The 144179-nt window shown below is 42.3% G+C and overlaps 1 protein-coding gene across 3 annotated transcripts; it reads right to left on the bottom strand.

Moving 5' to 3' along the window:
• Positions 1-47321: 47321 nt before the first annotated feature.
• Lpar1 (lysophosphatidic acid receptor 1) lies at positions 47322-117979 on the bottom strand. 3 transcript variants are annotated; one of them, XM_032903633.1, is made up of 3 exons: positions 117820-117979; positions 98031-98778; positions 47322-49674 (listed from the first exon to the last, which is right to left on the bottom strand). In XM_032903633.1, exons 1-3 carry the CDS (start codon positions 117862-117864, stop codon positions 49373-49375), a joined length of 1095 nt encoding a protein of 364 aa, XP_032759524.1. In that variant the 5' UTR covers positions 117865-117979; the 3' UTR covers positions 47322-49372. The 3 variants fall into 3 exon arrangements, with proteins under 3 accessions (XP_032759524.1, XP_032759542.1, XP_032759534.1); XM_032903651.1 differs by lacking the exon at positions 117820-117979 and adding an exon at positions 111344-111414; XM_032903643.1 differs by lacking the exon at positions 117820-117979 and adding an exon at positions 110893-111176.
• Between the last annotated feature and the right edge of the window lie 26200 nt (positions 117980-144179).

The raw sequence follows: 144179 nt of genomic DNA, 5'->3' as shown, positions 1-144179 counted from the left end.
CAATTTTCTGAGGAACCTCCAGACTGATTTCAGAATGGTTGTAAACCAGTCTGCAATCCCACCAACAATGGAGGAGTGTTCCTCTTTCTCCACATCCTCGCCAGCATTTGCTGTCACCTGAGTTTTTGATCTTAGCCATTCTCACTGGTGTGAGGTTAAATCTCAGGGTTGTTTTGATTTGCATTTCCCTGATGACTAAAGATGTTGAACATTTCTTTAGGTGTTTCTCAGCCATTCGGCATTCCTCAGCTGTGAATTCTTTGTTTAGCTCTGAACCCCATTTTTTAATAGGGTTATTTGTCTCCCTGCGGTCTAACTTTTTGAGTTCTTTGTATATTTTGGATATAAGGCCTCTATCTGTTGTAGGATTGGTAAAGATCTTTTCCCAATCTGTTGGTTGCCGTTTTGTCCTAACCACAGTGTCCTTCTTGGCGACTTTATAATATATCCCTCCATTAACATAGCACGCTTGCTCAAACTGGCAGTAATCAGTGGTTAGGTAAATATCAGAATTCAGGAGCTGACTCAAGTCCTAACCAACATAACTCCTTTAATTTTCTTTATTGATAAAAACTCCCAGGGTATTGTAAGGCTAACTTGTTTCTTAAGTCAAAAGTGCTTTGGAAAGTTCTGGAACATAGAGCTTTGCTAGTATGACTTTGTCTATTTCTTTTCTATAGTACTATAATTCCACTATCCATCTGCCCTCACCTTATACCTTAAAGTGAGGAAACAATTAATCAGATTCAATAACGTTTGTAGGATCTTAGCACACATTCCAGAACTGCCCTCTAGAAAATCTTAAAACAGTTTATACAACTACCATTAACTATGCAAGTGGCCATTTCTTATATTCTGGATAACTTAGAATATCATTAAATTTAATTTGGTGCTGGAGAAATTATGTCTCTCTGGCATTCATTCAAGGGATTTAAAATAATGACCTTTAAAAAAACTTTTTCAAAATCATTTTAGGGGTGTATCACTTTTAATTTTTCTTCTACTGTCTGTCCATCATTAATAGCATCATTTAAATATTTTCTAGAACAATGTATATTCTAGATCTTTGCTTCTCACAGCCATTAGTCATTGTTTTTCTTCTCACCGATTTAATTTCGTTATTTTTTTCTCAGATAACACAAATTTCCTGCTCTACTATGTCAGTTCTTTCACATCTTCCGTCTAAAACATTCAAACACTTTTTTGTGGTTTCCACTGCAATATCCTCATTTTTATTTATTTTAGTGGGTCATGTACTCACTAGGTCAACAATCAAGTATTATACATATCCTCTCAACAGGCTTCTCTCAGGAAGATGAGGTAGATGTGTTTCCCTGCTTCCTCTCACTAAATACAGCAAAACCCCTGAAGGTTACATAGGAAGAAGCCACACAAGGTGATGAAGGGCACAGAGAGAGAGGCATTCCTCCCACAGAGGTGTGGGAGGAAAGGACAGACCCATGGATGGCGTGCTGCTGAGCCCTGAGGTTTGTGACCCACAGATGACATGACGTGCTGCTAAGCCCTCAAGGTTTCCGACCCGCAACATGACGTGCCAAGGTTTCCTTTGTGCTATAAGTAGCACAGAGTTAAACTTAAAGGAATCAGAAACACTGAAAGGCCAATGGGCAAGTACTAAAAAAGCCCAAAGAAAGCCTGCCATTTTTAGTATAATTGTGGAAAGGGGAGGCTAGCAAGATAGGAAACTTCCAGACAAAAATTGCTGTTCTTAAGACAAACACGCCACAGGAAAAGGCCTTACCTCCACCCACGCCTGGAAGCCCAACTGGGAACCCCACACATCTCCCTCACCAGACTATAATGAGGGGCTCAGACTCTTGGCAGGGTGGGGGCGCCAGAAGTCTTCAGAATCACAGATTTCCCTCACTTGCACCTGGCTCTAGATGTGTGGAGAAGAAATATGTATGGCAACTGTAGTATAATCGGGAGAGGCTAAAGAAACTACAAAACATCATTTCTACATATGGGTGCACTCACACACACACAACACATGGGCACTTACAAATACACATACACTCACAAACACACAGTCACACATACATGCACTCACACTTATGGACACACAGTCACACACACACACACACACACACACACACACACACACACACACACACACGAGTCACCACTAACAAGGCAATACAGAGACAAACCTATATGCACTACCCATAAATCAAAACAGAACTCTAAACAATGTTCAGGTAACCCACACAGTCAAGGAGAACAGGATAAATCTAACAATACTTACATCGATGTAGCTATGGGGTCTCAATCGACAGGATAACTGAATACATTTCTTTGAGATAGGAAACAGGAAGATTCCCCACTGACAAACAACAGAGCAGCATGGAAAACAAAAACAAAAACATAGAAATGGCTACCATTCTGCTGTCCCATTCCCTTAAGAGGCTGAGACTGCTCCCCATATCTACCAACCAGAGTGTTGTCTCTGGCAGAGGACTGTGGTTCTCACAGAAGGTGAGTAATTTTCTGTTGGGGGTCCCTGGGACATGGTAATATGTACTTAACTATCATTTACTAGAACCAATCTTTGTTTCCTTTCTTGAAACCATACAGTAACTTCTGTTATTTCATGTTTTGGGATAGGATGTCACTATGTGGCCCAGCTTGGACCCTGTGTTCAGACCAGGCTGTCCTAGAACTTGTGATGACTCTCCTGTCTCCACTCCCAGTGGTGGGGATATAGGCATGCACCAACAGGCTTGTCCAGTCATTAACTTTCTTCTCCTCCTCTTCCTCCTCCTTCTCTTCTTTCTCTGTCTCTCTTTCTGTCTCTCTGTCTCTGTTTCTCTCTTGTGTGTTTGTGAGAGTATGTTTATGCACATGCATATGTATGCCTTATTTTTGGTATAGCATCTCTCACTGAACCTGGAGCTCACTGACTAGGGTAGTCTGGTTGGCCATCCTACTCCAGGCATCCTCCTGCCTTCACATCCCTAGCACTGGATTGTAGGCATGCACTGTAATGGTGAACTTCTTTGCCTGGGTTCAAGGGATCCAAATCCCAGTCCTCACACTTGTGGAACCTAAGCTATGACCTCCAGCCCCCATCCATGAGCTTTTGATTCATCTTTTTGGTCACTAGCACCAATAGGCTACTAAATACTAGACACTGTCATGGAGCCAATCCATGGGGAAAATTTGGTACAAAAATAGATACAAAAATTGTTAATGTTTCGATTCTAAAGGAAAAACAGCATAGAAACTTCAAAGACCAATACAGGCAGTACTTTTTATTTGTTTGTTTGTTTATTACATCCTAACCGTAGTTTCCCCCCTTCCTCTTCTCCTAGTCCCTCCCCTATCTCCTTTCTTCCCCACCCCCACATCTACTCCTCCTCCAACAAATATGACTTTAAAGGCAGAGACACACAAGTTAGTGCATATTTCTATCTGTTAATGTAACTTTATTAATCAATTAATCATACCACTACAATATACCATGGGCTGTCAATATTCCATCTACTCTAAAAGATGGTCTGACATTAAGATTCTGTTCTTAGAGGAAGTTCCCCAGGACCATTCCTGGGGCACTGTAGAAGCCAATGCTCAGTTGAGGATTCTTGTGAAAGTACCTGAGGCAGTGCTCTGAGGAGATGCATGAGAAAGAAGCTGGACTGGAGGGAGAAGGGCTTCCACCCTGTGGCTGTCAGCAGAAGCCTGGCTTCAGCTTGTCCCTTCCGGGAGCTCCAGAGAATGACTTGCATCCCGGCACCCTAGAGAACATCCTTCCTCAGGCAGTGGAGACAGAACACTATGCCTCTGCTTTGGACAGGCCTGGGGTGGAATCACCTCAGGTGGATTGGGAGCGGTGTGGAGGAAGGTCATGTATCAGGCATGAGGCTGCTCTATGATTCCAGAGCGGTTTGCTGGTGAGGTGTTGGTGCTGTGACCTGAAGTAGCTGAAGGTTGGGCTTCCAACCCAGGACAAAGGCTAGAGCTCCCATCACACCCTCAGCCCTCAGCCCTGGCACTCTGGGTTAAAGGATTCCGCAGGACTCTGCTGGGCTGTGCTTTTTGTGTGCTCTCCAGACATCGCTCTCTCATGTGTCCAGGTTCAGACTCACCTGTTATCCTGCCCAAAGACCCTCAAAGCTCCTGGCGTCCTCACAACGCCCTCCTGTTGTTTCCTTGGCTGAGTCCTGCTCTCCTTTAGCGGGTGTCTTGATTACAGCCTCAGCGTTTGGAATGGATGAGGGTGTGATTGGGGTAAACGGGCTGAAATCACCCTCTTGGATTCAAAGTCTTGAGTTTCTTGACTTCCAAACATTTAATTCATCAAGATTTCTTTCTGCCTGTCTCATTTTGATAGACAAAGTCATCTGGTTAAGGAACACACAGTAGTCAGATGTGGTGACACATATAATCCCAACATTTGAGAAACTGAGGCAAGAGTAATGTGCGTATGAGGCAGCCTGGGCTGTGTGTGGAGAAAGGGGGTGGGAGGAGTTGTACATTGTATATTGAAAAACTTAACATAACACATATGCAGAAACAGTGAAGTTGAGTCTTTAGGGAAGGGGGTTCAGGGCTTCACTTTCCTTTCTTACTAAAGAACCAACTAAACCTATTAAAGAAGTAACTAAACTTTAAATGTGAAATGAATGGGAAATGTCTTTCCCAGAGGCTCACGTTTGAACACTCGGCCCCAGCCTGGTAGCAGTGCTTGGAAGTGAAGCTCACTGGAGAGATGGGAAGTCGTTAGCAAAGGCTTGAGAGTTTAGTGACTTGGTCATGTTTGCCATCTGTATCTGACCACAGACCCAATAAAATTAGACACCTCCGGCTCCAGCCACCAGGGCTCCCTCACCAGGATGGATTTTTTTTTTATTCCAAGTGCAAACGGAGTCAAGCCCTCGCTAATGTTAGCTGCTTCTTGTTAGATGTTTGATTACAGTTGCTAATGCAGGAAGGAGCAGAGTTTGTGAATTTCGGCCTCAAAATACATGAGAAAGAAAGTTCCCATCTTACCTTTCACAGCAGGAACAACGACATAGTTAGCCCAGTAAGTCTTTACTACAAGAAGCTACGCCTGAACACTAGTGGTGGCTGTGTGCCTGTCTCTGAAAGTGTGACAGGCTCTCAGAGCAGACCAAGAAAGAAGATGGAGGAGGAAGGTGTGACGAGTCAACCCGTCTATCCTGTTTCTTAGTTATAAAATGTAGGCCATCCCTAAACTCTCTTGACTGAGAAGCCTGGGTTCTCTGAATTCAGGAAGAAATGGATGTTTTTTCACCAAGTCTGAGGAAGAGGGTTCCTGGAGGGTTATGTCTCTGTGTGCTGAAATGAGGACAGTCTGGTGAGCCAGAATTCTTTCTGTTGTCAAGATCAGCACATGTTCTCTCCCACTTGGGAAAGTTCTCCAAGCAGAGCTAACAAGGATTCACAAAGACCACAAAAGGAATTGTTCATCAAAGAAAATGCCAAATCTGGCACTAACGATGCAATCTAGAAACTGCCACCAGTGAGTCTCACTTGGTATAAAGAATCCAGAACAGAGACCAGCACCAAGTTCAGGGCCTGAGAAAGAGGGGCCCTAGCATGGGCCATGGGGCTAAGCAAACTTTACCAGGTTCTTCTCTAGCCTGGATCTTTCCCATGAGGTGAGAGGTCCAAGGAGAGACAAGAAGACATGCCTACCCAGAGCCTGGCTCCTTCCTTGTGAACCTCATCACAGTTATCAAGAACCCCAGACTCGCTGCTGCAGCAATCACCTGGCTTGTGGCTTTGGGACCCTGGAGAAGGCTATGTGCATGTGTAGGGTCAGGGCTTAGCTGAAAAGCGGTTGCAGTGAAGAGAAGATAAACATCTGTGACCTTCATGTGTTGTGTAGACCTAACATGGGTAGACCTAGATAGGAAAAGGAATGAGAAGAGCTGAGGTCCGCAGCTTAACTCTCCCACATCATTATCCAGCAAAGTACTCTAAAGACTGCAGATCCCGGGAAGTCCATATATGTCACTCTCCTCACTGTGACCAACAAGCTGACAAGAAACAACTTAGGTGAGAATTTCCCCAGGGTGGGGAGTGGAGGGCTTTGTGGGTGAGGCTCAATCTGTGGTGACAGGAACTGGCCATGTAGCTTGTTATAGTTCTACAGACCAAGAAGCAAAGGAGACAGCAAGCAGGTGCAGCCTCAAGACCTCTGCCTAGAATTCACTTCCTCTAGCTGTGTCTCACCTCATAAACTCTCCACAGTCTTCCAAGCACAACCACAGGTGGGGATCAAGTGTTCCGGTGCATGAGCCTGTTGGGGACATTTTATATCAGATTCTCTCGTGTGCCTGTGTATGCTCTCATGCTCATACACACATATACACACACACATACATATACATCATACACATATACACATACATCATATACATATGCATATACACACATATACACATACATATATACACATCTACAGATTCACACATATACATATAGACATCTACATACACACATGCACACACACACACATATATATACACACATATACACACACACATACATACACATGCACATGCATACGCACATGCACACACACACACACACGCACACACCCCCATAAGGTCTTACCACAATTTCATGGGATATATACTTCTAGGGAGTTAGGTAACCTACGTCAGGTCAAACAGTAAGCAGTGCATCCATGGTGTCCCAGTGCAATAATGTCTTAAAGCCCACGCTCCTGACCATTTTGTGGTCCAGATGTAATTTTCATTCTTTGGAGAAATTTGCAATGCACCTGAATCTTTTGTGTAATCCATGTTTTAAGCTGCCAATATTTGACTGGAGGAAGATAACAACAAACTTGTTTAATTATAGCAAAAGAATGGATGAGGTGCTAGGAAGACTCAATGCCCTATTAAGTCTTTAACCTTGAGGAATTTGTTATAACAAACAAACAAACAAACAAAAATCAAAAAGCAAAGCAAAACAAAACAACAAACCTGCCGTAAAAATGTATCTGAAGGCAAAGAGGGGCCTCTACAGGTCCTCTGCAGGGTTAGATAACTTTGAATATTCAAAGACGGGCTTGTATGGATGCTTAATCTTACTTTATGAGCAAGAAAATTGACTATAAAAGTGACAGGGCCCATGGTTGGCAAATACATGATCTCTTGCCTCAAATCAGAGAATTGCATTCTGGATTTGGTCATTTTTGGACCCTTAGGGAAAGACCCCAAGAGCTTATGCAGGATTCAGTGTTTGGGAAGGACAGCGTAAGACTTGATTTACACAGGCCACGGACATTACTCAAATCCAGGGAATCACTTAAATCAGAGAGCTCAGCCACTTTCCCATGACACACATGAACTTTTAAATTATTATAAACTCAGTCTAGGAACTCAGATATCTAAATGCTTTAAATGCTTTGAGCATTTAAATGTTCTTTAAATCCTTTGAGCACCCAATATTTCCAGAAGTCTTTCCATTGTAATAGGGTATCTGGAGAGTGAATATTGTCTATGTCTGGACCCCAATGATCCCAGTTGTCACCCAGGAGAGTCTTCTCACATTCCCACAGGACATCCTTTTCTTGTTCTTCCGTCTGCTCTGAGCATTCGGTGTAATCTCTCCAGTTGATTTTCTAGGTTTTTCCAAGTGGAACAATTAATCCTTCAGAATGGGACAAGTGGCAAGAGGATCTTGTGACCTTGCTACAGCAGAGAAATAGCACCCGGGCGTCCATAATGACAGGCAATGCCACTGCGTCGCGGAGCTCATCTGTATGTGTCTTGGATTATGACCCCTGAGGCATGGCTGCTCATATCCCAGGTTACTCAGCTTTAGACCACAAAGTTTCCACTCTACATCTATTGTATTCAAATAATAAGAAAGTTCAATTGAAATGAAGTAGCTTAGTTGGAAATAACACAAATGTTGAGAAATGCTTAGGACAGGAGAGTAGCCCCTGCAATTTTTCTCTTGTGACTGCGAAAGCTTAATGGATTTAACACGGGCTCTTCACATTTAAAAGGTACTGGTTAATTGGAGCTAATACATCCCAAAGTAATACCAACTCTTATTTTTTAAGTTCTAGTAGTTATGTGCCTTTCATGATTCAACAATCAAGTGAAATTCCACCCAGTGCTAAGTTTTCCACTATTCTGAATGTGCTGAGGCCTCCTCAACAACGACACTGTGTACAGGACTTGGGATGGCTTTCCAAAGTTCCAAGCCAGGAAAGACTAGTAAACCTCCCACCAAAACTTGGAAGAGAAAGAAAACCATTGTTCAACTCCCCTAGACTTTAAATTCAAAGATGGAGGCTTGTGTAGGAGCCTCGGCATTTGGATAACCTAGGACTGTGGACCAGTGGTGCAGGGTAGGTAATTTTCCTGAAGCGAGCCTGAGATCTTTAAGGCTGGACCATCCCAATGAGAGAAGCTTATCTCTGGGACGTTTCTCCTGTGGGGGCTGGGGGTGGTAGAAGTGTGAGAACTACTAGTCGCCTGGAGATATTTTTAGTTGAGAACTTACAGAAGAACCTCTCTTCGTACCTAAATATCTTTCCCAAAGTGATCATAGAAATGCTAGATCATAGAGGACTAGAACGAATTTCAGAGCAAGGGTAAAGTCTGCTCTTGCTGTGATCAGTTTGCTTCTAGGCTTGGTAGCACCAACAGGTGACTCATAATGGAGGTGATGGGTGTACACTTTTTGAAGGGAAATATTTTAAACTGACACTCTTTTTTGTTGTTGTTATTTTGCTACAAAGGAAAAAGTGACCAAGAGGCCATGAGTGGAGTAGAACTGACAGTGTTAAGTATCAGTGAAGTGACTTTCATTCCTGAACTTGAGGAATCCGTGTTCGGTCATCTTCTTTGCCACTGGGGCCTGAGGGGTAGTTGTGGGGCTTGGAGTCTGAAATTTTAAGTCACTTCCAGTTCAAGACAGAAGAGGAGGAAATATATGTGTTTATCTCCACAAGGAAGCTTCATTGACCATCGATTTGGAAGACAGCAAGTGGGAGGGGTCCTGCTGGCAGATCATGATCGCAACTGAACAAGGAATGAATGTAATAAAAGTGGGAGCCATCTTTCCTGGCTAAACTTTGGTTGGGTCCTTCCCGGACAGGCGAAAGTAACCCAGGGATGTCCTTCTGCATGGCCAGCTTCTTCCACCTCTTCACTCCATTCCCAGGAACCTGATGGCTGGCTCCAACTTAACCACAAATCAGATACTGTGTCTATTGTCTGTTGTCTGATTTATTACATAATTTATCTGGATTGGTCAGAGTTGTGCTAGTGTGTACTGGTACCTGCAGGTGAAGCATTCCTCACCTAGGTATTTGTCTACGTAGTCATTGCTTTTACCTTGACAAGTAAATCAAGGCTGTGGTCATTTTAGTGCTCCTATTCAAAGGAGGCCCACTGGAGGAAAAAGCTTACAGCTGCACCTGATATTGGCTAGCCCAGAGCTTCACAAATAGAAGAGACCTCAACATAGGAGATGTCTGAAATGAACCATGGCAACAAGAGAAGGCCCAAGGATCAACAAGAACAACAGCTGCTGTAGCAACAGTAATAATTCATCCAAGGAAAAAGCACCTCCTGCAGATGCAAGGTCCGTGAAGGCTCTAATCCTTATTCTCAGAGAAGCTTGAGAAGATTCAGATACTATATCCAAAAGCACAGAGCAGCCTACTATGGAAAGGAAGGACAGGAAGCCTTAAAATGCATTTATTATTTTGATAAAGAACAAAAACATAAAAATCAAAGCGTATGGTGGGTTGACTACAATGATGATGTCATTCCCCATCCAGTTGACTGCAATGATGATGTCATTCTCCCATTCCTTATTTCTCCAGGTTCTTTCTGTCTTACTTCATGGTACCATGTAATTTGCATGTAATTTAGTCAATGATGCTAACAAAGTCACAGAGAACCTCAGAAGATGCGTTCCTTCTCCTTTACTTTACTCCTTGAGTCAGGCTTCAGGGTAGTATGTAGAGAAACTGGGAAAGACTAACAACTGTGAATTTATTATTAGACTTAGCACACACCAGATTACCATTCAAGTCTCTGGAAAATGTTCTTCCTTTGGAACATCACCGTTGACAATTTCCTTATTACCTATAACACCTATACAATCATCTATCTATCTATCTATCTATCTATCTATCTATCTATCTATCTATCTATCTATCTATCTATCTGTCTGTCTGTCTGTCTTCTAGATTATCCTGTATATGTGGCTCACTTTAAACTGGTGATCCTCCTGCCTAAACTTCCATCAATGCAGCCCACAATTAAAGAAATCACCTTGTTCATATTATGTCCATGAACATTGTTAGTTTTCTCTACTAGAAGGAAATCGACCTTGACTGTCTCATTCACTAATGTTCTTCTGGCATCCGCAGTGCCTTTCATTAGGCAGGTGAGCAGTATTTGTTTAATATATAAATTTAAAAAGAATGAATGTGTTGGTTTGGGGAATAATTGTAAATAGGATTGGTAGGATAAATTGCCAAAATGCATGCTAAGCAATTGGCAATTATGAAGTATTAATAAACTCTGAAAAATGTTTAAAATGTTCCCCATCCTGCAGTATCAGATGTTTATCCATGATTTAACAGTGTAAAAATAAACAGGCCCATTCATCTCATTAACATGAAAATTGCTTTCATCTTTAAATAAATGATAAAATTAGACATACTCCAAAAGCTGCTTTAAAGGAAGTGTATCAGGAAATGACTGGTGTTTGTGTATTTTATATATCAACAAACCCAAGTTGCATGCAAATTCTTTTGGCTGGATTGGCAAGATGGCTCAGGAGGTGTAGTGGCTGTTCCTAGTTGTCAACTTGACTGTATCTGGAATGAACTACAATCTAGAATTGGAAGGCTCAGCTGTGATCTTGATCTTGAGGCTGGGAGATACAAATTTCTGGCCTGGATCTTGGGATGGAAAAGCATATGAATCCCAGAAGACTAAGGCAAGGAGATCTCTGAGTTTAAGGTCATCTGAGACAAAGAAAGTCCCAGATCCAGGCATGGTGGTACACACCTTTAATCTGGGACACACCTTCTACTGGAGACCTACATGAGGACATTGAAGAAGAAAGATTCTCTCTTCTCCGATTGCCTGCCTTGTGGTACTGAGCAACTGCTAGATCCTTGGACTTCCATTCACAGCTGCTGCTGACCATTGTTGGGGCTACAGACTGTAAGTCATCAACCCATTCCCTTGCTATATAAAGACTACCCATATGTTCTGTGACTCTAAAGAACCCTGACTAAGACGGGGTAAAGATGCTTATCACCAAGCCTGGTGACCTAAGTTTGATCCCCAGAATGGACAAGGTGAGAGGAGATAAATGCCTAAAGATTTTCTTCTTATCTCTAGCCATGGTACACACACACACACACACACACACACACACACACACACACACACACACACACACACACACACAAAGAGTAATTCTAAGGTGGTAACACTGTTTGTTTAGTGCTCCCAACACCATGCATTCTTATTTTTTTTTTAATCTCAGGGTAGTTCCGAAGGCTGTGTCAGAAAAGACTGATCAGCTTGAGTACGGGCCTCTCACATATCCTTCCCTGCCTTATGGGGCTGAAGTCATCTAAGGAAAGGAATGAGCTCACAGACTGAGGCTCTCCAAACTCCCCACTGCTCCCGCCCAGATTTAGCAAGGCACCACCTCTGCTTGGCGACAGAGAAGCTGCCTCTCTGATTTCCCAATATCCATGCTTCTTTGCCAAGATAATCTTTCCCAGACAGGGATATTCAGGAGGAATAGAAGTCTCCAGAAATGGGGAGGGGTGGGCATGTGTTGGGGAATCACATAGAAAAGGCCCTGGCAGCACTTGTAGATGATTCAGTGCTTGGCTGGGGACCAGCGGCTGACAAGCATCTGAAAAGATCAACAGCTTGTGAGCTGAGTATTTGCCCACAGCAGCGCCAAAGCCGACATATGTGGAAGAATGCTCCTTGAAAGAATAAAGTGATTTATCTTCCAACTTGTTAACCAGCAAATTCTCTCTCCAAAGTCGCCAGCACTACAAAACTTTTCCCACTTGGAGAAAAGGGGAGAAGGGCTACTAGACAGAGCTCAGTTTTGAAAAGGGAGGGTGGTTTGTGTCTCTAAATTCTGTGCAACTGAAAAACCAGAACTGTTAATGGTCTCTGGAAACCTTCGGAAAGAATGAGAGCTGTGCGCACACCCGTGTGTGTGTGTGTGTGTGTGTGTGTGTGTGTGTGTGTGTGTGTGTAGGGGGGCTGTGAATGTCTCTGCAGGTGGGAGTCAGACACAATCTCAGGTATTTCTTTCTGAAATCTCTCACAGGCCTGAAACTCTCCAGTCCAGTAAACTGGTTGGCTGGCAAACTTCTGGGATCCACCTGTCTTGGCCTGCCAAACCCTTGGATTTAAAAATGTGCGAACACACCCAGCTTTTTTTTTTTTTTAAGATTTATTTATTTATTATATATAAGTACACTGTAGCTGTCTTCAGACACACCAGAGGAGGGCACCAGATCTCATTACAGATGGTTGTGAGCCACCATGTGGTTGCTGGAATTTGAACTCAGGACCTCTGGAAGAGCAGTCAGTGCTCTTAACCACTGAGCCATCTCTCCAGCCCACACCTAGCTTTTTTTTTTTTTTTTTTATTATTATTAACTTGAGTATTTCTTATATACATTTCGAGTGTTATTCCCTTTCCCGGTTTCCGGGCAAACATCCCCCTCCCCCCTCCCCTTCCTTATGGGTGTTCCCCTCCCACCCCTCCCCCCCTTGCTGCCCTCTCCCCAACAGTCTAGTTCACTAGGGGTTCAGTCTTAGCAGGACCCAGGGCTTCCCCTTCCACTGGTGCTCTTACTAGGATATTCATTGCAACCCACGAGGTCAGAGTCCAGGGTCAGTCCATGTATAGTCTTTGGGTAGTGGCTTAGTCCCTGAAGCTCTGGTTGGTTGGCATTGCTGTACATATGGGGTCACGAGCTCCTTCAAGCTCTTCCTGTTCTTTCTCTGATTCCTTCAACAGGGGTCCTGTTCTCAGTTCAGTGGTTTCCTGCTGGCATACGCCTCTGTATTTGCTGTATTCTGGCTGTGTCTCTCATGAGCGATCTGCACTCACATTTTGATCATCCGTCTTGAGTTTCATTTGTTCTAGGCATCTAGGGTAACTCAAGCATTTGGGCTAATAGCCACTTATCAATGAGTACATACCATGTATGTCTTTCTGTGATTGGGTTAGCTCACTCAGGATGATATTTTCCAGTTCCAACCATTTGCCTACGAATTTCATAAAGTCATTGTTTTTGATAGCTGAGTAATATTCCATTGTGTAGATGTACCACATTTTCTGTATCCATTCCTCTGTTGAAGGGCATCTGGGTTCTTTCCAGCTTCTGGCTACTATAAATAAGGCTGCGATGAACATAGTGGAGCACGTGTCTTTTTTATATGTTGGGGCATCTTTTGGGTATATGCCCAGGAGAGGTATAGCTGGATCCTCAGGTAGTTCAATGTCCAATTTTCTGAGGAACCTCCAGACTGATTTCCAGAATGGTTGTACCAGTCTGCAACCCCACCAACAATGGAGGAGTGTTCCCTTTCTCCACATCCTCGCCAGCATTTGCTGTCACCTGAGTTTTGATCTTAGCCATTCTCACTGGTGTGAGGTGAAATCTCAGGGTTGTTTTGATTTGCATTTCCTTATGACTAACGATGTTGAACATTTCTTTAGGTGTTTCTCAGCCATTCGGCATTCCTCAGCTGTGAATTCTCTGTTTAGCTCTGAACCCCATTTTTTAATAGGGTTATTTGTCTCCTTGCTGTCTAACTTCTTCAGTTCTTTGTATATTTTGGATATAAGCCCTCTATGTGTTGTAGGATTGGTAAAGATCTTTTCCCAATCTGTTGGTTGCCGTTTTGTCCTAACCACAGTGTCCTTTGCCTTACAGAAGCTTTGCAGTTTTATGGAGATCCCATTTGTCGATTCTTGATCTTAGAGCATAAGCCATTGGTGTTTTTGTTCAGGAAATTTTTCCAGTGCCCATGTGTTCCAGATGCTTCCCTAGTTTTTCTTCTATTAGTTTGAGTGTGTCTGGTTTGATGTGGAGGTCCTTGATCCACTTGGACTTAAGCTTTGTACAGGGTGATAAGCATGGATCGATCTGCATTCTTCTACATGTTGACCTCCAGTTGAACCAGCACCATTTGCTGAAAATGCTATCTTTTTCCATTGGATGGATTTGGCTCCTTTGTCAAAAATCAAGTGACCATAGGTGTGTGGATTCATTTCTGGGTCTTCAATTCTGTTCCATTGGTCTATCTGTCTGTCTCTGTACCAATACCATGCAGTTTTTATCACTATTGCTCTGTAATACTGCTTTGAGTTCAGGGATAGTGATTCCCCTGAAGTCCTTTTTTTTATTGTTGAGGATAGTTTTAGCTATCCTGGGTTTTTTGTTATTCCAGATGAATTTGCAAATTGTTCTGTCTAACTCTTTGAAGAATTGGATTGGTATTTTGATGGGGATTGCATTGAATCTGTAGATCGCTTTTGGTAAAATGGCCATTTTTACTATATTAATCCTGCCAATCCATGAGCATGGGAGATCTTTCCACCTTCTGAGGTCTTCTTCAATTTCTTTCTTCAGTGTCTTGAAGTTCTTATTGTACAGATCTTTTACTTGCTTGGTTAAAGTCACACCGAGGTATTTTATATTATTTGGGTCTATTATGAAGGGTGTCGTTTCCCTAATTTCTTTCTCGGCTTGTTTCTCTTTTGTGTAGAGGAAGGCTACTGATTTATTTGAGTTAATTTTATACCCAGCCACTTTGCTGAAGTTGTTTATCAGCTTTAGTAGTTCTCTGGTGGAACTTTTGGGATCACTTAAATATACTATCATATCATCTGCAAATAGTGATATTTTGACTTCTTCTTTTCCGATCTGTATCCCTTGATCTCCTTTTTGTTGTCTGATTGCTCTGGCTAGAACTTCAAGAACTATATTGAATAAGTAGGGAGAGAGGGCAGCCTTGTCTAGTCCCTGATTTTAGTGGGATTGCTTTCAAGTTTCTCTCCATTTAGTTTAATGTTAGCAACTGGTTTGCTGTATATGGCTTTTACTATGTTTAGGTATGGGCCTTGTATTCCTATTCTTTCCAGGACTTTTATCATGAAGGGGTGTTGAATTTTGTCAAATGCTTTCTCAGCATCTAATGAAATGATCATGTGGTTTTGTTCTTTCAGTTTGTTTATATAATGGATCACGTTGATGGTTTTCCAGATATTAAACCATCCCTGCATGCCTGGGATGAAGCCTACTTGATCATGGTGGATGATTGTTTTGATGTGCTCTTGGATTAGGTTTGCCAGAATTTTGTTGAGTATTTTTGTGTCAATGTTCATAAGGGAAATTGGTCTGAAGTTCTCTTTCTTTGTTGGGTCTTTGTGTGGTTTAGGTATAAGAGTAATTGTGGCTTCATAGAAGGAATTCGGTAGTGCTCCATCTGTTTCAATTTTGTGGAATAGTTTGGATAATATTGGTAAGAGGTCTTCTATGAAGGTCTGATAGAATTCTGCACTAAACCGGTCTGGACCGGGGCTCTTTTTGGTTGGGAGACCTTTAATGACTGCTTCTATTTCCTTAGGAGTTATGGGGTTGTTTAACTGGTTTATCTGTTCCTGATTTAACTTCGGTACCTGGTATCTGTCTAGGAAATTGTCCATTTCCTGTAGATTTTCAAGTTTTGTTGAATATAGGCTTTTATAGTAAGATCTAATGATTTTTGAATTTCCTCTGAATCTGTAGTTATGTCTCCCTTTTCATTTCTGATTTTGTTAATTTGGACACACTCTCTGTGTCCTCTCGTTAGTCTGGCTAGGGGTTTATCTATCTTGTTGATTTTCTCAAAGAACCAACTTTTTGGTTCTGTTGATTCTTTCTATGGTCCTTTTTGTTTCTACTTGGTTGATTTCAGCTCTGAGTTTGATTATTTCCTGCCTTCTACTCCTCCTGGGTGTATTTGCTTCTTTTTGTTCTAGAGCTTTTAGGTGTGCTGTCAAGCTGCTGACATATGCTCTTTCCTGTTTCTTTCTGCAGGCACTCAGCGCTATGAGTTTTCCTCTTAGCACAGCTTTCATTGTGTCCCATAAGTTTGGGTATGTTGTACCTTCATTTTCATTAAATTCTAAAAGTTTTTAATTTCTTTCTTTATTTCTTCCTTGACCAGGTTATCATTGAGTAGAGCATTGTTCAGTTTCCACGATATGTGGGCATTCTTCCCTTATTGTTATTGAAGACCAGCTTTAGGCCGTGGTGGTCCGATAGCACGATGGGATTATTTCTATCTTTCTGTATCTGTTGAGGCCTGTTTTTTGACCAATTATATGGTCAATTTTGGAGAAAGTACCATGAGGAGCTGAGAAGAAGGTATATCCTTTTGCTTTAGGGTAGAACGTTCTATAAATATCCGTTAAGTCCATTTGGCTCATGACTTCTCTTAGTCTGTCTACATCTCTGTTTAATTTCTGTTTCCATGATCTGTCCATTGATGAGAGTGGGGTGTTGAAATCTCCTACTATTACTGTGTGAGGTGCAATGTGTGTTTTTAGCTTTAGTAAGGTTTCTTTTACGTATGTAGGTGCCCTTGTATTTGGGGCATAGATATTTAGGATTGAGAGTTCATCTTGGTGGATTTTTTCCTTTGATGAATATAAAGTGTCCTTCCTTATCTTTTTTGATGACTTTTAGTTGAAATTGATTTTATTTGATATTAGAATGGCTACTCCAGCTTGCTTCTTCAGACCATTTGCTTGGAAAGTTGTTTCCCAGCCTTTCACTCTGAGGTAGTGTCTGTCTTTGTCTCTGAGGTGTGTTCCTGTAGGCAGCAGAATGCAGGGTCCTCGCTATGTATCCAGTTTGTTAATCTATGTCTTTTTATTGGGGAGTTGAGGCCATTGATGTTGAGAGATATTAAGGAATAGTGATTATTGCTTCCTGTTATATTCATATTTGGATGTGAGGTTGTGTTTGTGTGCTTTTCTTCTCTTTGTTTTGTTGCCAAGACGATTAGTTTCTTGCCTCTTCTTGGGTATAGCTTGCCTCCTTATGTTGGGCTTTACCATTTATTATCCTTTGTAGTGCTGGATTTGTAGAAAGATATTGTGTAAATTTGGTTTTGTCATGGAATATCTTGGTTTCTCCATCTATGTTAATTGAGAGTTTTGCAGGATACAGTAGCCTGGGCTGGCATTTGTGTTCTCTTAGGGTCTGTATGACATCAGTCCAGGATCTTCTGGCCTTCATAGTTTCTGGCTAGAAGTCTGGTGTGATTCTGATAGGTCTGCCTTTATATGTTACTTGACCTTTTTCCCTTACTGCTTTTAATATTCTTTTCTTTATTTTGAGCGTTTAGTGTTTTGACTATTATCACACCTAGCTTTTTAAACATGGGTTCTGGGTATCAAATTGGTGTCTATGTTTGTTAGGCAAGCACCCAGCTGACTGAGCTATTTCCCAAGCCCAGAGACATGTTCTGACCTCAGACTGCGACCTTCAGACCACCAGCATGGTGACAAGCTGATGGCTATCGCTGTGTTATCTGCAATAAGAAGTAACCAGAGGGATAGGGATTTTCTGATTGTGTAGAAGCATGCACCTGACAAAATACCCCTTTTCCCTGCCTAAAGCCAGAGACGTTTCTATACTTTCTTCTAGAACAGCTTCCACACCGTGTTATATCTTACCTCACATCCCCCACCCCTAAAAAGACAGAAGTGGCAGAAAAACCAACTTTTCTATGTTTCAGAGAGAGCAAAAAAAATCCAGCTCTGCGTGCCAGAAAAGTGGAACATGACAATGCCACCATCAGGTGCAAACAAAAGACATCTTACTTCGTTTAGTCTTGAAGACTAAACTTGCCCTCTTACAAACCCACACAAGGGCTAAGCAATGGCTCATAATAACAACAGATAATGAACAATGCAGCTGTGTGGTGGATATGCATAGACAGGGTGGGAGAGCCCCAGGATGACTAAGCTTATTAAATGCAAGAACCATACTTCATTCCATAGTTTGGGTTGACTCACTGTTTTATAAACCCCCAAGCTGAGTCACTGTCGTTGGAAGCCAAGAAGCTGAATGGAGAAGTGCCGGGGAGACTGTCCTGGCTGAGGATGGATGGCACTATCAAGTCTAATGAACAAGTCCTCCCCCTCTTCCAAGCAGACTCCATATCGACTCCAGTGTGGGCTTTCCCTTGTCATACCTACGCCTAGTACAGGAGGAGTCAGGAAATGACATGGAGAATCTATTCATCATATATATATATATATATATATATATATATATATATATGTATATATATACAGAAAAAACCATTTACCTTCATATTGAAGCAGTTTCAGACACCTTGTTTTGTGGTAAAAATGTCACATATGACCCATTTGCAAAGGCGGCAGAAACAAAGTAAGAGAGAGTTGAGGAGGAAGAAGGGGAGGGGAGGGGAAGGAGGGCAGGAGAGAGAGAGAGGGAGGGAGGGAGGGGAGAGAGAGAGAGAGAGAGAGAGAGAGAGAGAGAGAGAGAGAGAGAGAGAGAGAGAATGTAAATACTGAGCAAAACCTGGAGTTCAAGGCAATAGAATTTGGAAGAATAGATGCCAAAGACAGGAAGCCATGTATCATTTCAATCAAAGAACCAAGCTCCAAAGCAATAGCCAAGAAGAACCACATGTGAGTACAGATAGAAGAAGGTAAAAGCGATACACTGAGGAGACAAGAACTCAAGAACGGGGCAGCAGACACCGCCCCGAGGCTGCCTCAGTATCTCCTTTACCATCAAAGTAAAAGTCCCAGCCACTGTTCTTTACGTTAATTCAGGTTGCTTCCCGTTACTTGCACCACAGAGTGCTTGTTAGCACATCACACACGTGCATATCACATAGATGTTGAGGCATGTTGCCAAATTGTTCTTCGGGATGAGTACAGCTTCACTTGAAGTAGGAAATGGTTTTCTCTACTTTTAGAATATCAACTCTAGATATTTCCACTTCTTTGAATCTCTGATATATCCCAATGGTGTTATATTGAAATGTAACACACACACACACACACACACACACACACACACACACACAAATAAAAAACAAAAAAACCAAAGACACAAAAAACAGAAGGGATAAAAGGAAGAGACTTAGACACAGTGACAGAGGCTCCTATTGCTAAATTTGGGTTACCTCCATTGGGAAAATGGTGAGATCATTTGTGGCTAAATTTGAAATAAAAGATCCCAGCGAGCATTACAAGCCTTGAAGGAATGAACAAGGATGTGTGGGTGTGTGCTGTGTCACAGTCAAAGAGGAGTGGAGCCCACGGACACCTGGGTCTCCTTGAGACTGATGCCACATAATTCCAGACTCTGCTGGCGAACACTGTGTCAAAAGGAGGCCCGACCATTGCACTATGTTAAGTATAACTTCACTCAATAAAATGGATGTGGCAACAATGGGAGAAATGCACATTTAATACATTTAATTATTAATTTTTATGAGTTCAACTTACACTCAACCAAGACATATTTAGAATAAAGCAAAAAGTATTCATATCATGGAAAAACCCATCGGCTTCTAGAAAAATGTTGGATGAATTCATTGGAAAGAGGGCACTTATCCAAACACATATTAAAAATTACCGCAAAGCTACAGTAGTTAAAGTGGTGTGGTATCACATACAAACAGAAGGGGTGGGTGTTAGGAGTTCCAAGTAGAGGGAGTTAAGAGGACAGGAGGTAGACATGATCACTACCCTGTGTGTACATGTGAGGAATTGTCGCAGGATGAAAACAATTTCAAAAGTAAAATAATGTTATCCTGTTGGAAGGAGGACACATAAGAAGAAACCAACTGATAGAGGGCTTATATCCAAAATATACAAAGAACTCAAGATGTTAGACTGCAGGGAGATAAATAACCCTATTTAAAAAATGGGATTCAGAGCTAAACAAAGAATTCACAGCTGAGGAATGCCGAATGGCTGAGAAACACCTAAAGAAATGTTCAACATCTTTAGTCATAAAGGAAATGCAAATCAAAACAACCCTGAGATTTCACCTCACACCAGTGAGAATGGCTAAGATCAAAAACTCAGGTAACAGCAGATGCTGGCAAGGATGTGGAGAAAGAGGAACACTCCTGCATTGTTGGTGGGATTGCAGACTGGTACAATCATTCTGGAAATCAGTCTAGAGATTCCTCAGAAAATTAGACATTGCACTACCTGAGGACCTGGCTATACCTTTCTTGGGCATATACCCAAAAGATGCCCCAACATATAAAAAAGACACATGCTCCACTATGTTCATAGCAGCCTTATTTATAATAGCCAGAAGCTGGAAAGAACCCAGATGCCCTTCAACAGAGGAATGGATACAGAAAATGTGGTACATCTACACAATGGAATATTACTCAGCTATCAAAAACAATGACTTTATGAAATTCATAGGCAAATGGATGGAACTGGAAAATATCATCCTGAGGAGGTAACCCAATCACAGAAAAACACACATGGTATGCACTCATTGATAAGTGGCTATTAGCCCAAATGCTTGAATTACCCTAGATGACAGAATGCATGAAACTCAAGAAGGATGCCAAAATGTGAATGCTTCACTCCTTCTTTAAAAGGGGAACAAGAATACCCTTGGGAGGGGATAGGGAGGCAAAGTTTAGAACAGAGGCTGAAGGAACACCCATTCAGAGCTTGCCCCACATGTGGCCCATACATATACAGCCACCCAATTAGATAAGATGGATGAAGCAAAGAAGTGCAGGCTGACAGGAACCGGATGTAGATCTCTCCTGAGAGACACAGCTAGAATACAGCAAACACATAGGCGAATGCCATCATTAAACCACTGAACTGAGAACGGGACCCCTGCTGAAGGAATCAGAGAAAGGACTGGAAGAGCTTGAAGGGGCTTGAGACCCCATATGAACAATAATGCCAAGCAACCAGAGCTTCCAGGGACTAAGCCACTACCCAAAGACTATACATGGACTGACCCTGGGCTCCAACCTCATAGGTAGCAATGAATAGTAGGCCTAGTAAGAGCAAAAGGGGAAGCCCTTGGTCCTGTCCAGACTGAACCCCCAGTGAACAGGATTGTTGGGGGGAGGGCGGTAATGGGGGAAGGATGGGGAGGGGAACACCCATAGAGAAGGGGAGGGGTAGAGATTAGGGGGATGTTGGCCCAGAAACCGGGAAGGGGAATAACAATTGAAATTTAAATAAGAAATACCCAAGTTAATAAAGATAGAAAAAAAGAAGAAGAAACCAGTTTAATAATCTCAAATACATAAGGATTTGACATAGGATAAAGGTTGCACTCAAAATCAACAATTAGGTGATAGAGCAGCTACTGAATCACATGGTGAAAAATTAAAGTTTTACAAAAGCTCCGTGTCTTCACTAGCAAGTTTAAGCAGAAAGGAATTTATTGTGTGGAATTTAGTGGCTTACAGAAGCATTATTATGAGGGCGTAGAAGCAGGTCGAGGAAGGACTGCACTAGTATCTGCAGGAGCATCTATCTCCCTAAGCCATGTGTCAAGTCTAGGCGAGCAGACTTGATGCAGATCTGCTAAGCTGCCCCTCGAGTCGGTCGGTGCATGAAAGCTTGAGGCCCTTGCTAGTTTCCGCCACAGTGGACGGGTGCCTTTCACTCTCTCTCTGCGTCCAGTCCCACAAAGTATACTCAGTCAACAAAACGCAAACCACACCCCAGATGTTTTATTTGTTGTACATATGTGTGGAGATTGAAGGCTCTAGCTTTTCAGTCTTCATGTACATATGTGTGTATACACACATGAGCACACACACACACACACACACACACACACACACACACACGGTGGGGGCGGGGGGGGTGAAGGTGGTGCCATTATAAAAAGAGGGAGAATAATCTCCCAACAGTTTGCACATGAAGACCCTAATGGGAGCCAGGGAGATGGCTCAGCTGGTAAAGGGACTGACCCCAAGTCTGGTGACCTGAGATCTGTAGGTTAATGTTATTATGCAGGCGAAGGCAGGTACAGGATAGAACGAGGCCTGTCATTGGATGAGAAGGAAGGATGGAAAAGTTTTAGAGAGGCAGAGGAGGCTGGAGCGAGTAAGACGGGGCTGAGAGAACATGGTGGCAGATGTTACAATTCCTCTCTGCACATATTACAGGGTGTTATGACTATTCTTAAGGGATGGATCTATACTGGATTTTGTGTTGTCTAGATGAGCAAATTATATCTTACCAATTGGATCCGAAGATATTGTGTGATGTGTTCTTTCATGTGTCAACTTAACGGAGTTCAAGAGAGTGTATGGTGGCAGGATGCACTGGCCCACCACGAAATTGGGATGTGCATGCCTGGCATGGTGGAAGCCAGAGCTGTGAGTGAGGGCAAGGCAGCCTGACAAGGTGCCATGTTGGAATGGGTCATGGACAGCGTGTCAGAAAGCAGCATGGTCCGCTGAGATAATTTGCACTAGTTCCAATGGCCCAATGGAGACAGAACTGGCAAGGGAGGAAGACCACTAGGATATGCGCAGGAACCAGTTCTGCCACTTTTTTATTTTTACTGGAACAGAGGTCAACTCCCAGAACCACATGGTGAAGAAAAGAACCAACTACCGCAAGCTGTCTCTGACTTCCACATGAGTGCTGTGGCCTATCGTACAGAATTTGAAATTTGTTCTGCTGGGTTTTGACCTTGCTTTGATACAGTATTTTCCCACCGTGCTCCTGGCCCTCCTTTAGGTAATGGTAGTATATATTCTGTGCCATTGTATATTGGTAGAGGTTACAGCTGAGAGATTGCCTTGCATCTCAGAAGAGAGTGTTGAGACCATAAAACACTATGTGGACTTCTGAAATTAAGCTAAACGTATGCTTATTACAATATGGTGTCAAGCCTAGGGGGATGGGAGGGAACTGTGATGGTTTGAATGAGAATGGCCCCCATAGGCTCATATGTTTGAATACTTGGTCCCCAGTCGGTAGAACTACTTGGAAAGGATTAGGAGGTGTGGCCTTGGAGGAGGTGTGTCACAGGGTGGGTATCAAAGACTAGTGCCATTCCTGAGTGCTCTCTGCCTTCTGCTTGAGGTTCAAGGTGTGAGCTCTCATATGTTCCTGCCACCATGCCTTTGCTCCACCATCATGGACTCTAAACCTTTGAAACTGTAAGCTAAATTAAATGCTTTCTTTTCTGGGTTTGTGTTATCTTGGTCATGGTGTTTTATCACAGCAATAGAAAAGTAAGACGGTAACTACAGAAGAACCAGAATATTTCTAATGCCACAAGAAAAAACGTCATTATAAAAGAACAAGAGAAAAAAAAGAAACAATGCAATTTGTTGCAAGCGTTTTCTAAATCTTACATGAAATACTAGCTAACATCTTTAAGAAGAGTTAACATTTCCTAAGAACTCACTGCCTGAGACACTAGTCTTTATGCTTAAAATGTATTAATATAATCTCTTATGTAATCCACAAAGTTGCTACTCATGCTTTACCTTTATACTTAGCGGACTAAGAGAGAGCCACCAAAGGTTTAATAATGTGCCTGCTAGCACCGTGATAGTGGGTGTGGAGTGCACAAGGCAACCCCTAAGAGTCTGACACAGCATTTGATACCGCTACAGACATGAACGGCAAATGTTGTTTTAGAAACTAGTATTTCCCAAGGTGGCATCAGTGGCCACACCCAGTACAGTTTCATCCTTTTCTTGAATCAGACAGCTCAATGGCTCATAGAACATTGTCACGACATCAGTAATCTGAATAAAGAAACCCATTCCCCTCAGCCGTCCTCCAGCTCCCATCCACTCTAGGCGCACCACCAATGCGTCCTGTGTGTGATCCGCTCTACTGCAACAGCCTTTCATCCTAGGAGCTAATATCTCCACTGTATAGGCACGGAGAGGATGAGGAATCCGCCGGTGTCTAAGCCACCAGAAAACACTGAACTGGAAGTCGGGGCCAAGCAGCCTGCTGTCGGAACTCATTCTCTGTAAACCTTTGCCACGTCACTGCCACGTCATATTACAAAAATGAAGACATATAAGCACGTCGGGATTTTCTTAGGAAGGTAAAGATGGTCCAACTTGAAAAAATGTTATTTATTATATGAATGACTACAATTTTTAAAAGTCATATATCCAAAGGCATTGGATAGCGTTCAGTATCTATTTCTTTTTTTTATTGGATTTTTAAAAAATTTACATTTCAAATGTTATCCCCTTTCCCAGTCCATAAACCCCTTATCCCACCCCACCTTCCCCTGCTACTATGAGGGTGTTCCCCCACCCACACACCCTTCCCGCCTCCCTGGCCTGACATTCCCCTACACTGGGGCATCAAGCCTTGGCAGGACTAAGGGCTTCTCCTCCCATTGATGCCCAACAAGGCTATCCTTTGCTACATATGAGAATGGAGCCATAGGTCCACCCCTGTGTTCTCTTGGGATGGTGGTTTAGTCCCTGGGAGCTCTGGGTTGCCTGGTTGGTTGAATAGTGTTCTTCTTATGGGGTTGCAAAACCCTCTACCTACTTCAGTCCTTCCTCTAACTCCTCCATTGGGGACCCCATTCTCAGTTCAGTGGTTTTATTTCTAAGAGAAAAAAAAAGTCCTCTTCATCAATAAGAATAGAAAGATCCATTTCTAATAGCAATAAAACTTAACAATGACCTAGGAAGACAGGCAAAAAAGTAATTAAGAATGAAGCAAATCTGTCCTCATCATCTTAAATTCGAGTTTTACTCAAGGTATCAAGTTAGTCAAACATGGAATCTCTATTCAAAGGAAAATGGAAAAATAGTTGTTTCTATGTAGTAAATTTGTATAAACAGAAAAGTCAGCTAGTAACCATTTTTGATAGTTCAAAAGGTCAATAGCCCAAGAAATTAACAACAAGATGGAGCTGGGAGCACACAACAGCCGTGGCTGTCCTTCCAGAGGACCTATATTCGGTTCCCAGCACTCGCACGAAAGAACCTTCTGTAACTCCAGTCCCAAGGGTTCCAGCGCCCTCTTCTGGCCTCTGCTAGCACTGCATGCACTGCATGCACATGAGGTACAGACATGCAGGCAGGCTCATGAATGAGCTTCACAAACACTCATGAAACAAATGGAAAAAATGTAAAAACAAGAAGATAAATATGTGTGGAGGCAGAAGTGGGAATGAAGAGAAGGAGGTCTGAGGTTAAAGCACAAGTCTATCTTTCAGGCTCAATGGGCCCCATAAACTTGAAATCAGTAAGCCTGTCTCATCTCCCAAGAATGCATACCAGTTAAAATTCTTTACATTCTTTTCCCTTGCCTATTATGCCTGGAAAAATACTTGAAACCACAGTGCTGGACAGAGAGATTATTTTTGTGCATCAATATTTTTGCTGGAAAGAAGAGGGGATGGTTTTTGTAGATCCTTCAGTTATGGTGAGTTGACGTTTTTAGTTGTAGGATTTATTGCTAATACAGAGAAAGGAAAATCTTTAGCATAAGAACGTTGGAAAAACCCTCTTCTTTGACCTACTTGTTAAAACTTCCTGTTTGTGAAACAAACAGGAGAGACCCCGGAGTGCTTTGAAGTCTGTGGCTTTGAGGAAATGACAGAGTAGCCCCGTCTTAGAACATCTCTCAGGCCACTCAAGTCCCCAGGGACCTGTTCTCAAGGGAATCTTCTGCCGGTCGAGCCACGAGCTCATGTGCCTCTGTTCAGCTAGGGGTTATCAGCATCCCGAGAACTTGGCTAACACACCCACTGATAATTTGACAAATTGTGTACTTACGTTTCTTTATTAACCTCCCCGACACTGAGGCTTTAGTGGCTAAGATGTCCACATAGTCACTGATCTTTAGAATTAGACTAGCTTCTGAGCTGTTCCACATAAGAATGGACTGACAGACAGAAACCTTGGCCTGAGTCTCAAACGGCCCACATAGATATCAGTGTGTGATCTTGGCCAAGCCACGTGTTCCACTAATACCCTACTATCGCCTTCATCAATGTCCCTAACCGTCTGCTGGTCATCAAACCCAGTGGCATTTTTTACTGTCTCATTTGACTACTACCTGAAGTCTTTCTCTTTGACCTTCATAGTATAGCCCTTAGGTGTTCCTACCACATGCCAGAGAACATCCTGACAGCTTCATGTGTGTATGTAACGCATTCTGATCACATGCAGCCTATTTCTCTCTCCCATTTCCTTCCCTCTCCTGATGAACTCTTTTCCTTCCCATTAAGTTTCCCCCCTGAGCAAAATTTAGAGCAGCGACTTAAGGAAAGGCCATTCAGAGCCTGCCCAACATGTAGCGCATATATATATATATATATATATGTATATATATGTGTATAATATATATATATATATATTATACACAGCCACCGAAACTGAATAAGATTGATGAAGCTAAAAGTGCATGCTAAAAGGGACTGGTTATAGGTCTCTCCTGAGAGACACATCCAGAGCATGTCCAATACAGAGGTCAATGCTAGCAGCAAACCCCCGAACTGAGAATAGGACCCCATCAGGGGAATTAGAGGAAGGACTGAAAGAGTTGAAGGAGCTTGCAACCCCGAAAGAACAACAATGCCAACCAACCAGAGCTTCCAGGGACTAAACCACTATGCAAAGACTGTACATGGACTGACCCAGGGCTCCAACTGCATATGTAGCAGAGAATAGCCTTGTTGGGGCATCAGGGGACCGGGAAGCCCTTGGTCCTACTAAGGTTGAACCCCCAGTGCAGGGGAATGTCAGGGGCAGTTAGGGAGGTCGATGGGGGGAATACCCATATGTGGAGGGGGTGGGGATGGGGGCTTATGGACAGGAAACTGGGAAAGGGAATACCATTTGAAATGTAAGTAAAGAAATATATCTAGTAAAAAAAAAGTTCCCCTCCTGTTTTCATGGGTTTATTTTGTGGTCCAGTGTCACTGGATCCTTAATGATATTCACTAGTCCACCTATAGCATTTGGCATCTGCATCCGGAACTCAGTTATTTAGGCTTAAGGGCCACTTTCCCTGCATAGCCTCACCCAAAGCCACACCCCAATCCCAGGCATTCATCCTGAGACCCAGACTGCAGACCATGCATCTCCATCCGGCGACACCCAGAAATGTAACCTCAACAGGCCCCAGGTTCAATTACACAACAGTGCCCCCCAACCCCATGTCTCCTCACTCTTCCCAAACCTGGAAATCATACTGGCTTCTTGAGTAAAACTGATGTTCCTGGCTTACGGTTGATTGTTTAAGTAGCAATTTTGAGAGGCAAAAGTACTTTTTGTAACTTTAACAACTCAATCAGGTCATGTAGATTCTGCCTGGTTTGGTTCCCTTGCTCTTGACCATCTTTACCTCCATTCTCCTAAGAGTGCCCAACCCCTCCTCTCCAGCCCCTCCTACCCTCTGAACTAATTGCCTTCATACCTTGCCTGACACACCAACTTCCGTCACATACTCCTCCCACGATGGCTTTTTGTCAAAGGCAAGTCTGGGGGTCTTCTATGGCTTCCCATGTCTATAAGGTTATTTAAGATCTTCTGTTTGTACACAAGACCCTTGGTGATCTGGCTTCAACCTGTCTCTACACTGTCCCCTCCAGGCTTCTCCCCATATGCCCTGCTCTCTGCTTAGGTCTTTCATTTCCCAAAACACAACAAGCTGCCCTGTGTATCCTTTCCTTTCTGGTATATTCTCCTTCTGACGGAATGCCAGTCTAAACCCCAATGCGTTTTGTTTTGTTTGTTACTTCTCTCATTCTCCTAAGTTTAAGTTCACTGGTTCTTCTTATAAATCATCCCTTACCTCCAGTGTGATAGATTGTGACCACAACTATTTACAGCTTTCTGAAGTTATGTTTTTTTAATTTTAAATTTTTTTGCGTTTTTTCTTTTCCTTTTTTTCTGCTTTACATATTTTGTTTTTACTATTGGATATTTTTTTATTTATATTTCCAATGTTATTCCCTTTTCCGGTTTCCCGGCCATAATCCCCCTATCCCATTCCCCTCCCCTTCTTGTGTATATCTGTGTGGGGGTGGGGCTGTATGTGCAGGTAGATGGAAATGCCAGAAGACCTTGCACTTCAGGAAGAGGCCAGTAGAGGTCGCCAGAGCACCTGGAGCTAGAGCTTCAAGTGGTTGTGAGCTGACCAACACCGGTGCTGGGAAGCACCTTCAGACCCTCTTCACGAGCAGTACTAGCTCTCAAGTGAGGAGCCGTTTTCCCAGCCCTTGCATTTACATTATGCTGGGGCCTCACCACAATCAAATTAGACTTCCCTACACCTTTACTCTGCAGTTGGCTGGTGCCTCGCTTCATAACAACTCGGAAGCAGACACGATAGCATCACCAGCTCCAAGCCTCTCTACACAAGCACAGTTGTGAAAAGAGTGGGTCTGACTTTATCCCACAGAAAGAAAGAGATACACTTGGACCAGATCCTCTCCAGCCAGTTGACCTGAGTCAAGCTTCACTCAGTTGACTTTCTGATGTGATGGTTTTCAATGTATTGTAGTAGTCGATAGCTTTGCTTGTCTACTCTTGCTATGATGAAACACCATGATCAAAAACAGTTGGGGAGGAAAGGGTTTGTTTGCTTCCACATCCTGAATCACACACAGTCCATTGACAGACAGCAAAGCCGGAACTCAAACTCAGTAGAAACCTAGAGCAGGAGCGGATGCAGGCGCCATGGAATGATGCTACTCACTGGTTTGCTCATCATGGCTTGCTCAGTGTGTTTCTGATAGAATCCAGGACCTCAGCTCGGGTATATCCCACTCAAAATGGGCCGGCTCCTCGCCACCAATCTCTCATTAAAAAATATGCCCTACAGACTTGCTTGCCTACTGGCCAGGGTTATGGAGGCATTTTCTCAGTTGAGGTTCCAGTCTCTCAGATGACTTTAGCTTGTGTCAAGTTGACCTAGAGCTAGCCAGGACAGCTGGCATATGAGCCCTGGTTTATCCACATTTTCCCATTCCACATCCTCTAAGAGAGTAAGAAGGCAATGCTGCAATGCTGGCACCGTGATCTTCTGCAGTTCCTACTGAGCATATCTCAAACTCCAGGCAGGGAACTGAATTTTGCACACTGAGATAGTCCTTGAGAAGGGAAAAACTGAGGCTGGAAATAGGGCTCAGGGGAGAAAGCACTTGCATAGGTGTTAAATCCTGAGTTCAAATCCTCAGTTCTGTGTCTGTTGGAGATGAGAGGGATCACCTAGGCTTGTTGACTTCCAGGAAAGTTCAAAGTTCAGTGAGAGACTCTGTTTCAAGGTAGGGCATCCAATGTCCTCTTCTGGCCATAAGGCACACAGGTGATTATGCAACACACACACACACACACACACACACACACACACACACACACACAGAGAGAGAGAGAGAGAGAGAGAGAGAGAGAGAGAGAGAGAGAGAGACAGAGACAGAGAGACAGAGACAGAGACACAGAGAGATACAGAAACAGAGAGAGACAAAGAGACAGAGAATGTTACCCTGCCTGTCATGTAACATTTCCCTCAACTTAATGAAAACTTGAGCCCTTTTCTTTAAGGGGTAAACTCTCTGACCCAAACAATTTTACCCTCTATGTTTTTAAATATATATATACATATTTTTTACACAACTTTTATTTATAGATATGAAGTCATGGGCAGAAACATCTGATTGTCTAACTTTAACCTTGCTTAGTCACAGAGGCCAACTCTTTGAATTAGGAACACCTCGAAACTGCCTTACAGTAAAAATCCATGAACCTCTCAATGCTTTTCAAGCGTTTCTTTGCCATGAGCAAAGATCTGAGAATTAGTTTATCAAAGGTTCAGTTTCCAGAAAATTATGCCTTATGAAAGTGATTGTGGGCCAGGTTTTGTCAGAAAGAGGAGAAATCCGAAAGACATGTTCTTGGGAGGACGCCAACGTTAGAAGACTCGCTCACATTCCACAATCGGTGCCAAACCCAAAGGAACAGGCAGGGGAGTTTGGTTTGAACCCAGAGATCAGCAGTTTTGGTAGCTCTCGCACTCGGGGAAAGGTTTGCCGGAGGTGTTCAGAGCTGTCCAACCTTGAGCATGGATAACGGACAGTCATACTGTTAAGACTTGGACAGCCGCTGTCACAAAAGTTTACCCATGGTGATGGGGGAATGTTGCATTTAATTCCTTTGTGTTTTGTGACGCTACAGGGACACTAGGAGTGGTGGCTATGGTCACGATGAGTTTCATCTCCGCGGGGGGACATGTTTACCCTATAATATTCTATGAAAACTATAAAGGAAAAATTACTTATATACTATTCATATTTATACTAAATACTCTCCCAAAGGGATTGTTATGTGACTGAAGTAGATTTTAAAAAGCTTTCTACTTTTCCTATCTTTACATTTTTAAAAATATATAAAACATCACTCTCCTTTTCTCTTTCCTTCGTCCATCCCTTCCCATGTGCTCCTAACCCCATCTCAAATTCATGGCCTCTTTTTCTTCAATCATTAATGGTCCATGTATATCGCATAAATATATAAAAAAGCCTATTGAGTTCATTTAGTACTGCTTGTGCTATGACTTCAGGGCTGAACGCCTAGCACTGGATCTGGATGGCCAATTACTTTCCATGTCTTGATATACTTCATAGAAATTGCAACTTTGGTATGAAAATGGTAACTATCTCATACAAAGGCAATATCTGCGTATTAAAGCTTGAGGTAAATGGAGAATGTTTTCTCAGCATTCACTGAACTCAAACAAAGCAGTGAAGAGAAACCAATCAGACAAAGACCTTACTGGACAGCCCAAGTGGAAAATAACGGCCCCTCCCTCAGACAACAAAGACCTTACTGGACAGCCCCAGTGGAAAATAATGGCCCCTCCCTCAGACAACAAAGACCTTACTGGACAACACCAGAGGAGAATAATGACCCCTCCCAGGCAGCTGTGGCCTCGTCTCCAAACCAGGCTGGAGATTAATGGTCCCAGATCTCTAAACCCCACGGAGACTAGTGTTCTTCTTATGCAGATCCACTGAAAAGATTCCTGTTTCCTGTACCTATATGCCAGAAATGTGTCTCTAACCTATTTTTTCAATTAAACAAGAAGCTACATATTATACATGATCCTTTGCTGGGAACCTTAAAATAGTTCATCAGCAAATTTACTTTATTTTTAAATTTATTTTTATTATCATTATTTTTATTCATGTGCATGCGTGTGAGCCTTCACTAGTATATATGCATAAGGTACGGACAGAAGCCCACACAGGCTCGCTCGGTCCCCTGAAACTGGGGTTACAGGTAGTTGTGGTCCAACGTGTGGGAGCTGAGAACCGAATACTGGTCTTCAGCAACAACAGCAGCAAATAGTGCCTGGTTCAAAGCCTTCCCCCTGAGTTACCATGGATTAACTTCATGTGGATCGCTGCCTCCCATCCTTCCAAAGTGACCCAGAAGAAAGTCTTCTCCTAGGTGAAGTGGTGAGCGCTTTACGTCGGTTAATAAGGGTTTTTTTTTTGCCAAGTTTTCCTGCTCCTCTAGTCAAAATTAAAGTCCTCCACACACCAGTACACATACAGAGAGGGGGAGAGAGAGAGAGAGAGAGAGAGAGAGAGAGAGAGAGAGAGACAGAGACAGAGACAGAGATAGACTCTTAGGTAAGCAGAGAACCCATTTACAGCCTTGCCTCCTGCTGTCTTCTGTAGACACTGTCACTGCCTTTTGTGACTCTGTTTCCAGGGAACTTCAAAGTGAGCAACCTCTTTCCTAAACTTGAGGCTGAGGGACAAATTCCTGATCAGCAATTTAATGTTTGATTGGCTGTCTCCCCTTCAGGAGGTCTGATTTGGGGCACAGTTCTATTCCTAGGAGACCTCCTAATTGCAAATTACCACTAGATGTCCCTCTTCTCCTCAGCCTAAACTACAAATGAGCCTCTACCCCATACTCCTGTCACAGCAGGGCAGGTGAACACAGTAGTGGGCAGAAGAATCCCTCAGGCAGTAAGCAGCAGTAAGTTACCTGGCATGAACAGCCTGGAGAAGTCCACCAGCATCTCACACTTCTGAAATGTAAATAGTTTCCTACGAGTCCTGCCCCATTGTCAAGTTCGTCATTTCATCGGGGCAGAACATACTGAACCCAGAAAGCTTTTCATATGGACTCTTTCTCTCCTCCCTGACTCTCCTTTTCTTCCCCACAGACTTGAAGCATGTCCAGAGCCAACCAAATCCTGAATAGAAGTCTTTGGACCTTCAATTTTTTAGTACCTCCTGGACATGGCCTCCCCAACATATAAAAAGCCAGATCAAGGGTTGGGGATTTAGCTCAGTGGTAGGCGCTTGCCTAGGAAGCGCAAGGCCCTGGGTTGGTCCCCAGCTCTGAAAAAAAAAAAAAAAAAAGAAAAAAAAAAGCCAGATCAATACTATAACAGATCATAGATTAGTCTGAGACTGATCACTCCCCATGATGGTAGAAGGCACAGAAAAGTCAGCCATTACTTCATCCTCGGGAAGTTCTACTGAGACCCATCAGAGCTGCTCCTAAACCCAGCATTTCTCTGCCTGTGACCCCGATTTTCTTTATCCATTTCTGTGATGCGTGCTAACTTCACTGCTCCATTCCTGTTAGGCTGTTATACCGATGTCCAAAACCTTTGCCAGTATCAATATATCCCCAATCTGATAAACTACAAGTCTATGTATGGGTACCAAGGGGGAAGGTAGACACAACTAACTTTTCCTGACAAAGGCAGGCTGAACTCTTAAACCAGCCAAGGCAGAGCAAACTCAACTCACATTGACTGAAAAACCTTCTGTGGTTGAAATTTTGTGGCCAAAGGTCTGTGTCTACCCAAGAATGTTTCAAGAATGTAAAACTATCACAGTTACGAAAATTTGAAAGATAAAGAAGACAGGAATGATGGAGGAGACATACTTCCAGAAATCCTGAAGTAAAATACTCAGAAAGCCACAGAGGGAAAAAAAAATGTAAATATGGTTCCTTGAGGCACCTCTGAATATGAATGTCACTGTGTCCTCCAGCTTCAACAGAACATGGAAATGTCTTAGAGGGACCAAGGGGGCTTATTTTGTCTGAAGATGCAAGAGAAATCAAAGAAAGGGTCCAGAGGTTATATGGAAGCAGACAAACATGAAGAATAGGGCTGAACACTTCTCTGTGGCATAAAAGGGGGTTGCAGACCTTCCAGGCTGGTGGTGAAATCCGGTAATGACTGGCTTGACTCATCTCAGTGAGGCTGAAACGGGGCACAAGGCTTTAGAGAGACGTAATATGTGTCTCCAGTGTAATTTAAGAAATGCAAGTAGGACATTTCTTTGAGTTCACAGAGGTTTGCATCAAAAGAACTCACCGAGTCCTCAGCAGAAATTGTTTAAGGAAAATGGGTTATAATAACATCCAATTTTAATGTGTTTTAAGTTAAAAGGTGTTCTTAGAGATAGTGCCTTCCTTGCTGTTCTAGTGCTATGATGAAACACCATGACCAAGCCAAAGTTTAAAAGAAAGGGTTTACTTGAGGGCTTGCTTACAGTCTCAGGGAGTTAGTCTATGACCACTGTAGCAGAGAGATGGGAGCAGGCACACAGACATGGCACTGGGATAGTAACTGAGAGCTTGCATCTGACCCGTAAGTTGCAGACAGGAAGGGAGTGGATTGGGCCTGGAAATCTCAAAGCCTTCACCTAGTGACAAACCTTCTCCAGCAAGGCCACACCCACTCTAATGAGGCCACACCTCCTAGTCCTCCTAAGCAGTTCCACTTGCTAGGGACCAAGCATTCAAACACACAGTCCTATTGGGGCCATTCTCATTCAAACCACCACCAGATAGCCATGTATTCTCTGCACCTTGATCAGATGTGCTCCAGACAAAATCTCATCCAGGAATGGGGAGGTGGGCATGAAATCCTAGCTGAGGGATTATCAAGCAGTTAATAGATGCTGGGAGAGGGAGAGTCAGTTTTCTTTAAAAGCATGGCTCTAGCAGGTACTTGACCATGCTCCAGTGGATGACCTCACACCCAAGACAATGTATCTGTGCAATACAAATGAGAATTGATGAGTTCTAACAAGCAAGCAGAAGGCAAGGCCATAAAGTTGGTTGGGCAGGGAAGAGAGTAAGGGAACTGGGAGAAGTCAGGGGGTAGAAGAGAACAGGATCAAGATACATTGTATAACATCTCGAAGCATTCCAAAAAGAAACATAGGGACATCAAATAAGACTAACTAGAAAGAATATTTTAAACTTGAACATTCCTAGTGAAATAGAATCTATAATGCTGAAATTCAGATCCTCCCCCAACGGAAACAATGCGCTGTCAAATGTCTCAGTAGACGGCAGGGATTCTAAGACACAGTCAACACGTTCAGCCTACCAAAAAGGCAAGTAGCTCTCCGGAAGCATGTGACTGCGTTGGGAAGACGGATACCAATAGCGAGAGTCATGGTTTCTGAGGTCCAGAATCGAGCTGATGTAGCCAATGGTCTCTGATTATCTTTCTTTATCAGTGCATAAACACCCAGGCTGCAGACCGAGGTGTGGCCTAATGTTTCTTAAGAAAAAATATTATTGTTCAAAACTACGCACTCAGCAGAAAACACTCATGAAAGAGGAACGATGAAGCATGTGCCACGCATTCAAACTGTCACGAAGTATAATTCCGTGGCCTGTTGGGGGGTGAATCATTTAGGGGAGCCAAAAAGAAAAATGATCCTGCCTAAGGAGACAGCCGAAAGAGAAGATGAGATGTGAGATTTTTAAACTAGCAAAAACCCTACCAACGTCACCGGCTGGCAGTGAAGTTATCTCAGGGGTCACTGGCAGAGGTGAGCAAAGGTCCTTCAACGTGAAATCAAACTGGGAAACGCGGATCAGGGAGTAAATAGGCAAAATATTTTCATGAATGAAGAATGCTGGAGGAAGGGGGTGGGAAGGAAGTCAATTGGTGAATTGGTGGCAAATTACAGAATTTGAGACAGAGAAACAGATGGATTTACATCGACAGATGTTAAAATGTTTCTGAAAGCCATCTCTTTAAATATACAAAACTTCAAAGTAACTGGACAAATAATTTCAAGATGGCAAATTAGAAGGAAGAAAAGGAGTCACACATGCGTAATAAGGGGAAACAAGGAGTCAACTAAGTAACCATAGCATACAAACCCTTGAGGGGTGAAGGGTAAGAGAAAAGAAAAGTTTCTTCTGTTTGTAAGGCACATTACTCAAGGAACAAGAAATTAAAACTGGGCTAAGGAATGAGCAGGAGTCTTAGAAGTGCTAATGTTTAAACCAATGTGAATTCAAACAAATAAGCAAAAAAAAAAAAGGTTGAATAAGGGCATATTCTACCATCCACAGAATCCAAGAAAAATTCATAAGTACATAAATAAGTTCCTTCAAATTAAAAAAAAAAGCCACTACCAATCTATAAAAATAGACAAAGGCTATGCAAAGAAAAGACAATATCTGAATAAAAACCATCAGTGTCATCCAAAGAAACAAAAATTAAAAGTGAGAAATAAATATATGCCAATCTGGCAACAATCAAGAATTGTTTTCTGACTAGTACTAAAGAAGGGAAAGTACTAACTTTCGCAGAACCGGAAATTCTATCGCCTGTACTGAGCTGGCAGTTCACTTCCTGACTCTTACCTGAGCAAAGCTGATAGGAGGATCTGAGGCCGGAGAGCTGACTCAGAGCTTAAGAGCACACCCTGCTCTTCCAGAGGACCAGAGTTCCCTTCCCGGCACTCACAAAAGGCATCTAGCTCCCATCTTCTTCCAACTCCAGCTGCATCGAGACCGATGCCCTCTTCTGGCCTCCTCGGGCTGACTTGAACTCTAGCATGGTACTTCTGCTCTAACACACTGCTATAAACTAACACAGTGGGCAGAGTTGTACTCTGAGTGACGTTATTTTCCCCAAACCGATATCTGGTCACTATTGGCACCCATGCTTTTGTGTGGATAAAAAAACCGAAGAATGTCAGACATTGAGAAAACGGGAGTTGCTGTTAGAGACTTACGGTGAGTCTCCGTATGAAGATCCTGAGTAGTGGACATCTGATGTTATTACTGGTCAATATTTTCTTTCTGTTTTTAATTATCCTTTAGTTATTATTTACATAATTATCATTTCTTCTGGATGTAGATTCTTACCATGTGGAGTCCTGCTCTGATGTCCTGTAGTCCAGACATTGCAATGTGATCTAAAACAGGTCTCAATGGAATCTAGTTCTTGATCAAAAATTATGTAAATTCACTCACTTCAGCTGAGCTCAGATTATTTCAGTTAGGGGGGAATTCCTGTAATTCCTACTTCCTAGCTCAGTGCCTGTTCATTCCCAAACCAAATTTCTTAATAATCTGATTAATTCTGGAAAACTTTAAATTTCCCTTCAGTTAACTTCTCATTTAATTTAGCCAAGTTAAGGTTTTACTACTGCAGAAGAACAAAAACAGAAAAAAATGAAAACTAAAACCCTAACTGATGTTCCAAGATGACAAATTACAAATTTTGTTTAAATATTTTTATTTTTTGAATTATGTATATGTGGAACACATAAGTGCAGTGCAAGAAGAGACCAAAAGAGGATAAGTTTAAGGAGCTTAAGTTTCAGTGTTTTGGGGCACCCCATGTCGGTGCTGAGAATTGAGCTCTGGTCTTTTGGAAGAGCAGTGTGTGCTCTTAACCACTGAGCCAGCTCTTCAGCCCTTTGCTTCTGGCTTTGTTTTCTCTTTATTTTAAGAATGTTTAAGATGATTATTAATTATAAACAAACATAAAAAATGTTTTTCTAATGGTAAGAATCAGCAAAAATACAATAGAAGTCATTCTATTCATGATTTTTCTTTGAAAATGTAATATATTTTAATCAAAATATAATTATATTACTTCTTTTTTTCCCTCCCTCCAACTCTTCCCATGTCACCTCCACTCTCGAATTTTTGATCTTTTTTTCTTTCTTTTATTATTAGTGTTACACATCTGCAGATATATAAATACGACCTGCTGAATCTGTTTTTTGTTGCGTGTGTGTTTATGGTTTCAGAGCTAACCTCTGCCTTGGACAGCCAAAACAGGGGCTCATCCCTAAGTGAAGCTAATTCTCCCTCTCCCAGCAGTCATCATTGCCTGTAGTTCTTTGTCTAGAGTTAGGACCCCAGGGGATTTCCCTCCATCAACATTAACACTCTCTCTCTTGATGTTGCCATTATTCTGATCTGGTTTATGCTACCTTTTCTAAGAGGCAATCACACAGCAGACAGTGTGGGATTCTGGCTCTGATAACCTTTCCACCTCCTCTTCTGTGATGTTCTCAGAGCCATAGGAGCTGTGCTGTAGAAGTATCCCTTTGGACTGGGCTTCCTGTCATCCATTGATCTCTGCTTTGTGTCCAGCTGGGCTTTTCTGTTGATGGCCTCCATTTGCTGTAAAGAGAAAGTTTCTTTGATGAGGAGTGGAGCTGCACCCCTTATCTGTGTTATGAGGATAAGATTTAGAATGTAGTTAGGAATTATGCTGGTCTAGCAAAGTGGCAATACCAGCTACTCTTCTAAGGTCCATGGGCTCAACTAGGTTTCTAGTACCAGGCAAAAATTCCTTCCTGCTGAGTGGGTAAGTCCAACGAGACAGCTGTTGGTTGCTACCATTTATTGCATCTTTGTCTAGCCATGCTGGTCACTATTGAAGTTCATAGTTGTCACAGCTGGGTAGGACTATTAACTGCTTCCTTCCCTTGGTAGCTGTTAATAAAATACAAAGCACATAGATTTAAGGTATGAAAAATGGTTAGAGACAGCTCTAAAAATGCTACAATGTAACTGGAAGACTTAAAAGCGTTTGAAAGTCAAAAGTATACCAAGTACCTAAATATTAATTCTCTTTAAATTATTTCTCTACAGATTCCGATTTATACATTCCTCTTTAAACTCCTTTCTACCCATAAATATTAGCATTTCTCCAAGTGTGTTCTCAGCTTTCCCCATCCTGTCCATTCTGCATGCTTCCTTGAACAATGGGAAACACACCCATGTTTCTAGAGCCATCCGTTTGCCAGTGAATTGCTGGTCATCATCTCCAACACTGTTCTTCTAACAAGATCAATAAGCTGTTATTGCTGAACATCCCAGAGGCAGAGGCTATCTAAGTCTACAACTAAACTTCTGTTCTTCCCCTCCTCTCACCCCAAATCTGTTTTTCTCTGAAAGTTTCCTTCTGAGTAAGAGATCCCAGAAGAAACCAGAAGAAAGGGTCTCCCTTATCAACTCATTTTCCCATGTCACCCATGACTTTCCCACTACTTGGCTTCATCTTACCTCTTATATCTAAAACATGCTTACACCTTTCCATCCACTCCATCAGCACCATCATCCAAGCTAACTTTATTTCCTGTCTCAGACACATCAGCAGCATTCTGTGGCCCCCCCTTATCCATCCACACCCCCATCTACACCATGACACAGTCAGTGGTCTTTGAAACTGCGTATCTCATCATTTCCTTCCCAGTCTTAAAACCCTTCAGCAGCTCATTCCTTAGAATGAAAAGAAAGTTCTTTAGCATAAATTACAGGGTTTGTCTTGGTGCAGTTCCTGACAATTATCCCAAATGCTTTTCATGTTCCGTGTATATAATCTTGTAGGTCTTTAAGTATAGGCTTTTAAATCTTACATGCGATAATCCATCAGCTTTCCTGCACTCCCAAGTCTACCTGGATCATTTCTACCTAGACTTCAGCTACACAGTTTAAAATTACTTTTTCAGAAAAGTCTTATTTACAACACAAACTCATTCTTGTGTTTGTGGCTTTTAGGTCTTCTCATCTGGCCCACTACAGACCCTTCTTCTGAAGACTCTTCCTTATCAGTTCATTGCCTGGACTTCAGGACAGCCTCTGTGAACTGCAACCCCCTTAATATTTTCTTAACTATTCTACAATCTGTGTGTTTGTGTATTGTGGTGTGGACTGTAAGAAGTGAAATGTAGAACCGATGATCACCAGTGGCCAGTTCTCAAGGGAAATAGAAACACTTGGAAAATTGAAGTCAGAGAAACCAGTGTGGTCTGAAAACTTATTAGGTATTAGATGAATTCTGACATTCTGGAAAGAAAACAAACATGTCCCTCTGTGTTTCAAACATAACAAATTCCTGACAATTACCTGTAAGTTTTGTTATAGCTGTTGTTTATTACACTGAGAAAATGCTTCTTAAGTTGCTGAGAGATGGCATGAACGAGTGATTCATGAATGAATGAATGAATGAATGACACATTTGCCTTCCTGGATTGCAGGCTACTTGGTCATTATGTGTAACTCATTTTTTATATACTTTGAACTCACTTTGTTAGTATTTTGTTGAAGTTTTTGCCTCAGTGATCAAAAAATACTGTAGTTTTCTTTTTGTGTAAGATCTGATTTTGGTACAGAGTAATACTGGTCTCACAGGATGAATTAGAAAGTATTAGACACACACACACACACACACACACACACAGAGAGAGAGAGAGAGAGAGAGAGAGAGAGAGAGAGAGAGAGAGAGATCATAGAGAATTGGTACAATTTTCTGTTTCTGGAAACCACGAGGGCATGATGTTTTCTATTTTAAAAGATTGGTGATTATTTGTTCAATGTTTTTAACAGATAGAAACATACAAAATTTGTCTATTTCTTCCTGACTCACTTTTGCAGACTATTTCTTGAGAAATTAGATCACTGGAACTAGGTTCTCAAATCGGTGGACAAAGTTGCTAAATATATTCTGTTATTATACCTCTAACATCCATGTGATATGTAGTGACGCCTCCTTTTCCTTTTCTGATTATCTTGTACTTTATTCTTTTTAAAGTTGGCTAAATATTCATTCATTTCGTTGATCCCCTATACAAAGAACCAGCTTTTAGTTTAATTTATTTTTTTCCTTCACTGATATTCTAAAATGAATTTTATTGATTTCTGCTCTAATTTTCATTACTCTTCTTTTGCTTGCTCTGTGTTTAATTTGTTCTTATTTTTCCTAGTTTCTTAAAGATGGAGACTTAAGAGGTTGATGCATGAAGATTCAATAAGAAAATTCACTACTATGAGTCTTTTTCCTAGCCCTGAAGTCATTATCACGCACACATTTGGGTAAGTTGTGTTTTTATTTAGTTTGAATTTTAAAATCCTATTAAGATCTCTTTTACGATTTTTTTTTTTTTTGCTATTTGGAAATGTATCTGTTTGTTACATAATGTGCAGCAGGTTGTCACCTGGCTTGCATGTAAGGGAGACTATTTTTATTTTATTTAGCTCTGTGTCTCTATATGTATGCCTATGTAACTTCCCTCTGGGTTTTGTGTAAATCTCTTATAGATTCTATTACTTATTTTTATACATTTGTGAATTGTCTTAAATACCATAACCTTTCAAAAATCAACAGTTTATCATCCTGGAATTATTGACGCAGAAATCCTGTGTGCTTCTCTTGTATAAAAACACTGTTGAAATTTAAATGGAGAATCATGGACACTAGGTGTTGGGATGGTAAGGGAGAGGAGCATGGCTATGACACACACCAAGAGTGATTCTGGGCTGAGGGAGCTCTCCTACCTCTGGATCATATCTGTGTCCCCATTCTGATTATAATGTTATGTAAGGGGCAGTTCTGATGCTATGGTCCTGTTCTCCAATTGGTTCTTGAAGTGTCAGTGAAGAAAGCCATGGGCCAATTGCTGGGCGGAAGGAACAGGAGGGACTTCTAGGTCCCTGGGGGCAGAGAGTCACATGCAAAAAAGGAAAAGGAGTTCTCCTTGCTTTGGAGAGAAGATAACCTGGTAATCATGTGAGATCTCAAAATGGAGTAGCCACATAGGCCACGCCTACAAGTGGGTGGTCAGGGAGTTTTGCAACTGAAGTTCAAGGCAGATGGGTGAGACTGAGATAAGAAACTGATAAGGGCATGCTTTTCCAGGTGGGAGAGAGTAGTAGTGCCCGGTAATTGTGTCCTAAGGCAAGTTGAAACTGAACAACTGTGTGTTTGTGAGAAAAGCAGGATGGGGGCTGGTAGCAAAGCCACCTCCCATGAGTAAGGCAGGTAAAGTGTAAAACTACACACAACAATGTTATACTATGGTTTTAAAAGTCACCGTCATTTAAAGAAACTATGTAGAAGGCACTTGTCTCTCCTTTCTTCTTTTCTTCCATCCTTTTTTCTTTCTGTCCATCCTTCCTTTCTTTTGTTTTTGAAGAGGAGAGTTGAGACAGTTTCCCATATAACCCTGGCTGGGCTTGAGTTCCTGATAATCCTGTCTCTGTCTCTCATACTGGGATTACAGGTATGTGCCTCAATGTCTGCCCTCATATTATTGCTAAATATGCACGTAAATCTATAATCATTTAAAATGAGAAATATCAAGAAGTGATAGTAACATTAACAACTACTGAATGTACCAGGAAGCGATGAATCTATACATCTAAGTAAATTAATATCTGGGAGAAGAAAGAACATTTATTCCCCCAGAGAGACTTACTAAGAAATTAAGAGAATTAGAACTTCATTGCTTTCTGGTTGGAGATTTCCAAGCCTACTAGCTATTAGAAAAACTCAGCAATTTTTGGAATTTGTAGCCATGAAATTTTGAGTCTGGCAGTACTAAGTCATTGGTAATGGTTTCATCCATCTCAACCATGGTTTCCACCATGAAAATGGATGCTGAAATCAGAAACTAAAATTTGATGGAAAGGGAGCTGGGAATTGACTCAGCAGATAAACTGCTTGCTGGCAAGCATGAGAATCAGAGTTTGCATCTCCTGCATCTCCAGCACCCACATAAAAGCTGGGCATGGTGTCATGAGTCTGCAATGCTAGCGTTGTGGATAGTGATAGGTAGAGATGAGGGTAGACAAAGGCTGGAGATAGATGATAGCTGGTGGCCAACTAGGCTCGTCAATCAGTGAGTTCTGACATCACTCAGGCTGAGTCCTGTCTTAAAAAGAAAAGTTGGAAGAAAACAATCAACACCACCTCTGGCTTCCACATGCACATATACAAGGCAGGAACTCCCTAAACTATACATGATGAATATGCAAATTTTTGATGACAAACAAGATGCTTACCTGTTTTTAATGTACCTCTCTATACAATACAAATTCTAAAGAGGAAAAAGTGATTTTTTTTTCCTAGAGCAAGGAAGCCTGACAAACACCACCCCAATTATATTGTCATAGATAATATCACTCCTGACTACTCAAGGAAAGAATGATGTAAATATAACTCAACTTAGAGGAAGTGTTACAAAATGGCCTATGATCTTCATGTGCTAGACCATGGGGGTCAAGAAAAGATGAAGAGGTGGTTCAAAATTGAAGAAGACTCCAGGCAGTGGACAACTGATTATAGTAACACGGGGCTCTGAGGTTGATTCTTTGCTTTGATAGACACACTAGACTATTGGTGAAACTTTGATGTGGTCTGTGGATTAAATGGTAAGTTTTGTGTCCACATCAATTTCCTGGTGGTGAGGGCTGAACTGGGATTAGAAGGCAGCATATGCTCTGACTGTAGAAATACTCAGAGTATTTAGGGAAATCTGGACAGTATTTTGATAACTTACCAATGGCTGGGAAATTTAGAAACATTTCATAATTTTATAGTTAAAATTCTATATATTTGGTAGGATTTTCTTAATGACTAATAAAAGTATGATATTTCACAAAATAAAAACTACTTTTAATACAAAGTTGTCACTATGGACTGGGAACGGAGAAAGGAATAATGTATGAAACTGGCCCTTCATCTTTCAATGAATGTCCACCATTCAATGAAGATAGGATGACTGAAATGACATCTCTTAAAATTAAGTGATGATTGTTGTGGTTGTTTTGTTAGTTTGGTTTGAATTTCTGTTTGTTTCTTCTTCTTCTTCTTCTTTTTCTTCTTTTTCTTCTTTTTCTTCTTCTTCTTCTTCTTCTTCTTCTTCTTCTTCTTCTTCTTCTTCTTCTTCTTCTTCTTCTTCTGTAAATGGTCTATGGTAGTTTTCTCAACTGTCAACTCGATGAGATCTAGAACCACCTGAGAGATGGGTCTCTGGTTATTCCTGTAAGAAACTATCTGATTAGGTTAATAGAACTGGGAAGACTTGTGAACTGGGGGGGTGGGCACCATTCATTGGACTGGGGTTTTAAACTTTATAAAAGGAGAAAGTGAGTTGACTGTAGGCTCTGTTGTTGGCTTCTTGATACCCACTCAGCAAAGCGAAGACAGATCTCAAGTAGCTAGAATACAATCTTCCCAGGCCCAGATGCCTAAAGGCCAGCATAAATACATAATCAATAAAATCCAGGGCAGTATTTCTGCACTAGAGCCCAGCAACCCTACCACAGCAGGCCCTGAGTATTGCAACACAGCTGAGACATAAGACAAAGACCTTAAAATATCCTTTGTGAATATTGTAGTGTCCTTACAGAGCAAATGAATAAATCCATTAATGAAAACTATGAAAACACAAACGAACCATGGAAGGAAATGAATAAAAATGTTCAAGACATGAAAGTGGAAATAGAATTAATAAAGAAATCCCAAACTGGGGGACATCTGAAAATTTAGGAAGAGGAATCTCAGAGTCAACTTTCACCTACAGAATACAAGAGATGGAAGAGTGAATCTCAGGCATTGAAGACACAATAGAAAAGAAACGGTCAAAGAAAATGTCAGTTCAAACAAACAAACAACAACAACAAAACCCAAAAACTCCTGGCACAAAATAGACAGGAAATCTGATCTGAGACACTATGAAAAGATCAAATCTAAGGTTAATAGTAATAGAAGAAGAGGAGGAAAGGGAGGACAAGGAGGAGGATGAGGAGGAAGAGAAGGAGGAAGAGGAATGGGAGGAGGAAATAACAACAACCCAGGTCAAAGGCACAGAAAATATTTTCAGCAAAATCATATAAGAAACCTCCCTAACCTAAAGAAGATGCCTATCAAGGTACAAGAAACATAAACATCTAATAGACTGGACTAGAAAAGAAAGTCTCCTCAGGATATGATAAACAAAACAATAAACGTACAGAAGAAAGAAAGAATATTAAAAGCTGCAAAGAAAATAAACCAAGTAACATATAAATGCAGATCTATTAAAATAATACCTGACTTCTCTCAACGGAGATTCTAAAATCCACAAGGGCCTCAATAAATGTCCTATAAACTCTGAGACCAGAGATACCAGCCTAGACTACTATGCCCAGCACCAGAGCAACCCACCACTTTCACAATAGCCTCAAATAAAATCAAGTATCATGGGGTTTTCTACTAAGTGAGCGAAAGACTTGTATGATAAAAACTTCAAGGCATCCAAGAAAGTAATTGGAGAAGATATCAGAAGATGGAAAGATTTTCCATGCTCCTGGGTCAGTGGGATGAATATAGGGAAAATGGCCATCTTACCAAAAGCAATCTACAAATTCAACACAATTTCCACCAAAATTTCAACACAACACTTCAGAGATCTTGAAAGTACAATTTTCAGCATCATATGGATCTAAGATAACTAAAACAATCCTGAATAAAAAATTTAAAAGTGTTGATGGAATCACCATCCTGGATTTCAAGTCGTGCTACAGAGCTATAGTAATCAAGACAGCATGATATGGGCATGATACTAGGTATGTTGATCAACAGAATCAAATCGAAGACCCAGACAAATCCAGACATCTATGGACACATGATGTTTGATTAAAAACAGGCCAGCAATACACACTGGGGGAAAAAGACAGCATCTTCAACAAGTGGTACTGGTCAAAGTGGATGTCTGTATATAGAAGAATCCAAAAAGATCCATTGTTATCATCTGGCACAAACTCAACTCCAAGAGGATCAAATACCCCAACATAAAACTAGATACACTGACCCTGACAGAAGGGAAAGTGGGGACAGCCTTGTGTGCATTGGCACAGGAGACAACTTCCTGAACAGAGCACCATTTAGTGCAGGCACTAAGGTCAATAATTAATAAATGGGACCTCATAAAACTGAGAAGCTTCTCTATGGAAAAGGACACTATCCTTAAGACAAAGCCTACAGAATGGAAAGACATTTACCAACTACACATCCATCAGAGGGCTAATATCCAAGATATATAAAGAACTCAAAAAATTAGATATTAAGAAAACAAGTAACCCAACTGAAAAATGGGCTATAGATCTAAACAGAGAATTCTCAGTAGAGGAAACTTAAATAGCTGAGGGACACTTGAAGAAACGTTCAGCATCCTTAGCCATCAGGTAAATGTAACTCCAAACCACTTTGAGACTTTACCTTACACTGATAAGAAAACAATGAGTTTCATCTTACATTCATAAAAAAACAGACTAAGATCAATCTTTAAAAATGATACCTCATGTTGTCTAGGATGTAGAATAAGGGAAATACTCAGCCATTGCTGGTGGGAGTGCAATCTCGTACACCCAGTATGAAAATCAGTGTGGTGGTTCTTCAGGAAGATGGAAATCTGTATACTTCAAGATCTAGCTATACAACTCTTGGACACATACCCAAAGGTTGCTTTATCCTACCACAAAGACATATGCTCAACCATGTCCATTGCTGCTCTACTCCTAATAGCCAGAAATTGAAAACAACTTAGATGTCCCTCTACAGAAGAATAGATAAAGAAAATTAAATGGTACATTAACCCAATCATTAAAAGATTGCAGTTAAAGAGATGAAGCTAAAAGAGAAGAGCTACGATCTGTATTCACTTATATGTGGACATTTACGTCAGTGATGACCAGGCTACAGAGGTCGATACAGATCTATAGGGCCACAGAGGTTTGGTATAGAGTGACTAGGAAATACAGCTACATCTTGTTAGGAAAGGAGAATAGAATATAGTTATTCTATTGGGTAAATTGGAGCATCAAGTGGGGAGGGGAGGGGGGATGAGGGAGAGAATACAGGGAAAGACAGCTAAAAGTAAGGGCTATTTAAGGGGTAGAATCTTCCTAAAATACATATGTATATGAAGAAGGCAATTTAAATGAAATCACTAAATAAGCGGGGGGAACAGAGCCATCTCTTGTCACCAGTGAAGCTACCAATGTTGGAATTGAGTTGTACTTAAGTTGTTGGGCAAAGGGGTCCCATAGTGCTCCCCAAACAATGCAGAATGTTGCCCAAACTACATAGGTTGTTCTCTGTAAACTGACACCAAGGCTCCATGGCTGAAGACGTCACCTTACTTACTGAAAATGGAGAAATTGAGCTGTACCTACATAGAGCCTTCGCCCTTATGTTCTAGCATAACCCCAACTCACCCACAAACCCAATGGCCTGTACGGTATGCTAGTCCAATGGCGGCACAAAGCTTGTGGCAGTGGCCAACTAATATCTGATTTGACTTAACGTCCACTCCATGAGCAGAACTCATAATGTGACACTGCTTGGCTGGCCAAAAACCTGAGACTAAGTAGGCCAAGGACCTAGGGTAAAACCAAATATTGCTGTTAAAAAACAAACAAAAAGCAATAGAATTACCACTAACAACATCTGCTCTATTCATAGTTAGCGCCTTGTTCAGCCATCATCAGAAAAGCTTCTGCCAGCAGCAGATGGGAAGAAACACAGTGATCCCCAGGCAGACAATATGCAGAATGTGAGAGACCTTGGAACACTCAGCCCTAAACGGGATGTCTCCATTAAATCCTGCCCCTCGGGGATTAGGGAACCCAGCAGAAGAGAAGGTGGAAAGAGTATAAGAACCAGAGGGCATGGAGGGCACCAACCAAGAAAACAAGGCTCTCTAAACCAACACGATCAAATCTTCTATGAACCCACAGAGACTGAGGCAGAATGCACAGGGCCTGCAAGGGCCTGCACCAGGTCCTTTACATATATATCGTGGCTTCCAGTTTAATGGTTTTATGGAATCCTTGAGTGTGTAAGCAAGTTGGTCTGTGTTTCTTGTGCCTTCTTGTAGGATCTTTTCCTGCCCAATTCTGATGTGCTAGTTTTTGTTTTATCTTATATATTACATACATTTTATTCAAATTAAATAAATAATCAAAATCTCTTGAAAATACCTTGCTCTGGTGATCATTCTGTTGAGGTAACATGTCTCTCATGAATCTCACAGGGGTCGGGGGCCTCAGGAACCAGTGTCTGAGCTAGAGGAACAGTTGTTGGGTCACCTCAGACTGTGAAAGGTCAGAGAGGGAAGAAAGCACAGCACAAACTACAAATTTCTCGAAAACGGAAAACTCACATCGCCAAACGCTGATTGAGAATGATTTATTAAGGTTCAATTAGTATGCTTTTCAATCCAAAGTCCTTACATCCCCCATAAAAAGGGCATCAATAAAAGTCCAAGTTCATTTCACACATTTCCAATATAAATTTCTTTGCATTTTGGTAAACGTGGAGCAAAATCTTTTTCCTGCTAACTGGCTCTCCACCTACTTATTTTTCCCACCAGGCACACGTCACATGCCTACCCTCTACCCAGACACAAGCCACACCCTGCCTTCCTCCTCCCCAGAATGCCACTCTCTGCAGGACTTCCTTCTCACAGATATCCTCCTGACCTCCCCACACCTGCTTCAGGACTATTCTTCTTCCTCCTTGCTCCTCATAGCACGACAATAGGCACATGAGTCGCCCGGACACTGTACTGGGCATCTCTGAACATAGGGCACTAATTGGTTGATTACTGGAGATCACACAGGAGCCAGCTGCTAACCTGCCCCACCAAGGCTACTTGGAACAGCAATGCTGGATTCATTTCGATGTTTGATGTCTTTGTTTACTTCTACCCAACATTCAAGAAAGGGATCACCATTTCCTCAAAAAACGCTAAAATAAATTTGCTAGTTACATTAGGGCATCTTGGTTATTGGGAAACATCTTGTCAAGAACTCATTCTCAACTAAAGTAGCCACTGTGTTTCTTTTGTAAAAAGGTAGTTTCCCGGGCTTTTGTCAGCGCGGCCACCCCTGCAGTTTGAAAGTAGAATATCCCTTTTTGTAAAGTGAAAACACTTGAGGACATTTCACATTTTAAAAAGTAGGTCCTTCATGGGAATAGCTCCTAAGTAAATTATCAATGGTACTGGCAACGCTTTATGTACACAAGATTCTTCCAATATTATAATAATGAAAAAAATTAAAAACCTAGCCAACAATACAGGAATGGTTAAATAAATGGGGGCTGCATCCATTAAATGGAATATTATATAGCCGCTAACACTGTTTTTAAAAAAAAATGCCATAGAAAAACCTGGCAATTCTGAAAGAAAAAGTTACAAAACATTTTACAATATCAACCCAATTATGTAAAAAAAAGGTATATAATATATATATCTATAGGCATACACTCGTGAGCCGGTAAAGAGGGTGACTTCCTGGTTGTAATATCGGTAATCTTTTTTTTTTTTTCTTTTTTCACACAGTTCTGCAATTTTCAAGTTTTCTATAGTAAGTATTATTTTATAACTTGGAAAACCACAGGCTTTAAAACAAATCCCACCGATGCTCTGGCACCGAGAACGAACTTGGATATCCTCACTGTGCAGGGACAAAGCTACAGCACTTCATCTCCAATGTTTGCAGAGTACACACTCTTTGGGTGACAAGCTCACATTCCTTTGCCTTTCATGTATGTCTCATTACTTAAAAGGTAATTGGTTAGGATATCGTTTCTTCCATAGCCTAAATGAATACTGATTTTTTTTTTTACTAGACTCTTCTATTCCCTAGAAGATTTAAAATAGTATCCTTTTATCTTTAAAGAAAGGCATACTGTATACACACATCACATGCTTGCTTTCTAAACAAAACATGAAAATCATTCTAATTTATAGTTTTCCTCCATCGTGGATAAAAATTCATCTATGTCAGTTTAGCAGTCTTCTCGATCACAAACATGCTGTCAGACATATACATACTTATTAATAAATGCAATGTGTTGTTTGTTCTTTAAAGGGGAAGCCTGTGTGAATTGTGTACTCGATTTGGAAGATTTGTTTTTTTTTCTGGCTTAGGCCAAACCACATAAAATCTTTTAAGTCTAGTTAGTGAAGGCTACATACACAGTCTCCCCAGAGTCCGTTTCTGAATTCCACTGCAAGACGGTCCCCTTCTCTTTTCCAAAGGAGAAGATGGGGGCTACCAAGCAAGTTCATCCTTAAGTCTCTTGGGTCTAGGGACAAATACTGCCATTGGTTAGTGTTAAGTACAGGAGTGTCTTCGTCTCCTCTGGCGCCCCACCTTGCCCTGGCAATGGGGGTAGGGTGGGGTTCACAGATCCACAAAGGCCGGCTGGCTTCCTTCTAAACCACAGAGTGGTCATTGCTGTGAACTCCAGCCAGAATGGTGTGGTTGAGGGAGGAGGCCGAGCGGTCAGAGCCTTCCGTGGGGCCGTTGGGGTTCTCCTTGCGCTGGCAACACAGGATCTGCCTGAAGGTGGCGCTCATCTCTTTGTCGCGGTAGGAGTAGATGATGGGGTTCATAGCCGAGTTGAACTCGGCCAGGAGGAGGAAGAACTTCTCATAGGCCAGGACATCACACTGCGGGCAACACACATCGAGCAATAGCAAGACCAATCCCGGAGTCCAGCAGACAATAAAGGCACCTACGGCGACAGCGGAGGGATCAGAGCGTTAGAAGGAGAAAAATAAATATCATTATGAAGCGTGTGACCAGAGTGAGAGGATCTCAGGTCTCTGCAAACCCTGAGACCAGAGCCACCAATCCCGGAGACTTCGCTTCTGAAATCAAAGCAATAGTCACCTTAAAAATATGCTGTTGACTCAAGTCCTACTTAAATCCGAGGATGTATGGATAATATTCATCATTTTGAACAGACCACTCAATTTGATTAAAAAAAATTCTCCATGAGAAAATGCATTAGGTAATGGATGTTTGGGGGCCAAGAGTTAGACATTAATGACATACCCTTCCATGTTTAGCGAAGGTGCAGATTCTGGTTCCTGCCCATCAATGCACAACTCATCGCTTTGCCATTTAGGAAACTGGGTGGTGGGTTGGGAAAATTGAATTTTGTCTCACTTTCCTCATTTGAAAGAAATAGACCTGGGTAAATAGTCTATTTACCTCCTGGGGCGGGTTATAAATTGTAAATGGATGCTAAGAAAATAATCGCCCAGTGCATGCTAACAACCCCAACTACGGTATTGTTACTCCAAGCTGTGGCCTATAAAGCGTCAGCTGCCAATGATGGACGCTTTAGTTTTTGACCCAACAGTCACAGTTCCTGTGGACATTTTACAAAGGATAAGTCACCTAATCTGCACATGTAGCAGGAAAACCCAAACTCCACCGTACAGACAGAGAGAAACTGAGACCCAGAAAGATTAACTACCTTGCTTAAAAGACCAGGAACCTGGAAGGCGGTAAACAAGATTCTCTGCCTTTGGAGCCTGGCTCTGGCGCCCACGCTCCTGAAGCACTGCACTGTCCTTCCACTCTTTGCAGCTTATAGAGTCAAGCATTTCTTACCAAATCTCATGTTTCAGTTGTCCTCTAGCCTAGGTCAAATCTCTGCTTTCTCGCCCACAACTACACAGAATTATTCAGATTTCTCTATAATTATAATTGGTTTGGAGATACAGATGGAAAAAAGATATCCCCTCTTACTTAGTTTCTGAGATCCATTTCCATCTGGGTCTGAGGGAACATGTAAGCCGTGAAATGATTAATTAACGTTGATGACAATGTTAACCGAGCATGGGCTGGAGGTCTTCTACTGAAGGAAGCAATCCAGTGGGGCAGTGTGTGCCATTACACCTCAGCCAAGAGGCCCCCATTGGATCATCACTACCTAGTGACAGCGGGTGAACAGGGAGAGCCCACGCATGCATTTGAATCTTCAGATGCACACAGTGGTGCTGGCCTCGACCAAGTCTTTAGCTTGGACCAGTATCAAGGAATGAGATTTTGAATGTGAGCTCCCCCCCCCCCCCCCACCCTTTGCACCCGTTCAGCAGGGAAATACAAATACAGCAAGAAGAAAAGTACCCCATAAAGCTCTTTGTTCTGAACCACCAATGTGTATTGGTTTTAGACTGCTGTTCACTTTGAAGACCATCCAAGGTGCTTCGTTTTTCTTACAAATACAATACCTTCAACACTCCTCAGAGAGGGAAAACAATATTCCAAATATCAGCAGATAATAGCCACAGCACTATCTGACCCTCGATAAAAATGCTAAGAGAGCCTTCATTCCAAGACCTTGAATTTCCTTTATTGAAAGTCACTCAGAAAGTTGAAGGGAAATCAAAGGAATGCCTCTTGGGTTTCAGAAATAATGCCTTATTCATTGAGAAGCCAGGAAAGAAATTATTCTCAGGGTGGAACAGGCTTGGATGGAAAAATGCACAGTCCCATCATTCATCTGCTCATAACACACACACACACAGACACACACAGACACACACAGACATACACACAGACACACACAGACAGACATATACACATACAGATACACACACATATACAGACACACACACACAGACACACACACACATACACACACACATACATCCATACATACATACACACACATACACAGACACGCACATACATACATAGACACAGACATACACACACATACCCAGACACACACAGACACACATACACACACGCGCACACACACACAAAGACATACACACACAGACACATACCACACATACAAAGACATACACAGACACAGACACAGACACACACACACACACACACACACACACACACACTTGTCATGAATGGGAAACCAATCCTTTTCCCTTTTCCTTTATCAAAGCTCTCATTGATTTCAAGTTCAGAGCTTGGCTGGCTACAAGCACAGACAGATAATACATTAAATAAAACAACCTCTTTCTCCCTGTGGGCAACAGAGAGGAAATACCCTTATTCCCATGCAGGGGCTTAGTCTGCTTGACTTTGATCAGAAGAGGATCTAAATACTGTGATGGGTTGTTCATGATTTCTTAAAATGCAAAGATTCAAGAAGAGCAAGGTCCTTTTAGAAAAGAGATGGCCTTAAAAAAGAGACTTTGGACTTCATTTTTAGAAAAGAAAGAAAAAAGCACCCTGTTAGACTTGGCCACAGGAAGTGGGAAATGCCACAGTCTGACCGAAGCTAACCTATGTGGACACTTCATGCAGGGACTTGGAGTCCTCTCCCTTCTTCTTCACTGGAAGGAACTGTTTTTATAACTGTGATTGGGCCAACCACACTGTCTCAGAATCTTCATGATTCAATCAAATGTCTTAGTGACACAATAGACAGTCTCAGAAATCCACATTGAAAACTGATCATATTAGCCTGGGTGGTGGTGGCACACATCTTTGATCCCAGCACTTGGGAGGCAGAGACAGGAGATCTCTGTGAGTTTGAGGACAGCCTGGGCTACACAGAGAAACCCTGTCTCAAAAACAAACAAGTGAGCAAAAGAAAAGAAGAGAGGGAGGGGGAGGGAAGGTGAGGGGAGGGGGAGAAGGGGAGGGACAAAAGTGATCATAGTGACCTTTCCTCTCCCCTTTCCCTTCTCTTTCTGGGCTGTGTCCTGAATCACACTGACCAAAGACGAGAGTATATTACAGGAGAGGAGCTGGCGGTGGGGGTTGGTCTGGAAAGTTTAAGGTGATCATTCTCCTAAATTGTAGAGAATACATAGTCTGATATCAAGTTTGTTCAAGTCCCTGATTTCCTTCTGAGTGGAGTTATCATCTTCCCGAGGTGCGTCACAGGCCATACCCAGACTGTAGTGTTGGATGTGCACTTGTAAGATGTGTGGATGAGCTGAACGAACCCCCACGTCACTATCTGTAAAGCAACAGCTTTCTTCCAACCCCACAGATGCTCTCTTTATACTGTCCACGCCCCGACTCCATCTGGGGTGTCACAGAGGAGAAAACTTGTGCACAGGCTCTGGGGTGGATCCTTAGCAGGGACGAGCAGGGAAGCATGATATGAACCACGGAGACTTGGCATTTACAGAACTAACTACACAGATTGACACAGTCCCAGGACTCAGAGCGGAGATGAGAAGGAAGAAGGAAGGAAGGCACACCAGGAAGTGACACCGCTCCCCGTGGTTCTGCAGCTCCTTGGTGCCACACTCTAGTAGACGAAAAATAAAAATAATAGACAATTCCAGAGGGAAGACAGCTTTTGGTGCTGTTTACCTCTGGCCTACTTCTGATGGCAGACTCTTCAGACCAAGGCACAAACCTGAAAAGTGGTATTCAACAGTATGAACGCGAGAAAACACAGAGTGGCCACGTACTGTAAAACCAGGGGTGCAGGAGATACGAGGGCTAAGGTCATGAAGACCTACTATATCTGGCTAAGACATTCGCTCTCCAGCCAGCATTGGTTCTCGCCTCTATCACACGTAATAATGCAAATGAGGCTTATGACAAATAATGACCTCCATTTTAATCTCTCTGGCCTTAACTGCCAGGTTCCCACCAAAGATAGAGATCAGTGTCAGTGAACGATAGGAATGATGGACATAAATAGAATTGTATCTGTCTCTTTGTGTGTATGAGTGTGTGTGTGTGTGTGTGTAGTGTGTGTGACTGTGTGTGAGTGTATGTGTCTGTGTGTGTGTGTAGTGTGTGTGACTGTATGTGAGCGTATGTGGACTGTGTGTGACGATGTGTGTGAGTGTGTATGTGTGTAAGTATATGTGAGTATGCATGTCTGTATCTGTATGAGTGTATGTGTCTGTGTCAGTGTGTGTCTGTGTGAATGTGTATGTATGTCCATGTGTTTGTATGGACACATATGTGTATGTGCATGCATATGTGTATTTCTAGTTTCTAGAACAAGAATAAGTAGAGCCTGAATCAGGGCAGCAGCGTAGGGCAAGAGGTTGTTCACCGTTGCTCCCCATTTCCATCAATGAAAGGCCAATCCAGTACCCTGCTAGGCTCCTAAAAGGTTGAGTCCTGGGATCTTTGCCTCTCAGTGTGTAGAAAGCTCCCCATGGTTTGTCAGGATCACAGCGAAGATGGAGTCAAAACATGCCTAAGGGTTGCCTTTCCTTGAACAAGCCTTGATTCTTTCTTGTACAAAATCTGGGAGGCCTGGTGCCTGCAGAAGAGACGGAAGGAGAGGTGCTGGAATGTGGGTGCAAGGGGCAGGGAGGAACCACAGGAGGTCACAGCAGCAGAGCACAGTCACATGACCACACATTCCCTCAGGTCTACACAACCCACCAGCTGCTGCACGGTGCTCACTGCCTGCTTCCGAATCAGCCAATTTTCTGGAAGGGCTATTTCCTATGGGGTGATCTTTGCTTCTTTGCTTTTATATGGAACAGGAAACCAAAGACAAAGAAAAGAATAGGCATCCGTGGCCAGAGAAGACCCCTAAGGAGAGAGCCCAAAAGTCTTGATGAGCTGAGCAGAAAGCAGTTCCAATCTGGGCTGAGAAAATTGTGTTTTCACAAAAAATACTCAGGAATTCCATAGGTTTGGAATAAGTCAAGGGAGGTCAATTCTATACCAGCCCTGAACCCAAGTTAACATCTCCACGACCTGGGGTTGGGGATTTAGCTCAGTGGGAGAGCGCTTGCCTAGGAAGCCATGGGTTCGGTCCCAAGCAACAAAAAAAAAAAAAACAAAAAAAAAAAAAAAAAAAAAAAAAACATCTCCTCCACCTGATTCTTTTCATTTCTCAAACCAGGATTTCAGAGACTACTTTTCCCCTAGTGACATTGCATTTGTGTATTCCCTCTAGGCAGGCCAGTTGTATCCCAGAATCCAGTCAAACTTCTGAAAGTTCATTTTGATTCTGCTGCATCAATCCTTATCTAACAGATCTTAAAGGAAGCTCGGTTAGTAGTGAACCACAGATAGACTAAAGCTTATTCATCTGTCCTTTAGCTAAGGGTTCATTATGATGTAACTATATGAGGTCATTATGATGTAACTAAATGAGGTCATTATGGTGTAACTGTATGAGGTTATTATGATGTAACTGTATGAGGTCATAATGATGTAACTGTATGAGGTCATTATGATGTAACTATTTGGGGTGTTTCTAGGCAACAGTAGGGATTGAACCCAGAGCCTCATGAATGCTAAGCAAATGTTATACAAGTGAGATATATCCTCAATGTCTTTTAACATGATTTCGAGAGTGATTCTTACCAAGTTACCAGGTGGGCCTTCAATTTGCAATCCTTTGGCCCAGCCTCCTGAGCATCTGGGATCCACACCATGTCACCAGTCCCAGTTTATGATAGCCTTTTGAGACGGAAGCTTTTTCTGGAAGACTAACCTTGATTATCATAAATCGTTTTCCCTATATGGTGGAAATAATTCATATGCTTATGCCTATCTTTTACAGAAAGGTCTTAGTTTTAATTATGTATATGCTTGTCTGTGTGAGTGAATGCCATGTTTGTAAGGACCTTTGGAAGCCAGAGGTGTTGAGCCCTGGAGTTTGTGTCACAGGCAGTTGTGAGCTGCCTAACATGGGTATTGGAAATCAAAACCAGGCCCTCTGTAAGAACAAAATAAATCCTTAACTGCTGAGCCATCTCTCCATCCCCATGTTGTAGCGTCTATCTTAATTCCAATTTTATTCCACCTAGTTAATGTTGAACATTTCTACTTCTATTTTGTAACCCTTGTGTATGTTTGTGTGTGTGTCCACGTGTGTCTATATGTCCATGTGTGTCTGTGAGTGCGTGTGCTCATTCATGGTTACAGCCATGTTATAGCGCATGTGTGGTTATCAGAGGATAATCTCAGGTGTTGGTCCTTGCCTTCCACCTTGTTTGAGGCAGGGCCTTCCTTATTTGCTACAGCATACACCCAGCTAGCTAGCCTGCCCTGACATCCCCTTCTTCCATGATGAATGGCAGACACTTAGAGTTTCATGATTTCACCTACTGTGTAATGTGGCCCAGTATTTCCACAACTCACTCCCAAGAGCTCACTTACATGGGACTTAACAGCACACTGATCTCCACAGCAGAGCAGAGCAGTCACTATGTTCTCTTCTTAACATTCCCACATCAGGGTCACAGTCCTCCAGTTCTAGCCTGATCTAGCACTGCAACCTATCCTCTGTTCAAGAGAGTCTCAGTACCCCTTCCCTCTGGTGCTGTGTACTCTTCTCAGCAGTCGGCAGTATTCCACACATTCTCTGGATGCAGGCTCTAAACCTTAACCCCTGGAATACACACACACACACACACACACACACACACACACACACACACACACAACAATTAACACGGTGTATATGCTAGTGTCTTCTATTGTGGAAGAAATTCGCTGTGCTGAACAGCCAATAGAAACCACTTCTCACTGTCAATACCCCAGCTAAATGATCAATGCCTCCTGCAACAGACTCCTAACCAATGCCTCTCCCTCCATGATCCTTCCCTAAGGTTCAGCAGGTACACCATGGCCAGAACGACTTCTTAAACAACAACTCACAATATGTTACTTTCCTACTTAAAGTCCTCCAAAGCCTTCTTGCTTGAAGTCACGACTGTGGTCTATAACGCCCTACACATCATTGCCTCTTCACATCCTCTCGGCTCCATCAATTTCAACTCACTCACGAGGTTCCACCCACACAACCTGCTGTTTTTAATCTCTTTGCTTTTAGAGGTCCTTCACCTGGAGTCCCTCTCTGGGGCTCTTCATGTCTGCTTAGTATTAAATACCATTTACTCTCAAAGGCTGTCCTTGGCCATTCAAGCTGCCATTATCTTCGGTGAAGAGCATTAATAACACACTGAAATCTGAAACAGAGAGGAATGGTCATTACACTCTCACTGGCACTACCACATTACTCCACTTCACTATCCTCGTGTCCCTGTGTGTGTCCAAAATTATCTTATTTATTGGCTTATGTTTCTTGCTTATGGACATGAGTGTACTCCTCATGGGAGAAGGACTCCCTCACTCTCATGTCTTTCTCTCTAGCATGTAGAAGGGTACTTGGTGTGCAATAGACATTCAATATATCTTCTCCAAAAGAGTAAGCAAGTCTCAGTCAAATAACCAGTACTCCAAACAAGGGGGGGGGGAAGCTAGTAAAATAAAAGGCCGTTACATTTTGTTTGGGAGCTGGAGAGATGGCTCAGTGGTTAAAAGCACTTGCTGCTCTTGCAGAGGACCTAGATTCAATTCTCAGCACCCGTATGGTGATTATAAGCTTATAATCATCTGTAACTCCAGTTCTAGGAAATCTGATGAACTTCTCTGACTTGTGTGGGTACCAGGCATGCACATGTAATGCATACATACAGGCAAACAATCGTACACATAAAAAAAAAATACATGTCTTTTTGCAATGTTTCATCTGGAAGGTACGCTACCATGTGTAAAGTCTTTGAAGAGATGCTACAGGTCATACAAGGGGGCATCAAACATTACAAATGCATTCATTACGACAGCATAAACTAACCTGTCTTGATAAATGCTAATAGGAGTGCCTATGGAGTCTAAGGAACCAACAAGCAGGAAGGGTCAGAAACTCAGGAAGACCCAGCCCAGTCATGTCTCTGCTACTTGAATGATACAATGTCTAATGTTGCCCTCAAGAAACACTCTACAGTCTAGACATTGTTGTTACCAGATGTGTAGGTATGGAATGCTATTGTCTAGCTCTGAGATGTCTCCCAGAGGCCCATGGGATAAACGCTTGGTCACCAGTCCAGGGGATTATGTAATTTTTCTCTTCTCCCTCCCCCGTTTTCAAGAGTCTATGCAGCTGCATTCTTTCTAGAAAGTTTGCATAAGCTGAAAACTGTTTTCTCTCAGAACACCGTGTTAAGGATGGAGTGTTGCAGATATGGTACTTCCACTCTGTCTGCTGATGCAGTGTCACATGGCACTGACTTCAAGACTCCTGGATACAGACTTCTCAGTGACTTTCAGTGTGCCACGTCCCCTAACCCTGGTCCCAGTGATTATCCACCTCTTCCTCAACCTAACCCCAACCCTGACGTTACTTTCCGGATTCCTTCCACGATGAAGTCAAAACTCCCTTTCATAAGTTCTCAGCTGTCTTCTCTTGTTATTTACAAGGCAGTCACTGCTTACAACTTTTCTCTAGCGTCAGGCTACATCTGAAAAGACTTGTTGAATTAATTTTTCCTAAAATAAGTAAATAAAAGAGCATACATCATCCCACAATAAGGTCTGTTCATCAACCCTTTTCGTGACACATGCCTATCAATTTATTTACTTTTACTTAGATCACTGATACATCAATTCATAGATGTGGTCATTGTTCAAAATTGCTCTTTGGACTCTGTTGGGAAGCTTTACTAAGAAATATTCCATCTTTGTTCTGAGTGGGTTTTTTTCTCTATTTTTTCTTGTTCTTTATGGACTGCTTTTACAATAGATATTGGATGTGACTGATTCTCATTTTTCTTTTGTATTTTCAAAAACTTGCTTTTACTTGGCAACTAAGAAAACATTCTAAGACTTCTTTTCCAAATGCGATATTGGGTCTCTTAGCTGTTGTTGGCCCATTTTGTTGCTGGATAATTCATGGGTTTTGTTAGTGATGGGCAAAGAAAGGTAGGCAAACAACCCTCTTTATTTTTTTATTTCAAGAGATGTTTAATTTTTTCAGTGAACAGTATCTTTATACTTTATATATTATCTATCTATCTATATCTATCATACACATTATCTTTATACATACTGACTTAATCAATAAAATACTGTCTGCCATCTATAAAACTGCCAACTAGAACCCCTTAGAAGCCATTTTATTTCCTGTTTCCTACACTGCTTCCATGTGAGCTGTCACATTACCTCCAACCACATTGGAGGAGGTGCTTCGGGAGGTGACTTCCCACTGCAAACAAAAAATCTAAACAAAGGACTTCTTGGTGGGATGGTGTCTAATGAACTGATGTTTCACCTATACCTACACATCCAGTGATGACAATCTGGTACATAGGCAAAGGCCATTAGACAAGCACATGGACAACTGAAGACCAAAAGCACAGGAACAGTCCGACAGAAGCGGCACGGTGATCCAGTCAGGATACACAGGGCCCTGCATCCTTTTAAGCACACGCACTACTTCCACTAGCCCCTAAGACACTCATGAACCTTGAGGTTTCTCTCTGCGAGCATACCACACAGGAAGTTCTTTAATTTACCTTCAAGAGAACAAACTGTACGGTAGTCTAAACCATGTTGAGAAGGGTCACTCCCTGCCCCCTCCTCCTCCCTGTGTATGATTTCTCAAGCACGTCCACCTCTGTGTCAGGGTAACGGTGTAGTAGAAGTTAAGGCCTGACTTACGAGAGTGTACGTCCACCAACCGTCAAACATCAACGCCACCCATAGCCTTACAAAGGGTTTTCTTAAAAACCCTTAGCTCTCCCAGGAAAATTATTGTTGTCAGTTCCAGACTAACATCAGCTAACTTAGAAAGTAATGCTAAAGTTACACTGTGACTGTAGCCCAGCTGTTACCAAGGTGATTTGAATAATATTTATCTCATTAATGGGATAACTGAATTTCCCCCCCCAAATCTTTCCCTTTCAAAAGTTCAACATGAACAGGAAGTTTAGAACTGGTTTTGCAACATATCTAATTTTCAGCTACGAATTAAGATTCTCCCAAAACGATGTGCGGTCTAGCCAAGTACTGAAATCTGGCTGCAAATGCTCAAAGATTGTATAGCAAAAGACAAAATCTGGTGGATTTTTAATCCCTGGACTTCATAAGCCACTTGTGTGGACCAACACGATATGAACCACTCAGAGGGAAATTTCAAAGGAATTGAAACATAATGGAAATTTCACTTATTCATCTTTTTCCTCCCTGCCAAAAGGGGGGAAAAAAATCAGAGCTTGGTCCAAAAGCAGATCCAGAAAATTTTGTGTGTTTTTTTTTTTTTTTTTTTTTGCAACCTAAAAATCTTTCTTACGTGTATTCTTTTCCTAGTGGTCCAAAAGACATGAAAGGAAGAATGGTTGAAATGTCAATGTAATTGTTGTTTTGGAGATCTGCTGTGTCTCCTCTGGCTACCAGATGTCCTGGGTTGGCCTTTCCAAAGCACAGATTCCTGACAGAGTGGGAGGGAGGTACAGTCTGTTCTGCTATAATATGATAGCTGTGTGCAGAAGGTATCTCCTGTTATCAAAACCTTTAAAATCTTTAAAAAAAAAAACAGATTTAAAAATGTAAAAAGAAAAAAGAAAAAATTCAATTGAGAAATGGGTGTTAGGGTGTGTTCATGGTTAAGAACTCCATATCTATAATTATAAGCCATTTTTTCCTGCATGAACCATGTTGTTTTAACCAAGGGTATTGAGTGAAAACTTGGTGGCTCAACTATGACAAAGGCCAAGCCAGTGAGTTCTTAAAGCGCAGAACACCTAAGCAACACCAATCGGGTTTCCTAAATGCATCAAGGATGAAGGGTAGGGGGCGGAGAGGCATCTCGGGGCTAAGAGCCCTGGTTGCTCTTTCAGAAGACCAGGGTTCAATTCCTAGCTCCCACATGGCACTCGGCTCACAATCGTTAGCAACTTCATTTCCAGGAGATCCGATACCTTTTTCTGGCTTCCTCCAGTACCAGGTGTGGATTTGGAACATGGATATACAATGCAGGCAGAACGTTTTGACATACGTGTAAAATTTAACACATAAACTGTAGCAACCTAATTTCTGAGCACCTATCTTAGAAATGTCTCTGCCCATTGTGCAAAATGACGTGCAATCATTCACAGTACTGTCTGCTCAAAAAAAAAAAAATTAAAAATAGCACAACGCCATGGAAAATAAAACAAATTACATTGCATACAAAAAGGTGAACTCCTATTCCATTTCAAAAAGTAGGATATTCTGTCTTTATTGCTACCAAATGATCTCAAAAAATTGTATTAGTTAGAAAGAACACAATGTGAAATATGTATAATTTGCTACCAAACAACAAAACCTTGCACCACCCGGGCCTCGATTGAGACTAATAGCCAATTCATTTTAGATGTTTAGAGCATCATAAAGATGATACATTAGACGCGCCATTCAACTTGAAGAGCAAAATTTGTATTCACTTGCCAATCCTTTGAAACATAGCCCAGACTTTTTATTTGAACTTGGGTCTTTTGACTAAAGCCCTGTACCATCATCTCCCAAGCAAAAACCACAGCAATTAACCCTCACAAATGACTTCCAAATTGGCTCCTCCAGTATGGAGTCAGCACTTAAAATTCTTTCTTCTCTTCTTCTTTTTATTTTGTGTTTATGTGTGGGGCCGTGCAAATGCCGTGTCGTGCTTGGGGGGGGGGTTGGTGCACACCTTATTGGCTCTCCCCTTCCATCGTGTGGGGGTCAGGATTGAACTCAGTCATCGGGCTTGGAGGCAGGAGTGTCTACCCACTGAGCTATCTCGTCCACTGATTTTCATTTCTGTTTTGGAGACAAGGTTTTACTCTAACTCTAGCTGTGCAGTTGCGATCCTCTCCGCCTCTCAAAGGCTAAGATTTCAGGCACCCCGTGCCCACTTAAAGTTCTTCCAAAGCAAACTGACTGCAAAGGCCTTAAGGATAGTTTATGCTTCCTCCAAACAGGTTTCCTCCAGTTATTCCTAAGTGATTTTTTTTTCTTTTCAGTTTGCTTTCATTGAATATTAGGAAAACATTCACATAATATACACATATGTGTTTTCTTTGTTTGCATTCATTATTTATTAGATAATGTAAAATTATGTAACTGTGATAGCTTGGGATAAGGTTTAAAGGACAAATACCATTGGTTATTGGTAGCTGTCAGAAGCTAAATTACGGACCTTGGGTGATATTGTACTTTCTGGTTTTTTTTAAACTCATGCAAACTTGAAATAGTTGTTATGCATCAGTGCTTTTTGGAAGTAGTAGAGACATATCAGTGAATCAAAGGGGAAAAGATATTCTCTGTCCTCACCGAGCTTAGGTTCTGTAAGGGATGACAGAAGCAAGTGAGAACGTAGGTGCACTGCCCTTTAGAAGGGGTGGTATCTGGAGACCCGGAGGGCAGGCAGGGACAGTAAAGGGCCCCATGCAGTAGTCACAGCAGTGGCCGCTCAATACAATTACAAGTGCTGCTGCTGTCTTTGAGCACAGGAAGGTGGCATTTCGATGGTCTCAGTGACATGGCCTGCTGTGAGCAGAAGAGTGGAGTCAAGACTGGAAACAACTTTTAAAAGTGCCTTTAGAGCTTGAAGGGGCTTGAGACCCCATATGAACAACAATGCCAAGCAACGAGAGCTTCCAGGGACTAAGCCACTACCCAAAGACTATACATGGACTGACCCTGGACTCTGACCTCATAGGTAGCAATGAATAGCCTAGTAAGATCACCAGTGGAAGGGGAAGCCCTTGGTCCTGCTAAGACTGAACCGCCAGTGAACGTGATTGTTAGGGGGAGAGCGGTAATGGGGGGAGGGTGGGGAGGGGAACAGCCATATAGAAGGGGAGGGGAGGGGCTAGGGGGATGTTGGCCCAGAAACCGGGAAAGGGAATAACATTCGGAATGTAAATAAGAATTACTCAAGTTAATAAAAAAAAAAAAGTGCCTTTAGTACCAAGAAGGTCGCTAATGATGGTTAATAATGATGGCGTAATCAAAACCGAAGGCTGGTTGGAGCAGGTTCAAGAGAAAGAGGACAGAAAGGGCACAGGACAGGGAAAGACAATTTGGATGCAGTTTTACTGAAACAGACAGAGAAGTGGTCACGGCATTAATGGTTAAATTTTTACAAAGTTACAGTTTATTTCAAGTTGGCTGCAGTTAAGAACAAGTGTGTGAGCCCGGCCTAGAGTGCTTGCTTTGCATGAACCAATCCACAGGTCTGATCCCCAGTGTTGCATGAATCAGGCATGATGGACACATGAACCCCAGCACTCAGGAGGATGAGACATACAAGGTCATCTGTGGCTTCGTGTGGCTGGAGGCCAGCCTGGGCTACAGGAGACATTGTCCTCTCCTCTTCCACTTACAGAAAGAGTAAGAGTGTGAATGCAAAGACATACCCCACACCCTTGCCTGCCTGCATATTCTCACACACAGAGCCTGTTTGAAGAAGGCTACACCGGAAAAGGGTTTTTGCCATGGCTGACAGTTGCCATGAAAACAATGTTTCACTGTCTGTTTTTCGTTACTGAAATTTTACCATCACTTTTTTTTTTTTTTTTTGCTTACTTTCTTTTCCCCCCTCCATCTTTATTTCTTATTTATATTTCAATTGTTATTCCCTTTCCCGGTTTCCATGCCAACATCCCCCTAGCCCCTCCCTCTCCCCTTCTATATGGGTGTTCCCCTCCTCATCCTCCCCCCACTACTGCCCTCCCCCCAACAATCACGTTCACTGGGGGTTCAGTCTTGGCAGGACCAAGGGCTTCCCCTTCCACTGGTGATCTTACTAGGCTATTTATTGCTACCTATGAGGTTAGAGTCCAGGGTCAGTCCATGTATAGTTTTGCCTATGAATTTCATAAAGTCATTGTTTTTGATAGCTGAGTAGTATTCCATTGTGTAGATGTACCACATTTTCTGTATCCATTCCTCTGTTGAAGGGCATCTGGGTTCTTTCCAGCTTCTGGCTATTATAAATAAGGCTGCTATGAACATAGTGGACCATGTGTCTTTGTTATATGTTGGGGCATCTTGTGGGTATATGCCCAGGAGAGGTATAGCTGGGTCCTCAGGTAATGGAATGTCCAATTTTTCTGAAGAACCTCCAGACTGATTTCCAGAATGGTTGTACCAGTCTGCAATCCCATCAACAATGGAGGAGTGTTCCTCTTTCTCCACATCCTCGCCAGCATCTGCTGTCACTTGAGTTTTTGATCTTAGCCATCCTGACTGGTGCATCACCACCATTTTTAAAGTTAACTCTAAAGTCATGCAGAGCTTGCCACTGCCATCATTTAATTTACATACTTAGTGGTGAACTGAACTGCTAGAAATTCACAGCACCTCAGCTCATTTGCATATGTTATAGCCAAGGGAGGTTTTCAAAAAGTTAATGGAAAAAGAATGTTTAGTATAGTTCAAAAATGCCTTAAATTAGCTCCCATGATACATACCATCAATCTTGCATTCAAAGGCTGCCATACTTTCATAAAGGAGTAAAGATAGAAAGGAAAGAAGGAAGGAAGGAAGGAAGGAAGGAAGGCGAGAGAGAGAGAGAGAGAGAGAGAGAGAGAGAGATTATCAGTGTATGTCACTATAAATTTAAGGACTGGGCTTCCTCCATAAGAAAGAAAGCAAATTAAAATACAAACATGTATACAAATACATGTTTTTCTGTTATTAGTAGTCTTAAGGTATTCCCAACCCTTGGAAAAAAAAAAAAAAGGAAAACAAAACAAAAAACAAAAATAAAAACTACAAATATTGCTCAAATATGAAATAAAAAAAAACCTGGTAAAGTCAATAAAACTGGAATTTAAATGAACAAAGATGAATTTCTTTTAAATTTTTAAATTTTAATTTATTTTTATTTATATATATGCATGCATGAGAGCATGCCATGTGTGTGTATATGTGTGTTTGTGTGTGTGTGTGTGTGTGTGTGTGTGTGTGTTTTGCGCGCACGCATGCAGAATAGGGCTCTGGACCCCCAAGAGCAGTCCCAAGGCCTTCCTCTTAGCAACCTTCCTGTCATTTGCTTACGTGTGCTCAAGGTGGGGCATCTCAAGTTGCAAAATACTTAGTGACAACACTCACTAAACATAATGTTGGTACAAACGATTGAAAACAAATTCTCCAATCTGCTCCTAGCACTGTTCTTCAGAATAAAAGTGGATGGTTTCTAAAACAAACGGGGGATTGTCTAGCATGCATTCAATTCCCAGAATCAAAAAGAAAATTTTCCCTAGTCTCCTAGGAGATGCCGAGTCCAGAGAAACTTGGGGATTTTCCCCCTTCTTCAGTTTGAAGGTAACATTTCACTGACGACTTAACAGCCGGTTTCTCCTGGTTTGAGAAGTTGGGCCTTGTGGGGCAGGAAAAGAAGAGGCGGGCGGTCAGAGGGTGGATGCACTTCCTAACTCCCTTTGCTGAAGCAACAAGAGGGGTGGAGCTGGAACCCGGTCTCCCATCAGCCTTCCTTCTTCACTCCTAAAGACACGGGGCGTCCACCCACTAAAGCCCAGGGGCCCTGATTAATCGGGAGAGGGAAGAGAGAGCCAAGTGTGCTTCAGTTTTGTTTTACAGAGAGCTAGGAGGGGCAGAAACTCGAAGCCTTATGCAGCACGTGAGCCTTCAACACGGACGAACGGCGCCATCGTGTATAAAGTGCATGCCTAGGTTACAAAAAAAGTTCTGCAATATTTTAAATGATATATTTTGTGTTGGGCAGCATTCATATCTATCCCTCGTCATGCACGGTGGGAAATAGCCTTGTGCTCTAGGTTGGACACCTCTGAAAGAGGACTTTTTGCTTTAAAAAAAGGCACTAACCAAATACATGTTTTTCTGTTATTAGTAGTCTTAAGGTATTCCCAACCCTTGGAAAAAAAAAAAAAAAAAGGAAAACAAAACAAAAAACAAAAAACGCCTCCCTGCCTGTGTCTAGAGAAGACAGTGTAGGTTTTCTCTCTGATCCTCCCAGCTAAGTAAGTATACATATAAACCCTGGAGAAAAAGAAAGGATGAATCTAGGGTACAAAGCTGAAGGTGAACTGGGAAGGGAGCCCAGAACATAGGAACAGAGCATCTTACAACCCAGAACACACAAAATAGAAGCACCCAGGCCCAACCAGCAACAGTGGACAGTGAACAGCTCACGGAGGTCCTCTCCTTTCCTACCCTGTACAGGAATTCCACAAACAAGACCGCGGAGTCAGTGTCTTAGCAAAGGGACGGGGCCATAATCTCCCTTCAGTAAGAGGACTGTGACCAGGGACCGCAGTGTTCCCACTTGATAGGTCTACATAGGGGACAGGAGGTAGCAACGAAGGACTCCTCTTGAGGTACTGCGCTGTGGGGAAAGGTCATCAGAAGTGTTAGACTCAAGGACACATGTTGTTTGTCTTTCTCTTCTTACACAAGAGGCATCAGAAAGCCGCACCCGATCCCCTTCTTCCACCTGAGAACACTTAGCAGGGATCAGCAGAACCTGATTCAGACACGCCGAGTGGATCAAAATAGCAGCACGGGATCCCAGAAAATTACATTATCGATGGGAGGACGCAGAGGTTAGAGTTTGCGTGCTAAACCCAACAGGGATGACAATCTGTTAAAGGAAATATGATATAAGGATGTGAGTCTCCTAACATGGCCAATAAGTGTCCAGGACACAATGGAAATCCACTGATCATACCAAAACATGGGAATGCCACAACTGGGTGCAGAGACGATGAATAACCAGCACTAATATAAAATCAATTAATGACGGGATGACTAGCAATATCTTAAAGCAGCCATTATAAAAATGCTTCAGTAAGTAATCTGAAACACTTTAGGAAAACTTGAAACTACAGCAGAACTCAGCAAAAAAAAAAAAAAAAAAAAAATTTTTATGTTTTAAAAGGTGGAAATTATAAAACCAGTAATGAAAATTAGCGTAGTGGGTTCAATAGCAACGTGGCAAGGGCAAATGGACACACAGTGTTACGGGACTCACCCGATCTGAACAAAGAGCAAAGGATGAAAATCAAGAGGAAAACAGAGTCTCAGGACTTGTGGTAACAAAATAAACAAGAGTTAAGTTATTAAAGTCATAAAAGACGACAAAGAGAATAGGCTTGAAAAGTGTTGGAAGAATGGATTACCTAGAAGTTTCTAAATTTGAGAGTATATGGTATACACACACACATACATAAGAAACCTATGGATGCTAGATATAACTCCAAATTAGTTTCATAATTAATATTTTAAAACTTAGAATGGCAATACATATCTTAAATGCATCGAGAGAGGACTGATATATTATATTCTGGAGTATTCGAAAAAAATAAAATAAAATTTGTTATCTGAAACCATAAAGGAAATGGGTTACTTTCCAACAGGTAAAAATAAGAACCATGGTCTCTTAATTTTATATTCAGAAAAACTATCTCTTAGAGACTCCAGAGGAATAAAAACATCATCAGATGAGTGGGGGTGGGGAGGTGACTGCTAGAACCATCTTTAGAGAGCAGCTTTGAAATACTCTTTTCTCAAACAGGAAGAAATGCTGCAAGCAGGAATCTTGGGAGCAACAGGAAAAGAAAAGGAGGACAGAGGGAATGGACACGCAGTCGCTTCTCTAATGCCTCCTCATGAGCACTACAGGACGGATGAGTGGAGCAAACTCTGAACACCGCGGGATGCTCCACACAGGCTACTTAAAAGCTGGAAAGGGAAAGGAACAATGCTTCCACCCTTCAACGTGAACACCAGCACCACCAAATAACATCTGTCTGTCGTCTGTCTGTCTGTCTGTCTGTCTGTAGCAAAAGATGAGCAACTGGAGCTATAGACAGCTAAAGACTGCAGGGGAGAGAAGGCCTTGGTCCTCAGTGGTGTGACCCCTTGTACATTGCCCCCGGTCAAGCTAGTAAGTCCCACCCAGGCTCATGCAGATGACTGCAGTGGGTCGCAAAAGTTGTTTTTATGTTGCTCCCAAAATATTTAAGAGCTGTTTTGTAAGTAGGAGGAGAGCTTGGGATGAGGGGGTTTTGTTGGAGGTAGAACGGGGAGGAAGGATAATGGAGGGTCGAATTAATCAACGAATTATATGAATGTGTAAAATGGTGGAAAAAATAGATACATTTTTAAAAGACAGCAACCAGTTTAAAAAAAAAAACTATGCAAGAAGATAAAATAAAAATAAATTAAGGTGCTACTCTAAAAGCCCAAATGTTTATTTAGGGTCCCATTTATTAGGTGATTCAATGTTAATGAATGCAGCAAGTCCTCAGCAAAGTCTGGACCTGGGTCTAGGGAGATAGCTCAGCCAGTAAAGGGCTTGCCTTGCTTGAAGACCTGAGCTTGATCCCTAAGACACAGAGATTTCAAAACGAAACAAGTGTGGCAGTAAAACCTGAGATCCCAGCACTAGGGAGAAAGCCTCAGCTACCAGGCCAGTTTCAGGCCAGTGACAGACTCAAAATAATAATAATAATAATAATAATAATAATAATAATAATAATAATAATAATAACAATCTAGGTGGACAGTGCCTGACTGATATCGCGAAGGCTATTTTCTGGTCTCTACACGCATGTTCACACATGTGTATGTGCCCATGTAAATACAACCACACCCACATGAACGTGCACACACAAAGTGTCTAAAACTTGGGACTACATCACTCTGGGACAAATCCAACTCTAACTAGGAAGGTAGGTTACTAGAATTTTCTGGGCTGTAGCATACCACCCTCCAAGGAGGAGTGATTTCTAAGGTAGATCTGTAAGACAGCTTCCAGGACCCTATCTGTCAATTATGACAAACCTCTGTCCTTCCCAACACCCCACGTTATCACAGATGATGCTCACTCCTCAAAAAATGGACTGACAACCACAGAATCTAATTCACAATGCCAAGAGGCTAGTATACAATATACTCAGGGCTCTCATGAGTCCCTAAGAGTTGAGGAGAGATTTGGAGGAATACGTAACAGACTCAGTGATGCATGGACCATTTCCCAAAGGTCCTTTCTTCCCGTTTCTTACTGTAGGGAAGAGAAAATGCACCAGAGTTAAATACTTAGCTGATGCCACTTAGCCCCTGCTTTAGATCAACCATTAAATCCATAAGTAAAGGAACTGAAAACTAGCCGACCCTGACCACACAACCCCAACTCAATGTGCCCTCAGCTTGTCTTCAGCTCATTCGTCCACACTATAAATCAATCGAACATCATTTACCATTGGGAAGTCATTGTTCATCATGGAGAGCTTCACTCATTCGTCACCACTGTGTTTTGTAAGTAAATATGGACGCCTTGGTTTTACTATGAAGATATTAAGGTCTCCGGTTTTTATCCATAGTGTGTAGGTTTCAAAATACTTTATGTTTTTCTTTTCAATTTCCACTTTCTGTGGCGAAATGGAATTTTATTTCCTAGATAGAAGCAGATGGAACTTCTCAGGAATGTGTCCAGCTTAGCGGTTAAGCATCAGACTTTGATGTCAGATGTGCCTGGGCTAAAAGGCCCCAGTTGGTGGACTTGTTGGCAGTGTCCCGGCTTACCATCCCGGGCCTCAGTTTCTTCATTTATAAAAAGCACATGACACTCCCCACTTTAAAGGATTGCTAGCAGAACCAAATGGACGTATACATTTAGAGTACTTGGCACGAAAGAGACATTCCACAGTAGCTGCTCTAATCCAGGACATGCCTTTTGCAAGAAGCTTTGTTATCACGGGCAGCAATGGCTTTAGATAAAATGTCAGGAAGTCAGCTCGGTGAGGATCATGGAACAAAAAGAGACATCAAGTTGTAAAAACCTAACAAATGTTACATCTGGAGCCAATGTTCTACTGTGCTCATGCTGGGTACTTGAAGATGAGGGTACTCTCAGATCAAACAAACTGCCACATTCCACAATGGTGAAGTGTCCACCCTTCCCACCCATGCTATAATGCCTTCCATTAAACAGAGTAAGGTCTGTGCACGCATGCATGTGTGCGTGTGTATATGTGTCTCATAGTGTGTGTGTGTGTGTGTGTGTGACTGGGATACAGTCACTCTCTTTAAAAGCTTATCTCAAGCTGAGTATCCTTTTCCCAAGTAGCAAACTTCTAAGCAAACTCATAAAATTATTAAGAATACCAACTCCACATTTTAGCCTTCAATGTTAGAAAGCATGCTTATTTGTTCTTTGTAAACATCAACCCAACATCTGCCAACATGGCTGCCTCAAAACTTAAAAGTACACATTCCTATCATTCTGTGGTAGGTTTTTTTTTTTCATATTTAAATATTTTTCTTGGGTTGACTCTCACAGTAAAGGGAATAAAACGATTCACAGTAACCCAACTATTAGAAGAGATAACGCCCTATCAAAGTCCTTTACAAACACTCCCTTCCCCCCACGTCTCTTCTAGGAAAAACTCTTTTGAATTAAAATGCTTTCCTATATAAAATGGACAAATACACTCAGCAAACAAACACCAGAGACAAAAAAACAAAAACCATAGCCTGACTAACAACAAATATATTCTGTGAAATCTGTGAATTATGTGTCTTCTCAATGCCCAAAATTTTAATAGTAACCATAGGTACACTTTTAAGAGTCAACTAAAAGGATAAAGGAAATTTCTAAGAATTATGATAAAAAGAGTTTTTACTAATGAGCAGTTTAGATTCTGCCATGTTCCTACCTTGATGATAATGGATTGAACCTCTGAACCTGTAAGCCAGCCAAATTAAATGTCTTTATGAGTCTTGGCTTGGTCATGGTGTCTGTTCACAGCAGTAAAATCCTAACTAAGACAAGCAATAATTTTCAAAAAAAAATATGGGACTTGTTAGTCCAATAAAACCACATCTATGAATTATGCATTTTCTAGCATTGCATGTATCTACCTTATTATAAAAATGGCTGCAAATCTGGAAATGGTGAGGGTTCCTCTGCACATGTTGTCTTAGCCAGGAAGAGTTAATGGATGATCTGAGCAAAGCACTAAATCATACAGAGTTTGATAGCAATTCCACGTCCCAGCTCTTATCTGATGTCATAGCGCTGGACACACATATGCATAAAGGAACACTACCTGGCCATGAAAAGCATGAAACACTAAGTCACAGCAACATGAATGGAGGTGGCAGTTGTGTTAAGTGAAAGAAGCTGGACAGTGAGGGGTTAAGTCTCATACTTTCACTCACTTATGAAGACCAAAGCTGACCCTATAACATCATGGCATGGAATAGGGCTCACTAAGGACTGTGGGGATCAGGTGCAGGGGACAAAGACGGGAAGTAAGTTAAACGTAGGGCACCGAGCCCAGAGGAAGGATTGGTTCTCCAGGCTCAGCAGGGAAACACTAGTCTATTGACAGCACTCGGTGGCATATTTCAGATAACTCGGATTTGAACAGAAATAAATGGCATTTGAAGATGGATTTGATTATTAACAAATATGTATGTATTGAACCATGCGAATTACACTTCACATGTATAAATAGGAGACCTTGGCTTTAAATCTGGAATTTAGATTACTTTAAGATAGAGATTAACCCCAAACTGAACACCATAGCTGAATTTCTCTTCATTTGTTCTTGGTAATGAGAAGAATATTTTTCCTCAGTACACACCTTTGGAACTTTTTTTCCATTTAAACTAGGAATTCAATCATTATTAACTTAAATTATTTATTTAAATATTTTGAAATGGTAAGCTAGTAAAAATATTTCAACTTTTATCACATTAAAACATTGATCAAGATAAATCTGTAGTGAATTATTAATACATAATGTAATTTTTAATAAACTTTTTTACATGGCTATTTTTACTGAGAAAGTGTAAATGTACTGAATTACAATGGTTTTGACTATAATCTTTTAAGTATTAAATCAGAACATTCCAAGTTAATAATGAATGGCATCGTATCTTTGACAGAAAGACACGTGAATTATAAAGTAAAGGGATAACTAGAAAGAACAAATGCATTTAAGTAAATATATTGAATAAAACATTCTAAGCTCTTGGAATCTCATTAGGCAGTGCAGTTAGACACTGTGAAGAAAGGCCTTTTTCTCTGCAGACAAAATAAACAACAACTAAACAAACAAACAAACCCAAAACAACTGATATGAGTATGACTTCCCAGAAGGCCTCGCAAGCTCTAAGGGACAGCTTCTAGGAGTGCTGGCAAAACCATCCACCAGGAAGAGGCATGCTGAAGGAGTCTTCCCATAGAAAGCACATGGATTGAAGACTTGCTCCCTAGTTGGTGGACCCAGTGGTGGAGGGGTGACTAGATCAAGAGGCCTCTGATCTGACAGACAGACTAACCACAGGTTGATTCATCGGATGGTAGCGTTATTGGGAATGGCAGAAAGTAGAAGGTGGATCTGCTCAGAGAAAGCATGCCAGCAGGGTGTGACTTTGAAAGGTAGCTCTTGCTACCCTATCCCCACTCCCAATGCAAGACGCTTCCTGTGTCTCTCTGCTTCCTGAGTGCCACGAAGTGAACAGCTTCAAATAACCCTTCCATCTTAACTGACTTCCTCGTGACTGGCCCAGACACACAGAGCCACAAGCAATGCACTGGTACCCCTGAAATCATTACCTATATTAAATTTTCCTCCCTTCAGTGTTTGTCTCAGGTATTTTGTTACCGTTGCAAATAGCTATTTAACATATTAGCATCCTTTGAGAAGACCGGTATCCTCACACGTAACAAGAAGATGGTTTAGTTTCCAGTTCAGAAAGAACCAGAGTATTACCAACGAGACAGAGTACAAGTGTAGATGTTCCTCCGAGTTCCTACAGTTTTCCCTCGTTCTCAATATCTTCTGCTTCTCAGCTGAGATCTGCATGAATGCTTACAATACTCAGAAAGAGTAATGTGCTTTAGGAAGAGCCATGGGAGGAAAGGCCACAGTCCACTGACAACCTAATAAGCAGGAAACCTGTAGTGATGGAGGAGGTTGAAGGAAATGACCGGAGAAGGGAGAAAGGAAAGCACAAGAGCAGGGCATAAATCACAGCACTTCAATACTTAATAATAGAAATGGAAAGAAAAATACAGCTGCTCTCCACACACACCCAACGTCTGACCACCCAGAAGGCCAAGTCACTCCACTATGACCCTCTTCACCACAAAAGTGACCAGAACTACCCTTCACAGAGCCATGCTGGGAACCTGGGACCTTGAGCATTACTAGAACTTTCCATTCCATAAATGTCACAAATGTAGACATCTGGTCCCTAACTCAGTGATAGAACATCAAACTGTGAAAAAAGAAACTCTTGCCTTGTCATTAAAATGGACACACACACACACACACACGGGGCAAAGAGGCCAACTACTGAGTTTTCATTTTTTTCATTTTTTTTTTTTCTTTTCAGAGACAGAAGAGTAAAACATAAAGGAGAGTGTCCTTTTACCATAGAACCCATCTTTAGACATTGGCCATTTAGAGAGCACTGGAATTTTATAATGGAGCCAGTGTTTGGCTATTCAACTGTGCATTGGACTACAGAAGATGGCATAATCTAAATTTGAACCAACTATTAAAATCCAGTCCCAAGCTTCTCAATGAAGACAGTATCTCGACAACGGGCTTCTTCACAGCTCCACTGCGTGTGGGCAGAAGGGCTCGGAGTTCCATTTTAAATGTCACCAGGACTCTCTGTCCTTCCTTATTCACTGTTCCTCCCCATGAAAAAGTTCACATGGTGCTAAACCGTGCCTGTTGGGACAGCTGGAACCTCAGATAGAAAAAGCAAGTAGAAACCAGGGAAGGCCACACGGTCAATCTCAGGTAGTTCATCCGGGAGGGAGGGAAGAGGCTGAGGACACTGGCTGAGGACTCCATTGTCATTTACTCTTCTGCAAAGCATCTGAAGATGAGGTGCTTATGCTATCTCCAAGGTGAAGAATCTAAAACTAAAATAAAGTCACACCACCATGAGAGTAAAGGGCTGTTGAAATCTAGATCTTGTTATATTCTCTGACCTAGAATTTATCTGGCATGTACTAAGTTCTGTAGTGAGAATTCTGGGATTTCAATTTCTTTAAAAAACACAGAAATACAAGAATGCGCTTTCATTTCGATCCCAGGTGTAGGGATGTGAGGCTGCTTCGGACTGATCAGAGCAGTTGACTGTGATTTGCCTCATGCTCTAGCAGGGGTGTGGTTTTGCCAGCTGCAGATAGTTTCTGTGATTGTGTGATTTTTGGAAATCTGGGAACTTTGCAGGGGATATATAAATGCTAGAGCTCCAGTAGGTGGAGATTGGAGGTTGTCGGTCATGCAGTTTGTTTGCAGTTGGTTAGTAGTCTCGCTCAAAGAAGAAACAAAAAGAAAGAAATTAGATCCAGAGATCTTTATCTCTCACCACCTCTAACCTTCTTCTCTTCTATCTAGTGATAGGGGGTGAAACTGGCTGGATAAAAAGTGGGAAAAAGAAGAACCCACAGAGTAGCTAAGACCAGCTATAAAGTTCCTTCTCTTTGTATTTTATCTTTGCAGTCTGTTTGTCTGTCTGTCTGTCTGTCTATCTATCTATCTATCTATCTATCTATCTATCTATCTATCTATCATCTCTATCTACATGTACACAGGTACATAACGGAAGTGTTAAACAGTACTGCAATCTATGTATCTATCCTATCCTATTCTATTGCATATGTATCTATAGGTATGTAACAGAAGTGTTAAGGAAACTTTGCATTAAATCATGCCGCATGGAAATTGCATGCATATTGACTTTTACCAATAGACTCTAAGACAGGGGAGCCATAGTCCTCAGTTATGTACCCTCTATGAATCCACCAGGCTCTGATGGATAATTTAACCCTATAGTCACGTAGGTGGCCCGGTGGAACCCAGAGGAGTACAGAGAAAAAGATATGGTTATAGAAGAGAAATTAGTAGAGAGGGGTGGGCAGAGAAAGGAGAGAGCTAAGAGGTATGAATGACAGCAGTCAGGATACATGACATGAGTGCATGAAACTATCAAAGGAAAAACCCAATAAAAAACAAAATAAGGAATATACAGACTTTTAGAGCAACAGACAGATTCAGTACAGATTTCTAAGGAACTAGTTACCACTTTAGTATCAGCCCTACAATAAAATCAGAAAGTTCTATTCTCTTACCAAATGAAAGTCAACACCAGTCAACACAGTGACATTTGACTGACTCTGAAAGTCTCCCAGTCAAAAGTCCATATTAACAGGTACATATGTTTGTTGTTACACACACATTTGTATCTATATATGCCTATATATTTTCAAATACATAAATACAGTCTGCTTAGAGTCTGTGTAAGATTACTTACTTATACAGATGTTTTCAGGACCGACCATTTGGTATTGCATAACTATTTCGTGTGCTTCCCATCCTGCTTTGTTTCTTCCCTAGATGGACAGTCTTTTTAAGAGTGACAGGAGTAGGGGGCTCGAGAGATGGCTCGGTGGTTAAGAACAATGACTGCTCTTCCAGAGGTCCTGAGTTCAAATCCCGGCAACCACATGGTGGCTCACAACCATCTATAATGAGATCTGATGCCCTCTTCTGGTGTGTCTGAGGACAGCTACAGTATACTTATAATAAATAAATGAATAAGTAAATAAAGAAATAAATAAGTCTTTAAAAAAAAGAGTGACAGAAGTGGACACCTGTGTTGACCATGCTTAAGAAAGTGTGTAAGAAGGGACCTCTGTCTCTCTCCACTTCCTCTCTTCCTTAAAGACCCAAGGCAGGGGTGAGGGTGGGGAGGTCTTGTTCTTAGTTTACTTCTTCCTAAAAAGAAATGTTTTGGTTCTCAGGCTAATCCTATCCTCAACAATGAAAACAGAGTTAACCACCTGCCTTGTCCAGGAAGTTGAGGGACACAGGATCCCACAAGGTGAAAAAGAAAACAGGACAAAATCATTCTCCGGGGAGGCAAGGGCGCCTTTTGTGCAAGCTATACTGAGCTGGACTATGAAAGCCATCAAGTTAATTATGTTGACTTTGGACTCAAGGAGTCTTTAAACTCACGGTAACATTACACTCTTCAACTGTGCTTACGATTCGATGCTTTTCCTTTATCTTCTTTTAAATATGTTAGTTTCAAAATGAAATACACAAAAAATATTTATCTGTAACACTACCTCTGCAACCTAACCCAAGAGCATCTTATATGAAACGTACACACAATATGAAAATACACACATGAATCTACCCATCTGGACATATGCAAACAATCACATCTTTAAACATTTTTTTCTTAAAATTTTAAAGGTACAAAGAAGTAAAAGGATACGAACAGTTTAAACTCTTTATGTGAGTATTTTCATTTCTAGTATCAATAAAGAAATATTAACTGATTTCTGAAAAAGGGGAAATTGGGGCCTGACAAGGTGGGAAGGCTGAGTCTGGTACCTGCCTGCAGCCTGAATCTCCAGGGAAACAGTTCTTGCAAGTTGTCCTCCACAGGCAGGCAGCAGCACATGCGGCCCCCCACCAATGACAAAGAGACATAACCAAAAAAAAAAAAAAAAAAAAAGTATAACAATCTTGTATTCTTTCACATTTTCCTGCCTTTTTGAGCATATGGCATTATCATAATTTAATAAATTGTCAAATTGTTAACTTTAAAATTATACTGAAACAGAACCAGTGAGTGAAAAGCAAGCCAATCTATCTACAGCAATAGGGCTTTCTGATCAAAAGTCAGACTTCAGAGTTAGAATAAAGGAAACTGAACTGGACGTCTCTCTCTCTCTCTCTCTCTCTCTCTCTCTCTCTCTCTCTCTCTCTCTCTCTCCCCCTCCGTCCCTCCTTTCCTCTCCCCCCTCTCTCTCCTCTCTCCACCTTCCACACACCCCCAACACTCACCCACAGAGGTCTTAGAAAGCCATAGGAAACAGGACTCTATTATAAATGAGGTAACCTATCTTCTTATTTTTGCATTTCTGCATATTTTAAAGAAACAGCATTGTAACCAGGACTGAGAGAATAGTAGGAACAGCACACAGGCTCTGTGACTCAGTCATGAGGCCCAGAGCTAGGGGCAACCCATTATTATAATTTGGTGACCCTTGGCTGGCCCTAGAGTCTTCTCTCCCTCTCCTTGTAGCTGAGATGTAAAGGCCCTCTCCTGAGGCCATAAGCTTCCTGAGGCTTCGGGAATGCTAATTATCACCCTCTAATTCCAGCAACTTCAAACGGTTTACACAAAGCTAGATATAATTTTTTTTTAATGTCTGTCCAGATCAAGAAAGACAATTTGGAAAATATAACTTGGAGGGAAAATTAGCTAAAACAAAGATGTGGCTTTCAAATTAGCTAAAACAAAGATGTGGCTTTCTCTCTTCCTCTTGGAAAGTTGTCAGGACTGTTACCTCTTGTAGCCCAGGAAACACCCAGGAGTGACCTCTCAAATGTTGTTCCTTCTCTGAGATGCACTAGATAACAAACTGCCTCCAGAATGTGGGTACCAGGACCAGTCACGCTTAGATTGTGTTAACTGCAGGGAAAAAAATCCCTCTATGTGACCCTTTGTTACTCTATTATATTTATTTGCCCTTTCCTTCCTTTTCCTTGGTAGTTAATTATTAGTGTGTGTGTGTGTGTGTGTGTGTGTGTGTGTGTGTGTGTGTGTGTGTACACAAACGCATGAACATGCACACGTTTACCTGTGCAGAGGCAGAGGATAGTGTAACTTCCCTTTTCTATCTGTAGCCATCCCTTTGAGGCAGAGTCTCTCTCTGAACTGGGAGTCCATGTTTTCTTGTCTAGGCTGGCAGTCATCAGGCCCGGTGGGTCTCTAGACACTGCCCGACTCCGAGCTGGAGGTACAGGTATGTGCCAGACGCCCAACTTGTTCCATGGACGCTGAGATCGGAATGCCATTTCTCATGATTACAAAGCAAGTGCTCTTAACTGCTGAGCCATCCTTCTGGCTCTGTTCTTGCTTATTTTCAATTCAACCTTGTTCTCTGATACAAGGTTAGGTGTAAACACAGGCCTATCTATAGTATAGTATCTATACTCTGAAGTATCTGTAACAACTTTTACATAACACTGCTATTTGGACATACAAATCACCTACATGAATGGTACCAGAATCTCTCTACAAAGATACTTCTGTTTTAACAAGGAGACTAAGATCTGTCACCCTCGGCCGTGGTGCAAACACACAGACCACACCCTGTGTCTAGCATTGCACTGCTGACCTCTGTGCAGGGTCACAATTACATCGTGATTTGTGCTCCCGTGACACTGTGCTCAGGAAGTGAGTAGCTGGTGTAGGACTTTGTGCTATGCTTGTAGTGAGTGAACAACGGCCAGAGGTGTGGCATTTCAGAAACAAATAAGTAGAGAATGAAAAGGACAGGCCAGACAATGCATGAGTCCGGAGAGAAGGGAAAATAGGCTAAAGGATGCATTCAAACAGAAGACATGGAGGTTAGGCATTGAACATTAAACAACAACAACAACAAAACTCACCATTGATTTAAATAGGTTGTTACATCCTAGCCTTTCAATGTAAGAAGTAACATGGTTGAAAAGCTACTTTATCTTCCTTAGTACACAAACACACATAACATTGTAATAGAAACATCTAAGGTGACTCACACCCTGCCTAGCTCCCCTTTACCATAGACATGAGTAGGCATTTAGCATGATGATGATGATGATGATGATGATGATGATGATGATGATGATGATGATGATGATGATGATGATGATGATGATGATGATTGGTTTGGTTTGTTTTTTCTTGTAGCTTTGGACACTGAAGCTATAACCTCACACATGCTTATAATTTGCTTCCCACAAATAGAACATGTCATCACCTACAGGCTATCACTCCTTGATTAGGCTCTGTTAAATGTCAAAGATTAAGGGCTTTTGCAGATGTCATTAAATTCACTTTAAGGTGATCAGCTCGGAGCTGGGTCAACTGGACCTCATCAGTGAGTATACTGAAAGAATCATGTACATACAGGTCAACACTGGAATTATCTGCAATCCTGCTGCTAACCTTTCAAAAAGGCATTTAAAAAGTCGGGACTGGTGACTACCGAGACACAAAACTGTCAGTTCCGCTAGCCAGCTGAGTGAAGTGAGACAGGTTTTCTAGGTCAGGCCTCCATGAGCAAGTAGCTCAGCCAGTGTGTGGAGTTCAGATACCAGACTCTGAATCCTAAATCCAGCTAAAACAAATCTTAATGTCTACGCTCCAGAAAGCCAGCAATCACAGCTGGCTATTTTGAAAACCTATACATTTGGAGTGATTTGTTATTCAGCCTAGAAAACCAACCTACCATCTAAAAAAGAAGGGTCAATTTGCATAAGAATTGCCTTCCACTGATTAATTAATCACATTAATCACATAATTAATTAATTAATTAAGAAGTACCTGAAATTTCAGACTCCCTTCCCAACTTCCCACATCACACTTGGCCAAGCACTCCCACAAGAGTGTTCCCGGTATTTAATAGACATGGCTGCCTCCATTCCTGAGGTGCCACACCTCACTGAAGAGCCAGGGTCATTCAGAGATTATCAGTGCTTGCTCATCCAGAGACACCTGCCTCACATGCCAGACAGTGTTTAACCTGGCCAGCCTGTGGCTTCCAGGGTTTTCTAGTAACATTTTTAGTTCATGCAGTGACTCAGCATAGTAACAATCTAACGTCACCATTCCAGTAACTCAAGTCAAGGCCTCCAACTACAGTTGATCTAAAGATTAGTTCTCCTTTCATGTGCTATGCGGGTATGAAAATCACCAATCAGACATCAGTCCCAGGACCAGAAACCTCCTAACAGACCTGTGTGGAAAAAGTTCACTTCCATTCCCATTTTTAACCCAGAGATCAAAACACAGCCAAGCTATTTAGCTGAGCCTCTGCTCCATAATAGCATGTTTTCTGTGCTCAGAACAAAATTATACCCTGATGATGTCTTTCCATGTGGCTGTGCCCAGAAAGTGGTTAAGAGGCAGCAGCACTCAAGCCGGTGACAGATGAGGCACGTGACCTTTAGAGAAAAGGAAAAATGGGGAATGGTTGTCTGTTTTTCAGAAGCCTTTGCCTGCCCCTTGAAAACCAAGCTTATTCATAAGCTTGTCATATAAAACAAGCTTTATACTTTCCTGAACTGTGGATATAATGCTTTTGATATACAGCCCAACTGGGGAGGGCCTGCAAGAATTGTTTATTTCTAAAACAAAACAAAAACAAAAACAAAAACAAAACAAAAAACAAAAAACACTGGCATTTTGTTTTCCAATTGTCCTGATTCTTACACACCAATTAAAATCACAGTGCCACTTGAAGGTACCAAACAGAACAGAATAGAACATTTTTATAGCTTGAAAAAAGGAAAGAATAAACATCTTTTTCTTCTATTTTGTCCTTCCTCTCACATTTTTTTTTTAACTTCTACAATAATGAAGCCAGTAATGCAGCAAAAAGACACAATCCACATGAAACTGACAAAGGCTGGCTTAGGCTGCTAAGTGCTAGATTATCTTGAGCAATTCGCAAGGCTCTCTAGGCCTCGAGGGTTGTCATTTGTTTGTTTGTTTTGGTTCTTTAGTTGTTGTTGTGGTATAATGTGTGTGAGTGTTTTGCCTGTGTGTATGTATGGGCATTGTCCACGGAGGTGAGAAGAGGGCATCGGGTACCTGGAACTGAGTTCCAGATGGTTTCAGCACCCGTGTGAATGCTGGGAATTGATTTAATTATTAGCCACTGACTTATCCTCCAGTCTCTTGAGCCTCAGTTTTACCAGCTCACAATTCATCACAAATTATAAGAACAGTGGCACTTGACATCTGCCCTCAGGCTAGCATGAGGTGATTCAGGTTTCAGCATTAAATAGCAGCCCTGATATCATCAGGCCTTGGCCAATGCGAGGTCAGCTGAGCCCCACAAGTGGAATCTGAATGAAATTGAAATGGGAACTCCGTGTGCAACAGGGAATGAAGACGGCAGCACCCGGGTCCCCGGGTCTGGGTTTTAAGAAGTGTGCATCCCTCAACAGGAAAGCTCAGAGCATAGAAAGAAGATTTAAAATAAAGCGCTTTTTAAAGTTATGCAGTTACACTTCATTTTATAAGTTAGCTACTACTCGATTAAGACCTGTGCTTAACAAACAAATTTAACATTTTAAATGAAACTGGGAAGTATTTCCAGGGGGCAAAGGGCACTGAAGAATTACTGAGCAGTAAGAACTCTGAACTGATCTGGGATGGGAGCATCTTCCGGGCAGTAAGTCTGTCAGTCTGTCTGGGAAGACAGTTCAGCAGAGGCTCTTCCTGCTGAGTTGTCCTTCAGCTCCCAGAGCAGCTCCCAGAGCCTTGGAACTTCTGACAGTGCCACAGTCCAGCCCAAAGAAAGCTGCAGAAGCAAGACTAGCCCTCCTACAGGTTGAGCCTCCTCACAGTATGATGGCTGTTTACCACAGCAAGGGATAAGATGGGACTTCAGACTTCCGTGGAGAAATCCAGCCACCGGATGAAAGCACTGAGCTGGGCGTTTCCATACTGATGTCCTCGGCATCTCTCACAGTGATCTCCTTTAACCTCTTAAGGTTCTGCCCTACTGCTCATTTGAAAGACAAAGAAACTGAACGTGGTGCCCAAGTTGACTCCCCGGATGTGCAGTCCTGTGTGTGTGTGTGTGTGTGTGTGTGTGTGTGTGTGTGTGTGTGTGTGTGCGTGTGTGTGTGTGTAGATATTTACTTTCCTTTGTTCGGCCAGATCTAATATGATTGTGTATACACACACACACACACACACACACACACACACACACACACACACACTACACCTATCTATATATACCCTATATATAATGGCTACTATAGAGACAAATCAAGTCTGGCTTTCAAAATGATACAAATACCATAATTCTTACAACTCCATACCAACACCAAACTTAAGATTCTGCATTCATTGGTAAAATGAGTGGTAAAAGATAGTGTAAAGAATAAATAGGGGTTGGGGATTTAGCTCAGTGGTAGAGCGTTTGCCTAGCAAGCACAAGGCTCTGGGTTCGGTCCCCAGCTCTGAAAAAAAGAAAAAAAGAAAGAAAAAAAAAAGAATAAATGGAAAAGTTAAATAGAACTAGTAAGTTGAATCCACATTCAAAGCCTCTGGTTCCACGATATCTGGAAAGTATCAGTCATCATCACATAGGCCTGTAAAAGACCTTACGTTGTTCCAAAGCCTAAGCATTCTGGGGAAACAGTTTGAACCAACTGCGTCAGGGCAGAGGTGGGGCCTTCGTGTCTTCGAGTTCCTGTCTGTGAGTCAGGGGGAGAAAGTTTAACGTGTGCCAGACCCCTTGCTAAGCACTTGAACGTATCTCATTGCATTTCCCGGTTTTCAAGAAGGTGCTACGGTGGGTTATGATTCAATATAATGAGAAACGTCCCCAGCAAGCCCATGTGTTTGAACACTTAGTCCCAATCAATTCCTTGATGCTGTCTGAGAGTGCTGAGCTGGAGCCTTGCTGGAGGAAGCATGTCCCCGGAGGTGGGCTCTGAGGGCTTATGGCCTGTCCCACTTTCTGCCCGCCCCCTCCCTCCTGACTCCACCCCTTCTGATGCTGGAGGTGGGCTCTGAGGGCTTACGGCCCGTCCCACTTTCTGCCCGCCCCCCTCCCTCCTGACTCCACCCCCTCTGATGCCTGAATGCAGTGCGAGCAGGCAGTTTCTGGCCACGAGGCCTTTCCTGACTGATGTCATGCCTTCTCCTCTTGATGACTTGATCCCTCTGTAACCGTGGGCCTAAACAAACCTTTTCTTTCCTAAGTTGCTTTCTGTCGGGGTATTTTTGTCACGGCAACAGAAAAAATAACTAATGCAGTGCTCTCTGTACTAGAAGGGCGGCAGGAACTCTAGGAAGATCAGGTACAGTGCCTGTCAGAGGGTTAGCTCGTCAGTAGGCTTGGGACTTTAAACCCATGTGGGTCCAAATCTCAAACTGTACACCGTGTTGACCCAGGGAAAAGAAAGAGGACGGGCCACTCCTTATTTAGCCTGAGAAGCAGTACACAGCCAGTGTCTCCTTCTCAACAAAGTCCCCAGGCAGATATACGTAACTGTTACGGAATTGATTAAAAAAACAAACACAGGCATTGTGTTCCATCTCATCTCTCGAGGGAAATAAAAGACTTTCAGAGAAACTCGCATGCCTCTGTGAAATGCTTAGAGATTCTGTAATTTCTGAAGGTGTTGCTGTAACCACTGAGTTGTAATGTGACACATTTTCCTGGAGTGTTGTAACTGGAGTGGTCATTTCAAATACTTTGAGATCAACCTACCTGTATGAAAATATTAATTTTCATTGATAGGAGTTGTTCAGGACTCAAGAATTTTATCTAACTATTTTGGGCCTTGTCCAGAGACTCTCCATTTCTCTCCCTCCCACCCTCCCTTTCTCCCAACCTTCTTCCCCTCCCCCCAGAAAGTAGGTGTCCAAACAGATGTGCCTGGGACTGTCACAGGTACTCAACAGTTAAATGGAACCAAAGTGCAATAGTGCCAATTTTGCTGGAAAGGTAAAAAGTAGAATTTTAAGTTGAAAAAACAAAGTCGAATACCAGGCCATTTAAACCAAAGCTAGAGACCAGTGGGCCTGTCAGGCTTGTGTGACTGACATATTTATGTCTGGATGTCTAAGCAGAGACCCTTTACCAAGCATCATGGTGACTCAGATGCCAAGGGTCCTTGGATCACAATTGAGAAAACCTTGACGGAGTGCAGGCTATCATGGAATGGACAGGAAGTCATCATGAAGGTTCAATGAGGACGACCCAATATCACTCCCAGCCGGTGGGAAGCCTGGAGCTAGAATAGTTAGCTCTCTTCACACTACGACATGTTTTTCACACAGAGTGCCAAGCATTTTTAAAACTTTGAGCCACTGCCCTATAAACTGTCAGCTATATATGAGCAGCTGTGAACGCATCCATCTTTGACATGAGGACAGCGTTTCCTATAAAAAGATCGTCCATCCTGACCATCACATGTGATCATTAAGAAAGGATTTCCTATGTGTGACTAATAAAGGGACTGTATTTCAAAGAGATTAAGATTCCTGCTCAAAATTCCACTTGACAATTATTTTTTAAAACGATGACACAAAGTTGGGTGGGTAAGGAAGGGGGGTGAATCTGGGGGGCGTGGGGAGCGAATGCAATAAAAATACATCGAATACAGGAAATGCTCAACTAAAATAAAAGGGGCGGGGTTCTTGCTCAGAACTTTCCCCATGTATGGCGAAGCAGGACTTGGCGAGTTCCAATGATTAGTGAGCCCTTCGTGCTAGCCATCATCGCCAACGTGTGCTTTTAGAAACTCTCTTAAGACTAAAAATAAAACTTCAAGTTGGGTAAGAAAAGAAATTAAAATAAAGTTGAAATTGGGCAAATGCTACACACAATTTAATATAATTTATATCAAAAGAAATTAAGTAAAAATAAAAATTCATAATGGTAAATGATTACGTTGTGAAAATTTACATCAAAATGGATAAAAATTTTTTAAAAAGTTGCCTTTGTATAACTTATTTGAAAAGATTTAACACTAACATTTTTCTCAGTTTTATCAGAAAGGGTGACAAGTTAAAAATATTCTAAGTGTGTCTGTGTCTTTTAACTACTGAAAAGAGCAGAAGCCAATTTACAAAACACAGTTCAGAAAATAATCTTCTCAACAGAATTCAATTACACCCAGATTAACATTAACCCTTCACACTTATGAAGAGAGGGGGGAAAAAACTGTAATCAACACCTCATTAAAACAACAGACCGGATAAGTGATACAGAAGTAACTACATACATACAAGGGTCGTACATATGTGACAGTGAGAGTTATGAGTCAATGGTTGCCAACGGACAGCACCGTCCCTCTGTAACACAGTTTCGCAGTGTGCTGGCGACTGAGCACAGCATACACGTGGAGAAATATTTCCTGCTCCCATCACCAACTTTAGAATGTATTGCTTCATGTGCAGACACATTAGTGACAGGCTTCTTGCTTCAGAAGTGGTAAAATCCAGGCTGAACTAAATAAAATACTAGAAAGTACAGTACAGAACACCGTCGGTCTTAGCACGGGACCACATCTGCACACTAATCTGCAACGCGGTCAATTAATCACTTCTACTGCATCTGCCCCATCTTAAGTAGCCACGCTCAGTCACTAGTGTTGTAAATACTGTGGGACTGGTGCATCGAGACTTAGAAAGTGTTGGCAATGAAAACAATCTCTCCCCTTTACTAAAGGAGATAAAGACGGGGCTTTGTCCCCACAACTATTTGACTATTCAATCAATATGGGAACACACACACACAGACTCTATATACACTCCACACACCCCGCATATACACACATACACACACACACGTACACATACACTCTATACACACTTCATACACATATCACACAACACATACACCACACACACACATGTGCACACACACACACTCTGTACACACTGCACATGACACACACACACACACACATACCACATGTATACCACATACACACTCTTCTGTGCAGATGGCTATGGCCTTTCCCATTTCTGTTCAGAACCTACTGACTATAGTGTGCCTTTCCTTGGGAACCAGGCCAGTGCATAAAAGGTCCAGGCTGCACACCACGGGCTCAGCAAGGTCAGCTGGGCAAATCCTTCACTACAAAATGGTGACTCATGCCTACAGCAAAACGTTTTGTTCCTGGGTCTCTTCTGTGGGTCCTTTAAGGCTAAGCTCCTTTACACCTAATTTTACTTTCCTAAAGGGGGAAAAATAACTCTGGTAAATGAATTCACACGAAGAGCAGCTTTCTGGAGCACAGAAATGCCCATTTAGAATGAACTCATGGAAACCCTACTTAAAATGCACTGTTCCTTATGTCAACGAAAGTCTACTTAGGCAGGATAAATAGGTGAAGCCATGAATTTCCAGCCTCCTGATGCCAAATTAAATCCCACTTCTTCAAAAGGACCCTGTTATTGCTGCGTCACCCTCTGAGAACTTCGTATTTGCTTTGGATCTCTCGGATGTGTTCTCTATTGATGAAGGAGACGTGCCAGGGCGTAAGTAAAGCTGTGGCCACATCAGTCTAGACTCTATCGTCTTCCGGCAAATACATGAATAAAAAGCCTCTCAGAGGTGCAGGCTGTAGCTTAGACCACAAAGAAAACTACCGAAGTTATAATAAACACAAGAAAACAAATTCACTAGCCCGGCATGGCAGGTCTCAAGCTGAAGCAGGACTGTCATGAGTTCAAGGCCAACCCATACGACATGGAGATTTCCAAGCCACCTTGAATTGTGGGACAAGACCCTAGATCAAAAGAGTGAAAAAAAAAAAGTCTTCCTGTATGTGAAAAACCAATGTAGTTTAAATGCTTCTTTACATATAGTAGGACAAAGAATATGTAACAGAAGAAAATAATTCCATTTTTGACCAAGAAGTGTGCAAAATTATTTGTTTACCAGCAGGCACGTGCTTAATTTCTTTAATTAGAAAGGACCCCTTAATTATTTCCAGACAACCTCAAAGAGAAATGAGAAATAGTAAATATTAGTTATTTTCCCATGGCTATATAAAGCGACTTATGGAAGAGTTGATTTTGGTTTATAGATGCAGATACGGAGTCCATAAGGGCGGTTGAAGCATGAAGCTGAGAGCTCATGTCTTCAACAAAAAACTCAGAGCAGAGATCAAACCGGATGTACCTCTGTTTCTGTATCTGGTGAGGGTATGAAACCTGAGAGCCCGTCCCCAGTGACCTGTCTCCTCCAGCACGTTGGCACCGTTTCCCCAAGCAGCACTACCAACTCAGGGCCAAGATTCAATACCTGAGCCTGTGCATGTCTCATGGAAGCCATCACAGTGAGTGAATCGCTTTCTGGGCTTAAATTTACCTCCAGGATAACAGGCACAAAGAAGAAAATATACTCAGCAGAGTAAGTCGCCATCTAAAATGTGTCATCTCCTAGGCATGTCAAGATTGCTCTATAAAATTGCCAGTGCAGTTCCACTAAGTTGGATATCCAATTAAATTTAAACAAATAAATAACAAACGTTGCCTATTATAGGAGCCATGCACTCACTGTATTAACAATATTCCAGCAAGGACAAACTGCACATAGGACGGTGATCCTGCAAGACCGCACTGCCTCGTGATGATATTCAGAACTGTTAACTCATGTGCATGCACACTGTATTTACAGAATGATAAGGCTGCCTAACAGCAGATTTCTCAGGACATATCCCATCCTTAAACCACAGGCTTGTGTAAGTACCCCATATGCAATCATTTTTAATTACTAACTTTGGCAATCCCCGTGTATGAGTATGTTTACACACATGTGTGTGCATGCGTACGTATCCCAGGTTCATAATGTATTTAACCTATCTGTAACAGAACATCAGAAATAATGTCTAGCCTCCGAAGATCTGGTAAAAACCTCTGAGAATAGGATTGTGTGTCTGTAGATAGAATAGCTCACCTGAAATCGTCTTGCTGTAATGACAAGGGAAATCAATGACTGACATTCTGAAATCCCCCAGTCCCACATGGCCATAACAGCCCGTAAGACACCACAGGAAATTGTTCATCGTGCTTCACAAGTGGGTGTTGAGTTTTCAGAGTAATGACCTTCTAGGGTGTAGAACATGTGCACATCACTATTTCCCATAGGATATTAACTTGCATATGTAAAAAATCATCCCAGGGGCTAGAGAGATGGCTTAGCAGTTACAATAACTGCCTGCTCTTGCAGAAGACCCAGGTCCAGCTCCTAGAACCAGATAGCAGCTGGAAGCCACCTCCGACACCAGTTTCAGTGGGCCCGATACCCTCTTCTGGCTTCCATGAGAATCAGGCATGAGCATGACAGGAAGACATACATGAAGTTGCACTCTCATATGCATAAATTACAATTTAAAAATCTTTTAAAAAGAAAACAATCTCATTCCTTCTATAGTAGTGACCATTCAAAATCTACCTACTTCATAACTGTGTGATGATACTAATCTACTTAGAACCTAATATATATTATATACAGAGAGAATATATTATTGCAAAATATAATGCCAGATACTTAGTCTCTATGATAGACAGACAGACAGATAGAGAACACTTACACCAGTGTAAAATATAAATAACATGAGAATAGTAAATATTGATTGACCATTATAGAAGATTCTGCTTACATCTCCAGGAATGTATATGGAGATTTATAGCCCAAATTAAAGACTAGTGTCATATGTAAATGGCATAATAATTATATTTTGGAGGAAATGATTGAATTGTTTATTAAACTCAATATGTAAAGAATATGCAACAGAAATATTTCTTTCACCTGAATGTTTCTTGGTAAGCCTGTACGCCTCATACAAGATACAATCCCAGCTCCATGTACAGCTTGAAGCCTTTCCAGACATCGCCCAGGTGCCATGCGGCATTCCTACAGCCCTGTCTATGTTGCCACATTGTAGTGTTTCATTTGCTATATTATTATTGTAATTACTGACATGGGAGTCCTTGAGAACAAGGTCCTATTTTCATCAACCTTAGCATTCCTGATTCTTAACAGGGACATAGAAGACCTTCAGTTTGTGTGTAAAAATAAAACATTACTAACGGTTCGGCGCCGGGCCTTAGCCTAACCAATATCCTCAACAGGCAGGATATGGAGCTGCCTTATTAGAACAACCTCTTGACAAATGTCCCTTGAGTAGACAACGAAACCACAGCAAGTCCCAGGCTGCAGAGGTACACTCCTATTGTACCGAGACGATCCACTCAAATCCCTGGGGGTAGGTTTCATTTTATCATCCAACGACACCAGAATCTGAGGTCCCATTTACATGGCAGCACCACAGAATACTCTAAGTGACTCTCAAAAGAAACTGGAAGGTAGCAATAGGGATTCCTAGATGAATAGTGATGGAAGTCACACTAAAGGTCCAATAAGTGGTTATACTGTGGAACTGGGAGCAGCTGAGAAGGTTACAAGGAATCATGATCTGCTTTGAATGAGAAACACTGGCCATTTGGAAACTTGGACTCCAGTTGGATGGACTGTTTGGGGAAGCTTAAGTGGCGTGGCCTTCTGGAAGAAGTAAGTAAAAAGCCCCACCTTCTCCCAGATGCTTTCTCCATTCTGTGCTTGGAGTTGAGATGTGAGTTGTCCTGCTTCTGCTCCATCGTATTACTGCCTCTCCTCTGCCATCACAGGACTCTTACGCCTCTGTAACCGTAAGCCAAAATAAACTCTTTCTTCTGTAAGAGTTGTCTTTGGTCATGGTGTTTTATACGGCACCAGAGAAGTAAGTCATACATTGTCTGACAGTTTTCCCATATACTCTAGACATGGTCTCTTACCACCTATCAATAGGAAAAGAAAGGAGTCCTACCTGAGTTCTGAGCTGTTAACTGCACCTCAGTTATTGTGGATCTGCTATAAAAGACAATGGTTTTCAAACAAATAGTGTCTAAGTGGTCTCTTTCATTCAATACCTTTTAAATTCACCTGGGTGGAGTGAAGCAGATCAAAATTGCCACCCCCCTACGCATGGACACTAAACATGTAAAGACAAGAGATGCAATGGCAAAAACGTCTCTCAAGAAAAGAAGACATTCGACATGAAATGCACAACCTGCTATTGGAGTGAGCTGCTGAAACACAATGGACTTTCGTACTATGTCAGGAAAATTAAATACCCACTTTGTGTGCAAGAGTGGGCTCGGTGCGTGGATAGCTGTGGGTGTGTCTGAAAAGGTGGAGGGAGAGGTGCTCGTGTGTCTGAGACTTGCTAGTTGGCACTACTAGAAGCTTCCCTATAGTAAATGTTCTCTGTGAGCGGCTGAACGACGTATTTACATATAGGAATCTATTCATAAAATCCTAAATCTACAACGGAGGCTGAGGGAAATTTAAGGGATTTTCCTCAAGATTCCAACTATCCCATCTCACTCCAAATATGAGCTTACAGTCCCTGAGCAAGTGCAATTCCCACCTCAGTCAAAACCACCACAGTAAAGACATCCTTGGTATCTTTTATCCCGTGTAAGGACAAACGACCTTAGCATTCGGTGTCTAGGGTACCTCAGCCTGACAGGCCTGAGTCCCTCCTAACTGGCCTAAAATAAGAACGAGTTCCAGGTAGGATCCTCTGTACACTCCCCAAAGAGAACTCTCTTGGACCCATGTGGTCTGGGGGTTTTGTTTCTGTTTGAATGTTTCTTTGGAATAAAAATATTTGAATGGAGACAGGTAACAAGGAGCACAGTGTTGCTGTTTAAAAGGTGTTTTCTCTTTTGACCTGAGCCTAGGGCTAGGGGCTGGGGCAGCACAGCAGGATATCTGCAGGGTGTCTCCCCTGGCCACCACACACAGGGCCAAGCCAACCTAGGAACTGGTCAAACAATCAAGACTCTCATGAATGTTCCTTCAGACTCTTCTTCAAAGAGGCCTTCACAGGGATGCCACTGGAACCTAAGGACACTTGAGGTAGCTTTCATTCCTTTCCACAGAAAGAGGGTTTGTAGCTCCGTCACCTGTGGCCAGAGAAGAAGAGACTCTGTGTCTACTCCCTTCTCTGACCAGCAGGGCCAACTGGGAAGTCCTCCTTCCCTGCCACCCAGGTCTCCATAGGAAAATGAAATGCCAAAGCGTTCTTCTCAGGGAAGATTCTCAATAAAGGCACCACAGACTTTATAGTCAACAGAGCATCTTAATATGAATCACTGAAGAAGTGGGCACTGTGTGTAGCGAGAACGGCCTGTGCTTTCGATCTGATCCGATTTCTAAGTTCTCCACTAGAAAGATCTTAGAGGTTGGTCAGCTTATCCTTACAATTTTGTTCATAAAATAAATAATAGCCTAGATAAGTCTTGAAAATCAAATTGGTCAACTTATCCTACAGGCAAAGTACAGAACCATTAATTAACAGAGAATGTAATTTGCCCAGCATCCGGATAGTCAATGCCAAAATGAGGATTTGAGTCAACCAATCTATAAAAGTGAGAGCACACACACACACACACACACACACACACACACACACACACACACACACGAGGGGGGCGGAGAGAACACCCAATATTATTTTCTTCTGGGAGTCTTGCCCTGCCCTCCCTTCACTCAAAGTCTCTGTCCCTGTCCCATCCAACAGGGTTTTCTTAGCCTCCTCACAGGCTCTGCAAAGGGGTACCCTGATTGTCTGCTTATCCCTTAGCACAGTATTAGCACTCACCAAGTTGATTAAATTAAACTGAAAGGGTCAAGAGTCAGCACCCTGTGTTGGAAGTACAGGGTCTCCATGCCTACAACTGGATTCCCTGCTGCCACTTACAAAGAAAAAGATCTTCCACAAATCACTTGACATATATTAACTGAGGAACTTCACTATAAAATTGGGGGGAAAAAATGAAACTCCCTAACAGTTGGTCCAAACAACACTCAAGAGTGTTGACTCTGGCACAAAGTACAGCATGGACAATAACGGTAATTTATCCTTACTGGTGACCACTGGCCATCAAAATGGATCACACTAGGAAAAAGTGTATCTTTCTTTGCCAAGAGAGACGATCCTCTGCACTTGTTTTACTTTATGTGCCTCTCAGGGCTCAGATGTCAATGCCACCACACCTTCCCCAGGATTCCTTTCCTTTCTGAATCCTGGTTCCCCTCATTGTTGATTGTCCTCAGTAGAAGTGCCACCACAAATAACAGAGCGGGAAAGGAAAGGACTCATATCCGAAAAGAGCCTGTGGTCAAATAAGGAAGGACGCCTGCACTGCCTGAGTCACTCGGGGAGTCGACTCAAGGAATTCTTGGTAAGATGTCAAGCAGATGGAAACTAGAGCTGGAGAGGGACTCTGCAGCTTCACTCTGGGACAAGGATCAGAGAGTCAACTACATCTTGACCAAACACTTCCCCCGATGAGAAGCAGCTGGTTTGTGGATGCTCCAATACTAAACTCTGGGAAAGAGGGAAGACATGTGAATCCTGGGGGTCATTAGAAGCAGGAGAAAGAAAAGGAACACACCTTCAAGGCTTTCTGTGACCCTGAAAACAAGGCAAAGGTGGGGGTAGGCAGTATCAAGGGAGGGTGTTAGAATCAACACAAGCCCTCTGGCCTGTAAATTCTTCTAGAAGACACAGGTTGGTTTTATTCTTGAGAAATAGCTTGGCGCGGAGGTGAAAAACTCATGGACCTTAGAACCCAAGTCACGAGATGTATTGAATTCTTGCTCCTATATGCACGACCTATGTGGTCTTGGGCAACCTACCTAGGGTTCTTCTAGGTACTTCTTTTTTTACAATCTGGAAATCAAAGGTAGCAAACTAATCATCTTACCTATGTTCTGGAGGGTTGTTATTCCTAAATACAAACCTCTAAGTCAGTCTGAGCGCTGTGCATGCAAGTCATACTGTACACATCTGGAATAACATTCTTACTAAGACTCACTTACAAGTGACTCCCTGCATTCTCATGCTTCACAATCAATGATGCAATTATAAAACTCCAAGATGCTTTTTCTTGATTTTTTTTTTTAAAGTTGAATGCCTAGGAACTCAGTTGCTGACCAACAAGTACTTGCTTGAACATGAACACTGAGCAGGTCTAAATATCATAAGCCATTCTCACACAGAAAAACCAAAGCCTTTTCCACTCAAGTAATAAGTTATAGCTAGCCCAGAATAAATCAAAACACAATGAATCTGTTATTAACTGACCACTCACAGTGGCCAATCATTTTCTAAGTTGTTCATAGTCTAACGTGAGGTCATGGACTGTTAACCAGTTGTGGTGAGGCATGCCTTCAATTTAAACACGCAGGAGGATGAAGCAGAAGAATCATGGATTCAAGGCTATCCTGGGCTGCATGGTAAGATGCTATCTCAATTTTAAAAATGGCTTTTGTTTTTTTAAACTTACAGAATTGGTAGAAGTAAGGGCAAGCATGTCTCCCTTAGAGCTGACTAAAGTGTACCACATTGAATCCGCTACAGCTCCCTGCTCTACCATATTGAAGGCTTGGGAAGTTGCTTTTCATTCATCCATTCAATGGCTACTTGTTGAGTGCCTGCTTTAAGCCAGACAGCCTATGAATGACTACATAGAAAAAAGAGACAACAAAGCATTCAGTCCCCTCTGGCCTTCACCAGGTTCAAAATCTCCATAGATCACAGTTTTCAAATATCAAGAAAAAAAAATTTATACAAAAGTCAAGGTCAAAGATAAAAACAAAACCTAGATTATCAGCTGATTAATTTATAATGAAATGAGCTTCAGGCCAATGATAGCTCTCATTGCCATGAGATGAACTCATGTTTTCCAAATAACCAGACCCACCTAGGAATAGACCCACCTCTAGCAGGAGAGTGAATGGTACAAGAAACATGAGGCATCAGTGTGACAAAGACCTGTCTGTTCTGGGCCATGAATTTGCTATTCTGAGCTATCTACCATTCTCCCATGTATATCCTACCCTCTCCCTCACGATCACTCCCTTTCTCAAAAATAGTTGTTATTCATTTATTGAACTCTAGTCCCTAAATTAGAATCATATTCCCATCTTGCCTTACGCAGTTTCTTTACACATCATCCTGACTGGAGTTTTCCATGTTCTAAAACTTTCATTTTGTGGCCACAGAATTAGTATTTATTCCAAAGAAAGGTAACTGTATTTGATCTTTATGGAGGCTGATAGTTTAACCGTCAAAGGACACTACTCCTGTTATCTACGTATTTGAAATTTGTGCGATGGGTAGTAGTAGTCTTGGTTATGGCAGAGGAAAAGCTACCCAATGAGACACAGATGCTAACTGTACATGAATCATTAAGTACAGTGAGTGGTGTGGATATGTTACATAGTACGCCAAGGCCAAGATTAAAGCAAGAACTTGGTGAGTTCATAGACCAAACTCTGTAATCATTTACTGCTCCACGAACTAAATAGTATCTGACATTATAAATGGAAGATACAAATATACAAAGCACACATACCTCTGCCCATCAATACTTAAATGGCCAGCAAACAAATCTCTGAGTCCATACAGAAGCACAAGGCCTTGGGTTACACTTGTCATCTCCACAGATTGTATCCGCTGCAACCTGAGCTGTGTTTTCTTCAAAACAGGCGAAGTTCTCTGGTGGCACAGAGATGTTCAAAAGGCTTTGTGGATAATTAAACAAGGAGGAGGCTGTTCTGGCACTCATCAGGCTTTGGATGACGTTAGACGTCTCGTGTCTGAGGTGATGTGTCCCCAGTGAGGATGCTTCCTGGGTGTTCAGTTAGTACAACAGGGATTTGAGTAGGCTGTTGAATCTCAGGCCTAAATCTCCTTCCCACAGACTACAGGTCACAATCAATGCAACCATATAGGATCACCATGATGTGTCCGCCCTGACCTAAGAGAATAGGTTGAAGGCTCTTTCAGGGATGCTAACTTATTTAAGAGTAATTAAGGCTCTGATTGCAGTAACTAAAAATGGGCAAAAATCATAGTTTTGGACATATTTCATAATTCGAAGTTATTTACCCCACAGGGTTTTTCCAGAGAACAAAGATGATTACAGGACTTTTACACTCAACATCCGTAGAAAAGATGAAGTAAAGTTTGTTTGTCTGTGTTGTTAGGGAATCTAACGTGGGGTCTTACACTTGCTAGAGAAGCAGTCTAACTCTCGACACCAAATGAAACTTTCAGTGCCAGGAGCAGACTATATCTAATTAGGTTGTTGGTCAAAGAGGTCCGGTGGACCAGCTGAGGCTATGCCGGGGCTAGCGGTTGCTCTTCACAGACTGATGGTGAGTCCCTACTGTTGAAGACATCCACACGCCTCTCTGCACAGGGAGAAGTTGAGCTGGAGCCTGCCTAAAGCCTTCACACCTACTGACTGGTGTTCATGGTATGGAAAGGCACTCACTACCACTACCAGAGGAGAAAGGAAACACCAACCCAGCTACAAACCTTCAACCTACAATAGTGACCTGCCTGGAAAACATACTGGTTCAATGGCGGCACAAAAGTTGTGGGTGTGGGGTTGGGGATTTAGCTCAGTGGTAGAGCGCTTGCCTAGCAAGCGCAAGGCCCTGGGTTCGGTCCCCAGCTCCGGAAAAAAAAAAAAAAAAAGGTAAACAAAAGTTGTGGGTGTAACCAACCACTGTTTGGTTGGCTTTAAGACCCATTTCAGGAGATGGTACCTATGTCCAACACTGTTCTTGTGGCCAAGAACCCTAGACTAAATAGGCCATGGACCCAGTGGAAACCAAAACCAAATGCTACTGTTCTTCTAAAGGAGTGCAGCAATAATGCTGTTCTACTCATAGGTCAGTGACTTGTTCAACAATCGTGAGAGAAGGTTCCTCCTGCAGTGGAAGGAAACAAATACAGAGGTCCACAAAAGGACAATGAACAGAGAGTGAGAGGCCTTGAAACACTCAGTCCTAAATGTGATGTCTCGGGGTTGGGGATTTAGCTCAGTGGTAGAGCGCTTGCCTAGGAAGCGCAAGGCCCTGGGTTCGGTCCCCAGCTCCGGAAAAAAAAGAACCCAAAAAAAAAAAACAAAACAAAACAACAACAAAAAAAAAAAAAACGCTAAATGTGATGTCTCCATTAAATCTCTCCCCTGAGGCTCAGGGAATTTTAGAGGAAAGAAGGTAGAAAGACTTTAAGAGCCAGCGGGGATGGACAACACCAAGGAAACAAAGCCTTCTAGACACAACCTGCACATATGAACTCAGAGACTGGTAGCAGGCAGAGCCTGCAAGCCAGATGAGGCCCCAGTGCTGAGAGATGAGGGCACAAGCGCCATTCCTTATTCACAAGCTATCTCCAGTTGACAATTGCTCACAATAGAAAAAATATTTTTCTCCAATAGAGTCTTACTAGGTATATTAAAAACACTTTGGTCCTATGCCCAGAAATAAATAAATGACCAACACAAAATGAACTCAGCGATATTTTTGGAGGATTTTTGTCTCATAATTCTGTATCGGGGTTTTGGTTTTTTGTTGTTATTAGTGATGGTGATCTTTTTTGGTCATTCATTTTGTTTTTATTTCACAGTTCTTTAGCTTATATATTATGGTTTTCACTTTGTGTTTTTATGGGATCTCTTTCTTTCTCTGCATGTGAGTGAGTGTGTGTGTGTGTGTGTGTGTGTGTGTGTGTGTGTGTGTGTGTGTGTGGTGTGTACATATATTCCCACTAATCACTACTATGAGCTTTTTAATCTAGGGAAAGTAATACTTCAAACTTAAAGGTAAATACTATTCACATTGAAAACTGGGTATGGTAATTCATGCCTATCATGCAGTACTCAGGAGGCTAAGGCTGGTGGTGGGAGGCAGGGGGCAGGAGGCAAGAGGCAGGAAACCACAAGATAAGGTCATTTTGGGCTATATATACTGAGTTCATGGTTAGTCTCTCTCAAAAAAAAATGCTGGGAGGAAGATAAACTGTTTTCTTCAGGTATGAGCTCCCTAATTGTTTGTATACTACTAAGTGGTCAGCCTTGGTATGATATATGTACAAGTAACACTAAAGGGACTGAACAGTTTGTATTAGTATATTTATGTATGGATAGAAAGATAGATTAGATAAACAGAGAGATGACAGACAAATGACAGATAGTAGATGACAGATATATAGATAAATAGGTAGATGACAGATGGTAGATAGATGATAGATAGATAGATAGATAGATAGATAGATAGATAGCTGGATAGATAGGTAGATGACAGATGATTCATGGATAGATGATAGGTAGACAGACAGATGACAGGTAGATAGATGATAGATGTAGATAGCTGATAGATAAATAGATAGATAGATAGATAGATAGATAGATAGATAGATAGATGATCAGTACATAGATAAATGATTGATAGATGATAGGTAAATAGATAGATAGGTAGATAGACAGACAGACAGATGGATGATAGATATGGGGGAAGTTCATGGGGCAGATTTCAGAGAGGAGATAAATAATGTAATAACATATTAATTTTAAAAATCGACAACAAAAAGATTATTTGAGTTATAGAAAGAACAAAATTATAATTTTATCTTTAATTATGAATTAATATTTGCTAATATAAACAGAAAATTAAATTTCCTAAACTGATTTTTATAAAGATTACTTACTGTCACAGATTTCTGTTAAACTTACTTGTCTACAATTTGATATAGCTTCTGTACTAACAGACCTGGGCTGCTCTCTGCCTTGGTCAAAGAACTTTCTTTTCACAGTGGCCATTGGCCAATGGAAAGACAAAGAACTGGTCACCACACTGAGATTAAGAGACTGAGTGTTCATCCCTAAGCAGGATATCTATCGCCGCCACCATGGCTGAAGGACCATCTCAGAAGAGGAGTTGGACAGAGTGTGAGAGCCAGTGGGTGGAGAATGGTGCTGTGGAATGCTATCTCCAAGACATGACCGAGCTATCTAAATCACAACCTCCCAGCACCCATGGTCACTTGCCCAAGGTCATCACAAGACCATCCCAGCGGAGACAGGGAGATGAAGTTCAGGGCACACCCCATTCTCAGGAGTTGTTGTTCATGGATAGTTGCAGGGAGGAGGGAGAGACTCACTGTCTATGGAAGACGTGAACACCAGTAGCCTCCCCATGTCCCACGTCCATGCACAGGGGTCTTAATGGGTTGTCAATAAACAAACAACAGCAAAATCAAAGACATGAAGGTGAGAGGCGACATGTGAGGAAGATGGAGAGAGAACTGGAAGGGGAAGTGGGGGTATATATGATCATATTTCATTGTATCATATATCAATTCTCAAAAATAAAATTAAAAAATTATTACAGCATGTTCACTTGGACTAATGAATAACTGTGTAGAAAGCATAAAGGTTGTTCATATCATTTAAAGCACCATCTATCTGAACATCTGTGAAACAAAGTCCTTAGGGCAAGAGGCTTACGATGCTGATTGTAATACAACCTTTTTAATGCTAAATAAAACCAGTTACTTTGAGGCTTTTGTTTGTTTTGGGTTAGCTGGTGTGGGGTCTTGAATGTTGGTCTTCTCAGTTCTAGAAGGAAAACTCTTCAATGATATCTTACTTTTCATCATTTTCACACGATAGCACGGAGACCAGTATTTAGCATATCCTATAACTGTTGGAAGAATGGTAAGCTGACATTGCCATAGATATTTAAAATGAAATTTCCCTGTTTGCACATAATTCTGCATATACATCTGGAGAATTTTCAGATTCTTGCTTACCATGATCATAAATGGGTGTGGCTATTTGACAGCATTGGGAAGCTATAAAGGAGGTAATAGTCAATACTGAACTCACCAAGCACAATGACCACAGTCTTCAGAAGGCTCATCATGGTGTCCCGATTCCTCCTGGGTCCAGAACTATGCCGGGACATTCTCATAGTCCTCTGGCGAACATAGCCAAAGATGTGAGCATAGAGAACCACCATGACCACAAAGGTCACCAGGTTGAAAATGGCCCAGAAGACTAAGTAGGAGTCACTGTAGAGGGGCGCCATGTTGGAACAATGATCGATATCACAGATGCAGTTCCAGCCCACACTGGGTATGGCACCCATCACAATGGCCATAGTCCAGATGACTACAATCACCACCACCACACGTCGGTTGCTCATTCGTGTATGGAGCTGCATTCGGAAAACCGTGATGTGCCTCTCGATGGCAATGGCCAGCAGGTTGGCCACAGAAGCCGTCAGGCTGGTGTCGATGAGGCCCTGCCGGAGGAGCCACGTGCTAACAGTCAGTCTCCGGGTATTAGGTCCCGTGTTGAACATCAGGTAGAAGTAGGCCAGTCCAGCGAAGAAGTCTGCAGCAGCCAGGTTGGCCATCAAGTAATAAATAGGGAAATGGAAGCGGCGGTTGACGTAAATTGCCACCATGACCAGTAGATTGGCCAGCATGATGAACACACAGACAGTGATGCCCAGTCCCATCACCAGCTTGCTCACAGTGTTCCATTCTGTGGCTAGATACTTCCCACTCCGGTTATAGAAGAAGGCGATAGACTCGTTGTAGAAGCACTGTTGTTCGTTCATGGCTGTGAACTAAGAAAGAAGATGGATGAATGAATGAATGAACGAATGAATGAATAGAAGAAAACACAGATCCAAATTGAAAGGTGGACAGGCAACAGAAGACTCCTATAACATTTGTAAAGTAAAATAAAATAAAATGAAACGAAAGCAAAGAATTTGAAAAAAAATCTGACCCAGAATAACATCCAAAATCCACACTGGTCATTTAGGACTCTAGATTAAAAGATGGTGAGACAAATAAGTAAAAGGTCTCTGCTTGGTGGTCTGTGTCATTGAAGTCTACAAGAAAAACCACAGGACACATTAAAAAAAAGTCCTTAAAATACCCAATGCAGCCAAAAATCTTTCAGAACCTTGCGACTGGAGTGTTTATCCTATTGAAATTTACGCTGCCCTGTTATTTAGTAAACAAGGTCGTCTCTAGATATGTTATCATTGGCCAATTAGTCTGTTCTCACCCCACACAGTGTTTTTGACCCGTGGCAGACATTTTGTAACACAAGCTTGCAGAAGGACCATCAGGCCCGACATTTCAAAGGTCACACTGTGCATCAAAGATTCTGTAGACCAAGCCAGCATGCACTGCTCAGCATTCCTGTGGTTAGCACAACCCACCCCCCAGGACTCTTCAGCCCCAGAATAGCATCCATCTTCCCATCTGTGACTCTTGAGAACTTTGTTCCCCCTTGGAAGGTTTAATGTAAGCAGTTGATACCTGACACTGCTGCACAAGAAGTAGAATCTAATTAGCTCAGAGGACACCCATGGCTTCCCGTGTTGAGTGACATTGCTTATATTGTATTTACTTACTCTTTCTTTTTAGCAGAGACAGCTGGAATACAGTTTTCAGACTATTTACACTTACACTTCGGTCCAGAAAGGTTCGAGGTGTTTTAAAATGCAATACAGTCAACAAATAGTAAACAAAAGATAATGAAGAATACAATTGGAGAATCGCGTGTCAAGCAGAAAACAAAATAATGTCTCTTCCTGAGACCGTCAGTGCATTGGAGACTTCTAGAATTAGAAACCACTCCCTGAAGGCACGTCATGTTCTCTTTCCTCTCCTTTTGTAATTCTTAAATCACTAAGCAAACATGATAGTTTGGGTACTTTGGTTTGTGTGTGTGTGATTAGGGATAGGACCTAGGGCTTTTAACTGGAATTACAGGCCTGCACAACCAAGCCCATCTTAATCAAAGTTTTCATTAATTGGTCTACAAGATACCCGTAGGTTGTATGTGAATGCTTCCTAAACACTAAGTGATTTTTTTAAACAGCAGAAAGAAATGCCTGAGTGATTAGTCTATTGACTTATGAAGACTTCTACAAACTCTTCCCTAGCCCGAGATTAAGGGTTACTGCTGCACTTCTGGCAGTGGGCTACTGTGCTGTATGATTACCTTCCTTCCTCTCCGCATTAAGGAGCTCACACTCCAGGAAGAGTGAGGACCGTGTGTTACATCTCTGGGCATCGATCTTCTCCACAGCCCAGACTGTCTCCCTCACAGGCAATCAGAGAACTTGGCCTCTAGTGTTTCTTTCCACGCTAAGTCTTGCCCTTATTCTAAGTAACTGATTGACTTTTCTTACCTTTCATTTCCTCATCTCTAATGACCTATTCCATTACATTCCAGTTGTCCACGCCCATGGTCACACCCACAAGACTTTTTCAGCCGCCCAGAACTTCCTGCTTTTGGAAATACTTGAGACATTCTAATCACTCTTCGTAATTTCTCGGTTTTCAAATTTTCTCTCGTGATGCTTAGTAAATCTGTCTTTTGAGGATCTATCGATTTTCTTGATCCTTCTGATTTTCCCCACTGGAATATCCTCCCTATTGTCCCCTTCTCCTTCATCCATTTGGGCTCTGTAGTGACTGACGTCATCCCTTTCTGGTGAGCACAGGAACAGAGCCTCATTGAAGACCTTAAGGTGGCATGTGCACCCGAAATCGGAATTTTCTTATCACATTAACAACAGCCACTGTATTAATTATTTCTCTTATTGCTGTGATGAAATACCTGACAAAGGTAACTTAAGGACAGGAGGGCTGATTTTTGTCTCACAGTGAGGGACTGGTCTACTCGATGGGGGCGTCCAGCCAGCAGAGTGTGAAGCTCCTGGTCAACAGAACACACCCAGAAAGCAGGGCTGAGAATGCTTCCCGCCTTATCACTCTATCTACAGATTCCCTCCCAGAGAAGCACAGGGGGGTGTAAACATTTCTCAGACACAAAAGGGTTATGAGTATAACATACTCATATAAGAAGCCAGAAGCTAGGATCATCTCTTTGTTTCAAATCTCTTAACAAAATTATTTCTGTAAAATTTCTTTACCCCGCTGAGGTCACTTATTCAGAGGACCCGTGGATGAAATATGGATGTCTTTGGAAGCCAGACATCCACTTGGCATCTGATGAGTCAGAGATAACAAGAAGGAAATGGAGGTGCAGATTAAAACATAACCCTAGTCATTCTGCAGATTCTCGAAGGACTGGGGCAGAGCTGGAGAGGCAGAACCCCGCTCACCCACAGAAAAGGGATTCCTTAAGAAGACACACGCAACACTGATTTATGTTTATATATATTACAAAACAATGCTAAAACAAAATGTTCCTAACAAGATTTTGGGATCTCATGGGTAAAGAAAGGTTCCAGAAACATAAATCAAAAGTAAAGGAAAAGAAACTCAGCACGTGTTTAAGGTGGAGAGAACAAGCCCACTAGAGTCACTCTGTGTTTCTGATGTGAGATCCTCTGGGACAATGGTTCTCAACACCTGAGTCGAGACCCCTGTGGGATCGGCTGACCCTCTCACAGGGGTCACATATCAGATCTTTACATGTTGATTAATAACACTAGCAAAATTATAGTTATGAAGTAGCAACAAAAATAACTTGATAATTGGGGGTTACCACAACATGAGGAACTGTATTAAAGGGTCTTGGAATTAGAAAGGTTGAGAACCACTGCTCTAGGACAAAACTCAAGGTATAAGAAACCCTGCTGAACAGAGAAAACCTAAAGGAGCCATGAATTCCACAGCCATAGACGGCCTCACAGGAAAGCTCCTCAGAGGCTCACAGGTTTAGATACTTGATCCTCAGTGTTATTTTGGAGAGTCATAGGCTCTTGTGGACATGAGACTTAGCTGGCTCACATAGGGGCGGGGCCGGGAGTTGAAGGCCAGGTCAGCTGCAAACTCTCGACTTCTCTAGGTGACCACCACCTCGTCCTCCTGCCAGCTTGCCTTTCCGCACATGACAGACTATGATCAGTATGTGCCAGAATAAACCTTCCTCCCTTAAATTGTTTCTGTTAGGAATTTTACCACAATGACAAGAAAAGTAATGAATACACCCTCAGGGGGAAATATAAGAGCAGCCTTACTCCCAAGTGCATGGGCGTTCATGAGTGCTTGCGTGCGTGTGCATACACACACACACACACACACACACACACAGCCAAAGTCACTGGTGAGTGTTGGTGGCACACACCTTTAACCCCAGCACTAGAGAGGCAGAGGCAGGCAGCTCTCTGAGTTCAACAGCCTGGTCTACATACATAGTGAGTTCCAGGGCAGCCAGGGCTATGCAGTGAAACACACTGCCTCGGAAAACCAAAAATAACAAACAAACAAAATGCTGGTAGCAAGCATAAAATTCATAAGTCATGATTGTTTTCACACGGTCAAAAACAAATATATAAAAATTATACTTAGTACAATTTAATAATACCAGTATAAATCTATCATTGTACCAAAAAGCGCTTGGGATGGGGGAGTGGAATATAAATGACTGTTCCTTTTCTCTTATTCTTCAGGTAAGAATCATGTAAGGGAGAGAAGAGGAGGAGGGGGAAGAGGAGAAGAGGGAAGAAGAGGAGGAAGAAAATCAAAACATATTAAACCTACTATTTAAGTTGAGACAATCTGCAAAAATTATTCAAATGTGCTCAGGCAAACACAATCTATTTTCATAATTACTAAGATCAGTTTCCAGGAAGACATGTGAGCGTTTGATCTCTAGCTGGTCGTACTGAAAAGGGCAAACGAGGCAAAGACTGAAATTTCCCCCAGTGAATCCATCTAAGGTCATTTTTAAATGGTTTCCTTTTTGCTCTGAGAAAAGAAACCAATATTGACTGGTAGAACATAGGTACAAAACAAATATATACTCAAGACAAAATTCAGTAAATATTTGCAAGTGAAAGATATTACGCAAAATCTAAATTGCTAAAACAAGAAATCCTTGTGGAGTAAGAAGCTGTCAGCCGTTGCCCTGGATAGAGATTAAATATGCAGATCAGATAAAATTATTTTTAATTGACATGTCCTTCCGAGGTAGAAAGTCTGCGTTCATGACCTTCCCCCCGCATTGGTCGCTGCATCTCGGATGTATACTGTGGGACCTCAGTGATTGTTCCACAATGCGGAAGCTCATCTTGGAAATTTTCTTACCCTATCTGTCATTGTCGAAGTCTTGACAACCCGCCACGCCTGAACTCTAAAGGGGTGGTTATGGAGTTGTCTGAGATCGCTTTGTCCCCCATTCACTCATCTCTGCCTTCCCAGGTATTTACAGAATGTCAGTCATGGATGAATCTTAGCACCGTGCCTTCAAAGGGCACCCAACGATACACCGGAGCCGCTCCCTACCTGTGGGACTCGCTTTTTAATCTCCCACAAGGCAATTACACACTCATTAGCAAGGAGGAAAAACAAACACCTGGCATAAAACACACGCTACTAATTAGACCTATGTGGCTTACTAGGGAATCCGATAAGATGTAAATAATACGCTCCAGTGGCATGCTTTAAGGGAACTTTAATCTATGCTGGATAAGAGTGAGCAATATGATATAAAAGAAGTAAATTTGCTCTCCATTCCTGTGTATGCATATGTAAGCACATATAAATCTATGCGTGCCAGTATGCACACACACACGAGTGTGTACATGTGGACACCAGAGTCAACCTCAGGTACTATTTTGCACGCCTACCTTAGCTTTTGAGACAGGATCTTTCACTGGCCTCGATTTGGCCAAATAAGCTAGGCTGGCCGGCCAGTGAACTCCAAGGAGCCACCTGTCTCCTTCTCTTGATCTCGTGGTTCCATTTCTATTAAAGCAATGGAATGTCCGAGACTATGTGCCTTCTTGAAGCGCACATCGGCCTGATTCTAATTTCCAGCCCCTAACATGGTGTTTGGTAGGGTAGTCGATGGCTCCAAATCCCAGTTCTCTCGTTTTAAATGGGATCATAATAGGGCTCTATGACCTTCTCATTTCTAGTTATTAAGTCTAAAATAACCAAACAGTCTACATACCTCTCCCAATAAGGATAGAAAAGAAGCAGCACGAGATTTATTCAAATGTTATTAAGTTTATTCTCAGGAAAATAATTATCATCCTTCTTAGAACCTCAAAGTAAAAAAAAAAAAAAAAAACAAGAGAAACAGGATGAGTTCTCATTAGAATTAGAGCTCACAAAACAAAAACTGATACAAAGGAAAAGCTTGCTTAAGCTGTGGCAGAACCTTCCGCTGATGAATAAAGATTTCAAGGAACCAATCACTGGGCGAGTAGGCGGGACTTCCGGGTTGGAGGGGAGAAGTGGGAAAGCAGGAGAAAAGACAGGTCTTTTGAACAGGAGAGTTGATGGAGGACATAACGTAGGTAGGGGAGGCCCCGGGTTCAGATGGCGGATCTGCTGGGTTCCGCTACTGGAGGATTTATAACTTAGAAGAGCTTACAAATTAGGATACTAGTTGCTGCAGCCAGCGATTGTGTTTCCTGTTGATTCCAAACTAAGTTTGTGTGGTGTTTTCCTTCACGAGGAACTGGGTCCAGAGAGAAAGGTGCAGCGGTAAAGCATGGGTTTGCGAGAAGTGCACCCCAGCTAGAGGTGGGAATTTGGAAGCGTGGAACTGGTGTGGCAGCGACCTGCCATAGGAACTTAGCGAGCCAGGCTGAGAGATTTCAGAGCTCCGGGTCAGAGAGTCTGCCTTGCTGAGAACAGGCTGGTCTGCCCGCCGGTGCCTTCCCCGTGGTAGTGTGGGATGGTGCCTTTTTTTTATATTTCCCGCTACGTTAACCCTAGATTCCTTAGGATGGTGAAAAATTATATGCAGTAATTAAATGTCTTAAAAGTTTGCCTAAAAAATTAATAGATCAAGTGGTTCCTCTACTAAAGGATAATAGGATGTTTGCACGTGTGTGAACAGTCTGTGGAGAATAGCAAATCACGAGTCAGTGAGGGTACTCTTCATCTCATGAAGGCCTGTGCGTACGAGGCTGAGGACAGGGGCACGCCATCACATTGGAAGATTTCCAGAGAATTCTGGGTTGAGCCTAAGAGGAGGAATGACAAGAGCCACTAAAAATACTGGAGACGCACAGGAGTAAATATAGTAAGCACCTTCCAGATGCTTCTCTGAGCCAGTCGGGAACTGCAAACTGAGACCAATAACCCGCAGCAGACCACCGTGGTCACTGACAACAAGACTTTAAACGCTTTTGTCTGAGGCAGTGAATTTGAACTAAAACCGTTAATTGTGCTGGAAGTCTTAACAATCTCCATATTAGTAACATAATGGGTTGGGGGAAATTATCAATTCAGATACAGTGCCTGTAATGGGATGGGTGGCTTTGATCTGGGACAATCAATTAGAGGAATAAGGAATTGTCCAAACAGGAGTGGAATCCCAGTACTCAGGGGCCTGAGGCAGAGTATGGAAGTTCACGGTTAGCACCTAAATGCATGAACCGACACTGGAACCGTCCAGAGAAAAACACACACATGGCAACCTGATAGGGCAGCGCAGATTTACCCATCAACTGAGACAATGCTATAACTGCTCATTCGTTTAAACACATTACCTATGTCATACACAGAAACTCATTCAGGCCAAATAAACCAGTATCATACACAGAACCCCATCTGGGGTAATATGTTAAAGTATGTATGTATTATATTATATGAATTATATAGATTTTATTATTTTGCTATGTATATATTCTGAGGATGAAAAGTTTTAAAATGTATATTTAAAACTTGTGGATAGTGGGAAGATTTTTTTCCCCAAATGAGACCAAAGCACTAAAATTAATTAATCAAAAAATTAAGAACTCAGTACTATAAAAGACCTTATAATGAATGGTTTAAAAACAAACTTGTAGGAAGTTTGGCAATTTACATATAGAAGTTTCTCTTTACATCAAGGAGTAAAGATTTCTTAACAATCAAAACAGAGAAAAACTGAACAAGCCAACAGAGAAAACATGAGCAAAGATGTGGACGGGCAATCCCCAGGAGAGAAAACTGTAACAGCCAATAGCCACATGAAAATGCTCCTCGCAGGGCATCAGAGACGGTTGAGCATAAGGCATAGGAAGGTCAAATTGATTTCCATCCCAGCAAAAATTAGCACGTCTGAAAAATCACGGTGAGGACACCCACTCGGGGCTAGAGAAAACTCAGTACAACAGCTTTGAAAAATGGTTTCATGAAACCCACTTAAATCCACATATCAGACACGAGTTCTAGGGGAAACATCATCGCAAGTGTGCCTAAGGAGATGTAATATTGTATAATTTAAAATAAAGTAACATAAACGTGGAATCACCAGAGAGGGAACAAATTACAACACAACCAAGAAAGTCTACTAAAAAGTTAAATAAAGCCAAATCACTTACACTACCGTGAGAGTGCAGACAGGTATACATGCGGCGTATCATTCTTGCACTAACATTTGCAGACATGGACTATAATCATTTCTATATGCCTCACATAAATGCATGCCCTTGAATATATGCAAAGAGAATAGTGAACATCAATTTCTGATCTGGGTGGAGAAATTAACAGTGCTGGGAAAGGAGTCCGAACTCCAATAACCTTGCTGGTAAACATTTGCCGATACATTGATTAAAACACTGGGAAAGTGCATCAAAATGTTAACATTTTACGAATAATGGGTACATTCCTGTGCATTTCACCATTGTTGAACATAGCTCGCCTAAAAAATAGTAATTCAGTCTAAGCCATTAGAAGAAAGAGGTGAAGATGGGGACATCATGACACAGCCTGTATAGTGCTTACCACAGAAGCCTGAGGACCCAGCAACCCCTACCAAACCATGCAGAGACCCCCGGGGCTTGTTAGCCAGCTACTCTACATTAATCAAGGACACCCAGGCTTAGCAAGAGAGAGAGTCTTGTCTCAAAAACGGCTGGCAATTGAGGACACCTGGCGTAAACCTCTGACCTCACCAGCACATGCACACGCCAAGAGAAGAGAGGATAATTTCTTCATCCAAAAATTGTAGAGGAAGAAGTCACCTGTGGGGACGGAGGGCAGGGAGTGCGATTCACTATGCAATTCTAGCTACCCTGCACAACTCCCCATGTAGACCAGGCTAGCCCCCAGCCTCACAGGGAGCTCCACCTGCCTCCTCTGCACTCCTGAGTCCTGGGATGAAAGGCTTGAGCCACCACGCTCAACCGGAAGTCACCTTGTTTGAAGATTGAATATCAGTTCCTCATTTCTGTGACATCTGCTCTGCTGAGATTTAAACCAAAACCTTCAGGGAATGAACCTCCATGGACTACAGGCCATCTCTGAAATGCAGTCAGCGCCAGACGGAGAGGCCAAAACGACATATTCCATGAGCATTAAGTTTCCTACAGCATGCTCTATGTACAGGTTAGCCTCAGAGTACACTTAGCTGTTTGTTCAATTTCAGTTTTCAAACACGGCAGCAAATGCTTTCTCTCTTAGTTTTCCCATCTTCTATGGATTCTCTCGTTCCCCCCAGGTAAAACTGCTCTGTGAGACCGCTTTTGCTTTGACTGGTCTACGAATTATAATAAAATATCAAGGAGAAGCAGGCTTTCCTATTCTACATACCAAGAGAAAGTTTTAATACCTTTAAGGGAAATCTTGGACAAAAAGTACTTAAAAGAATTCTGGGGCTGGTGAGATGACTCGGCAGACAGAAACATCTTTGCGCAAGATTGACTGAGTTCAATTCCCAGGTCCCACCTAGTGGACAGGGACAACAGACTCTAGGAAGTTGTTGTCTGGCCTCCACATATGCGCCATGGCATGTACATAAATGAGTGCACACGTGTATACACACACATGTGCACACATACATGCACACCTACACACACACACACACACACACACACACACCATAAGCACACTAAGTAAATAAAATGACTTCTTTTTCAGTTGTTTTTTGAGACAAGGTCTCACTGCGGAGCCCTGGCTAGCCTGAAACTCTTTGTGTAGACCCATTAGGCTAGCCTTGAACTCACAGAGATCTGCCTGTCTCTGCCTCCTGAGTGCTGGGACTAAAGGCAGGTGCCCCCAGTGAGGCAAAAAAAAAATTTTTTTTTAATATAAGTTACAAAAGGGAAATTACAATTAGGTCAGGTATTTTGGCTTATATACACCAGCACACAAAAAGATGAGGTAGGTAAATTACAAGTTCAAGGTTATGTTGGGCTGAGGTATGAAATTCTGTCTTATAAAACAACTGTTCCAAATTCTAATCAAATGCATACTGTCTGTGCGTCTGCTGACTGAAATCCTCCTGTCAGCCGCATTCCCTGCTTTATCTTCCTCTTCATTGCCAGAGGGTTGCAGTCCCACACACAGGCTGGGGGGCACCCTGGGGCTCCAAGCTCCTCTTGAAAGTGTGATGTCATCAAGTGAGTCCCACCATCTGGATGTGTCCAACAGGATCACCTCACCATATCATCTCTACACAAGCCAGCATACCCCTCCAATTTAAGAGTGCAGAGTTGGGGCTAATGCATAAATCCAGTGAACAATCTCCAGGCTGGGCCTGAACCTAGACTCCAAAACCTCCCTCTTCTGGCTGGTCCAGGCTCTTCTAGGGGACACTGCCTGTGAAGTCATGCAGCCTGTTGTCTGTCAACAACCAACAGGTACCCCCATCCTTCTACCGGCCAGATCTCGTGGCTCTGCTTGAAAGCGTATCTCAGGTTGAATGTATCTTTGAAACTTGCTTCCTGGCCAACCTAGGCTTCAGAAATGAGTCTGCACCACAGCCCTATCTCATGCCAAGGAGCACACAGAAGAAACACACCTTTCCCTTCTCCACAGACGTCAGCCTGCCTACAACTGTGATTTATGACCTGAGGAAGTTTAACCTCAGGGCAGTGCTTGTGACACTTTGAGACTGCAGTGTGGCAGGGTCATCACCCAGCAAAGGCAGGCTGATTCCCTTAATGACAGTCCTGTTGCAGCAACTTTCAGAGCTCAAAAGGCAGCAACTCCTGGACCCTATGATTATGGTTAAAAATAGGACATTGTGCCACTTTGACATATATGCTGACTCTGCAACAAAAGTCCAAGGATCCGGAGAACCTAGGAGTGTAAAATTGTCACACACCACGGTGGGTGGGAAAGAAAAAGCCACATGCCCTTTACGGATAAAGAGGCAGCCTCATTAACCATTACAGACTGAACCAATTAAAAGGGCATATTAGAAAAATAAATAATCGAATGCCATGGGTATCTTTTGTGGCTCACCCTAGGCTCCCACCAGCATCCATGCAGATTTTCTCTTAGGAAAGAAAAATTGAAAATGTACCCTCAGATTACAAAATAAGATATCCTCTCAAACTCTCTGAGTTTATAAACACAGAAGGGAACATAAATGAATTTAAAGAGCACTATAAGAAGAAATGCAACTTCTAATCGAAACACGGATCAAGATGGAATAAGTCAGAAGTCTCAGTGTTTACCTCCCCATGCACTTATTCCTGGCAGTCTATGGGAGTGTTCCATAGAGTGTTTATCTAACTTGGCTTTCCTCTGATGGGCCTTCTGGCAGCAGACAAATGCACATCACATACACAAACCATATGCGGTAACCACTTTCTCCCGGCAAAGAGCTCTCACAACCACCGTGGGGGAAATGGTGAGAGCCAACGTCTGCCTGGTATCTATTAAAGATGCCACAAAGCACTTAGCTTCCCATTCATACTCTCAAGCATGGTGCACATTGTTTTAATTCTACACAATAAAGAATGAAGCTGAGAGAAAAATGTGTACTGAGAGCTCTCTTAGCCATGGCATACAATACCTTAGACTTGCAGAATCTATATGGTCCTAAGCCCATGCACTCTGTCTCTTTCTCGGTGCCGTGTTTGTAAAGCCAGACCACACTGCACCTCGTTGTGCGGCACAGGGAACACCACACTGCCATTAATGTTCATACTATAACAATATGTCATGCAATGATTAATTGTTTATGCTTTAGCCTAGTAGAAATCATGCACGATGCTTTGGCAATCAGATTTTAAGTGCAATGTTGCCTTAACTTCCTTCCATGAGAGACTATGCCTCAATTTCATAGTCTTCATTGGTGAAATCTGCACCTAATTTCCATCTTCTTCAGCGAGTGAGGAGGGAAAATGAAAGTGTCTTTTTAAACAGTAAGAGTTCATGGGATGGGTTAATACAGAAGAGCAAATGGATCTGGCCAGTGGTCTTCCAAGACAACAGGGCGCCAACTGTGAAGACTTTCCAGAGAAGAAATTAGAGAAATCTACATATTCATTGAGCACAGTGTGATGTCAGCAATTGCTTTCAGTTCTTAAGTGTGATAATGGAATCACGGTTATGTGAACAAATTATTTCTGGCAGATGAATAGTGAGATATGAGGACTGTGGGAAGACGGAGCAAAGCCAGGGGTGGGGAGGCGTGGGGGTTAAAGTGCTTCATCCTCCAAGTGAAGCAAGTCAGAGAGAATGGGAGAAACGCTGGTGACTGGTGAGTGGCTCTGGGTAAAGTTGTGGAAGGAGCTTGTGCTCATGCGTCGTCCTTTATGCAGGATTCTAAAACCACACACACACACACACACACACACACACACACACACACACACAAACACAAACACGGAGGAAAAGGAAGGAAGAGAGAGCTTTTCCAACCTCAGTCGCGTTCATCCAACTCAAAACGAACGCTTCTAAGACGTAGACCTTTAAAATGCAAAGGATTTTAAACAGATAGTTCAGATTACCAGCTCAGAAGTGAGAGAACAAACTAAGACTTTATAGGTGTGAAAACCAATACAAACCTATACCTTTAGAGCAAACCGCCGAAATCACTTAACAGGAACAAAATCTGTCAGGTCCACTACGATGGACACAGATGTCCCTTGAGGGGCAGAAGGGAGCAGCGTCCTCAACGCTGCAGGCAAAGGTCACTTCCTCACTGGAATCCCAGGGGTGGCAGCCAAGCAACCTGTAAGTTCTCAAATACCTACTTGGGCCTCTTATCACCAATGTTGGCGTTGGGAGGAGCCAAAAGACATACTCTGGTACTGAGCTACTGATCCCCCCTTTTAAGACTGAAACTAAAAACTTAGATCTAAATGTTACCATTCCACTCTCCGGAACCTCATCAACCATCATGAAATAAATGTTTGGCAGACCGCTAGGAACAGAAAACAGAAACTACCCCAGCCTACACCACCCTACCTCTCATCCCACCCCACCCCACCCCTCAATATCCACAGGGCAGAAATACATTACCAAACTCCTTGGTTCCTGTCTACAAATACATCCTCAGATTCCCTTGACAGTGGTTTTTTATCAACTCTGGACTAGTATAGCTATACATCAGTTGAGGTGACTTCCTGTGGCTATCAGTCCCAACCATCCTGGGACTCGCCTTAGCTATGTCAGGACTGGGTGCTGGCCCAGCATAAGAAAACAACCCTGCATCTTAGCAGTGGCAAAGCCGAGAACACAAACTTATCGGACTTCAAAGCACAAGGCCGATCCCAGGCTGACTAAACAGAGATCCCAGCAGGAGCAACAATGAGTGCTTTCTTCCCCATTGTTATTTGAAACAATCACTATTTGCTCATATTAATTAGTTTATGTCTGGTGTTCGGCAGCCTTCACTAGAAAATGGTCTTTGTTACCAGAAGAATGGAAAAACAAACAAAAAAACCCCACAGCCTTTTCTTTTTCTTCCAATTGTTGCCTTTGCCTTGGAAAGGGATGTTCAGGCCTTTCCCCCCTTAAATGTGAGTTTATCTTCATGGGGGTCCATCAGAAGAATGTACATTCCTGGCTGGATAATGTCAGGGTGAGGTGATTGCACCAGGAGAGCTGCTCATTATGTGCTGGCTAAAAAGATGCTACCTTTACATAATTGGAGCCTTCTCTCCACCAGGAGACAATGGATACTTGGAGAGGAGACAGAAGTACAGGCTGAGATGCACAGGCAAGCCCACCTTAAAGGAAATTCTGAGTGTGCAATGCTGAAAGGAAGGCTTGGCATATATAATCAGGAGGTTCCTTATGACCTAGAGCTAGGATCCTACAGTCAGGGGACCCAAAGGTCTGCGTCTCTCCTAAGAGCCAACTTGTTCTGTGCTCTAATTATTGAAGCTTGCAACCGACTCCTCCCAAATGCCTCAGTCCTCAAATATCAGCAACTGTTACTGTTGCCAGCACAGGGTGACACTGATTGACATTGTTACTGTTGCCAGCACAGGGTGAGAATGAGACTCACAGAATGTGATTGGCATTGCTATAGAATTTGCCCTAGAGCACTGTCAAGTCCAGGTTCAAACATAGGTCCAGGAGTCCAAAGCTTGGGTAACAACCATTAAGCCAAACAAGGGGGGGTTGTGTGTGTGTGTGTGTGTGTGTGTGTGTGTGTGTGTTAAACTATAGATTGAATCTGGAGCCATCCATATGCTAAGCAAGCATTCATCCACTGCAGGCTTTGCTAAGATCATTTTTTTTTTTTTTTACATTCTAACCATGGCTTTTAAGGCCCTGCAAAATCCCTGAGTTTATAACCCACCCATTCAAATACTCCGAGATTGTCAATTTCTCCAGTGCAAATATTATACCATGACTGAATTTGACAAGCTTACTAAATGCTGGGTTTTGTTTTGTTTTAAAGAGACTTATCTTTCACACACACACACACACACACACACACACACACACACACACGAATGCAGGTACCCTCAGAGACCAAAAGAGAGCTTCGGGTTCTCTGAAGGTGGAGTTATAGACCTGTCAACCTCCCAATGTGGGTGATGAGATTCAAACACAGGCCCTTTGCAAAAGTAATGCACACTCTTCACCACTGAGCTGTTGACCTATGCCCTCACAGAATTCTTCACAATCCAAAATCAGACCAAGTGGTCTGGTAGAGGAGCCTCTGGGGGGCAGCCCCAGGACCTACTACACTGTGCTCACTCTGAACTAACCCTGATGCTGGGCTATTCTCTCCATGACCCATCAGGCATTTGAGCATGCTCTTTCTGCTCCCTGTCAAAGCAGCTCATATCCATGTATGCCGGGGCTCCTGGTCTGGTGGTCTTCCTGCGAGAAGCCCACGTGCTATTCCCAGAACAGCAATACTTCCTGTGTCCTGGTAATTTTAAGTTGTCACTTCCTTAGCTGCCTATAGGCCACAACCTTACTCATCTTATTTATTCTTGCATGTAGAGGCCTGTCCTACTGCTGGGCAGTAACAATAATACATGCCAACCTGCATGGACTATACACACTGGCCATTGTTCTGAGCTGAGTGTGTAGTCGCACGTGACACTTTTCAAGCAATGCCAGAGGCTGGCTTCTCCGCTGTGCTGCTTATTTCGCAAGCGCTACGTGGAGGCATGGAGAGAGCGAACACATTCCCTCTGGCTCAGCACGGAGTGTCAGAGCCAGGACCTGAACCCAAGCAGCGTGACTCCAGGGCCCACGCACATGCTTCCGAAAGGCTGTGTTTTGTGACATTTTTATTTATTTTTCAATAACGATCCTCAAGGAGAAATTTTTAATTAAATTTAAATTTTCCCTAATGAAAGAAGTCAAATGCTATGAAATATGATTCTTTAGGGTAGGGTTAAGCTTTGGTGGGACTTAACCATCTCCCCGGATCCAATTTGGGCCCTCTGGGGGGCAATATAATTCTATTGAAAATGTATGTGCTGGCTTTTTTTTTCCTTTGCTGGTCTGTTTATGAGCCATATGTTTGTCCTTAAAACACACATGGTCTTGTTTTATAGTTTTAATGATCTCTTCCTGTGAGGATTGCTCTACGTCTTGCTTTCTCTCCCCTTTATAAGGTGTCTTACAACAACACACACATGTTGATATGCCCATGTTTTAACTGCTATGTGGCATTTAAATCATGTCCAAGTACCCAGCTTTATTAATAACCAACCACTACCAAATAGTGAGGAAGTTTTGAACTTCTTCCTGTGACTATCTTTTTTTCACACTCTTCCTTGGTCTCATGTGTTTAGACACCAGTGCGACTGCAAAGGTTTCTGACTTTAATTAATACGGCCACAGAAAGTTTTCAAGAGCATCTCTTTCCCTAGGAGTTAGGTTTAAATAGGATCCTTTCTACTTTGGGTAGTGTTGGCCATTTTGATGGAACGAGTCACTTACAAGCATTTGTATTACTCCCAGACCCATAGCAGTTTACATAACAGGGAAGATGGTAGGTAAGTCGATGTTGGAAATGCTAACAAACAACAAAGATGGAGCCTTAAATGCCCGGTCAGGGAAGCCTGTGCTCAGGCCTAACTCACTACGAACGTGCACACACACACACACACACACACACACACACACACACACATACACACACACACACACATACACACACACATATATACACACAGAGACACACACACACACACAGACACACACACAGACACACACACACACACACACAGACACACACACACACACACACACACAGACACACACACACACACACACACACACAGACACACATACACACATACACACACAGACACACATACACACACACGCACGGGCACACAGACACACACACACAGACACACATACATACACAGACACACACACACATACACACACAGACACACACACACATACACACACACACACACACACACATACACACAGACACACACACAGACACATACACACAGACACACACACACACATACACACACACATACACACACACATACATACACACATATACACACACACATACACACAGACACACACACACAAAGGCAGAGGCTAAGAATAGTCATTATCAGGAACAGCTACCATGGACTTGGATCTGGTGATATAAAGTAACACAAACTCAATCTCTTGACCCATTCTCTAGGTCCCCAATGTACTGAAGGCAATGAAACCCAACACCTGAGTAGGTCAAACGTTGCAACAGTGAAGAACCATCCAACAGGAGAAAGACGCCATGGAGAAGATTCTAGGCATCCTGTAGTGAAAGGCTCCCCTAACTGATTAAAATAATAAATACAAAAAGCCAATCACTGGGTGAGGTTTTGGGGTTCGAGAGAGGAAGAGAAGACAGGAGGAGGGGACTTCGTTTTGAAAGGGAGCAAGGCTGACAAGATGTAGCTGGGGGCTGTTAGTTAGGGTGGCGGGATCCAGTAGGATCCACCACCAGAAGCTTTCTAACGGAATGGTTGGTGAATTTAGGATGCTAGATTCCACACCCAGCGACTGTGTTATCTGTTGTTTCTAAACTAAGATTGCCTGGTGTTTTCCCTCTCATGGTGATTCTACTGAGCTCCAGGGAAAGGTAATTGTGGCAGAGCATGGGTTTGCGAGAGGGCACCCCAGCTACCTTGGGATTTGGGATTTGGGACTGCTCAATGGGTTTGGCAGCAGCCAGGGAAGAAGAGAGCTATCTCAGAGATCTGGAGAGGCCTTGGCAAGGGAAAATATGTATGTGGATGTGGACTCAGGCTATGTGCCGGACTGGGAACAGACCAAGACCACCGGCTGATGCTTAGCCGGCGATAGCGTGGATCGATTTTTAATATTATATGCAACAGGAATCCAACATCCCAGAAAACACTGATAGATCTAAAGAACATCAAGGGCTTTATCCATGGTGGCAAACCACCAAGTGAATCAATCTCGACCTCCCTAATGCTGCCGCCCTTTAGTGCGGTTCCTCATGTTGTGGTGACCCACAACCATAAAATTACTATCGTCGCTACCTAATAACTGTAAATTTGCTACTGCTATAAATTGTACTATAGATATCTGACATGCAGGATATCTGACACGTAACCCCTGTGAAAGGGTCATTCAACCCCAGAACCGGTTGTGACCCATAGCTGAGAACTGCTGATCTATAGGGAATTAGGAATGACCCTTTCTTCTTCCTCCCTCTCTTTCTTGACTTCTTCTTAAACAAAAACACCAACAAAACCCCCGGATGTTCTTATTTGAAATATGCACAAAATATAATAACCTTCTAAGTGAGACTGAAGAAAAGGAATGAGGCAGCATGCAGGTCCATCAAGATTTAAACTTCAATCTTTGTGACTGGTCCTCAGTGAACCCTTAGATTACACACTGTGTGTGTGTGTGTGTGTCTGTGTGTGTCTGTGTGTGTGTGTGTGTGTGTGTGTGTGTGTGCGTGCGCTCAACGTGGAACTCAAAGGAGTATGAGGTAAGAGGAAGCATTCTAAAGAGAGGGGAAGGGGAACAGTACAGAGAAATGGGGGAAGAAAGACAAAAGATTGCAGGTTCCATCATATACAGAATCTAGATTTTTAAAATATGTCCATGTGGTGATCTGGAATGTCCCCCATAGGCTCAAGTATTTGGACACTTGGTCCCAGTTTGGTGGCACTGTTTGGGACATTTGGGAGGTGTACTTTGCTGGAGGAAGTATGTCACTGGACATGGGCCAAGAGAGTTTAAAGACTCAAGCTACTTCTAGATCATTCTCTGCTTCCTGCTTGTGTCTCAAGATGTGAGCCTTCGGCTTGCTGCTCTAGCTGCTTTTCCGTGGTGGCGATGGACTCTTATGCATCTGGAACCAGAAGCTCAAATAAACATTCCTTAAGTTGCCCTGGCCATGATGTTTTAGCGCAGCAGTAATAAATACAGTCCCTAGATATTTAACATGGAAACAGAAGGGGGTGTGTGGATGGGGGAAGGGTACCAGTACAAATGTTAGAGGCAGGGGAGAAGAAGGCACATCAGTGAAAATGCAAAGTACAATGCTATGCATGAAAATGTCATAATGAAACCCAGTATTTTATGCACTAATTATAATCAACTTTAAAATGTCTCTTTCTCAAAGGCACCTATTTTTCTTAAACCTTTGCCTAAAAATGGTCATCATAAATGAGAAACCTCACTGGATACAGAAGAGTCAAGAGAAAGGGAAAGCAAGTGGGAAACCATATTCACTGGGTTTCTCTTGAGGGCTTTGCATCTATGCTACTGTTTCGTCCATGGAAACATTGTATGAAGGACAATAACATGAGTGGAGTTGAAGCTGGGATAGGGCAGGGAGAGCATCCGTCCAAGGCACAGGGAGATGAACCAAGACTGAATGATTCCAAGTCTCTTTCCCTCCCATTGCACCACACTGCCTGCTGAGTCTGAGTTCATCATCAAAGCAACAGGTTGCACCACGATCTAAACAAAGAAGAAGTCCTTGCAGGATTACTGCTCCCCATGTACAGCCAAAGTACATGAATACTTTACAGGAATACTGCTGAGAAATTTCTAGAGTTCCATTTTCAATTTTCCAAGAATGGGCCAAGGCAAAATAATAATTACAGGAAAAGAACAATGAAGCCATGTTAGAGGGCCTATTGTAAGAGTAGACCAAACTGAGAAATACTACTTGTACCACCATCTTTCCCACAAATAGGAAGCTGACTTGTCTTGCTTTGGAGTTTGATGGCAATAGTGACAGTTGGGCATCCTCAGGGTGGTTAACCTGTCCCCCTGTGAGCAGAGGCCAGCTTATTCTTCCAGCTGCTTCTCGAATGACACATGACACGTTCTCTCTCTCTCTCTCTCTCTCTCTCTCTCTCTCTCTCTCTCTCTCTCTCTCTCCCTCCCCCCCCCCGCCCCAAAGCATGCCATCTAAGTACCCACCACATGACAATAAGAGGTGTTCACGATTCTCCAGAGTAAAGCATGCTTTCTTATACTCAGATTAATAAGAACATTGACTAGGTCAAAGTACTTACCTGGGGCTGTGAAATCACAGGGCTGGAAGTAGAGGCAGCTGCCATGACAGTGCTGTAGTTTGGAGCGATGAAGAGGCCCCAGCACTGCAGTGGTGGCACAAGAAGCAACTCGTGAGTCGGCTGGTCAAATGTCAGTCATGCTAGGAGGAACTGTAAGCCTACAAAAATACAAGGAAGCCCAGAATGAGTAGAGAAAACTTTCATGGGCAAGGAAAGTGTCATCATCCAGATGAGGCAAAAGTCACTTGGAAGAACTGAATATTAGCTATAGGAACACAGGGGCCTACTGAGGCAGGTCTGTCATCAAAAATCATGGCTCCAGGTTGGGGATTTAGCTCAATGGTAGAGCACTTGCCTAGCAAGTGCAAGGCCCTGGGTTCGGTCCCCAGCTCTGAAAAAAAAAAAATCATGGCTCCCTTACCATCTGCTCACACAATGTTTTAGGGAGCAGCTAGATGTTCTGGGGGTGCAACTGGATGTTCTGGGGAGCAGCTGGATGTTCTAGGGAGGCAACATCAAGCTGGAGACACAGAGAGATTGCACCAAGAGGAGAAGCCACCTTGCTGCTTCTTAATAGTTTCCCAATATAATATTATAATATTTTAATATATAATATAGTAATAACTTCTTAAAATATTTAGAGCTGATCATCTATATACAAAGAATGAAGAGAAGAACCCACCAAGTGGTTGGAGACGACCACAGCTCAGTCTTATTCCTCCTTTACCCTTTTGTGAAAACAACCCCGAGGGTTAGGGAACGAATTCTAGAGAATTGTACATTTTCGTTAAGACATAAGAAAGGCATGGAATCCCATATTTACATTTCTTCAAAGAACTTGGAGAACATTTTAAAGATTTAGGGTCAAGCACCTCACCATCACATGAGTACATGACAGAAAGGATCAGGAACTCGGGGAGGTGGAATGCATCATAAATTGGAAGCCCTTACCAACAGCTAGGGGAGAGGCATTTCCAAACTCTTTTGAAACTCTCAAGGAAAGGGTGCTAAGCAACCATGAAGTAAACCCGTGTTTCTCTCATGCATTTGTGCACTAAGGTCCCAGCTGTGAACTAGGACCTTGGTTCTGTCTGAAGATTGGACGGGATAGTGCCTCAAAGCTTTAATGCCAATACTCAAGAGGCAGAGGCTAGAAAGTACTTGTTAATTCAAGGCCATCCTGGTCTACAAAGTGCGTACCAGGTCAGCCAGAGCTACACAGTGAGGCCCTGTCTCAAAAATATGGGGGTGGGGTGGGGCGTTTGCCATGATCACACAAGCATTGCAATTTAGTCCGTGAGGAAAAACTTTCCCCTGAAGAAGTCATGCACATTCCTCTCTTCTAAACATCTGTTTTCATCCCAACTAGCAAGTCTCTCAAAAGAGATTTATTAAGGAAAGTGTGCGTGGTGGTTCGCAACTCTAATCTCAACACTTAGGAGACAGAAGCAGGAAAATCAAAAGTTCCATGCTGGGTTTACTATACAATGAGGCCCTGCATTGAAAAAAGGAAGGAGAGAAGAGAAAGAGAGATGAGGAAGAGGAAGAAAGGAGGGGGGAGGGAATGGGAGAAGGGAAGGAAGGAAGAACTGATGGAGGAGGAGGGAATGGGAGAGGAGAGAAGGAAGGAAGGAGGACAGACAGATTTACTAAGCCCCTAGGGGAAACGAGGAGCATACAGGATTTCACCAGTCCCTGCTGCAAATATACTTCGTAATTTCACCGGTGTGCAAAGAGATGCCTGAGTATTGTTTGACTCTTGGAGAATGACAGCTCCCTTAATAATAAAAGTCATAAACCAAGGGACAAATGGTCTGAGCCTTGTACAGTGGGAGCATCGAACACGGACAGTTAACCCCAGTCCTTCTATGTCATCCCACAGTGTGCTATGCTAGCTAGTGGCTCCAGGCTGTGGAGCCTCTGTAAGAAATGCCCTGGTCATGGAGCAACCCCATAGCCTGCAGGTTTTCATTTCTATTCTTGCATAAGTATTATGTCTTCACACCGTAGTTTGAAGCACATCAGGTTTTACTTGTTTTAAGCCATGGGTAATTGCTTGATGAACAAACACAGCAAGCAACCTTTGCAAGCTATCTTAGCCAGACATCAACATGGGATTCCACAGCTATTGAGCCAATGCTGATACCCTCCAGAGTCTTACTTTAAAGAGGAAGAAAAAGACAATACAATTTAAATGAAAGGCCCAACAGAATGGGGGAATGCTTTCTTTTCTTCATAACAGCTTCTAGGGTATGGATTCAACCACAGGAAAATTATAGACTCCAACGGTGCATTGTTTTATACTAACCCATGACCTTATGTCCATCCCTACTTTCAGTTCCCTGTTTCCCTCATGCACTTATAACTCATTTCAACTTTCTATATTCACACATTAATATAAAAGGAACATGGCAACAACAAAAAGTCAGCAAGTGGGATTCTATTCTAAAAGACTCATACTGCACAATTGATTCCACTACTATTATCTCAAGGTAACTTCAGATGCCACAGTACAAAGACTGTCCAGAGGGAAACACAGCATCTAATGTGTAGCAAGAAAATATACCCCTTGTGGTGGTTTGAATATGCTTGACACGGGGAGTGGCATAATTAGGAGGTGTGGCCTTTCTGGAGTAGGTGTGGCCTTGTTGGAGAAAGTGTGTCACCATGGAAGTAGGCTTTGAGACTCTCCTCCTAGCTGCCTGGAAGTCAGTTGACTGCTGTTCACCTTCAGAACAAGATGTAGAGCTCTCAACTCCTCCAGCACCATGCCTCCATGCATGCTGCCATTTTCTTGCCTTGATAATGGACCGAACCTGTGAACCTGTAAGCCACCCCAGTGAAATGCTGTCCTTTATAAGAGTTGCCTTGATCATGGTGTCTCTTCACAGCAATAAAACCCTAAGTAAGAATCCTTCAAAATCAAGCTGCCATATGTCACCAATACTAAAAAGAACAAAGAGAGAGGGTCCTGGAGTTAAGGAAAGCTGTCTGCACACAAAACTCAGCAGCAGCTATTCCACACAGTCTTGGGCAGATGCTGTTAGCTCATGTCACAAGAGAGACTTCCGAGACTTCAGAAGGTTACATGCATGGCCCAGTCACAGCCACAAAGCTAGGAGAGTTCTAAATCTTGAACCAGGACCAGCCTGATGCCTGAGCCCAGACTCTTTCTACAGCCCAAACCTCCAACTGAAGGAGAGTCCTGGAGGACTGGGCAGATAGCTCATTTAGTAAAGTGTTTGCCTTGCAAGCACAAGCACATGAGTTTGAGACCCAGTACCCACTCAAACCCCTAGGAGAGGTAGCACATATCTGTAGGCCCAGCACTGAGCTGTCACAAGACAGGAGGGTCTCTGGAGTTCACAAAGAGTCTAACCTAATCCATGACCTCCAAATCAATGAGAGACCCTCTCTCAAAGGGGGAGACAACATTCCTGAAGATGACATCCAAGATTATCCTCTAGATCCACACACCTATGTGCCTGTATATATACATACATGTATATATATATGCACATGTGTGTCTGGGGGAGGAAGCGCTGTGGAAGAGGAGACAGGAGTATCCCTGGTGTTCACTCTTCAGACAGTCTAGCTAAATGGTTGAGCTCCCTGTCTGAAGAAATAAAGTCCTAAGCCATTGAGAAAGACACCTGGTATTAACCTCAGGCTACTACATGCATGCATGTATATGTGACACACACATGCACACATATATACATCTCTATACCACACACACAGTCATTTAAAAGGATTGTAGATATAAACAGTAAAGAATGACATGAAAACTACTTCTGATATAAGAAAGCAATGTGGAAACTATGTCTAGACTCTCATCTGAAGACCGGTAAAAATATGCACAAATTAAAATAGAGTAGCAAGGACCACAAAGAATCAAATAGTTTTTAAATTCTCTAATGAGAAATATACACAGGCTGATTCCTTGTGACAGTCTACCAGGCTGATGATGGGAGAAGATATTAGGAAATCAGCCCTAGACACCGCAGAACGGACTCCAACTTAAACCTCCAAAGATATTTGCTGGAAAGAATGGACATAGACAGTGCACACGGAGCCAAGGCCAAACTCTCTTCATAAGAAGCTGCAAGTTCCCAGTGCATGTATAGAAATATGCAAGGAGAACCCAGCCGACCTGGAAGTCGGCTCAGCAGGAGGAGGGAGAACTGGGGTGCATTTCAAATGCTTTCAGAAGAGCCTCTGAAAGAACAAAGAAAGTAAATCAGGCTGTGCTCATTCCTAACTTGCATAGGCTATGAAGAATTCACCAGAAAACTGTGAGAAAAGAATGCCACAAGTTAGCCACAGAGGGGAACAGCAGCGCCAAACGACAAAGGCTCCACTAATTAGTGAGTGCCACACCAAGTACCTAAAAGAAAGACTCCAGTTGGAAGCAGACTTTCATCTGACTGCTTGAACTGAAGCTGGCTCCTTCCCCAGGCCTCACAGGAAGATAAACCTCTAATTGGCAAATTAACCTACTACAAGCCTAACCTTTTTCCTTATTCTGGATGCTGGTCAAGTCATGACTCACATGAGTCTCTTGAAAAAACACAGGGTAGATCCCCAGCAAAGAGGGGCCAAGAGGGAGAAAAGGAGAAATATTGAGTAGACACTGGCTTCTGTCTCCAAGGATAAGCAACAGAAAAATGTCCAAGTGCAGCAGGCCAGTAAGACATACTGTGAGAGTTTAAAATAAGGGGATTCCAGAGCGAGAGCCAATATTTACTTAAACAATAAGTATGGTTATTAAAAAAGAAACTTCTAGTTCCTGTTTGTGAGATGGCTGAGGGCACTGCAGCAGCACTCTGAGCACAGGGCACAGCACTGCGATGGAAAGTCAACGTCAGCAAAGAGTTTGACCTCACGGACAAAGAAAGGTAGGTCTGAACCGTCCACCTAAGCACAGGCAGTCACGGAAATAAGAGAAAACAAAAAATAAGTACTGAGGGGAAGACAAACCAGATCTCTGGGAGAGGGAAACCCACATTTAAAGGATACGCAACACAGGATAGGCCTACGAAAGCCCCAGCAGGATTCAAAACTCAGGAAGCAGAGACAGGAGGATCAGAAGTTCAAGGTCATCCAATGGCAAGTTTTGTGTTAGCCTGGGTTACATGAGATTCTGTTTCTTTTTTTCTTTTTAAGATGAATGAAAAAAGATGTCATCAATGCTGAAACCAAGAAAATAAAAAATTATTCCCCAAATTTTAGAAAACTGCTTCACAGATACACACTTGAGGTGAAATAAGGGGGAAAGTCAGACTTTATGCCTTTATGTTTGTTGTCGTTCTGCAACAAACCTGACGGCCTGGCAGAAACCCAGGAGAAAATTTCTGGACCCAAGACCTGGAGCATCGAGGAGATGAGACGTGTGTTCCTCTTAGTGTCTGTCCACATCAGTCCTTCCTCCAGAAAAAGATGGCCTCTGCCACCAGACTTACCTCCCCCAAAGCATGAGAAAAAAAAAAAGACTTGTCCTCTGGAAACTCTGATCATAAGGAAAAGACTTAACAATAGTAAGTTCCAGAAAGAGACACTGTGCTCAGCGAAACAAAAACAGGATGTTTAAAAAGCAATAATTCCAAATTTAAAAAACATAGAATGTGAACTTAAGAAAGCTGGCCAAAATTTAAAAATAAAATGGGAGAATGGAGCAAAGGAATAATGAGATAAAGCAGAAACCCTAAGAGATAAATCAGAATAAAGGAGCAAAGGGAAACGAGTCAAGGCCAGAGGGCTGCAAGGTCAAGGGCAGCCTGTGCAATTTGCAGAGACGCTGTCTCAAAATAAAAAGTAAAAAGTGGGATGGGGTGTAGACCAGTGTCAGTGCTTGGCTAGCATTACCCATGGCCCTAGGTTCAAAAAGGAAAAGGGGGAAGGGGGCGTTGACTCAAAAGTCCCTAAAATGGAAGGTCATGTATCTGTAGACTGAAAGGGTTCATAAGAGCCTGCTCACCTCAATGAATGATAGGATTATACTATCTGGAGATTTAAAATGTGCTGTAAGGTCTAGAAAGGCTTCAGCTTATTGGTAGAGGACAAGTATGTGTTGAGCATGTGGGCAGCAGGGGGACTTAAGCCAGCACTGCAAAAACTAACACCGATACAGCCAGACAGCCATGACGGCAATCTGAATGTTAATCAAAACTCCTGAAAGACCTCAGAAAAGGGGAACTCAGAAACCAACAGGGGGGAAGCCAAGTGCCTTCAAACCCCTAGATACAAGCAGACAGTGGGGCTAGAAGAGGGACGTGATCCCTCTGGAAGATGTGCTTCTAGAGACAGGAATAAAAAGAAAGGTGGAGACGAGGACTGTAGGTGTCAACACAGGGGGACCCAAAGGAAGTTAGCTGTGAAGAGCATCCCAGTATGACACACATGAGGGCGAAGAAGGTGTCCTTGGTAGACCAGCTGTCCATCTGGATATACAGAGAGTAAGTTTATAACATTAAGAGAACCTGGTGTTAAATGCAGAGTTAATACATAGAAAACTAAGCCAGCATTAAAAAGAGATGATGACCTTAAAACAGACCCAATTTTTTGTGTCAGAATCAAAAGACCCACACATTTTTCACATGGCATAAGAATGAATGATAGTAAGGCAGGCCCCATCACATTAGCCATGAAGGATTAAAGTCACAGCTAAGCCATACAGCACTTATCTAGCATGAGCCAGACCCCAGATTTGGAGCCCCAAGTCAATCCCCAGCAAGATAACAGACAGGTGTGAATACTAACCCAATCAAAACAAAGAATTAGCATCAGAGGAGCAACAAGGAGTTGGTGTACTAAGATGTCTTCCATAGGGGAAATTGGAGGAAGGACTCAGTCTCCTCATCAAGCTTCATGGAGCTAACACTTTAAAAGAATCTATAACTGATCAAATTTTTTACAAAAATGAATTGCAAGATCAAAAATCAAAAAGTTCAGAACCACATCATAAAAGGTAAAGTACCAATGCAGAAATTCAAGGTGCTACCGTGGGAAGGCCAGGGATAGGATTGCCACAAGTGTTTGTGGTAATAGACTAGGTCACGTTGGTTAGAAAGTATGGTTCAGAGCATAGCAAATATTCAAGTAAGGATAACCAGCACACTTGAGGGAAAACGAACGGCACAGAGGCAATTTAACAAGGACGTTGCTTTCTTAGTTCAAGAATAAATAATGTGATAAAGGATGGGTGGAGGACTTAAATAAACTTCCTTAAAGGGCGTGTGAAGGTGGACAAAAAGAGCCAAAGTGAAATTTCACAGCACTGACTCCCAAGAAGACACAAAGCAAAACCCTGGTGGTCATGGTCAGGAGGATGTGAAAGACTGCATCTCCGGCACAAACGTAAAATGCGACAGTCAACATGAAAGCCAACGGAACAGCCTCAGAAAACTCAAACTTTGAACCAGAAATCCCACTTTTGAACACATTTCCAAATTATTAAGATGGGATCTTTCAGAGCTAATCAATCACCTGTGTTCACATAGCACAGATACAGTGGCCTGGAGATGGAAGAAACCCACGTGTCCAGTGATAGATACGCACATATGATGATAGATACGCACATATAATGATAGATACGCACATATGATGATAGATACGCACATATAAACAAGCTGTGGTAGACACCCACAATGGGATATTATTACACCTTAAAGATGAACAAACCCTGACATGGGCACCAGGCAAGGTGCACCTCAGTCACATTTTGCTAAGGAAAATAGGTCACATGTTAGTGTTGCCAGGCACTGAGAAGGAAGAATGGGTGAGAGGGGATGTTTAATGAGCATAGAATTGCAGAGTCATCAATAAAGGAAGGTTTATGGAGACCGGTTGCACACTATGGTTTGAACATGACCTTTAAAAGTTTGTATGCTGAGGCTGGGGAGGTTGCTCTGTAGTTAAGAGCACATGCTGTTCCCGCAAAGAACCCAGGTGTTATTCCAAGCACATATAAGATCAAGCCGTCCATAGCTACAGTTCAGAGTACCTGATGCCTTCTTCTAACCTGATTGGGCACCAGGAACACATGTGGTGCATGGACCACACTCAAGGAAAACACTCATACAAATAAAACAAAGTAAAATACATCTAATTGTTTAAGTTTCTGCATTGCAGATTTGATTCCCACAATCACTACTTACAGCAACTGTTCTTGGAAGTGAAGCTAGATGATGATGTCATGAGTGTGGGGCGTGCTCCAAACGATGACGCTGAACCTTTAAAGAAAGGGAACAGGAACTCCAGCTCTTGGGAGGCTGAAACAGAAAGATCACAAGTCTGAAGCTGAGAGAAAGACGGGGGAGGGCAGGAGGAAGGGAGGGAGAAGAAAAGGAAAATGAAAGGAAAGAAGAAAGGACCAAAAAATAGAGGAAGAAGATGCCTAGGCTAGGTTCTAAACTGAAGAAACAGATAAAAACTGCGTTGATAAACTCATTATCTTGATGTCAAAACTAGGTGCATAAGCATAAAGTTGCAATTCCAGACATTCCTGGAAGGAAGCAACGCCATCCCGAAACTCATGGAACATAAGACATAATAATGAGGGTTGGGGATTTAGCTCAGTGGTAGAGCACTTGCCCAGCAAACGCAAGGCCCTGGGTTCGGTCCCCAGCTCCGGAAAAAAAAAAAAAAGACATAATAATGAAATGACCCCAAATCGGTGGTCATTACAATAGTGAAGGAGGTGCTGTAAAATAAATACCATCTCAGAATCAAGCTGGCGCGTTTTGTTATGCTTAGATAACTGGAGAATCTATGGTTTGGGAACACTGTCAGGAATGAACTGTAACTATGAACTTCTGAGTTAGAGGAAATGAAATCAAGTAAGTGTGGTCAGAATGAAAGAGCTCAAAAAGAGAAAGATGGGACCTGTACCTCTGGAAGGAATGAAAGGAAAGAAGGCAGAGGGTCTTGGAAAGTAGGAAAACTAAATTCTCTCTTTGGGGAAGAGTCAGACCTAACACAACCTTGTATCGTCCCATAGCGCAAAGCCACAAAGTCCAAACATTCATCTCAGTTAGTGTCTGGATATGGACCAGAACAGTTCAGGGATGGAAGGAATTGGGACCTCTGCTTTTAGGAAAAGGATACTGTGGTGCTTTTCCACTGTAGACTGTCAAGAAAGAAGCCACTAAGCTAAGGTGGGGTGGTTTCAGTTCAAAGTTTACAGAAATAAGAATCTCAATATGCATATGCCAGAAAAGCTCAAAATCTAAGATCCTGATGGACAGTCCTGGAAGATGTCTTCCCCCTAAGAACACTGTGTCCTTCTAACACCAGAACTAGTTCTTATGGGCTAATGTTCTTAATGGTAAATTGAGGAATATGGGTATCATAAACAAACCAGAGGAGGTGGAGGGAGGGGCCAAGAGGAAGAAAGAAGAACGATTGGGGGAGGGGACAAGTCTGTGGTTGTGTCAGGAAGAGTGACTCAGCCCCACCGATGTTTCTCAATGGTGGGGGTTCTGTTGACAGAGGCACCACCCATCATTGAAGATTCAAAGGAGCTGACTTCATTCATCTTTGGGAGAATACATCAACATCAATTATGAGTGTTAGAACAATAACCAGACACAAAAGTATTTTTAAACAAGTATACCTCAACATAAGAAAGTTATGTTTAAAAGATAACTTGTCTGATGGGTTCGTGAACAGTGTGGAACAGCCACTTAAAAGTATACCTAACATGGATGAAACTGTTATGGCCCCTTCTTGAATCCATTATGGATAGGCAGGTGCATATAAGATAGATATCAGGATCCTAAACACTACACAGAATCTGAAGCTATGTGATTCTACAGTATCCTGTGGGGGAAATATTATTACATGCAAACATGTAGCTCCAAGAATGTTTAATGCAAAATCATATGACAAAAAAATAGAAATGATTAGAACATTCAATAATATAGTATTATCAACTGCATACATTATCACAAAATGTGTTTATGTACTATCCAGTTGTATCTAATCAATGAAATTAGACTGTGTTTAAATATCTCTCCAACGTGGGAAAACACACAGAGAAATATATAATACTTATATAGGTTTTGTTTTCTGAGGAGGCATGGGTATTTAAATTTTCTGCTAAAAATAATGTATTCAAGTGAACTAGCGTGGACCAGATAAAACAACTTATCTAACAAATAGGGAGGAGGAGGAGGAGGAGGAGGAGGAGGAGGAGGAGGAGGAGGAGGAGGAGGAAGATGAAGAAGAAGAGGAGGAGGAGGAGGAGGAGGAAGGTGGTGGTGGTGGTGGTTGGTGGTGGTGGTGGTGGTGATTAAGCTATACAAGGACTGGACACGAGGCACAAAGGCATCCGAAAGAAGTAGACGAATGACAGTGGCCTGTACAATGGTTGCAACTCCATCCTGACTCAAGATTTCAGGTGAGCCAAGAGTGTGGCTCAGGTGTAGCATGCACAAGGCCCTAGGTTCAATATCTACACCTTTACAAAAATTTTAAAAGAGTCCAAGTTACAGTACAAAGAAAAGTCAGTGTGAAACACAGGGAACTTACTAAGTTGAGAAGATAGATGTGACACTCCAAAGAACTCTAAAAACTATGGTTCAAAGAACTGACTACGAGAAAAGAAAAAACAGAAAAAATAGCCTGAGAGATCCAAAGGCCTTTTCTTTGGATATGAACAAAACTGATCATAGGATGCATGCGAGAAAGGTGTGAGAGGCAGGGAGAGGAAGAGATAGAGAGAGAGAGAGAGAGAGAGAGAGAGAGAGAGAGAGAGAGACCACTTGAATAGAGGGGAGGAAACAGTGCTCACCCAGTCTCTCCACCATCAGTAAAGCTGGAAAGCCATGTAACCACTGGTTATAATACACAGAGGCACCAAAATATCAGTATCCAACAAGGGAGAATACATAATCTGGTATCTAATCAGTATTTACCAGCCACAAAAAAAGAGGTAAAAATATGACCAAGATGATGAAAAAAATCACTTAATTAAACAAGAACCCAACTGGCACATGAATATTAGAACTGCTGAGCATACTCAGCCTCCGTCCACATATTCAAAAAGCTAACAAGACACAGGAAACGTGTGTGTATGTATATTCATATATGTTATGACACACATATACATATCTATAAACATACACATACATATATCTATACTCATATATCATTGAATGGTACTAGCAGAAAACTTGACATTAAAGGAAAAATAACTAGTGACACCATAAAACAAGAAAACAACCTAAAACACTGAGAGAAAAATATTTTAGGAACATTAGTGAACTGCAAGCCAGTTTCAACTGGATACAAAGATGGTATGTAAATATCCCAGATTACTTTGCTAATAAGGAAAAGAGATAAAAATGGAACAATAAAAACTAAAATGTACACACATGTATAGACAACATATATAAGAAATCTCAAAATTCAGTAAGGAACAAACCTGTCTTTAAGAATCTGGGCCCGTCACCTATGGTACTATACAGACAAGAGACAAGAAGATCAAATTAAGAATATTCAATTTAAAACCACAACAAACTACTACTAAGTATTTACTAAGATGGATAAAATTTACTTGCCATAGTAGGTATGGGCAAGGATATGAGATCCTGGAGCTCCCAGTGCTACAATGAAACAACGGGACCATTTGTTTTTAAGTTAAACATACTCTGACTATTCAACCCAGTCACCTCACCCCTAGTTACCTACTTGAAGAAAAAGAAAGTGTGTTTATACAAGAGACCTGAACGCACATGCAGGTGGTGGCACTATTTGTGATATCCAAACCCCAGAAAGAGCTCGGATGTCAATTCACACATGAATTGATAAATTGTTGTATGGCAATCCAACGACACAGTACTTGTGAGTAAAACCAAATGAGCTGCTGATATGCACAACAACATCTATCATTCTCACAATAGTTAAGCCAAACAAAAGACTCCAGATGAAACAGCGCACACTGTATATATTTCTATAAATGTATACAAATGAAGACCAATTAAGGATTGTAAGTGGCTGCCAGAGAATATAAGGGCAGCTAACATGGGGAAGCATTTCAAAAAGATAGGAGAAAACCCAACCTGTAATGGATTGCAGCGATGGCTTCAACAGTATAAGACAAAGCAAATTCTATACTTTATGTCGAGATACATCCTTAATTATACCAAAAAGAAAAGACCTTTTTTAACATTTCTAATGATATTTCATGGATTTTTTTAAGAGAAAAAATATTGAAACATTTTACCTAAAGTGGGAATCCCTGCCTGGAGAAAATAACACAAGTAATTTAAAATCATTTATTTGAAAGCAAGGGAAGTCAAATGCAGGGTGTCAGAAACGGGTAACAAGGACAGCTCTCTGAAAAGGCAGCCATGAGCACATGCCTGAGCCTGAAAGGCAAGGGTACAACCAAGAGAGAAGGAGCAAGAAATCTAGACTCTGACTTTCCACTATCAGTGGAACCAAGGATAGGTATATTAGGGGAGATAGAAGTGCTGGGGATAAAAACAAAAACAAAAACAAACAAACAAAAAAAAAAAAACCCAAAACCGTAGTCATATGTACTAGGCAAATACACTGCCACTGAGCTACGTCCACAGCCCAAGAATGAGTACTAATGTGTCCTCATAATGAGAATGCTAGGAGAAGTCAAATGTCAACAAAAGCAAGCACAATCAGCATGTGGATCTTGGAATACTATTCTCCTCTATTGAAAGAAGAATTGTCTGGTTCTAAGGAAATAAGTACGAGATGTCCATGGACTGACCAAAGAAGCCACACATCTTTGGTCCAATGAATCTGACCATTGCTTATACAGACAGAAGATTTTGGCATCATCCAGGTGGTCCTGGGTTTGCAGTCAAGTAGAATGTAAGAGTTTGGGGTCATAGAGGCTTCCACCAAGACTTCAGAGGAAGGCCTGAGAGGGCAGATGTAGAGAGAATAGCTTGTGTGTTGTATGGATGCATCACCTGCCAATTAAAGGCCCGTGGCCTATTGATTGGGCAGGAAACTGAAGGAGGGACTCTGGGAGGAGAGAGAATTCTGGGATAGAGACAGGTGGGAGATCAGCGCAGGAAGATGTGAAGAGATGGATGCATAGTACCTGAGCACAGGTAAGCAGCCAGGTGGTAGAATGTAGGTTAAAAGTAATGGGTTATCTTTAGCTATGATCTAGTCAGAGTACAAATTAGCTATATGGCCAAGGTATTTGTAAATATATTTTAAGTCTGAATCTTATTTCTGGGAGCATGGGGCTGGGAGGCCTAACTTCTGCAGGCAAGAAATATATAACGAAGTTGGAGTTACCATGTGCCATGCCCAAGTACTTCATATAAAAGAAATAAGTACAGCTAGGGCAGGTGTACAGCACAAGGTTATGAACTGAACACTTAACTGCCAGGATGTAACCATGGTGATTGGAGACAACGTGAAGGGATGTGAAAAACAGCAGACAATACAATGTCAACTGACTGATTTGACTAGTTGTTTTCTGACTCTATGAAAAGGTGTCCTCATTTATGAGAAATACATTCTAAAGTATTTCAGGCACAATCTTGAATAAATGTAACCAATTCACTCTTAATCCACTGCTAAAATAAGAGGTTCTTCATACTCTGTTATACTTGCAAGTTTCCTACGGGCTTGAGAGAAAAGAAAAAAAAAATCAGAAGTGGAGAAAAAAGACCATGGAGAGTACTTTATTACAGAAACATCTGTGATAAAAGTGTTTGTAAATGCAAGTATTCATATTTGGCCATACCAACCATAAGAACAGACAAAGCCAAAGAATAAACTTAATTTCGCAATTTTCAAACCGGGCAGGAGTTCCTGTTAAAATATACATTACCGTGCCGGACACACGTGGGCCTGGTCTTAGAGAAGACAAGAAGAGACGAATTGCAAGGCTTAAGAGCATGTTGCTAAAACTCGAGTAGGACTCCTGGAAAAAGAGAAGTCTAGACTCGGAGGAAAGTACAGGCAGCCCCAGGCCACCACCCTTGGCTCTGTTTTTAGAAGCTGCAGAAATATTTAGTGTTATATACATTTATGTCTGATACACAACAGCGAGGAGATCACCCAGCAATGTGACCCTCAGAACTTCCGTTTCCAGGATCTAGAAGAACTATGGGAAGGTGCCGCGTTCTTTGAAGACAGCAGATCACGATATTTCTTCTGCCTACCAGAGGAGTAATCTCTTCCAGATGCTGCTCAGCCCACAATGTGCTATTCGAAAACACAAAAGCTCTGTTTATTTTCAAAGTTCTAGAGCCAAACGAGAAGCCTCGCTTCCCCGGATAACCTCTTAACAAAATGGGGAGGAAAGCTAGCTCTGAAGAAAATCAGTAAGCAACCCAAAGCTCACGAACGCATCATGCCAAAAGTTTAATAGTGGGGAAAAAAAAGAAAAAAGAAAAGAATACAAACCTAGTATCTACTTCAACACTGGAAAATGATGAGGGACTTCATTTCCTTCCCTGTTCCCAGGATGCACCACTCCACCTCAGCAAACTCCCTTTATAACTACAGAGGAGAAACTCATAAAATGGAGCATTGTGCTGGAGCGCCGATGAGTCCCGGCTGAGCATAACGTATATATTCCCATTTCCTGAGGATTTCACACCCATGATTTTACCAACTTGAAGGATCAGTAAGGACAGTCAGGCTGTACATGTATGAGTTCACATGTGAGCAAATGTGTGTGTGTGTGAAGGGGGCAGGGATCACATCAGCCATTGTTTCCCAGACAATGGCCATTGTTTGTTGAGCCGGTGTCTCTCCTTGACCTGAATATGCCAACCACACTAAGCTGGCTGGCCAGTAAACCTCTGGAACCTACTGTCTCCACCTCCACAAGCGCTTGCCACCACGCCTGGCTTCTTCACGTGTGCTGTGTCTCAAACTCAAGTCCCTATTCTTGCTAGACAAGTGTTTCACAGCTGAGCTATCTTTTCCCTTTGACGTCAGTTATTCATAGAGCAATTCCAACATGGCCACTCCGCTGAAGAAACAAGGGAATGAATACAAAGAACACTGAGTGTCTCTGACCTTTTCGCAGTGGTTTTAGTAACTAAGAGAACAAATGCAGAAAGTGGGGCCTAATCGAGTCGTAAGGAGAGCATCCTAGTTCCTACTCCCCTATCAGCCATAGTCCGGTCGCATCTAGCAGTGATACCTTTGAAGATAACTATTAGAGCTATTTATCAAGAAAGCCTCAGAGAATGCTGAGGAAGAAGTACCTCCCCTTTTTTATCTAAATAGACTGGGAAGAGATTAGTAAAACCCCAAGTGTCACCCAGCAAGCCTCCACTCACGGCACCATCTACAAACCAAATGGAGACCTAAACTCTGAAAGGCTTTAAACTGTCTCATCATTATCCAGAAAGAAACCATCCTACATGGCCAGAAGCTCCAGGAAGCCACGGCAAACACACAGTAAATGTCACACTGACCCTACTAACTGGCATGCAGAGGGAGCTGGTGGCCACCTCGAAGAAGAGCAACTGTACTGTGTTGGTGGAAAGCAGTCTGCTCTAGGTGGTGGAGGTGGGTGCTAAGGGGCAGGAGCGGTGGAGGGGTTGCTAGCTGGCATTACAGATCAGTGAGTGACCATGAGTGTCAGAGCAGTAGCCTGACAGTGCAAGGCCCTGGGGTCAATCCCTAGTTGTGTGGGGGTAAAGGGTGTTCCTGAGCTGATAAGCAATCGTCTGAGATAAAACGGGGAGGAGAAACAACCCGAAGGCCCTTTCTCCCTGACCAATACTTTCCTGAGGCTGGAAAGGAAGCAGTGTGTCACGGGACCATGGTGAGTGAGTGTGCCTGCTGCTTGAACCCAGTGATAAGGGATAAAAAAAAAAAAAAAAAAAAAAGCCCAAGCCGCCAGCAAGCTCTAAAAGCCTTGTAGTCCAGTTTGTCTGTTCCGTAGGTACGGGTGTAGTGTATTCAGTCTTCTGGGGATGGGGACTTAAAAAAAAAAAAAAAAAGGCCGGCTCTTCAAAAAGCCACTCTTTGGGTTGGTGTCGGTGTCTAGGGAGGTGACCCGCATGACAAGCAAAGACTGTGCTCCTGCTGGGGCCTAATGATTTCACGATGGAGCCTGCCCTCAAATCCATGATACATGAACTCCTCTCCGCTGGAGTTCGTAGCACCACACTGGTTTCTTTTGGCCCCGAGCCTGCACTGCAGCTGTTTGTACTTATGTGAGGTATGGTTTATTTTGAAACAAAATGAACCAGATTTTCCCCCACTGCCTAAGTCTCTGCTCGGTACTGGAAAACATTAACTCTTTCACAGTCAGGCTACCACCGGTGATCACAGTGCAGCCAATCAGATGGAAGGAGACAAGGAAAGACACCGGCCAATCAGATGGAAGGAGACAAGGGAAGACACCAGCACAGAGCTCAACAAATAGGAAACTTACTTCCAAGAAAAGAACAGACCTTCCACCGGTCACCTAGTTTATTTCCTGCCAGGATACAGAAGGTGATATAGATTTTCATTTTTAAGTCACAAATTAGGGGCTGGAGAGTAGTAGAAGGCTAGGATTTAGTTCCTAGAACCCCATATCAGGCAGCTTGCAAACATCTGTAACTCCAGTTCTAGGCCAGCCAATGGCCGCTTCTGGCTTCCAAGGGTGTCTTTATGCATGTGATACATGTACACCCACCACACAGGCCTACATATATACACACAAATTAAATAAAGTAAGGTTTTTACTCAGATCTCTGGAGACTAATTCAAAAGAAGAAACAAGTTGCATATTATTGAAAAGGGGGAAAGATACTGAGATATCTGCTAAGTCTTGGTAAGAGTCACCCTATGTATAATACAAAATACATAAAGATATTAATATGGCAATATCTTATAGCAACTGTCAAATACTAAAAAAAATAAAAATAAAAAAAAACAAAAAACATCATTCTCAGTTGCTATAATATACACACAAAACAAACACCAAACAATACAGATTTAACCAAACTTAATTGAAGGGTTTTAATCTAGTAGGACCTGGATAATCTACATTCTTTTAGGCATCTGTATTTCTGAAATCTCCTTAAGTAATTTCAGAAGCAAGCCTTAGATTACATGCCATAATTTGCAACATGAATTCTTTAAAAAACAAGTTGTTATGACCTACACAATAGCTCCTGAGTGATCCAGTAGGACAAAGCGGGAAATGGAGTATGCTTTCCCTGAGAAAATAAAGTACTGACTCCTGGACCCTGCCAAGACCTCCTGACTCCTGTTCTGTAGGTGGGACCAAGAACCCATATTTCCACAAGCTCTCACAGTGAGATGTGCATTCAATCAGTTCTTGGACTACAACACGTAGTCTTCAAGTGTCCCCTGGAAGACCGTTCAGAAGCAGGTGGTGGCCTCAAGCCACTGAGCTTCTGACTCAGTAGGATGGGCTGGGCCTGTGAACATGAATTTACCCAGAGTTCCCTGGCCATACTGGTGCTGGTGGTCCTGAGTTCACCCAAGGACCTACTCACTACACTGTCCATTTCATAGGCCAAGGCCTCCACAAGGCCTTGTACAAAACTGAGGGTAGACAGCTCAAGACTGAGGGGGCGGGGGAACAATCCTATGGTTTGTTTTGTTTTTTTAAATATCCAGTCTAAGAGACAGAATGGGTATTTTCCCCTTAAAAACTAAAGCAAAGTGGACTTTAATCCAAACTGAGGGCCATTTCACATGTTCAATTATAAAGACCGGTAGAGAGGGAACTGAGAGGAGAAAATTTCTGACTCACGCAGTAAAGACTTTAGCTGAAATTCTAAAGGCACCACTCTGAGAGTAGGTGTTGCCATTTATGAGTCTTGGATGCAAAAACGCTCAGCCAAGAGCCTAAGAACACATGGCTTTATAGTGCTTAACCAGAAGAGCATCTCCCTGCATCTCACAGGGCTGGCCCATGGGATGAAGGGGCTGGGTACCGAGCATCTTACTGGGAGAGGCTGAAGCAGCAACTTCAGACGAAGTCATCAGCAAGTTCTCCTCTGCTGAATAAGCTGGGCCAAAAGGCCTGAGGTCTCCTAAATTCATATCCTGTTCACGAGCCTCAGATCATATCACAGCTCGACTGGGAAAGGCAATTCCAATTTACACAAAGCCTTTTTTTTTTTTTTAAGTTATTAGGTTGTGATTTTAAAAGATGACAGAAAACTGGACATGGGCAGCTCTTTTGTCCTTTGCAGACGTCATGTGATCTGTGGAAAGATAGTTCCTGTACACCGCACTCCTCCCAGAGCGGCTGCATCGGTCCTTAAGAAGCGGTCAAGTCTAACATCTTCCACACCAGCTCAACACGGAGACGGTTCACTAGCATCAACAGCTGTAGTTAATCAATAAGGCCTGCAAATGATCAGAAGGTAACTTCTGAGTAAAGATGACATCATCCCCAATGTGCCACAGAGCACACCCAATTTCCAGTGAAAATACAGATAAGCAAAAACAGAAAAGACAAAAACCTCCTAACAGTCCAAAGCCGAGAACAGCGGCTCTGAGGAACCTGGGAGGGCTGGGACTACAGTGCAGAAGGAGCTGAGTTGACAAGAGTTGGTGTTCGATGGGAGCTATGGATGCTGAGAAGGAAGGACGGCTGGATCAGAAAGGTCAGCTCCACCTTACTTGCCAGAATGAGTCATGTGCTGCTTTGCTTACTGTAGGCACTGACAGCTAGCTTCTCTTGTTAGTGTGTTTTCACTGGCCTGGCCACCACCATTGCCTGAGTGGCCTCCACACCATATTTCTCACTGTTCTGAAGATCAGAAGTCTATGGTCCATTGACTCTAACAGGAGAGTTGGGGTACTGGTGCGGGACCTTGGTTAAAATGAACGTCTAACCACTGAGTCTCACAATCCACACAAAACAAAGGGGACACTCGGCACCCACTTCATCACCACTGATGAAGGTCTACTCTCCTGGCCTAATCACCATCTCCCAATGTTATTACCCTGGGGATTAAGAGTTCAACATATGAATCCAGGAGATGCGGAAGACGCAAACATTAGCCGATTCCCCCTCCTCTGATCAGTATCAGACATTCTCCCATAAGTCAGTAAGCACAACAAGTAGTCCATTGGTTGGTCCCTAGCCTCCTGAACACGGTGGGCTGTGTACAGGAAGACGATTTATAACTAAGAGGCCTCGTTAGGAAAACAGAGTCGGGGGTCTCTCCTGGGTTAGAGGTCAGGTTACAGGGCCTGCAAGACGTCATCTTTGCCAGCAGTGCAAGGTCTTCACTGTACAGAACCACCAGTCTCAGTGTGAGAGGCAGGTCCATCCAAAAGACCTATGTCACTCCCACAGGCTAGGACTGCCAACAACGGAACATAGTTTTAACTCAAAGTCTGAAATGGCAGTGTCTACTGTGATGGCCACTCACCTCAGAAGAGTGCAGAAGAAACCTTGGAAAGTCACCCACAAAAAGTGGTGACAGAGTAGAAAGCTCTGTTACTTCTCCGTATGAAAAGCTGCCTCTACAATGGCATCACCTAGGAATCAAACTTAACTCTAGTTGAAATATACCAAAGGATGAGGTAATCATCAGAGCAGTTTCCTTTCGTAGGCCCACAATTAACTCCTCCGATTGTGTTTGCTATTTTTCTACAGTCAAAACCAACACGTGGCCATGCTGGACTATTCTGAATAATCCCCGTCAAATATGGATAGATTTGCCGACAGAAGATGTTTCGTTAATGACAAAAGGAAAACAAGACAGGAATCCTATTGTACTTACAATTCAACATAGCTCTTGAGAGCATAGCTGGTTCGTTCAAGACTACAAGTGGCGTACAGGGAGTAGCACAGTCAAACCATCTTTATTTGCACTCAAAACGATAATTTATATTCAAAATCTAGGAGTCTGCGCAAATCCAATCTGACTCCCTATGGTAATTCTTAGAACCAAAGCATCTATGGGATCTGATAAGGGTTGTCAACATCGCTGGATCTAGAATCTCCAGGAGACAAACCTCCGGCATTTCCAGAGGGGGTTTCTAGATTGTAATGGAAAGAGAAGATTCATCCCGAATGGAAGTGGTAGCATCCAGGGGCCTAGGTCCTAGCCTGGATAATGAGGGGGAATGAGCACTCATCCAACTCTCTGTTTCCTCGCCATAGCTATGATGTAAGCAGCTTCCGCCTGCATGATGTACTGTGATCTCAAGCTGTGACCCCCAAAATAATGGGTTTGTGTGACGCCGATGTCGTCATGGGTATTGTTTGGTAAAATAAAATGAGTACTTGCCCCACCCCCCGCCTCCATAGCTGGAAGGCACAGCTGTGTTGCTGTGATACAATTAGACAGACTAAGATGTCTATTGAATTGGGTTTTCATAGGTGATGGTTTTGCAAGGAGGGAGCTGAGCACATCATTAGAATCTCTTTCCTCTTAAAATGGGAAGGCAAAAAGCTGTATTAGAATAGCTGCCAGCAACCTCGCTAAAATCGGCCCTGGGACTGAAATCATTACAGTGATTTGTTACTGTTTTTTAATCAGCTGCAATAACAATATTATATCAAGCAAAGCAAGCTGTTAATGTAGAAGACAGAAGTTCTAAGACACAAATTAAAACACTGTCGTTTCCATGTAAGATATTTAATTCTGAGACAAGATGGACATACATTGAAGATTAAATCTTATTCCACCACTGGTGGTGTCCTTTACATGAATCTTCATGTGGGCGCTTCTAGCCTGCAGATTTTAATTACACAAACCCCGCAGTATGACCTGGTACAGGAAAAGACTTAGGAAAGAACTTTTAAAACGTGGGGAAACTTCTCTGCAGTTCAATGGGGGACCAGGGAGGATGCGTGTGGGACGGTGTTCCACTGAGAACAGATGAAAGGCCTAAGTCTTGACTGAAGTTAGGATAAACCGGGGACCTAATATCATGAATAGATATAGGACTTCTCCTGCTGAGGCTAATAGAACAAAGTATAAACGTCTACAAAGCCCATCTCCTGAAAGAGATGTCTGTCTGAAGCCTCAAGCACCATCTCTAGGACTTCTCTGGAAAATAAGTGATGCTGGATGTGAGGAACCCACGTTGGTTTCGCTCCTGGTGTTTAATCACAGCAACAGAAAAGGAACCAGTACAGGATGTAAGTAAGGTGAACAATTCCTTGAGGATTCAGAGCCTGAAAATGGTGGTAACCATAGAACAGGCAGAGTGACACAAGGTTGGATGCAGTGTGGGGGGTCAGGAGTGTCTCTCGCCTGGCTCATAGACATGAAATAGGTTTAGATGCAATACTGCAACAGTAACACCTTATTACATTAGTTTTGGCCCCAAAATCTGGTTCCAAGTGACGTGTAATTCTCACAATGTTAGTACTGGAGTTGAATTAATTATTTTAATAATGTTATCTTAACAATTCAGACTTGGGAGAAAACACCCAATAACTTGTTGCCTAAAGACGAAGTCAAGGCTCTAGCATCCATCAGGCAGGGAGCAGCCACTTCTTTCTATGCCATAAACACGTGTTAGATGTTCGCCTCACAAACCTGGACCTTCCCATGGTAGTCAAAGTCACACTTTTGGCCAACATTGATATCACAGGACATTTCTCCCACCCATCCTAGTTCCAACGCCCCCTGTCTCTCTCTCTCTCTCTCTCTCTCTCTCATATATATATATATATATATATATATATATATATATATATATATATATATATCACATTCTTTTTGTGACTTTGGCCTTGTTTCCCTCCCCATCCCCAGAACACATGCTAAAATTTCTGTTAAGAAACAAGAAAAGAAAAATGTTCAACTTTCTCTTTCTCTTCCCTCTCTTCCTTCTTCCCTTCCTCAGTCCTCTGCTTCAAAGACAGAAATACTACAGAAACTGGGCTTGTTGCTTGTGCCCCCACATATGCACTTGGTGAATGTCCCTACCCTCACCACAAAACCTTTGAGAAGACCACTTGCCTTTAAATAAGGACACATCTCTGCCCTTCTCTTGCTTATCCCCAGGGGCACTGTACACAGTTAATCCCTCTCCTTTCAAACTTGCCCCACTGGTGACACCATTGTTCCTTTGATATTCATCCAACTCTCAGACAGTTTCTCGGGCATCTTTGCAAGAATCAGGGAAAGTTGGTCCGCCCCCAGTCTTTATTTACCTTTTCCCAGTCCACATCTATCCATTTTCTCTCCGGTCTTTAATGCACCAATGAATTCCACTTTTACACATTTTTTAGGATGACAACTCGTAAATATTTATGACATTCTCTAGTATTAAAACTGACCTGTCTATCACTTAAGGGTTTCAAATATAAAAATGGAGTGTGGGGCGGCTGGTCTGGGCCACCTCAGAGTTGGGATGTGTGTTTCTAGCATGGAAACCTGCCTTGGGAACTAGATAGGTAGAGAGATGGCTGATGGCTCAGAGAGAGGCCTTCAATAGTGTAATATGAGATGGAGCAAAGCAGGTGAGAGGCTTTGCTGACTGAGAATTAAGGTATCCAGCAGATATCTTGGGGCACCGCAGTGCCGGACGTAGTGGGGATAAAAGACAGCATTTTTATTTTTTATATTTTTACAACAACACACCTCCCCTGGACCACTGCAAGGATATTTAATCTTATCTCTTCTTTTGCCTCTCTGGCCCTCTGTATTTTAACCTTCCAGGGTGATCTGCCCTAAAAGCATGGAAATCTTCTCTCTTGTCAAGGATCTGAAGGGAGGAGGCTAACATCTAGATACTCCCTGATCTTCTCTCTTGTCAAGGATCTGAGGGAGGAGGCTAACATCTAGATGCTCCCTGATTTGGACTCTGCCTCATCTATCAGCCGGTCTTCCATGGTTGACCAACAATACTACTGAGAGCTGCTAAAAAACACCAGGCTAGTTCATGTTCTCTGTGCTCTGTGTCCTGTTTTTGATGATTGGAAAGGTCCTTTCATTCCCTGTCCACAAAGTGAACTCCATATCTTTCAGTCTTCCAGTGCTGGCCGGGGCCTCATTCTCCCACACACACACCCAGTGCCCTCGGCAGGGAGTTGGCCGTACCTTCCTGTATGCCGTCACCTCTGCACCTTGTACAACAGCATTAACCACACTAACCTTTATCATCCAGGCATCCACACTTGGACCTTGAACATCTTCAGATGGAGAGCACCATACCTAGACTTTCCATTCAGATATTCAATCAGGCCTGTCTACTAACAGTGCTCTCGCAAGATTGCTAACTAAGAGAGGAGTGAAGACGTTTGACCACCGGGAGTAAAAAAGTGAACTAAACAATGACTTAGCCACAAACACAAGTATTTAAACATAACCATTTACCCGAAATAATGCCATGTCCCTCTAATCTTGGCACTTAGGAGGCTGAGACAGGAAGACACGAGTTTGAGGCCAGCCTGGGCTACACATCACCAGTTCCAGTTCAGTGTGAGTCACATAGTAAGATTCTGTCTCAAAATTTAGAAATAAACAAAATGACCCACCGCTGTTTCCTGACCAATGAATTCATGACCGGAGTTCATGCATGCAACGTATCATATCACACAAGAAGCAAAGTGTTGGCAATATAGTCTCTCAGGTGTCCACCGTCACTGCCAACACAAGAGCCTCCTAGTCAATCCTCTACATTCCGTTTCTGACAGTCAGAGGGAGAAAGGGGAATATACAAACCAGGGGGAAGATGACTCTAAAAATGGCTGGGCTCTGTATAAACCTTCTTCTTCAGCACATCCCTTAATCCAGCTGCTCTTTTGTGGCAAACTACCTTCCTCACCATACAGGTATCCTCGCTGTGTACACATCCATAGTACCCGCTCCATGCCATTGCAGCTCCATACTCAAAAGCCACCTCACACACACACACACACACACACACACACACACACACACACACACACACACACACACACACACACCACACACACCACGTACACACACCACACACACCAGACACACACACCAGACACACACACACCAGACACACACACACACACTCACACACACCAGACACACCAGACACACCAGACACACACACACACACACACACACACACACACAATCTGGCTCTGTACAAATTATACACCAACTGATACCTAGGCAAACAACTTAAAACCTGCAGTGTCAGGTAAAGCTTTCATATCACATAAACAAATATTCATTGCATTAGAACTAGATATGATAAATAAAGTCTTAAGTGATCTAAATAAAAATTAAATGTTAATGGCATCTTAGAATGGGAGGAGTATATATTACCATAATGCAAAACCTTAAAAAACAAAGGTTAATGAAGGAAACCAAACAAATGCCTAAAGCTACTTTATATTTAAAAGGAAGGAGGGGGGAAAGAACACACAACTGGAAACACTTTTTGTATCTTAGACAAATTACTAATCTCTTGAAAGTTGTAAAAACAAAAGCTATATTATTAAATATTATGGGCTAAGCAAAAATAAACTGTTAGATGATAACCCCAATAGAAAATTTGATAAACACAAACAAGAAATAAATATGTGAAATTCAAAAAAATAATGGTCAATAAAGCCAGAAAAAAAAGTGCTTTTTGATTGATCAACAGAATATAAATTTAAATCTAAATCTAAATCTAAATCTACAGCATGATTTCTCCCAGCCCACTGAAGATTTTTATCAATTTATCCAATAAGATTCGGAGGTTGGGTGAGACAGAGTTCCTTCACTCCCCTTGGCTGTTCTGGCACCGTCTATAAAGAATCAGACTCACGCTCTTTGACCTACCAATTCTGCTTCAAGATATTTACTGTGGCCATCTACCCAGGCTTATCTTTCTGAGGACATCATTATAGAACCAACTGTGCGACCAAAAGCAATGGGACAGACTGAGCGATAGGATGGTTTGGTAAATAAAAATATATTCCATGTGCTAGAGAGATAGATCAGGGGTTACAAGAATTCACTGCTCCTAGAGGACCTAGATTCCATTCCCAGCACCCACATGGAGATTCAAAGCTGTAACTCCCAGTCCCAAGGTATAGGATACCCTCCTCTGACTTGCATGGGCACTGCACATGGTGTATATAACACATGCAGCCACACACAGAGATACATAAAAATAAACAGATCTTTCTTTGAAAAAAAATGCCTTCAGGGGATGAAATGTGTCATACTGTAGACTTCTTTCCAGGAATATTAAAGAACATTAAAGATAAACAAAAATATTAAAGAATATTAAATAACCCAGGAATATTAAATACCCTGGAAATCCTTCCAACATTAGAGCCTCTGAACTTGTTGGGTATAATACATGCGTGTAATATGAAAACCCACAGGCAGCAACCTGCTCAGTCTTCAGCCAAGTTGGCAAAAGTCTTGAGACTCCAAGGAAGCAAAGTATATCAGCAAATCAGCTGAGGTAAAAGAAGGCTGAATGCGGCCCATTTTAAGATCCCAAACCCCGTTAACTGTTAGCTCTGGTGTTCACAGGCAGAGCTCAGAAGGACAGTAGAATCAGATCAAAGATCCCCACAGCAAGCCGACGTCAGCAGGTGAACCAGACGAGAACACAGACTCGCATCTCAAGGAAGCAGGCACAGAAGTGTGACTGCCTCTGGACTTGGATGAAAGTTGCAAAGACTCGTGCCTGAGAACCTATAGACAGACATCTGCCATTAGTTAATCAGAGACTGAAATTCATCCTATTCATCTTGGCCAGCGGAAAAACTCAAAGGGAAAATTGAAACTGTAGTGCCCATGGGTTAAAACAGAAGCAAAGGCAGATTCTTTCCAAAGTGTTTTTAACTTAAGTTCTCAATGCCCAGAGGGAAAGAAACACACAAATTTATCCAGGCGTGGGGTGGGGTCCGAGTCAGGAGGAAGGGCTGGGGGCTGGAGGAGCACAAAACGCCTGGAAACCGGCCAGAGCACACTGAGGTCACCAAAACCAACAAATGCGAGTCTACACATGCTGGAGTTGTCAGAGCGGCTTATAATCTTTTAATACGAGGATGACATTTTTTTAAATAAATAAAAGCATACTAATTATATTGGTTGAGTATTTAACTTTCAAGAGTAGATAGCACGTATATAGTGCGCTTCTCCTATACTGACACAGTGAGTATTTTATCTTGGTCTAACTTAACTTTCTAATTGGAAATGAATTGTATTCGCATTCTGTGTCGGTAGGTCCCCTGGACTTCATTTGTTTTAGGGGGTGGTTTTGAGGACTGAAGTGTTTTGCTCACGTTAGATGCACGGCTTATTTCACAAAGTGCTAGATTTTGAAAAAGAAAAAAAAAGCTATTTTTAAATTTATTTATTTGATTTTATACTCCAGATTTTTTTTTCTTCTTCTTCTTTTTTTTTTTTACTGGATTTTTTTTTTATTTACATGTCAAATGTTATTCCCTTTCCTGGTTTCCCAGACAT

This window comes from Rattus rattus, chromosome 1 (assembly GCF_011064425.1).
Source record: "Rattus rattus isolate New Zealand chromosome 1, Rrattus_CSIRO_v1, whole genome shotgun sequence".
Classification (NCBI taxonomy): Eukaryota; Metazoa; Chordata; class Mammalia; order Rodentia; family Muridae; genus Rattus; species Rattus rattus.
This window is presented reverse-complemented; position numbering and strand designations above follow the sequence as displayed.

Excerpts from the sequence above, each read along its gene's own strand:
- Lpar1 (XM_032903633.1), bottom strand. The coding sequence starts at position 117,864 with ATGGCAGCTGCCTCTACTTCCAGCCCTGTGATTTCACAGCCCCAG. Across the intron at positions 98,779-117,819 it reads CTGTGATTTCACAGCCCCAG|TTCACAGCCATGAACGAACA; the intron begins GTAAGTACTTTG and ends CTTCTTTCTTAG. Across the intron at positions 49,675-98,030 it reads GACTGTGGTCATTGTGCTTG|GTGCCTTTATTGTCTGCTGG; the intron begins GTGAGTTCAGTA and ends CTGTCGCCGTAG.